A 144,179-nucleotide genomic window follows, 5' to 3' on the forward strand; every position below is an offset into this window, starting at 1 on the left:
ATGAAATACTTTTGAAGTGTAGTCATTATTCTAATGTAGGAAACGTGGCAGCCAGTTTACACACAGCAAGGTCCCAATGACCTTTTAATATTGTTTGAGGGATAAATATTGGCCAGGGCACTAGGGAGAATGCCCTGCTCTTCTTTGAATAGTGCCACGGGATCTTTTACATCCAGTGCAGACGGGGCCTTAGTTTAACATCTCATCTGAAAGACGTTGCAGCACACCCTCAGTACTGCACTGACATCCCAACCTGGATTTTGTGCTCAAGTCTCTGGAGTGGAGCTTGAACACACAACCTTCAGACTCAGAGTCGAGTGTGCTACCACTTTCTTATATACAGTATATATATTATTTATTGTACATTAAAAACATTTACAACATCGTGATCATTCTATTGTATCATACAAATCCATTTCTCCGCTCTGCACAGCCATTCCTCCACCAATATTAACATCAAAACCTAAAGTTTAATTTGTCTCCCATCACATATACTAATCTATTGTACTTTAAAAATTGATCAGTAATCATGGTTCCAAATAAGGGAAGTGTGCCTGATAATCCCCCCTATCTCATAATCTCCGGCCCTTCCCTCCTCTCATGCTTCTTCCCAACTTTTCAGGCAGCTGTTGCCTCCTGCAGCCTCCGGCTCTTTTTCACCTCCTGTGATGAAATATTCCATTCACCACTCATCAGTATTTCTCTGCCTGTGACTGTGGTTGGTTTCAGTTTCATTTCCATTGTATTGTACTGTGTGTAGGGCTCCACCCATACCTGGCTCCTATGTAAGCTGGCCCAGCCTGCAGCACATCCAGTACGGCAGACCTCTGGATGGAAGATACATTCTCCTCTGTGTGTTACCTTCTAAGTCAATAAAATTGATGTGCCTCAATAAATCCGAGACTCGATGTTAGTGAAACAAAACAAGGCTTTTATTGACTTAGAAGGTAACACACAGAGGAGAATGTATCTTCCATCCAGAGGTCTGCCGTACTGGATGTGCTGCAGGCTGGGCCAGCTTACATAGGAGCCAGGGCTACCCTGAAGGTAAAGCCGCCTTCGCTATTCGCGAACCTTACCCCTAACTGCCGGCCAATAGCGACCAAAAGCAGGAGGTACAGCTGGGAGGACAGGCGGTTTATCGCGACCGAGGTAGACAGGCTCCTGAAAGAGCGCATTATTGAACGCAGCAATAGCCCGTGGCGCGCCCAAGTGGTGGTGGTAAGGGGTAGTGAGAAGAAACGGATGGTGATCGACTATAGCCAAACGATCAACAGGTACACCCAACTAGACGCCTACCCGCTACCCCGCATATCAGAAATGGTGAACCAAATCGCCCAATACCGGGTGTTCTCCACCATCGACCTCAAGTCAGCGTACCACCAGCTCCCTATCAGACCAGAGGACCGCCCGTACACCGCCTTCGAGGCGAACGGACGCCTCTACCAATTCCTCAGAGTCCCCTTTGGGGTGACGAATGGGGTCTCGGTCTTCCAGAGGGAGATGGACCGCATGGTCGATGACCACCACTTGCAAGCAACCTTCCCCTACCTCGACAACGTCACCATCTGCGGTCACAACCAGCAGGATCACGACTCGAACCTCGAGAGGTTCCTGAAAACCGCACAAAAACTCAACCTCACCTACAACGAGGACAAGTGCGTTTACAACACCACGCGCCTCTGCATACTAGGCAGCGTGGTGGAGAATGGGGAAATCGGACCAGACCCCGACCGATTGCGCCCCCTACGGGAGCTGCCCCTGCCCAACACTCCCAAAGCCCTGAAAAGGTGCCTGGGGTTATTTTCTTATTATTCCCAATGGGTCCCCAACTACTCCGACAAAGCCCGCCCCCTCTTGAAAGCATCCTCTTTTCCGCTCTCTGCTGAGGCCCATGCCGCCTTCAAAAGCATTAAGCAGGATATTGAGCGGGCCACACTACAGGCAGTGGACGAGAACACTCCCTTTCAAGTGGAAAGTGATGCGTCTGACTTTGCCTTGGCGGCCACCCTCAACCAGGCGGGGCGGCCCGTAGCTTTCTTCTCGAGGACCCTCCAAGGGCCCGAGATCAGACACTCCTCCGTAGAAAAGGAGGCCCAAGCCATCGTGGAGGCAGTGCGCCACTGGCGCCACTACCTAGCTGGCAAACGCTTCACCCTACTTACCGACCAGCGGTCGGTAGCGTTTATGTTCAATAATAAACAGAGGGGGAAGATTAAAAATGATAAGATTCTTAGGTGGCGGATCAAGCTCTCCACCTTCGATTATGACATCATTTACCGGCCAGGGGCCCTTAACGAATCCCCCGACGCCCTCTCACGAGGGATGTGTGCCAGCGCCACCGGGGATCGGCTACAGACCCTCCACAATGACCTCTGCCACCCAGGGGTCACGCGGCTGTTCCACTTCATAAAGTCCCGCAACTTACCCTACTCGATTGAGGAAGTTCGGTCCCTGACCAGGAACTGTTGCACTTGCGCTGAGTGCAAGCCTCGGTTCTACCGCCCAGATAGAGCCCACTTAATCAAAGCTACACGGCCCTTTGAGCGGCTCAGCTTAGATTTCAAGGGCCCCCTCCCGTCCGTCGACCGCAATGTTTACTTCCTGAACATTGTGGACGAATACTCTCGTTTCCCATTCGCCTTCCCCTGCCCAGACATGACCAGCGCCACGGTCATTAAATGCCTCAACAGCCTGTTCTGCCTGTTCGGTATGCCGAGCTACATCCATACGGATAGGGGGGCGTCCTTCATGAGTGAAGAGCTACGTCAGTACATGCTGTCCAGGGGGATCGCCACGAGCCGTACCACCAGCTACAACCCCCGGGGTAACGGTCAAGTGGAGCGAGAGAACGGGACAGTATGGAAAGCAGTCACTCTAGCTCTAAGGACCAAAGGCCTCCCTATCTCCCGCTGGCAGGAAGTCCTCCCAGATGTGCTCCATTCGATACGGTCGGTATTGTGTACTGCCACTAATGCCACGCCTCACGAGCGAATGTTTGTCTTTCCCCGGAAATCCACCTCAGGCGTATCCATGCCGTCATGGCTCTCCACCCCAGGTCCGGTATTCATGCGAAGGCATGTGAGGGGCCACAAGACGGACCCTCTCGTGGAGTCAGTGCACCTACTCCACGCCAACCCCCAATACGCGTATGTCCGGCACGCCGACGGAAGGGAGGACACCGTGTCCATAAAAGACGTCGCCCCTGCCGGTAACGACAACAACCACGACAACAGCAGCAACAACGACCACAGCAACTCTTACCCACCCACTACTCCTTCATCACCCCCGGAAGAACATCGACCAACGGTACCCCCACCAACTACCCCTTCAACAACCCTGGCGGCACCCCCGGCAGAGACCCAGGAGGCCACCGGGGACACCCAGCTGACACCCGTGGCACCACAACAGCCACGTCGGTCGCAGAGGACTATCAAACCCCCGAACAGACTAAATCTATAGAAGGGGTGAATGTGATGAAATATTCCATTCATCACTCATCAGTATTTCTCTGCCTGTGACTGTGGTTGGTTTCAGTTTCATTTCCATTGTATTGTACTGTGTGTAGGGCTCCGCCCATACCTGGCTCCTATGTAAGCTGGCCCAGCCTGCAGCACATCCAGTACGGCAGACCTCTGGATGGAAGATACATTCTCCTCTGTGTGTTACCTTCTAAGTCAATAAAAGCCTTGTTTTGTTTCGCTAACATCGAGTCTCGGATTTATTGAGGCACATCACCTCCTGTTTGAACCTTCCCGGCAGTTTCAGCCTCTTCATTACATTAGGTTTGGGATAAGGAGCTGCCCCTTCTCCCTCCTTCTGCCCCTCACTAACCTTTCCCTTTCCACAGGATGCCACCCCACGCCCCCACTTCCATGTCTGACTCCTCACTCTCGAGCTCTTCTGTAAGCTCCTGTCCCTGCTCTTCATCAGAAACGATGGGTGCAATTTTCACAATGGAGGCGTGTTGAAGGCAAGATTCAGTTTGGGTGGGTTCCAAACCCGCCTCCACTGGGAGGTGTGAAAAATTTGCGATTTTCCCCTAATTGGCCTGTTGATTTCAGGGGTGTGGTTTCCCCTGGGCCAATTAATATTTTGGGACTGAAACTCATCTCTGCTGACGTCACTTATCCAGCTTCATTTAAGGCTGCTTGCTGCCTTGGCTCATTCCACTGGTTTTTGGTCGATGCTGCACCACCTCCAAGCTGTTATCTCCTTGAAGAATGGCCAGCTCCAAGGCAAGGGCCTCCCTGAGGTTCTCGGATGAGGCGCTGGGTATGCTGGTTGAGGGGATGAGAGCTAGCAGGGAGGTGCTCTTCCCCTCATCTGGAAGGAGGAGGCCTCCCAAAGAAACCAAGGCTGTGTGGGTCCAGCTGGCAAGGGATATAACCTCTAGATCTGTGTGAAGATTGGGTGATTGTTTCTGTTTATTGATGAAATGCCATCCCTGTGGGAATGTATTAAAATTAGGTGATAGCAAACTGTTGGCGTGATGGCATCTGTTATTTCAGCTTAGGCGGCTCCACATTGTGGGCTCCGTGACACTTGTATGGTCAGATTGGTGGTCAGAGTGAAAGGAGGCCAGAGAGTCATGTCCATTGTCTATCATGTGTTAAGAAGGAGCCAAGCACATGTACCACAATGGGCAATCTATGCAAATCTGGCCAGGATGAGTGCATTCCTTGCACGACGTGCTTCCACGCGCTGGCGCCTTCTGCCCTGTGCAGCATCAGGTGGGTGAGCAGGAGCTTGGGGCTCCTGCTGCTGTTGCTGCTGAGCTGCCTGGTTCTGCTGCTGCTGTGGCTGCTCCTCATCTGAATCTGAGGTCCATGATGAAAGGAAATAAATGGTTCCCATGCTGCTGGCAGATACCTCCGTTGGGGAAACGCTCAGTCCAAGCGGGGAGAGGGTCTTCCAAGGAGGTCCCACAGTTGAGAGATAGAAGCTGCAGCACCTCCAGCTTCGGTAGGCCTGCTTAAAGCGCTGAAAGACCTTTAGACAAAAGTTCTGCCACCTGCAACTGCTCCCTGATGAAAGCTCCGTTTTAATGGTGGAGCTGCAGCTGTGAGGAGGCCACCCACTTGTCAACCCGCCGGGATGAGCTGGCATGGTTTAGGAGGGTCGTGCAACATGCTGAAAATGTGGTAAAATAATGAAAGCCTGTCAAAATAGGATTATAGAGGTCCTTAATGACTATTTAAGGGTCTTAACTACCTCTCCTGACTGATGGAGGCGGGACCGAATCGCAACCCATCAAACTCGCCTCCGGCAAAATTGCATGGAGGTGGGTTCCGAACCCGCCCTCAGATTTTGCCATTTTGCCAACTGTCCCACCTCCAAACCCGCCTCCTCAGGGCTGGGAAAATCGCGCCCATAATCTCCCTTAGAGAGTTTTCCTACGATCACGGTTTCTCCAACAGTGCCACTCCCTTTGGCCTCATCTCCACCGCTGACCCTTGCTCCCTGTTTCTTCTGTCTCTGGGACAATGGCGCATCTGCACCTATCTTGCTCCCTTCTGGTGTCTTTGTCTCCCCGCTCCCATCCTGCTGCCCCTTTAAGGCTCCTGCCGCTTGCATCCTCTCCTTGTCTTGCCCCCTCCTGCTTCCCGAGATGCCCGACTCCCCGTCTTTCTTTGGAGTACTTACACTTACCCTGCTGCCGCCTCCTCTCCCCCTGCGGACACCAGAATCTTTAGGGAGAGCCAAGCCATATTATGGCTCAACTCTGCTTTCAACCTATGCTGCCCGCTGCTGTCTTTGTCCTTTTCCACCATACTTGGTGTGGTTTCCACCATCTCCATCCTGTTCTCTGCTCCACAATTGTCTGCCTCTTCCTGCGCTCTTTTCTCCTTCCATTCACCAGCTGTGTCCTCCGCCATCTCCGCTGCTCCAGCCGCTCCACTCACACCTTCTGCTCCTTCTCCCATCTCCTCATCACTCAAGGGGCTTCCTTCTGCCTCGCACTCACAGCGGGTGGGGCCTTTGTGATACACCCCACAGCTCTCCGCCTTGCAGCTCCGAGCGATGTGTCCAGACTCGCCGCAGTTATAACAGTACAACTCTGGACAGCTTCTTACAAGATGGTCGTGTCCAAGACAATAATAACAAACCTTCACCTGATTATCATGCAGTACCCAGAAGTACTGCACTCCTTCCATTGTCTCGAATTTCATGCTATACAGCAATGACTTCACCCCCTCTGGGAACCGCATCTTTACGTAATGGGTTCCATCTGCTACCTACATTCCTGGATAGTATCTCCTCTTTATTGCTGAGCAAATTTTAATGTCCCGTAACTCCAACATTTTTATTAGCACATCGTCCTCAATATAAACTGGCAGGTTTAAGAATGAGACCACCACCTCTTCAGAATATAGCAGAGATACCTTCAAGAACTTATCTCCAAACTTGAAACTCAGTCAGAGTCTATCCACCTCCTCTCGGCACTGACCGTCATCTTGAACCCAACATCCGGCATTGGTCGGCAGGCAAAGCAACTTCCCTCACCACAGTCCTCATGTACCACCTGGATAAAATCCCAAGCTCGTATCTCCTTATCCTTGCACTGAACCACCGCCGTGTTTTCTTTTCCAAACCTCCTGGGGTCCTGGCCCAAACCTTTGGGACTTTTTTTCTCTTTTCCCCCAACATTTTCTCCCCTGATTAAATTCATCCTGGGAACACTGTCCTCTGAGGGGGGCCGGCACCCCGGGCCCCCCAGCAGCCACCTGGCTGCTGTTTAAGGACCAAAAAGGTCCTAAAAGCCTGAAACAAAACCACCAACTTTTCCCAAACTCACTCAAACTCCCTGCAGTAATCAAGCACCCAGCAGCACCTGCTCACTCCTAGCCCCTCCTACCTAGAGAGTGCTACCACTGAGCCACAGCTGACACTTGATACTATAACACGCTGATGGCGAGCATGTTTCTCATACTTTCCAAAGGGAAAGTTTCTTCTTTGAATGAGCAGTGGTTACACTTTCTTTTCTTTAAGTCTGAGTGGGGGTCAGATAAAAATTGAAAGTCTGGTGAATATTTGTAAATAAAAAAAGGAAAGTGAGAAGCGTAAGATCTAACTCGCTCCATGTTACACAATCACCAAATCTGTACAAATAGAAAAAATTATATGGACCACAGCCTATCTGCAAAGACCGCATCCTCCAGAGATTCCTCCAGATCTTCCTGTCAAACCTATGAATACAGATTCCCTGCTACCATAGGCTCTCCATGGCCCACGTGATCCCAGGGGATGCTTCGAACTAACTGCGCCCCTGGGATACACAAGCACTGCGCGCCGGCAGTTGGAGCAGGCCCAGGATCAGAATCCCACGCAGGCCCACAGCACAACAGCCGGCGTGCTAGGTGTAGTGGCACTTCGTAATTTACAAACATGCAGCCACTGAGCTTTGAGGCTTTTAACAACGAGTAGACGCGTGTCGAAATAAAACGTTCCAAAACGTAACTTTGTCTTTAAACTGTTTACTGTACCACCTTACAAACAGAATTACAAAGCAAAACACGTTTAAACAAACACGGTCAAAAACTGTATTGCTCCAGCCATCAAAGCTTTTACCTTCTCTCTAGCCTCGTGGAGCTTGAGCTGTAAAATGGCTGGATACCATGTGACAAGCTTAAGGACTGTACCATTGTAGCAAGAATAAAGGGGGTATCTCAGACTATACTATTGGAACAAGAAAATAGGGGGTTTCTCAATACAATAAGTCAGTCAGGTAAATTAACTATTATACTATTTAACCAATATTTTAAAGTATTTTCTTTCTTAAACTTTCATGACTCTTACATTCCAGCCCCTAATTGACTAGGCACATGAAGCATATCAATTACTCAAACATTCTTAAGAGTCATAAACTAATGAGTTCAACATATTTACAATATAAATGTCCACTTTTTTTTGTTCAGGAACCTTTCACGCTGCTTCTTGTAGCAGGCAGAGCTTTGTGATCGGTCTTTCCAGGGTCGTGTAACCGTCTGCAAACAATGCATTCAGAGAGTATTTTTCTTATTACAGAATTAGCTCCTGGAATCCAGTATCTTTGTCTTAGTTTCGCAAGCACGTGGTTCCTCCCACTGTGTCCAATACTCTGGTGTATATGCTGAAGAATGAGAGTAGCAACCCGGAGGTCCTTAGAAAGGATAGCAGGATGCTTGGCCTCCTCTGGCATAGCAGATTTGTTTCGTCGCCCTCCCACCCTCAGTACTCCATCTTGCAGTGTAGGGTCCAGCTTGTAGATATGACTACCTTTCTTGATTGGAGTATTTCGCTGTAAAGCTTCGATTTCTTCTGGATATCTTTGTCTTTGACTGAAACAAACTACCTCCATCTCAGCCTTGGCCAAATCCTCCACGGTCAATGAATTCTTACCCAATGTGGTCTTGTGCTGGTGCATATATTGCTGTAGAAGCATTCTCTGCTTATCAGGGTTACTTTCAGACTGATGGATAGTGGCTCAATACTCTTTTCTCTTACCACTCAGGTGTAGCAGCAACTCTTTCAACCTTAGAAACCATGCAACTGCTTTCCTCAACTGGTGCCATCCTGAGAAATGGTTAACAAGCTTGTTCACTGTGTCAAAGTTCTCTTTCGTAGTTATGAGATTTGCTGTGACTGATCTCTTGACTTCGACGTCGTCTTCAGCAATCGGACTTGGCATATCTGGTCTTTCTGGCCATGATCTCCCTGTTTCCAGCAGGTAACTTGGGCCTTGTATCCAAGTTTCACTCCTCATGAAGTTTTCAGCCTTCAATCCCCGTGAGGCTTGATCTGCTGGGTTTAATGAGGTGTTTACATACCTCCATTGAGATGGTTGTGTAGCTTCTCTAATGGATGAGATTCTGTTTGTTACGAAGGTCTTGAAGCGTATCTTCTCATTCTCTATATACTTCAGCACCGTCATGCTATCCGTCCAGAAGACAGATTCTTCTAATGGGAGCTGTAACTCTTTCCGCATCACCTGGTCAACTTTAACTGCAACAACCGCTGCCGTCAACTCCAGTCTCGGGATGGTGACCTGCTTCAGCGGAGCCACCCTGGATTTCCCCATGAGGAAGGCACAGTGTTTTTGGCCCTGTTGATTTGTCAGCAAGAGGTAAGTAGCCGTGTCATAGCCGTCCTCACTGGCGTCCGAGAAATGATGTAGTTGAGCCGTCTTTGTAACTCCAAAACTCACAGGCTTGATGCATCTACTGACATTGAAGCTAGAAAGTTGTTGCAAATCTGTCAACCATCTGAGCCATCTCTGAGCTTGACCTTCTGGGATATCTTCATCCCATCCTCTCTTGTCTCTACACAGCTCTCGTAGGATCAGCTTCACCGGCAGAATGAGTGGTGCCAGGAATCCAAGAGGGTCGTCGATGGAACTGACCACGGAGAGAATCCCTCGTCTTGTGGATGGTCTTTCGTTCACCATTATTCTGAAGTTGAACGTGTCTGACTCAATGCACCATTGTACACCAAGAGCTCTCTCGATAGGAAGGACATCGTGGCTCAGGTCCAGATCTTTGACTTCAGTGGCTCTTTCCTTTTCTGGGATAGAAGCTAGAACTGCTCTGCTGTTGCTTATCCACTTAGTCAGATGGAATCCTCCATTCGAACACAGAGTTCTAAGGTCTCTTGACAGTGCAATGGCATCGTCTTCTGTTGACATGGACTTCAGACAGTCATCGACGTAAAAGTTTCTGAAGATTGTCTCCACAGCCTCTGATGGTGCTTTGCCTTTGCCATCTTCTGCAGTTTTTCTGTGAGCGTAGCTTGCACAGCTGGGAGATGATGTGGCTCCGAACAAGTGTACAGCCATTCTACATTCCACCATAGCTTGACTAACGTCGCCATCTGGCCACCAAAGGAAACGCAGAAGATCAGCATCTTCATCAGGGATTCTGACTTGGTAGAACATTGATTCTATGTCTGCCATCATGGCAACGAGCTCTTGTCTAAACCTCGTCAAGACGCCAATGAGGGTATTAGTAAGATCAGGACCTTGAAGCAGCTGGTCATTCAGTGAAGTTCCTCTGAATGAGGTGGTGCAGTCAAACACTACACGGATCTTTTTCTTCTTTGGGTGATACACACCGTGATGAGGAATGTACCAGACCCTTCCATCGTCTCTGTTCAACTGTTCCTCGGGCACTTTTACAGCATAGCCTTTCGCTATGATGTTTCTCATGAAGCCTTTGTAGTCTTCGTGAAGGTCGGGGTTCTTGTTCAGCTTTCTCTTTAGACTGATGGCGCGCTGCTCTGCTATGCAGCGATTGTTCGGCATCTTCGCGGTCTGTCTTCTCAGTGGCAAACCAATGTGATAGTGGCCATCAATGAACTGTGTAGACCTTGTCATCAAATCCATGAACTGATGGTCTTCTTGTGACATCTCTGTCTTTTCCTCACAGCTGCGTTCTGAAAAGTCTGCGTTGAACTGCTGTATCAACAGCTCTTCAATGCTTGCGATAGAGATACAATTAACTGTTACATTTTGTCGTTGCTCCTTGTTCGACTTGTTGCCATCATCTCTCCTTACCGGTCCATTGACTACCCATCCAAGGGCTGTCCTGACTGCGTAGGGTCCGTCATCCTTGCTGTTTATCACCTGCCATGGCTCCATAGTTTTGTAGGCATTGGTTCCAATTAATAGGCCAATTTCTGCTTCAATATATGGGAGACGCACCTTTTCCAGGTAAGGCCATCTCTCCACATCCTTCTGCAGGGCTAAGTTCCCTATTCTAACAGGAATCTCCCTCTGTGTGAAAACATTAGGCAGGTCTATGAAGTCCTTCTCTTCAAGTCCACACACTTCTAAGTCTGACAAGATATAACTTTGCATTGATTTCTCATGACCCATGGTGCGTAATAGGATTTCTGTTCTTCTGCCTCTAACGTTCAGCTGTTGCATGAGTGATTCTGTGCAGAACATTGCTGAACTACCTGGATCCATGAAGGCGTAAGTCTCCACAAACGTCTCACTCCTCTTAGACTTGATCTTTACAGGTGCGATGGCAAGAATACAATCACTGTCACCGGCCCCAGTGAATCCACAAGTCTCTGGTTCTAGCGACACAAGAGCACTTGAAACAACCTTCTCGTCAGTATTGTTTTCTTCACTCTTCTTAGAGACTTGTTCTTCTTTGTGGATATGCAGCAGACTGGGATGTTTCCGAATGCACTCTCTGCATGTTGTTCTTTGCTTACAGTTTCTACTCAGGTGCCCCTGAGAGAGACATCCAAAACATAGGCCATTGTACTTCAGAAATTCGATTCTGTCTTTATGTGGCTGTGCTTTGATGTCACTGCAGAAATCCAATGTATGATTCTTCTGGCAGAATAAACATGGCTTCTGAAAGGCATTAGCAGGTGTCACTGTGCTGCTCTTTTTGGGAGATGAGTTCTGAGACTTTTCTTCCCCAGCCTGAGTGACGATAGTTGCAAAGCTGCTTCCCCTGGAACCACCTTTCCTGAGAGTCTTTGATTCAGCAGGCTTGGCTTTCACTCTTCCATCAGTAGTCGGGCTGACATCCTGGATGTTTCCAAACAATGGGTCCCCAGCAATTTTAGCCTGTTTGTCTATGAAATTCACTAAGTCTGCAAACCTGGCTCTACTTTTCCATCTCTCCATTATCTCAAAGGCTGTTCTTCTCCATTGTTCTCTCATCCTGTAAGGAAGCTTAGAGGTGATGATTCTCATAGTCATAGGATTGTCCATCTCTTCCATGAATTCAACATCCTCCATGGTGTTGCGACATCCTATGAGAAAAAGAACATATGTGTTCAGTGCCTCCCCGTCCTCCGGTCTGATCTGTGGCCACTTGATAGCCTTTTCAATATATGCAGTGGCTATCTTCAGCTCATTACCATAGTGCTCCTGCAGCAACTTCCTGGCTTCTATGTATCCCCGGTCCGGTCTCATGTGTTCACAGCTTCTGACCAGGTCTTGTGGTTTACCACTGGTGTACTGTCCCAGGTAGTACAACTTATCACTGCTGCTCTCTGTTTTGGAGTCAATGGCTTGTTCGAAGGATCTGATGAAGGGCTTATACTTGAGTGGGTCGCCTTGGAACACTGGTATGTCTCTTTGAGGGAGTCAAAACAGATTCTGTTGTTTTACAAGCATCTCTGTAATTTCGTTCTGACGTTGCATCACTTGGTATAGGCTTCTCCCTGTGTCTTCAGGCCTCTGGTGGTCATCAGCAGGGTCTAGTCTAGATCGTCTGATGTCTGGGGTTGCATCACGTGCTCCTGTTAGCGGAGAGGCCTCTCCTCCATGCTGTACTGTCAGGAGATGGCCTTCAGACTCTCTTTTAACTCTTGAAGGTGCCCTGGATCCAACTCTGTGTGACAACATTGACTGGCAGTATTCGTTCATGCCATCCTGTGAGCCTTCATAGTCTTCATACACACTCAACTTGGCATCTGAGACCGCAATAGTTGTTTTTAGCTCCAGCTGTTCTTTCTTTGCCTGCACTTGGGCCTGTTGGGCCTGCAGTTGGGCCTGCAGTTGGGCCTCTTCCTGTTCAAGAGCTTGCTTCTCCACTAAAGATGCTGCGTGCGCCATCAACGCTGCCCGTTCAACCTCCTCTCTCATGCGTCGTGATGAGCATGTGGTAGAAGCGACTGACCTGTGTCCAGAAACAGAGCTACATTCTTTTAGATTTTTGCTCAGTCTGGCAGAAGTCTCTGAAATGCTATCATCTGGTCCGACTTTATCGTCATCTTTATCTTTCTCTGCTGTATCAGCATCTTGACGAATCTTTAACATCCACTGTTCTGTGGCCTTGACATAGTCCTTAATGCTGGATGATTTAAGATCAAACCAGTTGTGCTGATCAGCATTTCCCTCTTCTTCAGACAGAAGTGCTAATACATCTTCATTGAGTACATTAAATTCTTCATGCAACTTGGAGAAATCATAATGCATTATGTCTTCAACTTTCTTAATATTAGCATTATCTTCCATGAGACAATCAATTATCTTCATTTTTCCAGTTATCTGAGCAAATTTAGCCCTCCTTGCACCTATGCTTGTATGTAACTTCTCTTCCATTGCCTTTGGGGTGAGCTTTACTTCCCTCTTTTGGCCAACAATCCTTCTGGCTGGGGGAAGCTCCTCAAGGCTCCATAAGGCCTCGGCCATTTTACCCGCAGCTCTTATTTAGCTTCTCAATAGAATGAACAAGGCAAGTAACAGTCACTGTACCTTCGCTTTCTTATATTGTCGTCTGGCCCCGTGACCATTCATGTATACGTTCGGCGACAATTCCGTCCTTTCCTTCTTAGGGAGCTAGTTTTTGACTAATGTAGTGGCGCTTCGTAATTTCCAAACATGCAGCCACTGAGCTTTGAGGCTTTTAACAACGAGTAGACGCGTGTCAAAATAAAACGTTCCAAAACATAACTTTGTCTTTAAACTGTTTACTGTAACACCTTACAAACAGAATTACAAAGCAAAACACGTTTAAACGAACACTGTCAAAAACTGTATTGCTCCAGCCATCAAAGCTTCTACCTTTTCTCTAGCCTCGTGGAGCTTGAGCTGTAAAATGGCTAGATACCATGTGACAAGCTTAAGGACTGTACCATTGTAGCAAGAATAAAGGGGGTATCTCAGACTATACTATTGGAACAAGAAAATAGGGGGTTTCTCAATACAATAAGTCAGTCAGGTAAATTAACTGTATTATACTATTTAACCAATATTTTAAAGTATTTTCTTTCTTAAACTTTCATGACTCTTACACTAGGTAAGTGCAGGTCGGAGGATGTCACCCGCGGGAAGCCTCCGACCCAAATTTCTGGGCCAATGTTTAAGTGACTTCGAGTCTGATAAGGAGTTAAAGATGTTAATAGCTGACAATAGCCAGTGGACTCAGGACACAATGGAAGAATGCCAACTCGACCAACTCCTCCCACTTACAAAGCAGGGAATGCCCCTTTGCAGCACAAAGTGGGTTACCGAGAAGAATAAAAGACAACACTCAAGAAGATATCTTCACTGCAGTCAAAAGGAGGAGGTTTGGCCAGCCATCTCGCCTACAAGGATCAGACTGCAGTCGGAAGAGGGGTGTGGCTTGGTCGGTAGGCCCAAAGAACCCACAATCAACACAAACTGACCAACCGTGGGTGATCATACGTATGTATCCACAACATATGTTAGTGGTGATGGGTATTGTATTGCAACCAGTTTAGTTTTGACATTGTATTGTAACCTTTGATCTCTGATATCTCAATAAAGTTGAGTTAAGTGAGAATCCACGTTTGTGTCAATTATTCACTTATAATTCTCAGGTCAGAATCTTAAACCTGTGATGTCCCAAAGGAACGTCTTACATGGGCAAATTATTCTAGTTATAACATCAAATTGTCTTAGGCTGCTTTCTCAGTCATTCTGATCCATTTATAAAAGTCAGTTGATTCAACTTCATTCTCCATTACAGCATCTGGTGGCAGAGAAGCTAGGAAGTCCTACCTAGGAAGATATACCTGCGAGAGGTTCTCCAGTTGGGGACTGCAAATGACCAGACTGGCTAAGTAGAAACATTTGCTTTTACAGAAACTGTGCAGCCCTGCATGGCCCAACCCTTCATCAACTATTGTACATAAAGGTTTCAAAATGGTTATTTTGAAACTGAAAACTGCTATTGGTTCAGCACCATGACCAAACTTCAGACTGGCATGACATCACGATAGTAGATCATCAAGCTCTCACTAATCGAGTGTTACCCGCAGGACCATACAGATTGTCTTCCGTTAGTTGGTCCTAAGTAAGCCTGGTTCTCAATGTAATTAAGATCAATCAACTTTCAAAGGATCCAATGTTTATATCGATCGGAGCCTCTGCAAACAAACCATTTGCCCCCCAATTAATTCTGGAATTCTGGTTAATAGAAAGTAAAATGGGGAATTATACAGCATATCTGGAGAGATGGCACAAAGTGTTTCTTGTCATTCATGTCAGCCAATTTAAATGCTTTTCAAAAGTATTATAACCACAGAAGATATCTATAATTCTCCAGTGTTTAGGCACATACCAAAAAGGGTTGATGCTTTGCTGATCATCTTCCAGCATTCGATGGAATCTGGAACAGTACCCATGGATTGGAGGGTAGCTAATGTTACCCCACTATTCAAAAAAGGTGGCAGAGAGAAAATGGGGAATTACAGACCGGTAAGCCTGACATCGGTAGTGGGGAAAATGCTAGAGTCCATTATAAAAGATGTAATAGCACAGCACTTGGAAAACAGTGACAGGATCGGACAAAGTCAACATGGATTTACAAAAGGTAAATCGTGCTTGACTAATCTACTGGAATTTTTTGAGGATGTAACTGGTAAAATAGATAAGGGAGAACCAGTGGATGTGGTGTATTTGGACTTTCAAAAGGCTTTCGATAAGGTCCCACATAAGAGATTAGCGTGTAAAGTTAAGGCACATGGGATTGGGGGCAAGGTATTGACTTGGATAGAGAACTAGTTGGCAGACAGAAAGCAAAGAGTTGGAATAAACGGGTCTTTTTCCGAGTGGCAGGCAGTGACTAGTGGGGTACCGCAGGGATCGGTCCTTGGGCCCCAGCTATTCACAATATATAGTAATGATCTAGACAAGGGAACTAGATGTAATATCTCCAAATTTGCCGATGACACAAAGCTGGGTGGGCGTGTGTGCTGTGAGGAGGATGCCGAGAAACTCCAGGATGATTTGGACAGGTTGGGTGTTTGGGCAAAAGCATGGCAGATGCAACATAACGTGGATAAATGCGAGGTTATCCACTTTGGTGGCAAAAATAGGAAGGCAGATTATTATCTGAATGGCAATAGATTGGGAGAAGGGGAAGTGCAACGAGACCTGGGTGTCCTTGTGCACCAGTCGCTGAAGGTAAGCATGCACGTGCAGCAGGCGGTTAAGAAGGCAAATAGCATGTTGGCCTTCGTAGCGAGAGGGTTTGAGTACAGGAACAAGGATGTCTTGCTGCAGTTATACAGGGCCTTGGTGAGGCCACATCTTGAGTATTGTGTGCAGTTTTGGTCGCCTTATCTGAGGAAGGATGTTCTTGCCATGGAAGGAGTTCAGCGAAGATTCACCAGGCTGATACCTGGGATGGCAGGAATGACGTATGAGGAGAAAATGGGTCGATTGGGCTTGTACTCGCTGGAGTTTAGAAGAATGAGAGGGGATCTCATTGAAACTTATAAAATTCTGACAGGACTGGACAGACTAGATGCAGGAAGGATGTTCCCGATGGTCGGGGGAGTCCAGAACCAGGAGTCACAGTCTAAGGATAAGGGGTAGGCCATTTAGGACAGAAATGAGGAGGAATTTCTTCACCCAGAGAGTGGTGAACCTCTGGAATTCTTTACCACAGAAGGCAGTAGAGGCAATAGATTAAATATATTCAAGAAAGAGTTGGATATATTTCTTAAGGCTAAAGGGATCAAGGGGTATGGGGAGAAAGCAGGGACCGGGTACTGAATTTGGATAATCAGCCATGATTGCATTGAATGGCGGAGCAGGCTCAAGGGGCCGAGTGGCCTACTCCTGCTCCTATCTTCTATGTTTCTATGGGTGATGTAGACCTCCAGGAGCGGTGTTAGGACTGTACAATTGCACAGGACCCCGAGCCAGTCAAGGGCTCCACGTAGATCTAGTGAAAAGATACGTACACAATGGTAATAGCTGACGCCTCATCAGCAAGTCAACTATTTTTATCTTATCTATTGCCAACAGGCCTTATCACAATTGTACGTGTGTGGATTTGACACCGGTTGGTACTATTTAGCATCATTGTCTAGCAAAATGTAGGGGCCTCAAACCAAATCATTGCACTGGGCCCCACGAGGCAAACACTGCTCTTGAGCACCTCAAAATCAAAGGAAAGAGTAAAAAAAAGTCATTCCCACGCATACTAAACATTTTATTTACATTGACGGGATGTGGGTGTCGCTGGCAAGTATTTATTGCCCATCCCTAATCACTAAAAAACAGATTTTTTGGTCATTATCACATTGCTGTTTGTGGGAGCTTGTTGTGTGCAAATTGGCTGCCGCGTTTCCCACATTCCAATAGTGAGTATATTCCAAAAGTACTTCATTGGCTGTAAAGCACTTTGAGATGTCTGGTGGTCATGAAAGGTGCTATATAAATGCAAGTCTTTCTTTTTCTTTCTTTCTAATTGCTCTTGAGAAAGTGGTGGTGAGCCATCTTCTTGAACTGCTACAGCTCATGTGGTGAAGGTACTCCCACAGTGCTGTTAGGGAGGGAGTTCCAGGATTTTGACCCAGCGATGATGAAGGAACACCTATATACTCCCAAGTCAGGATGGTGTGTGACTTGGAGGGGAACTTGGAGGTGGTGGTGTTCCCTGCCATTATAGTCATGTCACTAGAAACAGAGGGATGTACCTCTTCATCTGGCCTCAATGTAAGAGGATGGTAGCAGAGACAAAACAGCGCTGTTCAGAAAAGTCAGGTGTGAATAAATGAGGTGAGGACACAGGAAAAGAAGGACTTCTGATAAGCAGGGCTAATTAGAACGTACCTTACTAATGACATCAGCCTTTAAGAAAAAAAAATTATATGGAAGGTATACACAAGAACATGAAAAATCACCCATGGCAGAATAATTTAAAACTCATGGGTCTTCCAGAAGGAATGGAATTTGTGGTGGGGGGGGGTTGGGTGTGGTGGGGGGGTTGGGTGTGTGGTGGGGGTGTTGGGAGTGTGGTGGGGGGGTTGGGAGTGTGGTGGGGGGGTTGGGAGTGTGGTGGGGGGGTTGGGAGTGTGGTGGGGGGGTTGGGAGTGTGGTGGGGGGTTGGGAGTGTGGTGGGGGGGTTGGGAGTGTGGTGGGGGTGTTGGGGTGTGGTGGGGGGGTTGGGTGTGTGGTGGGGGTGTTGGGAGTGTGGTGGGGGGGTTGGGAGTGTGGTGGGGGGGTTGGGAGTGTGGTGGGGGGGTTGGGAGTGTGGTGGGGGGGTTGGGAGTGTGGTGGGGGGGTTCAAACACCCAAGATGTTTACATTTGCGCACTTTATATCCCTCCAATCGATTCCCCGTACTTTAAAGAGGACACCTTCTCCAACATGGAGGGGGAAATTATCCAATACCAGGCCCAGGGGAACGTGTTGATCTGTGGGGACCTCAATTCAAGAACGGACGAAGAACCAGACTTCACCAATAATCAGGGAAACAATTACGTATTCGGGAATAACCACTTTGACATCCCTTCCCTTCCATACAGGCATAACTGCGACAAGCAGTCAAATACCAACGGTAAACAGCTACTACAGCTCTGTCGAAACCTGGGTCTGTACATTGTCAATGGTAGGTTCATAGGAGGCCTCCTAGGAAGATCGACCTACTGCTCTCCTCTTGGCTGCAGCACAGTAGACTATATGATTACAGACTTGGACCCATCCTCTTTCAGAGCATTCACAGTCAAACCACAAACAACACTGTCAGATCACAGCCAAATTACTATGTTTCTCAAAAAGACAGAAACAAACAACATAGAAACACAACCCAGTAAACTGTACAACACCAAAAAATCGTACAGATGGGCCAAAAATGACACGGAAAAATACCAGAAAACAATTAGCAATGCATCAACTCAAGCTCTCTTAGACACCTTTCTGGATAACATATACACTCACAATAAAGAAGGCGTAAACCGGGCAGTTAGTAAACTAAACAATATTTTTGATAATTTGGCAACAAATGCAAACTTGAAAGCTCGCAAGAACAAACCCAAAACAAAAAACTATGAAAAATGGTTTGACCATGATTGCCATAACATGAGGAAAAAACTTAGAAAACTATCAAACCAAAAACACAGACATCCAGAAAACGAGGAATTACGCCTTACTTATTGTCAGACGCTAACACAATACAGAAACACACTCAGGACCAAAAAAGAGCAATTTATTAAGAATACACTCAGCTCCATGGAGGAATCCATTGAGTCGAATTGTTTCTGGGACAACTTGAAAACACTACACAAAAAACAACACGACGATTTGTCCATTCAAAATGGGGACACATGGGTAAACCACTTTGAAAAATTATACCAGAAAAACACACTAAGACCAGAGCAACACCAAATACGCAAAAAACTGGAAAAGCTTGAAATGGCCATAAAAGATAACCAAAACCCGCTAGACGCCATAATAACAGAAAAAGAACTTCTTGAAAAACTCAAGGACCTGCGACCAGGAAAAGCTTGCGGGACAGACGGCATACTAAACGAGATGATTAAACACGCAGACGACAAACTGAAACTGGCTATCCTAAAACTCTTCAACTTGGTTCTGAGTGTCGGTTATTTCCCTGACATCTGGAACAAAGGACTCATAACACCCATATACAAAAGTGGGGACAAAATCGACCCAAACAACTATCGAGGCATCTGTGTAAACAGTAACCTGGGGAAGGTATTCTGTAGCATCATAAATAAAAGACTTATAAACTTCCTTGAAGAGCACAATGTCTTGAGTAAAAGCCAAATTGGATTCCTGCCAAACTATAGAACATCCGATCATATCTTCACCCTACAGACCCTAATTGACAAACGCGTTCACCATAACAAAAGCAAAATCTACGCATGCTTTGTAGATTTCCAGAAGGCTTTCGACTCCATCTGGCATGACGGTTTATTCCTGAAACTTATCGAAAGCGGGGTAGGAGGGAAAACATATGATGTAATTAAATCAATGTATACAAACAATAAATGTGCAGTTAAAATTGGAGACAAACAAACAAAATACTTCCCACAGGGGCGGGGGGTGACGCAGGGCTCGCCAATCTCACTGACACTCTTTAATATTTACATTAATGGATTGGCAAAACTACTTGAACAATCTACAGCACCCGGCCTCACCCTATATGAATCCAAGGTTAAATTCCTCCTCTATGCCTACGACCTGGTTCTGCTGTCACCAACTAAGGAGGGTCTACAGCAGAACCTGGACCTGCTGGAGTCGTACTGCCAGACTTGGGCACTGACAATAAATCCCCAAAAAACCAAAGTCCTTGTGTTCCAGCAAAGATCCAAACAACATGGACCCACAATAAATTTCACAGTAGGAACAACCAAAATTGAACAAACCACTCACTACACATACTTGGGCTTAAAAATCAGTTCTACGGGAAACTTCAAACTGGCTGTGAATGAACTGAAAGAGAAAGCAAGAAGGGCTTTCTATGCCATCAAAAAATCAATCCAAATAGAAATCCCAATTAGCATTGGCTCAAAATTTTCAAATCAGTAATTGAACCAATTGCACTCTATGGCAGTGAGGTCTGGGGACCACTAACACAACAAGATTTTGCAAAATGGGACAAACACCCAATTGAGATCCTACATGCGGAATTCTGTAAAAGTATCCTCCGGACTCAAAGGGAAACAGTAAACAATGCATGCAGGGCGGAACTAGGCCAATACCCATTAATAATCACTATCCAAAAAAGAGCCACCAAATTTTGGAATCACCTACAAATGAGCAACCCCCAATGCTATCACTACGACGCCCTGAAATGCCAAGAGCTGACCATAAAGAAGAATACCCTCAGTCAACTAGTCCTGGGACTCAATAAAGTAACTAATAACAATACTAACAATAACCAGTCCCAGGACAGTGACAGGGTAACACAAAGAATTCGACCCAACACAATCGTCGCTAAGCAAAAGGAAAAATATCTGTCATATTGGGCAGAAACAACAAAAACCCAAAGCAAACTCAATTGCTACTTGGCCCTAAACAGACAATACAACATAGCTGATTACCTGACCATGGTAAAGGATAACAAACTGAGAAGAACCTTGACAAGGTACAGACTCAGCGAACATAGCCTAGCAATCGAAAAAGGCAGACCAGGCTGCCAAGAGAAGACAGGATATGCTCTCACTGCAGTCAGGGAGTAGTTGAGACAGAGATGCACTTCCTCACAGCCTGTGGAAAATATCAGGGCATCAGAGAGAATTTCTACCAAAAATTCTCACAAATATGCCCTGAATTCAGAAATCTGACTGACAACCAAAAACTCCCATTCCTACTGGGGGAGGAGAGAAGCTGTGTAACACTGGCGGCACACTATGTTACAGCTTGCCATGAACAGAGGGACAACCAGTAAACTAAGACAAGAGTATATATAAACAAGGCGAATGTATATTTATAAACTCAGGGATATACCTGTTTATACACTGTATGAATGGAACCGCGTTTATGTGTTCAACCATAAATGTATTTTGATGCTTTGGCAACATAAGATGTATCTTATCATGCCAATAAAGCGATTTGTATTGTATTGTATTGTATTGGTTGGGAGTGTGGTGGGGGGGTTGGGAGTGTGGTGGGGGGGTTGGGGGTGTGGTGGGGGGTTGGGTGTGTGGTGGGGGGTTGGGGTGTGGTGGGGGGTTGGGAGTGTGATGGGGTGTTGGGAGTGTGGTGGGGGGTTGGGGTGTGGTGGGGGGGTTGCAGTGTGGTGGGGGGTTGGGGGTGTGGTGGGGGTGGTTGGGGCTGTGGTGGGAGGGGGTTGGGGTGTGGGGGTGGTGGTTGGGGGTGTGGTGGGAGGAGGTTGGGGGTGTGGGGGGGTGGTTGGGAGTGTGGTGGTGGTGTTGGGGGTGTGGTGGGGGGGTTGGGGTGTGGTGGGAGGGGGTTGGGGTGTGGGTGTGGTGGTTGGGGGTGTGGTGGGAGGAGGTTGGGGGTGTGGGGGGGTGGTTGGGGGTGTAGTGGGAGGGGGTTGGGGGTGTGGTGGGAGGGGGTTGGGGGTGTGGTCGGAGGGGGTTGGGGTGTGGTGGGAGGGTGTTGGAGGTGTGGGGGTGGTGGTTGGGGGTGTGGTGGGAGGGTGTTGGGGGTATGTTGGGGGGTTGGGGGGTTGTGGGAGGGGGTTGGGGTGTGGGGGGTGGTTGGGGGTGTGGTGGGAGGGGTTTGGGGTGTGGTGGGGGGGTTGGGGGTATGGCGGGGGGGTTGGGGGTGTGGTTGGGGGGTTGGGTGTGTGGTGGGGGGTTGGGTGTGTTGTGGGGGGGTTGGGGGTGTGGTGGGGGGTTGGGTGTGTGGTGGGGGGGTTGGGTGTGTGGTGGGGGGGTTGGGGTGTGGTGGGGGGGTTGCAGTGCGGTGGGGGGTTGGGGGTGTGGTGGGGTGGTTGGGGCTGTGGTGGGGGGGTTGGGGGTGTGGTGGGGTGATTGGGTGTGTGGTGGTTGGGGGTGTGGTGGGGGGTTGGTGTTTGGTGGGGGGTTGGGTGTGGTGGGGGGGTTGGGTGTGGTGGAGGGGTTGGTGTGTGGTGGGGGGGTTGGGGTGCGGTGGGGGGGTTGGGGTGCGGTGGGGGGTTGGGGTGTGGTGGGGGGGTTGGGTGTGTGGTGGGGGGTTGGGTGTGTGGTGGGGGGTGGTGGGGGGTGTGGTGGGGGGATTGGGGTGTGGTGGGGGGGTTAGTGTGTGGTGGGGGTTGTTCGGGGTGGGGTGGGGGGGTTGGGGTGTGGTGGGGGGGTTGGGTGTGTGGTGGGGGGGTTGGATGTGTGGTGGGGGTTGGTTGGGGGTGTGGTGGGGGGATTGGGGTGTGGTGGGGGGGTTGGGTGTGTGGTGGGGGGTGGTTCGGGGTGGGGTGGGGGGTTGGGGTGTGGTGGGGGGATTGGGGTGTGGTGGGGGGTTAGTGTGTGGTGGGGGTTGTTCGGGGTGGGGTGGGGGGGTTGGGGTGTGGTGGGGGGGTTGGGTGTGGTGGGGGGGTTGGGTGTGTGGTGGGGGTTTGGGTGTGTGGTGGTTGGGGGTGTGGTGGGGGGATTGGGGTGTGGTGGGGGGGTTGGGTGTGTGGTGGCGAGTGGTTCGGCGTGGGGTGGGGGGTTGGGGTGTGGTGGGGGGGTTGGGTGTGTGGTGTGGGGTGGTTCGGGGTGCGGTGGGGGGGTTGGGGTGTGGTGAGGGGGTTGGTGTGTGGTGGGGGGGTTGGGTGTGTGGTGGGGGGGTTGGGGGTGTGGTGGGGGGTTGGGTGTGTGGTGGGGGGGTTGGGGTTGTGGTGGGGAGGTTGGGGCTGTGGTGGGGAGTTTGGGGGTGTGGTGGGGAGGTTGGGGGTGTGGTGGGGTTGTTGGGAGTGTGGTGGGGGCTTGGGGGTGTGGTGGGGGTGGTTGGGGGTATGGTGAGGGGGTTGGGTGTGTGGTGGGGGTGGTTGGGGTGTGGTGGGGGGTCGTGGGTGTGGTGGGGGTGGTTGGGGGTATGGTGAGGGGGTTGGGTGTGTGGTGGGGGGGTTGGGGTGTGGTGGGGGGGTTGGGTTGTGGTGGGGGGTCGGGGTGTGGTGGGGGGGTTGGGGTGTGGTGGGGGTGTTGGGGTGTGGTGGGGGGTGTTGCGTTTGCAAAGATAATCCAGAGACCGTCAGTGAGTTCAGTTCATGCTGCTTTAATCATGGCTGCTACACACACACACTTCCAGGCACAAACAATCGAATACCTATACACAATACAACGATAATAGCACTATCAAACTCCATGCGCTCAGGCCAAGGCAATCGAGTACCTATCACCAAATGTCAGACATAACAGGGGGGTTGGGGTGTGGTGGGGGGGGGGGGTTTGCGGTGTGGTGGGGGTGTTGGGGTGTGGTGGGGGGGTTGGGAGTGTGGTGGGGGGTGATTGGGGGTGTGGTGGGGGTTTTGGGGTGTGGTGGGGGTGTGGGGGTGTGGTGGGGGTGTTGGGAGTGTGGTGGGGGGTGATTGGGGTGTGGTGGGTGATTGGGGGTGTGGTGGGTGGGTTGGGGGTATGGTGGGTGGGTTGGGGGTGTGGTGAGGGGTGTTGGGAGTGTGGTAGGGGGGTTGGGAGTGTGGTGGGGTGGGGGGTTGGGGGTGTGGTCGGGGGTGTTGGGAGTGTGGTGGGGTGGGGGGGTTGGGGTGTGGTGGGGGGGTTGGGAGTGTGGTGGGGTGGGGGTTGGGAGGGTGGTGGGGTGTTGGGAGTGGGGTGGGGGGTTGGGAGTGTGGTGGGGGGTTGGGAGTGTGGTGGGGTGTTGGGAGTGTGGTGGGGGGTTGGGGTGTGGTCGGGGTGGGGGGTTGGGAGTGTGGTGGGGTGGGGGGTTGGGGGTGTGGTCGGGGTGGGGCGGTTGGGGTGTGGTGGGGGTGTTGGGAGTGTGGTGGGGGTGTTGGGAGTGTGGTGGGGGTGTTGGGAGTGTGGTCGGGGTGGGGGTGTTGGGAGTGTGGTGGGGGGGTTGGGGTGTGGTGGGGGTGTTGGGAGTGTGTTGGGGTGGGGGGGTTGGGAGTGTAGTCGGGGTGGGGGGGTTGGGAGTGTGGTCGGGGTGGGGGGTTGGGAGTGTGGTGGGGTGGGGGGTTGGGGGTGTGGTCGGGGTGGGGGGGTTGGGGTGTGGTGGGGGTGTTGGGAGTGTGGTGGGGGTGTTGGGAGTGTGGTGGGGTGTTGGGAGTGTGGTCGGGGTGGGGGTGTTGGGAGTGTGGTGGGGGAGTTGGGGTGTGGTGGGGGTGTTGGGGTGTGGTGGGGGTGTTGGGAGTGTGTTGGGGTGGGGGGGTTGGGAGTGTAGTCGGGGTGGGGGGGTTGGGAGTGTGGTCGGGGTGGGGGGGTTGGGGTGTGGTGGGGATGTGGTCGGGGTGGGGGGTTGGGAGCGTGGTGGGGGGGTTGGGAGTGTGGTGGGGTGGGGGGGTTGGGAGTGTGGTCGGGGTGGGGGGGTTGGGGTGTGGTCGGGGTGCGGGGTTGGGAGTGTGGTGGGGTGGGGGTGTTGGGGTGTGGTGGGGGTGTGGTCGGGGTGGGGGGTTGGGAGTGTGGTGGGGGTGTTGGGAGTGTGGTGGGGGGGTTGGGAGTGTGGTGGGGGTGTTGGGAATGTGGTGGGGTGGGGGTTGGGGGTGGGAGGGGGCGGGGTGGGGTTGCAGGTTTGGGGGTTTGGGGTTTGGGGGTATGGTGGGGGTGTTGGGAGTGTGATGGGGTGGGGGGTTGGGGGTGGGAGGGGGAGGGGTGGGGTTGCAGGGTTGGGGGTGGGAGGGGGAGGGGTGGGGTTGCAGGGTTGGGGGTGGGAGGGGGAGGGGTGGGGTTGCAGGGTTGAGGGTGGGAGGGGGAGGGGTGGGGTGGGGGGTTGGGGGTGGGAGGGGGAGGGGTGGGGTTGCAGGGTTGGGGGTGGGAGGGGGAGGGGTGGGGTTGGGGGTTTGGGGTTTGGGGGCGTGGTGTTTTTGTTTTATTCGCTTATGGGATGCGGGCGTCGCTGACAAGGCCAGTATTTATTGCCGATCCCCAGTTGCCCTTCTGAAGGTGGTGGTGAGCCGCCTTCTTGAACTGCTGCAGTCCCTGTGGTGAAGGTACTCCCACAGTGCTGTTAGGTAGAGAGTTCCAGGATTTTGACCCAGCGACGATGAAGGATTGGCGATATACTTCTAAGTCAGGATGATGTGTGACTTGGAAGGTAACTTGGAGGTGGTAGTGTTCCCATGCGTCTGCTGCCCTTGTCCTAGGTGGAAGAGGCCACGGGTTTGGGAGGTGCTGTCGAAGAAGCCTTGGCGAGTTACTGCAGTGCATCTTGTAGATGGTACACACTGCAGCCACGGTACGACGGTGGTGGAGGAAGTGACTGTTTAAGGTGGTGGATGGGGTGCCAATCAAACGGGCTGCTTTGTCTTGGATGGTGTCGAGCTTCTTGAGTGTGGGTGGGTGGAGGGTGGAGGGTGGAGGATGGGGGGTGTGGGGGTGGGGGTGGAGGTAGGGGTGGGTTTGGGGGGGCAGGGGGGGTGGATGTACACCTTTTTTATCTGGTGAGATTTAGAGTGGACATTGCAAGATTGTTTTATTCCCTTAAGTTGCTGTAAAATGTTTGCAGACAGTCTAGATCAGAGGAACTTCAAATAATACAGAAAAGGCATGACTGCAAGAATAAGAATAGACTGGGTGTTGGGTGATTTTTCTTTTCCCAGAAAGTAGTGAACCTGTAGAATATGATGCCGGCTGGTGTGGTGGGTGCAACTCTCTGCGTGCCTTCAAGAGCGAGCTTGACTGGGGTACAGATCCCATCATATACAAGTTAAGTGGTTTTACAGATAACACATGGTCCATGTGATCTCCTAGATGGCCTGAGGGGGGCAGAGAGGAATTTTCCAGAAATGTTTTCCCTTATTGGCCCTGGGTTTTTTGCCTCTCCCAGGAGATTACATGGCTGTGGGGGGTAGGAAGTGCCTAGTCGTGATGCTCAAAGCATCCTGAGTTTGGGGCAGGCTTGATGGACCAGCTGGTCTTATCCTGCCCATCATTTTCATATGTTTGTATGTACTTCAAGTTTATAAATGTTGCTAATGCAATTATTTGAAGATTACAACAGTAATACAATCATTAAGTGTCCTTTACTGTGGTGAGTGCAGCTAAGAAGCTAATACGTGGGCACTTGTTTAATGTTTCAAAAAGCCTGTATGGATGTAACTCAGATATAAATAAATGAATTGAGGTGCTTATTTTAGCATAATAAGGAAATGGATATTGCAGAGGTCTGACTGCCTTTTCTCCTTAGAATTTCCCCCTCTCTTGTTCACTGGTCTCAAGGCTTATATATTGAGAGAGGAAATGCCTGGGGAGAAGGGGAGTTGCATTAAATCGAAGGGAAAATATTCTTAATAATTTCTGAGAAAGATGTAAAAGGATTTAGAAATTAAAATTGTGCTAGGAAAAAAGTCATGTATTTAGCCTACAGGGAAAAGATTTTACTTTCCATCTGAGTCACCATAGGAATCCTGTTTAATTAGGAAGACCAGATGTTAGAGAAAAAAAACCAGACATGAGGGTCAAACTAGTGTCTGTGTAAGGGATTTCTCAAGAGGACATGGAGATAACACTGAATTTCTGGGTTATATTGGTCTAGATTTGTGTTTGCCCGAGGATGGAAATAAGGCTGTCTGGGGGAGGGGAGGCAAAGGCATTGGAGTTGGTTGATGTCCTCACTGGATTCACTTCACACTGGTAGTGTGCCCTTAGGGAGGGAGGCAAAAATTGGGGAAGAAGTCCCCAAGGAATGAATCTCGCCTCTTTCCTTCGGATTCCTTTGCTTTTTGATGTGTCTATATTGTTGATTGTGTGTGTTTATTTTATCTGTATATTTTAGTACTGCAGGAGTGAATGTTGGCAGCACTGAAAGCAAGCAAATATGTTGCCTATATTTAAAAAGGATAACCAAGCTGACTCATCTGAGACAGCTAACTACAAGCCCAATCGTCTACTACCAATAACAGGCAGGAAATTGGAAGATATTCTATGGATTAGACAGTGTTTGACGTGAAAGGCTGTTAATTAACTAAAAGATACTGGAATCCAGGTTTGAACATGGGACTGGATAAGAAATTGATTTAAAAAGTAGGACGCACGGATTACTTGTGAGTGTAATATTATCTTGCGAGGAAGTGTTTAATAAAGCCCCATAGGAGTCTGTGCTTGCAACCATATTCTTTCTAATGTGTATAACTGACCTGATACTGAAGCTAAATGTAAGCTAACCAAGTTACTAACATAGACAGTGCAGAAAAGATTCAAGAAGAATTTACATTGGGCATAATTGGGCACACCAATGGCGAATTAAAGTATTACACAGTAGTCAAAAAAGTTTGCATCAATAATATACAAAAAGTGGAATTAAAAAAGCAGACAAAGACTTCGAAAGGGACTTGCAAGTGATAGCAAATTCATCATTTTCAATATCCGGATACCATGGTGAAGTCATTAATAGAGTAAATAGAATGCCTGGATGTATAGTCAGAACAACAGAGTAGAAGATGTGTTCAAATCACATTTGGAATATTGCCTGAGAGTTTCCTCTGTGGTGGCAATGCCACTGGAGGTGTGGTGGGTGGAACTTCCTCCTGCCCAACTGTTATGCTACTGACTCTTGCGAATTTCCTGTAGTTAGCCTAATTCGCATTTTTTCAGGCAGCTCTTAGTAGTCCTCCTGCCTGCACCAGCAAGCCTGCCTCAAGGGGTAGAAAATAGCTTTGGGTACTGGCTGCAGTGAAGTGGATTCAGCTGCCTGGGCAGCAGTAACAAGGACAGGACTCTATTGTGCTTAAAATGTAACAATCACAGGTGGAAGGAGTAATATGGTCTTTTATACAGAAGCAACAGGAAAAGTTCTCCATGGAAATATGAATATCATTCCAAATTTTGAGGAAACCTAAAATGAGGGAGTTGTTTCTTTATTTGTGAGATTCCCAGTTGATTTAATATTCAATAAACATATTAAAGAAATGGAATTTCCCAGGTAGCCTTGGTGCTACTTTATTGTTGCAGTATGTAATTACTCAGAAGCTGTGTCACAAAAGTAAAATTAAGCCTCTTCTAAATTTTTCATTTCAGTTTTTTTTCTTAATAAATCTGAATGCTCAATTAATTTTGGACCAAAGAAGAGCATCTTGCACGGGCTTATCTCGTTAATGAAATGAACAGCTTATGTTCTTAATTTATCTTAGGATAGCTCCTTGTTTTTGGAAGTGCTTTTGTGTCTCAGAGCAACAAGATGTTCTGGAAATGTTCGAATTCTACCACACCGATGATGCATTTTACAAAGGATAAGATTGTAATTGTATAAGTAATGTCAAGCTTCTATCAATTTAAATGACGTATAAAGTCTCAGTACTGGTCTACAGAGCTTGTTACTGTCGATGGTATTGTCATCCTTCTCCTCTGTTAGATACCCTGCAAGTATTTCGAGAGACTGGTCCTGGCTCACATCAAAGCCAGTGTTCCCGCCTCACTTGACCAACACCAGTTTGCCTATCGTGCAAACAGATCAACGGAGGATGCAATCACAACTGCTCTACACTCTGCACTGAATCACTTAGATGGTAAAGAGACCTACATCAGAATGCTGTTCATAGACTACAGCTCAGCATTCAACACTATCGTCCCCAACAAGCTGGCCACCAAACTCCACACTCTTGGCCTGAACACTTCCCTCTGCAACTGGACCCTGGACTTCCTAACAAACAGACCCCAGTCTGTCAAATTAGGTAACCACACCTCCCCCCCCGACCCTGAACACGGGGGCCCCACAAGGATGTGTGCTGAGCCCCCTCCTCTACTCCCTCTTCACCCACGACTGTGTGGCTGTTCATGGTTCCAACACCATCGTCAAGTTTGCGGATGATACCACGGTAGTAGGCCAGATCACCAACACGATGAGTCAGCCTACAGGGAGGAGGTCCAGCATCTCGTGAAGTGGTGCGCCGATAACAACCTGGCCCTTAACATCAAGAAAACCAAAGAGATCATTGTGGACTTCAGGAAGTCTAAAGGCGGAAGTCACACCCCCATCCACATCCATGGGGCTGTGGTGGAAAGGGTGGACAGCTTTAAGTTCCTCAGAGTCCACATCACGGAAGACCTCTCCTGGTCCCTCAATACCTCCTCTCTGGTGAAGAAGGCCCAGCAGCGCCTATATTTCCTAAGGAGGCTGAAGGGATGTAACCTGTCACCCCTGATCCTCTCTAACTTTTACCGCTGCACAATAGAGAGCATCCTGACGAACTGTATCACAGTATGGTATGGCAGCTGTAGCTACTATGACCGGAAAGCCCTGCAGCGGGTAGTCAAAACTGCCCAACACATTACCGGCACCCGGCTACCGACCATAGAGCACATATACCAGAAACGCTGTTTACGGAGGTCACGGACCATCATCAAAGACCCTACCCACCCCAGCCACAGTCTGTTCGCCCTCCTGCCATCTGGGAGACGCTACAGATGCATTCGCACCCGAACGACCAGATTTAGGAACAGCTTCTTTCCCAGGGCTGTCATCCTACTGAACTCCACAAATAAACTCTAAAGCCTGCACATCTGCCAATGCACTTTATTATGGTTATGTTTGTGTTAATGTATTACAAGCCAAATGAATGTTGAATGTTTAAATGTCTTAATCTAAATGTACACTCTCGGGAGCCGCAAGCCTACATTTCATTGTACTGCACTTGTGCACTAACAATGACAATAAAGTTGATTATTATTATTATTATTATTATTAGATTTCCCAGTCCAGGGTGAAGATTAGTGATCTGTTCACAGGCACATGCCAGTGCTGCTCTGTGGCCAGAGCAAGGTGCATAAGACACTTCTCTTTTGGTTTTCCAACTCTCCCTTTGGGAAACAGCTCTCCCAGACTATCAGCTGGCACCAGAAACTCACTGTGTGGGTAGTTATGAGTGAGACCTCAAATCTTTGTATTCCAAGATATATGCCAGTTGATGCTCTATTCCAAAGGATGTTCTCTATATATTGTATCTTAAATTGTTCTAGCAATAGCTATATTTAGTAGGCCTTTTAAATTACTTCAGTCATTGCATACACTTCCTTCCAACAAATCACTTTACCACAACCTTTAAAAATTGGTTTCTTCAGTACAACCATAATATTAGAAAACACTTTTGCAATCATTCTGCAACTAGATGGATTTCAAAATACCTCGGGCTGGATTTTGTCAATGGGGGCGCGTTGGGGGCGGGACTGCTGGTTTTCGGGTTTCAGTCCTGCCCCCAACAATGACTGGCCAACCCACGCTATTTTCCTTTGATTGACCTTGTTAAGCTCGCCCTGCGGGCTTAGCCAGCCATTTAAGGGAAAGCTGGTGACAGAGGACGTCAGCGTATGACGTTTCATCTGTCGAAAAGTTTTGACAGATGAATTGTCATCATTTTACAGCTTTGAGAAGCTGTGAAACACTGACAATCACTGTTCTAAGGTGAGCCCTTGCAAGAAGACTCATCAAAACCTCTCTCCTCAGCAGAAAGCAGATGACTGCTGCATCTGAGAATGCAGCAGCCATTCTGTCATCTCTGCCGTTGAGATGAGGAGCCTTCGGATCCCCGAGGGTTGAAGCCTGCAGGAAGAAGCAAAGGTAAGTAAACTTTTTCTAACGCTTTACACTCACCTCTCATACTTACCTCTCCACACTTGCACCCATCACTCACCTCTACAGCAGACTTTTTGACCCCTCTCGCCCCCGCAGACCCACTGCTCACCTCGCTAACCCTGGCGAGATTCGCAGCCATCGGGAAGCCCGCACTTGCAGGGGGAAAATGGGGAAAATCCTCAAAACTGCCTGTTAACTACCTGTTAACAGGCAGTTAATTAGCTCTAATCCCCTTCCCGAGGAGACGGGTCCCTGCGCAAGTCGGGGACCCGCTTCCCAGGAAGATGGCACGGAGGCGGGTTGGGAGCGGGGTCGGTACCCGTTCCCAGTTTCTGCCATTTTCCCGGCAGTCCCGCCTCCATAGGGCTGGGAAAATTCCCCCCTTGAGTGTCTTGGGCAAGACTCAGGAAATTAAGAGAGAACTGTTTGTGAGTCAGATCTTTTGACAGTTTCAATACAACTCACATAAGGCAGCACAAAAGCTATTATCACACAGATTGTAAAACATAAAGTCCCATCCAGAATGACAGGAAGGATTGCAGTGAGGACTGCACGGATTGAGCCCAGATTAGTTGACCAGCAGGGATCTGACTAAATCTATGCTATTTGTAGCTTTATGAATAAGTGTTGATGATACTCTATTATAGGACAAGCTACCCATCATATTAATCTATATTTTACTTTTTTATTCCAGCTAGAAATTACAGCTTTTGTTACCTTGAAGGTTTTCAACCTATAGACAAAGAGTTAGTTAAATAACATTTATTTTTAGTCATATTTGTTCTCCTCATGGATTGCAGTTCCACAGGGGATGGTCAACTTCTGATTGTTTTGCCATACTTCACAAGCGAGCCTAGATAGTGACTGTTGGCATACTGTTTGACCACTGGGGCTTTACAGCCAGGCGCAATCCTGTCCTCAAGCAAAAATCTAGACATACATATTTTCTGCAGAGATCATGCAGAGAGACCACCACTGGGAATCCTGGTTGATTCTTCCTTCCCTAGTCCAGAAATGCTGAGGCCAATTTCCACACCTGTATTACCGCCTAGCTAAGATCAGCTAACTCACCACAGGCCTAGAATTGGAGCTGGGATTTTTTTAGTCTGTAAGGGGGATCCAGATCTCCCCATGCCATATGCCAACACCACTTCAGATCTCATTTCATGTGCCAATACCAGTTTTATAGTACAGGCAGAAGGCACCAATACCAGCCACTGGGCATGTTTGAGAGCAACTCAAGATGACTCACCCTCTGATTTTTTTCATCCTCTTCATAAGGAAGTCCATGCCTCTGTGACTGCACTTGTCCTCCCCAATGGACTGACCAAACAGAACAATTCGATCATGTACTAGTATTTGACATTGAAATTTGGGTACCTACACACTGGCACTGTGCAGCTTCTCCTGTAACAGAGCAGGGGAGTAGGACTAATTGGATAGCTTTTTCAAAGTGTTGGCACAGGCATGATGGTTTGAATGGCATCCTTCTGATTCTATGATACCAGCTTCTTTAAAAGACACAACACATCAAACTTGATTTTAGAATTTCCCACAAGATTGATTGCTAATATACTCCAAAGTTCAAACATTTAGGGCTAGATTTTCAGTGTAGACAGTTTTGGGGCGCTAACCTTAGCGCCCGCCCGAAGTTAGCGCCCGCCCCAAAGTAGCGCCCCGTTGCCGGAAATTCAGTGGCTTCGCCCTAAGAGGTTGGTGGAGCGCTAAAAGAGGCGTTCCACTACTATCTTTAGGCGCTAAGCCGGCGGTGCAGAGCGCAGCGCCCGACAGACACTCTGGTGCCAGTGAGCTCTTAAAGGGGAAGGGTGCATGTGTTTTTTTCGGAGGTGGTGGTGGTGGTGGTGGTGGTGGTGGTAAACATAAATACACCGTTCACAACAACACACTGGATCCTTCCACACAACACATGCAGACTGCCGTTTATAGTGCAGGAGGAGTGCCCTTTAATTTGCGCTCCCCAGGGTGTGTTGCGTTCCATTTTACAAACGCTCTGGACGCCAGCCGCAGAATGGGGCGGTCCGACTGAAGTTTGGATTCGGGGCGGTCAAAGGGCGTTGCACGAGGATGTGACGTCATTTTCTGCGCACGCATCCGGGCGGCCGCTAAACTTTGCGCCGGCGCTAACGGGCAACTTAATTTGGGGCGGGGCGCAAACTGCGCTGCGCCCGGGCGCTACACGAATAGCGCCCGAAAATCACTTCTCTTAAGGCGCTAACTGCTGGCACAAGCAACTGAAAATCTAGCCCATACAATTTGACATTGTGCAACAGATGTACAGTGTACAGTTTTGTAGAAAAGGACATTGTGCATTACCTCTTTATTTCAAAGGTGAAAAGTGATTCTCAATACTGATTACTGTAAGTGGAGAGCATTGTGAGTCAGTTGATGGGGAGGAGTGATGTAAGTGAGAACATCTGTTATCTACAATAACAGCTGGCATGAAAATTGCACAATTGCTTCTTAAACAAGAATGTTCTTGTAATTTTACTCTCATCACAAATCAAATTGCATGTCAATAAAAAAAGAGACACACTAAAACAAAAAGGTTTCAGAAACAGGAAGCTATTAAAATTAATATCTTCGAAATTGAATTGTCTGCACAGCATTCAACTGTCGTCAGGAGGTTGGAGGACTGAGACTCTTCCTTTCAGAAATGATAAAGCCAAACAGTAACTTGGTAGATCAGTTGTTTAAACACTCAAACCAGTAGGTCATGTGCCCACACCCCAAAGACAGCCATCACTAAATTGATAAAACATACATATAAAAGTAAACAGTATCTGCTGATGCACAGAATGGTCTCACAGAGTCAGTCAGAAACAGAGTGCAGCATAAACAGAGTGGAAAAAGTCTGGAATTTGGTGAGAGTGTGAATTTGGTGCAGAGGGGAGAAGGAGGTGCTGCTTTTTGCTTCCAATACTTGTAGTGGTTCATCATACAGGTAAATATTTAATTTAATCTACCTCTAACTTAAACTAGATCAAGTAATTAGTTTAAAACTATAAGCTAAATTGATTAAATACATAGGCCACGAAATTCGGTACTGACCCACGGAGCCACTGCCATGCCCCAGGGCGGCACTTCAAGATTCCTAGCCATCTGTTGGAGGACAGATTGCTGAACTGCTGTGAAACCCCACAAGCTCCTATCCACACTCGTATACCCAGCCATGATGGCAGCAGTCTGAGCTTGCATGGCAGCAAGCTGGGCCTGCATGACAGAGGTCTGAGCTTCCACTGCAGCATTCAGATGTTGGGTCGCTTCCACTTGTGCTGCAATGGAAGCTGTGACATCGCTCATCACACCCAGCATCATGGCTGGGTCTATAATTGCGCTAATGGAGTTGCCCATCACTTCCATCCTGGAAATCATGGACTCCAAGCTCCGCACAAAGCCCCATGCGGTGTTAGAGCCAGACCCCTCCATGCTCCTTGACACTGACGAGGCTCTCTGGCAGGCCTGCCATTGCACCTAGCATTTCAGTGTGCATGCCCATCACCCTTCTTCTGAAGGCCACCCCATCAAAGTCCTCATCTGAGTTCTCTGCAGCAGAACTCATGTTGACCTCACCCTCTGGGGAGCTGGCCCCTGCGCCACTCTTTCCCGCTGGCGTGGCTGCAGCCCACTCATGCCTGGTGACTCACCACATGCAGATCCCGCCTCGACACTGCCCTCTAAAGTGCGCACAGTGCCATTTTCTGAGCTGGAGCTTGGGAGTGTCAGATCGAGTGAGGGTGTCTCTTCTCCATCACTCTCCTCCTCTACTTCATCCTGCATCAGCTGGGCTGGTGACAGTTCTTGGGTATCTGAAAGGAGAAAGGCACAAGGGTCGGGTTGCAGGGAAAAGCAAGGTGTGCATGCTTACACCATCAGCAGTTTGTAAGTGAGAAGAGGTTGTGGGAAGAGGGGGATGTGAGAATGAGGATTAGGTATGAGCATACCATCATCATCAATGCTTTCAGCCTCGCCAATCGCCATGGCCTCAGTGACGGCCCCTCCAATTAACTCCAGAATTGTCTCCTCCAACTGGGTCAGGTTCTGCAGCTGTGCTTGCGCTGGTTGTGAGCCACCTTGGCCTGCAAGAGAAAGGGAAGTGTGCCAGTGAGTGTGGTGCAATGTGTTTGGGTGATATGCCTGTCAGGGTGGAATAGCTGGCATTGCGTGCAAGGTGTGAGATGTGGGTGTGAGGCTTGCAACAGTGGTAAGTGTGTGAGGGTAAAGTGAAGCTATGATTGTGAGGAATGAGTCGCGATTGCTAGAGATTATTGGTAGGTGAGTGATGGGGGTGTAGTGCATTGAGCAATGTGAGGCTAATGGTGCAGTTGGTGGGATATGGCATTTGAAGATGCATTCACTCCCCTTGACCACTTGTGTGAGGTCATTAAACTTCTTCCGGCACTGGATCCATGTTCTGGGGAAAAGACTGGTGGCACTGATGGCTTCAGCCATCTTCTCCCACTGCCTTCGAACAGTGTGTCTGGAAGGCCTCCTGGCCCCCTGCGGGTAGAGAACCTGTCTTCTCCTATAGACCCCTGCACCAAGGCCTCCTGTGCTACATCAGGGAACCAAGGTGCCTTTTCTCTGCCCTGTTCAGACATTGCTAAGTTCCCATTCCATTCAGAATGAGGTACTTCTTTCACAAAGCACCTCCCCTTTAAGAAGCACAGACAGTGTTTCACTCTGCAGGCAACCTTTAAATACAGAGCAGACTTCCCATGCTAGTGGTCCCCCTGTTGAGCGCTGAGCCAACCAGCAGCATGTTTAGCGCTGGGCTCAGCGCTGCAATTATGTTAATGATCAGGCAACATGAATTATGTGTGCTGCCTGCACTACTTTCAATGGGCACGGGCACATTGCGCATCGCGATCCCCCTGCCCGTTTTCGGGCCATATCCAATTTAACCCCTGTAAATTTTAATTAAATAAATAAATAAAACAAGGTTAGATAGGGATGGCAGTGCAGGAGGTGTGGTGCAATTGCAGCATGTAAGTGTTTGTGGAGAGCATCGCGATCTTGGACAATTACTGCATCTGCAGTAAGTGCCTGCATCTTGAGGAACTTTAGCTCAGGGTTGTTGAGCTGGAGTCCGAGGTGCAGACATTGCAGGGCATCAGGGAGGGGGGAAGAGTTACCTGGACACTTTGATCCAGGAGGCAGTCACACCTCTTAGGTTAGGTTGTGGTACAGGTCTGGTTAGTGGTCAAGGACAAGAGGGTGTGACTGCGAGTCAGGCAGGTAAGGGGACCCCAGGTGCCATGCTGGAGGAGCCTCAGCCATTGCTCTTAATCAACAGAAATAAGGTTCTTGCTGCCTGTGTGAATGATGGCAAAGTCTGCAGGGTGGGTGAGCAAGCTGACCACGGCACCGTGGTACAGGAGGCTATTCAAGTGAGCTAGTGAACAGGAGTGTTGTAGTGGTAGGGGACAGTAAAGTCAGGGGAATAGATACTGTTCTCTGCAGCCGTGACCAGGAGTTCCGAAGGCTGTGTTGCCTGCCCGGTGCCAGGGTTAAGGATGACATCTCGCAGCTGGAGAAGAACTTGAAGTGCGAGGGGGCAGATCCAGTTGTTCTGGTCCACATAGGAACTAATGACACAGGTAGAACTGGAAGGAGGTTCTGCTGAGAGAGTTTGAGGAGCTCGGGTCGAAATTAAAGCGAAGAGCCTCACAGGTAATAATCTCTGGAATGTTACCTGAACCACTCACAAATTGGCATAGGAACAAACAGATTAGAAGGGTAAATGTGTGGCTGAAAGAGTGGCGTGGGAGGTAGGGGGACTGGAGCCAGTATTGGGGAAAGAGGAAGCTGTTCTGTTGGGGCAGGCTCCACTTAAACTGGGCTGAGACCAGTGTCCTAGCGAATCAAATAATTAGGGTGGTAGATAGAGCATTAATCTAATGGGTGGGAGGATTCAGGAAAGAGTAAATTCAAAAGCAGTAAGAGAAATGTCAAGGCTGTAGAGCAGAATAGCGAAAATAAGCAGAGTGGGTCAGGAAGGGACAGAGCGCTTAACAAAGGTAATAGGACATTAGTGACTAAGGTGACATCAGGGGAAAATAGAAAAAAGTTAAAGCTAAACGCACTATATCTGAATGCACAAAGCTTTCACAACAAAATAGATGAGTTAATAGCACAGGTAGAAATAAATGGGTTTGATCTAATAGCCATTACAGAGACGTGGTTGCAGAGGGACCAAGGCTGAGAACTAAATATTCCAGGATACTTGACTTTTCGAAGAGACGGGCAAAATGGAAAAGGAGTGGGGTAGCCTGGATAATAAATGATAGGATAAAGACAGTAGAGACCAAAGATCTTGGTTCGGAAAGTCAAGATGTAGAATCACTTTGGGTGGAGCTAAAAAAAAAAAGCAAGGGACAGAAAACTCTGGTGGGAGTAGTTTATAGGCCCCCTAACAGTAGTTGTAGGGTCGGGCACAGTATAAATCAGGAAATTAGAGGTAGTTGTAACAAGGGTAATAATGTAATCACGTGGGACTTTAATTTAGACTGGGAAAACCAAATTTGCAGTAATACTGCTGAGGACGAGTTCATAGAAGGCATTCAAGATAGTTTTCTAGATCAGTATGTCGAGGAACCAACTAGGGAACAGGCTATTAATTAAATAACCTTGACGTAAAGGAGCCTCTGGGGTGCAGTGATCGTAATATGATAGAATTTTATATTGAATTTGAGAGTGATTTATTTAAGTCAGAAACAAGGGTCTTAAATCTGAACAAAGTAAACTACATAGGTATAAGGGGCGTGTTGGCTAAGGTACATTGGGAAACTAGATTAAAAGATATGATGGTACCTAAGCAATGGCAAACATTTAAAGAAACAATTCATAATTCACAATGCATATACATTCCCCTAAGGAATAAAAACTCTATGGGAAAATTGGTCCAACCTTGGCTAACAAGAGAAGTTAAACATAGTATTAGGTTAAAGGAGGAAATTGATAGAGAGAAAATAGAATATGAGATTAAACTAGTGAGAGACATAAAAACAGATTGTAGAAGCTTCTATAGGTATGTAAAAAGGAAGAGATTAGCGAAAGTAAACATGGGTCCCTTGCAGGCAGAGACAGGAGAAATTATGATGGGAAAGAAAGAAATGGAAGAAGACACAAAAAACATTCTGGAAATAGTGGGGAACCAAGGGTCTAGTGAGAATGAGGAACTTAAAGAAATTAGTATCAGTCAAGAAATAGTACTGGAGAAATTAATGGGACTAAAAGCCAACAAATCCCCTGGACCTGATGGCCTACATCCTAGTGTTTTAAAAGAAATGGCTACAGAGGTAGTGGATGCATTGGTTTTGCTCTTCCAGAATTCCCTAGATTTTAGAACAGTCCCCACAGATTGGAAGGTAGCAAATGTAACCCCGCTATTCAAGAAAGAAGGAAGAGAGAAAGCAGGGAACTATAGACCAGTTAGCCTAACATCAGTGGTAGGGAAAATGCTGGAACCTATTGTTAGGGCCGTGCTAACAGGGCACCTAGAAAATCATAATATGATTGGGCAGAGTAAACATGGATTTATGAAAGGGAAATTGTGTTTGACAAATCTAATAGAGTTTTTTGATATTGTAACTATAGGGTAGATAAGGGGGAACCAGTGGATGTGGTGTATTTGGATTTTCAGAAAGCATTCGATAAGGTGCTACACAAGAGGCTATTACACAAAATTAGGGCTTAAGGGAGTGTGGGTAATATATTGGCCCAGAATTTGCAGTCAGCGGAATTTTTATATTTATCAGTTCAGAAGGCATTGCCCTTTTAAGCAACCTACAAAGCATTGCCCTTTTAATAACCCACAATTCCTAGCGCAATCATAGCCTCGCTTCCAGAGGCTGTTGGAAGATGCAATGCCACTTCAGGACACCACATTCGGCACTGACCCTGGAGTAACGCCACCAGTTACTGCAAATCCCTATGGGTCTAACTTTTAGTGGAGAATTTAAGAGCATAATAACTGCGGAAGAACTAAGTTTTCATCCATTTCAATTATTTGAGTGATTATACTGATTGCCGGCTCTGTGGGGGTGGGCACAGTGCAGCCTGTGTCGGATCTGTGAATGACAGACCGCAACTTCAGGATTTACGCACTCGACTGCGCATGCGCCAAATCCCAAAGTTGCAGTCAGCTTCAAAGACGGAATGACGGTGAACGCTGCCAGTTCACCATCATCCCGACTGCAAATTCCAGACCATTAGCATGGATTGATGATTGTATAATGGACATAAAATAGAGAGTAGGAATAGATGGGTAATTTTTGGGTTGGCAGACTGTAACTAGTGGGGTACCGTAAGGATCAGTACTTGAGCCTCAGCTAATTACATTCTATATCAATGACTTAGATGAGGGGACTGGGTGTAATGCCTCCAAGTTTGCTGATGATACAAAGCTAGTTAGGAAAGTAAGTTGTGAGGAGGATGCAAAGAGGCAGCAAAGGAATATACACAGATTAACTGAGTGGGCAATAACATGGCAGATGGGCTATAATGTGGAGAAATGTGAAGTTATCCACTTTAGTAGAAAAAATAGAAAAGCAGAATATTTTTTTAAATGGTGAGAGATTGGGAAATGTTGGTATTCAGAGCCCAAGGTTGAGATAGATAGATTTTTGGACTCTAGGGGAATCAAGAGATATGGGGAATGGACAGTGCTGTGTTTGTACCGCTATACACAACAACATAACATAATAAAGCAGCAGAGACTGAGAGTAACTTCAAGTGATCTTTACTTGATAACTGGAACTTCGGCACTGACTATACAAATCGATACGCGTCTGTTATATACGCTCGCAACTAAGGATGTACATCCGCAAAACAAAGTAGTCCCTTCAATGTTGTATACATTACACTTCCTCCCCCTTTAGTTTAATAGTATATTAACGCAAAATTTCTATAATTAACATACAGAGCCTGTCTTTACAGTAACCTTTTTGTTTTCTTAAAAGTAACAAAATTCAAATTCCAACATAACATTTTATTTTGTCAACAGCCCTTTTACAAGTCAAGTCTCTGGGGAGGCCTCCTCTGCCTCTCTGGGTAACGTCTCTCCAGACTCTTTTGCTTTGGGGAATGAGACTGTACAGGTACAGGTGCATCAGGTGAGCTATCAGCTCAGGGAGAGCTCTCAGCTGTGGATGAGGCTGGTGTTGATGCTGATGAATCAGGAGTGTCTGTTTCCATGTCAGGTGAGTCTGGGCGAGGTATAGGGGTGTTTTCCACCTGAACATCCAGAATTTGGTCCACATGACATCTCAAAACGTTCTCTCCCACATCCACAGTATACATCAGTGGTCCCTCTCTTGTGGATATTGTCCCTGGTTGCCACTTTTCCGTCTGGAAATCACGAGCAAGAACTGACTGTTCCACACTGAAGCTTCTTGTTGGCTTAGCATTCAAATGTTTGAACTGTTTGTTCTCTATCACGACATACATTCGGTTTAAGAAGGTCCATGCGAGATCTCAGGTTCCTGTTCAGAAACATCATCGCTGGAGTCTGATTAGTGGCTGCGTGTACTGCGTTCCGATAAGCAAAGAGGAAATTGTCTATCTTGTGTTGCAGTGGTAGATTCTCGCTGTACATTGCTTTGATGGCCTTCTTGAAAGTCTGTACGAATCTTTCTGCCAAGCCATTTGTAGCTGGATGGTACGGGGCAGATGTGTAGTGCTTGATTCCATTTTTCCTCATGAAACCTTGGAATTTGTCAGAGACAAATTGTCGTCCATTGTCTGTGCAGATATGTTCTGGTAGGCCATTTCTAGTGAACATGGTCCTCAGAACTGAAATGGTCTTTTCAGATGTGGTTAATTTCATTTTAATGACCTCGGGCCATTTGGAATGTGCATCGACTGCAATCAAGAACATGGAGTCAATGAACGGTCCAGCAAAGTCGATGTGCACACGTTGCCATGGTGATGAGGGCCATTCCCATGGATGGAGAGGGGCTTGTGGTGGTGCGTTCTGGACCTTTTGACATCCTGAGCAGCTCTTTGTCAGGTCCTCGATCTGTTTGTCAATTCCCGGCCACTACACGTAACCACGGGCAAGGCTTTTCATCTTTATCGTACCTAAGTGTCCTTCATGCAGTTCATCTAGCACTCGATTACAAAGCTTGGGAGGAATCACAACTCGTGAGCCGCACATCAGTGTTCCCCGACACACTGATAACTGCTCCCTCCTAGCTGAGAATGCTGGAAACCATGAGTCACCATGCGCTGGCCATCCCTTCACAGTGATGTCATAACTTTTGACAAAGTAGGGTCATTGCGTGTTTCTCTTTCAATGAGGGAGTTTGTCACTGGTAGCTGCTCAACTATTGTTGTGTGAAATACTTCTGCTGAGTCAACTGTTGTAGTTCTCGCTGAGGTCGGCAGTGGTAAACGTGACAAACCATCGGCGTTGCCATGTTGCTTGGTCCCCTTGTATTCAATGTCATACAGGTGAGCCCCTAGGAAGAGTGACCATCACTGTAGCTGTTGTGCCGTCATCACTGGAACGCCCTTCCTTGGGTTGAAGATTGAAATGAGAGGCTGGTGGTCAGTTAACAGTGTAAACTGTTGACCATACAAGTAGTGGTTGAATTTCTTGACTCCCCACACAAGGCTGAGGGCCTCTCGGTCAATCTGTGCATAATTGCGTTCAGCTCTAGGCAATGATCTTGAGGTAAGGCTATTGGTCTTTCTGAGCCACCTGGGAACTTATGTGACAACACGGCACCAATGCCATGGGGTGAAGCATCACATGCCAGTCGAATAGGTAAGGATGGGTCAAAGTGAGATAGCACCTCATCTGAAGTAATGAGTCTTTTACTCTCTTGAAAAGCTTGTTCACAGCTGTCACTCCACTTCCATTGTGACCCTGTCTGTAGCAGTGCATTTAGTGGATGTAACACTGTGGATAGGTTGGGCAAGAAATTGTGATAGTAGTTCACCAGTCTAAGATATGATCTCAACTGAGACACATTTTCAGGTGTTGGTGCATTAATCACAGCTTCAATCTTGTCTGGAGACTTGTGTGAACCATCCTTGTCAATCACATGTCCACAGTATGAGATTTCCTTTTTGAAAAACTCACACTTGTCTCGGTTCGCTCAGAGCCCATACTCCCGTAACCTGATGAGCACCTGTTCAAGGTTGGAAAGGTGATCGTTGTCATTCTTGCCAGTAATGATGATGTCATCAAGATAACACTGAGTACCTGGGATCCCCTGCAGGACTTGGTCCATTGCCCTTTGCCAGATTGCAGGAGCTGATGCTATTCCGAATACCAGCCGATTGTACTGGTAAAGGCCTTTGTGCGTATTTATTGTCAGGTACTTCTTTGATGCATCATCAATTTCCATTTGGAGATAGGCCTGGGCCAAGTCAATCTTTGTGAAGCGTTCCCCTCTTGACAGGGAAGCAAAGATGTCCTCAATGCGAGGCAATGGGTACTGTACTGTGTGGAGGACTGGGTTAACAGTCACTTTAAAGTCTCCACAGATGCGCACTTTTCTTGGCTTTCCGGGTTTTGTGCTGGAGGTTTTCTTCATCACTGAAACTATAGGTGTGGCCCATTCACTCCAACCCACCTTGGACAGGACCCCTAATTGCTCCAAGTTCTCCAGCTCTGCTTCTACTGAAGGGCGAATTGCATAAGTCACTGGTCTGGCCTTGTGGAACTTTGGATTTGCATTCTCTTCAATCTTAATTTTTGCTTTCATGCCCTTAAGTGTTCCTATTCCCTTCTTGAACAGTTCCTGAGAGTCAGAGAGTATTTGTGACTGTCTCTCAGGAGTGGCGTTGCTGTCCTCCTTTGCTGACACAAACAGTGCTTGGATGGTGTGCCAATCCAACTGTATTTTCCTGAGCCATTCGCATCCCAGTAATGGTGGTCCTCCATTTTCCACTACATAGAGGTTCAATTGCAGTATTTTTTTTTCTTTGTATGTCACTGTCACTTTTATTTTACCTTTGGGGCACACTCTTTGTCCTGTGTATGCCTTTAACAGTACTTTAGTTGGCCTTAGCGGTATGTGTGAAAACAGTTGTTTGTAGTCATGTACAGAGATCACTGTTAAAGCTGAGCCTGTGTCCAACTCCATTTTCAGCCTAACTCCTGCCACTTCTGGAGTAATCCATATTATTCTGTGATCCCCTGTCTCTTTCACACTGTGTAGTTTCAGACAAGCCAAATCCTCTTCCTCTGAGTCTGTGTCACATTTTTTTTTATCTGAACTGTCTCCCGTCACGTGGTGTACCTTCTTGTATCTATCTTTGAAAGGTTTCTTGTTTTCAGTCACTTGATGTACCTTTTTGTTACTCTGTATTGTATCAGTTTTCAGCTTCTTATTTGCTTTGCAGACTCTTTCAATGTGCCCTCGTCTGCCACATTGTCTGCAGTCTTTATCTTTAAACCAACAGTCATTGTGGTCATGTGACATTTTGCCACAGCAATAGCACTTCTTTTGTTTCAGTGACATTTTATTAGTTGAATATTCCAGGGATTTTTGTTGAATTTCTAAAGTGCCACGTGTTGCTGCTTCCATTGATATTGCGATACTCAGAGCCTTCTCCAATGTGAGGTCTTTTTCAGACAGGAGCTTCTTTTGTGTGCTTTCATTTTGCATGCCTCACACAAATCTGTCCCTCAATGCGTCTGATAAGCCCACTCCAAATTGGCAATGTTCTGATAATTTGCGCAACTTTGCCAAATATTCAGAAATGCTTTCATTTTTGCTCTGGTTCCGTTTATGGAATTTAAATCTTTTGGCTATGAGCAGTGGTTTGGGGCTTAAATGGTCTTGGAGTGTGTCCACTATTTGTTTGAATGTTTTGTTTGCTGGCTTTTCAGGGCTTAGTAAACTACGTAGCAGTCCGTATGTCTTTGCGCCCATAACACTCAGCAAAACAGTGGCTTTCTTTTCTACCTCCACTCCGTTAGCCTCACAGTACAACTCCACTCTTTCAATGTAAGTTGCCCAGTCTTCAATGCTGCTATCGAATGCTGCAATAGTGCCAATCATCGCCATTTCTTTTTCCAAACCCGTTTTTCTTTCTTTACTAGTTAGCTAGCGTCATGCAAGTCCTGTGCACTTTTCACTTGACTTACGTATCCCCTGCCTAGCTTAGCAAGCGTGCTCCGTTTTCTCTACTTTCTCGCTCCTTTCTTCCAAGTTTCGGTGTCCTCTGGATGCGATGCCAGAATAGGAAGATGTAGGTTCATAATTCTCATCGCCAATTTGTTGTGTTTGTACCGCTGCACACAACTACATAAAATAATAAAGCAGCAGAGACTGAGAGTAACTTCAAGTGATCTTTACTTGTTAACTGGAACTTCGGTACTGACTATACAAATCGATACGCGTCTGTTATATACGCTCGCAACTAAGGACGTACATCCGCAAAACAAAGTAGTCCCTTCAATGTTGTATACATTACAGACAGGAAAGTGGAGTTGAGATCGAAGATTGAGATCTTATTGAATGGCGGAGCCGGCTCAAAGGACCATATGGCCTACTCCTGCTCCTAATTCTTATATTCTTATGTTCTTATATTCTCTAGAGTTTAGAAGATTGAGAAGCGATCTCATCACAGCACCAGGACATCGCTGCAGGAGATCCTCAGGAAAGTGTCGTAGGCCCAAACATCTTCGGCTGCTTCATCAATGACCTTCCCTCCACCATAAAGTCAAAAGTGGGGATGTTTGCTGATGATTGCAAGTGTTAAGTTTCATTCCCAACTCCTCAGAAAATGAAGCAGTCCATGCCTGCATGCAGCAAGTCTGGGACAACCTTCAGGCTTGGGCTGCTAAATGGCAAGTAACAATGACTATCTCCAACAAGAGAGAGTCTAATCACCGCTCCTTGGCATTCAAAGGCATTAACATCACCGAATCCCCCACCATCAACATCCTGGGGGTCACCATTGACCAGAAACTTACCCAGACCAGCCACATAAATAATGTGGTAACAAGAGCAGGTCAGAGGCTGGGTATTCTGTGGCGAGTGACTCACTTCCTGTCTCCCCAAAGTTTTTCCACCATCTACAGCATTTAAGTCAGGAGTGTGATGGAATACTCTCCACTTTCCTGGATGAGTGCAGCTCCAACAACACTCAAGAAGCTCAACACCATCCAGGACAAAGCATCCCGCTTGATTAGCAACCCATTGATATACCTATCAATTCATCCAATGAAAAGCGACGAGTTAAGAAAGTAACTATAGGTTTTTATTGGCTAAATAACAGAGCCCACCCTCGTGGGTGATCGGATACAACAAGGAGGAATGCCAGCCAGTCGACTACCTTTATACCTGGGCAGGTAGGTGGAGTCATGGGCGGAGTCAGCAGTGGTCAGCCCAGGCATAGCAGCGTGACAAGAGGTGACCTCGTATAGTGATACAACAGTGTGAACAGTGATAACCATAGAGTAACGATATAACAGTGATAACTATAGTGTAACGATAGTGAACGATAAAAGTGGTTTACCACATTCACCCCTTGTTTAGATTTGAGTCCGGCGGGGTGAAGTGTACTACCAGTTCTGGTATGTCAGTCTGTCCGGAGGCCTCGTAAGCCTTTCTGATCGTCGCAGCGGCGGTGTTGCATTATCCGGTGTTAATGCTGGTGTCTGCGTGGTCGGCGAAGGCTCGTGGGGTTCCGGCATGCCGTCTACCTGGGCTGGAATTGGGGGGGTGGTGGGGGGGGGTGAAGGTGGTGTCTCCGGAGTGCCCGAGGGTGCGAGGCCTCGTAAGGAGACTGTGTCCTCCCGCCCGTCTGGGTATGCCACATAGGCGTACTGGGGGTTGGCGTGCAGGAGGTCCACCCTCTCGACCAGGGGGTCCGTTTTATGGGCCCTCACGTGCTTTCGCAGCAAGACGGGCCCCGGAGAGGTCAGCCAGGTTGGTAGCGTGGTTCCCGTAGTCGACTTCCTGGGGAAAGCAAACATTCGTTCATGGGGGGTGGCGTTGATGGCAGTGCAAAGTAGTGACCGGGTGGAATGCAGTGCTGGCGGGAGGACTTCCTGCCAGCGGGAGGTTGGGAGGCCCTTAGACTTTAAGGCTAAGAGGACGGCCTTCCATACCGTCGCGTTCTCTCTTTCCACCTGGCCGTTCCCTCGGGGGTTGTAGCTGGTGGTCCTGCTTGCAGCAATACCTCTCGCTAGTAGGAACTGACGGAGTTCCTCGCTCATGAAGGAGGAGCCCCGGTCACTATGTATATAGTTTGGGAACCCGAACAAGGCGAAGAGGTCGTTCAGGCATTTAATGACCGTGGTACTGGTCATGTCTGGGCAGGGGAAGGCAAAGGGGAAACGGGAGTACTCATCAACAATGTTGAGGAAGTACACATTATGGTCAGAGGACGGGAGGGGCCCCTTAAAGTCGATGCTCAGGCGCTCGAAGGGGCGGGTGGCCTTGATCAGGCTTGCTCTGTCCGGCCTAAAGAAGTGCGGTTTGCACTCGGCACAGGTCTGGCAGTTCCTGGTCATGGTCCTGACCTCCTCGATGGAGTAGGGCAGGTTGCGGGCCTTAATGAAGTGGTAAAGTCTGGTGACCCCGGGGTGGCAGAGGTCATTGTGGAGGGTCTGAAGTCTATCACTTTGCGCGCTGGCGCATGTAATTCGTGACAGAGCATCGGGGGGTTCGTTCAGCTTACCTGGCCGGTACAAGATATCATAATCATAGGTGGAGAGCTCAATTCTCCACCTCAAGATCTTGTCATTCTTGATTTTGCCCCTCAGCTTGTTATTAAACATAAAAGCGACCGAACGTTGGTCGGTAAGGAGGGTAAATCGTTTGCCTGCCAGGTAGTGCCTCCAGCGTCGTACCGCCTCCACAATCGCCTGGGCCTCCTTCTCGACCGACGAGTGTCGGATCTCAGGGCCCTGTAGGGTCCTTGAGAAGAAGGCCACCGGTCTCCCCTCCTGGTTAAGGGTGGCGGCTAGGGCGAAGTCGGATGCATCGCTCTCGACTTGGAAGGGGATGGACTCATCCACTGTGTGCATTGTGGCCTTGGCAATGTCTCCCTTAATGAGGGAGAAGGCTGCGCACGCTTCCTCCGTAAGGGGGAAGGATGTGGACTTCATGAGGGGTCTGGCTTTGTCCGCATAATTGGGCACCCATTGGGCATAGTAGGCGAAGAGCCCCAGGGTTCTCTTCAGTGCCTTTGGACAGTGGGGGAGGGGTAGCTCCATGAGGGGGCGCATTCTTTCGGGGTCGGGGCCGATGACTCCGTTCTCTACTACACAGCCAAGGATGGCAAGGCGCGAGGTGTTAAACACACATTTATCCTTATTGTAGAACGTGGCGTGCAGCCCGTTCTGGTCAACCATCCGGTCCATCTCCCTTTGGAAGACCGAAACCCCGTTGGTGACGCCGAAGGGAACCCTAAGGAAGTGGTAGAGGCGGCCGTTCGCCTCGAAGGCTGTATACTGGCGGTCCTCAGGGCGGATAGGGAGTTGGTGATAGGCCGACTTAAGGTCGATGGTGGAGAATACCCGGTACTGCGCAATCTGATTGACCATATCAGATATGCGGGGAAGGGGGTATGCGTCCAGCTGGGTGTACCTGTTTATGGTCTGGCTGTAGTTGATGACCAGGCGGTTTTTATTGCCGGTCTTAACGACCACGACCTGGGCACGCCAGGGGCTGGTGCTCCCCTCGATGATGCCCTCCTTCAGGAGACGCTGCACCTCAGAGCTAATGAAAGCTCTGTCCCCGGCGCTGTACCGCCTGCTCTTGGTAGCGACGGGTTTGCAGTCGGGGGTGAGGTTAGCGAACAGGGAAGGTGGCGGGACCTTGAGGGTGGATAGGCCGCAGGTGTTTCGCGGTGGGCGGTTTAAAATCTGCTGGTTGTCGACTGTGAGTGGGGGGAGGGGTCCGCCGTATGCTAGCGTGACGCTTTGGAGGTGGGATTGGAAGTCTAGGCCTAGTAGGACGGCAGCGCATAGCTGGGGCAGGACGAGGAGTTTAAAATTTTTATACTCCGTACCCTTAACCGACAGCGTCACAACACAGTAGCCGCTGATGTCTGTGGCGTGTGACCTCGATGCCATCGAGATCCGGTTGCACGTTGGCAGGACAGGGAGGGAGTAGTGGCTCACCGTGTCTGGGTGGATGAAGCTCTCCGTGCTTCCGCTGTCGAACAGGCAGGTCGTGACGTGGCCGTTTACTTTGATGTCCATCATCGACTTGGACAGGTGATGCAGGCGGGCCTGGTCCAGTGTGACGGAGGCTAGTGTATAGCTGAGCGAGTTGTTGTAGTCTGCGGTTGAGGCGGTAGTCAGGTCTAGAGGCACGGTGGCGGTCGGGCGTGGTGGGTAAAATGGCGTCTCCCACGAGGTTGGACAAAATGGCGGAGAAGATGGCTGCCCCCATAACTCACATGAGGCACTGCTGGTGTCGGTTGCCTGTATCAAAGATGGCCGCCCCCATGACTCACATGTGGGGATGCTGGCCTCTGTTGCCTTGAAGGAAGATGGCCGCCCCCACAGCTCGCATGAGGCACTGCTGGCCTCTGATGATCCACCTCTGCAGGCCTTAGCGAAGTGGCCTTTCTTCATGCAGTTTGAGCAGGTAGAGTTCCTGGCTGGGCAGCGCGACCTTGGGTGTTTCGCCTGGTCGCAGAAGAAGCAGCCGGCGGCCCGATCGCGGGGGTCCGATGTCGGAGCCGGTACCGGGGGTGGCGGTCTCGATCGGGTCCGGGACGCCGACGCTGAGGTAGGTCCCAGGGGGGTTGCTGCGGGGGGTATCGCGGTCGGGGTCGGTCCCAAGTCCCAGGGTCGCGAGTTACAGTACCTTGAGTATGCCTCGAGGTCCCGATGGGCCACCTCTAGAGAGAGAGCGAGGGCTGCAGCTTTGTCCAGGTCGAGGTCCCTTGCTTCCAGTAGTCTTTGCCGTGAGTAGTCGGACCGCAGGCCTTTCACGAAGGCATCGCGGACATTGTCTTCAGTATTTTCTGCCGCCGTTACCGCTTTAAAGTTACAGTCTCTGCCGAGTGCTTGTAGCACCCGTAAAAATTCCTCCACGGGCTCTCCTGGCTGTTGCGGGCAGGATCTTAGGAGGTGTCTGGCATACATGGAATTTACCGGGGTTTGGTACTGTCTTTTCAGCCAGTTGATGGCGTCCTCGTATGTTTTAAGGTCCCGGATGAGTGCGAATACTTTAGGGCTCACTTGGGCGTTCAGAACTCTTAGCATGGATTTCTGAGGCACGCCGGATTCTCCCAGGTAGGCTTCGAAGCAGCTCAGCCAGTGTTCGAAGTCGAGGGCTGAGTTTGCTGCCTGTGGGTTTAGGTCCAGGTACGGTGGTCTGAGGGCTCGCAGCCAGGCCGGCTGCTGTGGCTGTTGTAGCTGGGCGTCTGGCTGGTCGCTTGGCTGGTCGTTTGGCTGGTCGTTTGACTGCTCAAGTGTCGACATTTTAAAATTTAGCCAATAAAATTGATACACCTATCAATTCATCCAATGAAAAGCGACAAGTTAAGAAAGTAACTATAGGTTTTTATTGGCTAAATAACAGAGCCCACCCTCGTGGGTGATCGGATACAACAAGGAGGAATGCCAGCCAGTCGACTACCTTTATACCTGGGCAGGTAGGTGGAGTCATGGGCGGAGTCAGCAGTGGTCAGCCCAGGTATAGCAGCGTGACAAGAGGCGACCTCGTATAGTGATACAACAGTGTGAACAGTGATAACCATAGAGTAACGATATAACAGTGATAACTATAGTGTAACGATAGTGAACGATAAAAGTGGTTTACCACACCCATCCACCACCTTAAACATTCACTCCATACACCACCGATGCACTGTGGCTGCAGTGTGTACCATCTACATGCTACACTGCAGCAACTCGCCAAGGCTTCTTCGGCAGCACCTCCCAAACACATGACCTCTACCACCTAGAAGGAAAAGGGCAGTAGGCGCATGGGAACACCATCACCTGCAAGTTCCCCTCCAAGTCACACACCATCCTGACCAACATTCCCTTTAAACTGCGCGGGCAGCTGTCTGCCAGTCAGGCACAGCCTGAGACCGGCTTTTCCAATGTTAACTTTTGTGCATGCGCGATACTGTTAATGGGCTGCACAGCCCATTGAAGGGGCTGTGCACCCAAAATAAAAATTAGGGGGAACATTGATGCTGACTTGGAAATATATTGCCAATCCTCCGTTGTCATTGGGTCAAAATCCTAGAACTCCCTACCTAACAGCACTGTGGGAGTACCTTCATCTCACGGACTGCAGCGGTTCAAGAAGGCGGCTCACCACCACCTTCTCGAGAGTAATTAGGGATGGGCAATAAATGCTGGCCTTGCCAGTAACACCCACATGCCATGAATGAATAAAAAAATATTTATTTAGTACTCCATCAACTTATCTCTCAAACACCTTAAAGCACTTTACATACAATGAAATATTTTGATGTGCAGTTACTATTGTTATGTAGACAAAAATGGCAACCATTTCATCACAGAAAGAATCCATAAACAGAAATTAGATAAATGATGTGGTAATGTGCTTTTTTTTAGTTGAGGGAGTAATATTGGCCAGGGTATTGGGAGATCTCCCTGCTCCTCTTCCAATGGTGCCATGGGATATTGAAATCACAGGAACAGGCAGCCATTTTAACGTTTCCTCTGAAGGCTGGCATTCCTGACAATGCAACAGTCCTTCATTTCTGTACTGGAGTGGGGACAAGAAACACAATGGCATAAGAGCAGGAGTAGATCATTCAGCCCCTCAAGCCTGTTCTGCCATTCAGTTAGATCATGGCTGATCTGTATCTCAACTCCATTTACTCGCTTTGGTTCCATAACCCTTAATACCTTTACAAGATTCTATTGATCACTGTTTTGAAATTTTCAATTGACCTAGCCTCAACAACTTTTTAGGGGAGAGAGTTCCAGATTTCCATTACCCTTTGTGTGAAGTGCTTCCTGACATCACCACTGAACGGCCTAGCTCTAATTTTAAGGTTATGCGCCTTTGTTCTGGACTCCCCCACCAGGGGAAATAGCTTCTCCTTATCTACACTATCAAATCCTTCAATCATCTTAAACACCTCAGTTAGAGTACCACTTAATCTTCTATATTCAATGGAATACAAGCTTAGTCTATGCAACCTGTCCTCATAACTTAACCCTTATAGCTCTGGTATCATTCTGGTGAGTCTGCACTGCATCCCCTCCAAGGCTAATATATCTTTCCTGAGGTACGGTACCAAGAACTGAAGGCAATACTCCAGATGCAGTCTAACCAGAGCTTTATATAACTTTAGCACAACATCCACCCCTTTGTATCCCAGCCCCCCTTGAGATAAAGGTTAACATTCCATTATCCTGTTTTGCACCTGTCCAATTGCTTTTAGTGATTCCTGTACCTGGACCCCTGAATCTCTCGGCTCCTCCACAGTTCCCAGCTTCTCACCATTTAGAAAATACTCTGGTCTATCTTTCTTAAGTCCAAAGTGGATGACCTCACACTTCCCCACATTGAACTCCATCCTCCACAGTTTTTCTCAGTCACTTAATCTATCAATGTACCATTGCAACTTTCTGTTCCCATCTACACGATTTACTCAAAGAATCTGCAAAGTGATATAGACAGGCTAAGTGAGTGGGCAAACATTTGGCAGATGGAGTATAATGTGGGAAAGTGCGAGGTTATACACTTTGGCAGGAAAAATAAAAAAGCAAATTATTATTTCAATGGAGAGAGATTACAAAATGCTACAGTTCAGAGGGACCTGGGGGTCCTTGTGCATGAAACACAAAAAGTTAGCACGCAGGTACAGCAAGTAATCAAAAAGGCAAATGGAATGTTGCCCTTTACTTCAAAGGGGTTGGAGTATAAAAGCAGGGAAGTTCTGCTACAACTGTACAGGGTATTGGTGAGACCACACCTTGAGTACTGCGTACAGTTTTGGTCTCCTTATTTAAGGAAGGATATACAGGTAGACTATCCTTTATCCGAAAACCTCAGGACCAGCCGTGTTTCAGTTTTCGGAGAATTTCGGATTTCGGAAGGTGGGTCAGCGGGGGTCCGTGGGGGGGTCGGCGGGGGGTCGTGTGAACGACCCCCCGCCGGACCCCCGCCGGCCCCGACCCCCCCCGCCGACCCCCCCGCGGACCCCCGCCGGCCCCGACCCCCACTGACACCCCCGTGGACCCCCGCCGGCCCGACCCCCGCAGACCCCCCCCGGCCCCGACCCCCGCCGACCCCCCGCGGACCCCCGCCGGCCCCGACCCCCGCCGACACCCCCGTGGACCCCCGCCGGCCCCGACCCCCGCAGACACCCCCCCGGCCCCGACCCCCGCCGACCCCCCCGCGGACCCCCGCCGGCCCCGACCCCCGCCGACCCCCCCCGCCGGCCCCGACCCCCGCGGACCCCCGCCGGCCCCGACCCCCGCCGACCCCGCCGCCGACCCCCCCGCGGACCCCCGCCAGCCCCGACCCCCGCCGACCCCCCCGCGGACCTCCGCCGGCGCCGACCCCCCCCGCGGACCCCCGCCGACCCCGACCCCCGCCAACTTACGGTCGGGGTCCGCGGGGGTCCGCGGGGGGGTCGGCGCTGGCGGGAGTCCGCGAGGGGGTCGGCGGGGGGGTTGGCGGGGGTCGGGGCCGGCGGGGGTCCGCGGGGGGGTCGGCGGGGGGGGTCGGTGGGGGTCGGGGCCGGCGGGGGTCCACAGGGGTCCGCGGGGGTCCGCGGGGGGTCCGCGGGGGGTCGTGCACACAACTTACGCTGGACTTACGCTGAACGAAAAAACCTTCGGTTTTTAGAGGGTTTCGGTTTTCGGAAGTTCGGATAAAGGGTAGTCTACCTGTACTTGCATTGGAGGCAGTTCAGAGACGATTCACTAGGTTAGTTCCAGAGATGAGGGGGTTGACTTATGAGGAAAGGTTGAGCAGGTTGGGCCTATACTGATTGGAATTTAGAAGAATGAGAGGTGATCTTATTGAAACATATAAGATACTGAGGGGGCTCGACAAGGTAGATGCAGAGAGGATGTTTCCCCTCGTGGGGAAATCTAGAATGTGGGGGGACAGTTTTAGAATAAAGGGTTGCCCTTTTAGAACTGAGATGAGGAGGAATTTCTTCTCTCAGAGGGTCGTAAATCTGTGGAATTCTGTGCCCCAGAGAGCTGTGGAGGCTGGGTCATTAAATTCATTTAAGGTGGAGATAGACAGATTTTTGCAAGATAAAGGAGTGAAGGGTTATGGGGAGCAGGCGGGGAAGCGGCTTTGAGCCCAAGATCAGCCATGATCTTATTGAATGGCAGAGCAGGGGCCAAGTGGCCTATTCCTGCTCCTATTTCTTATGTTCTTATGTTGCTGTGCCACCTAACTTAGTGTTTCAGCAAACTTGGATATGTGGCTCTCTATTCCTTCATCAAATTCATGGATTAATATGGTGAAAAGCTGACGCTCCAGTATCAGTCCAGGTGTCAGCTGTGACTCAGTGAGCAGCACTCTTGCCTCTGAGACAGAAGGTTGTTGGTTCAAGTCCCGCTCCAGAAATTTAAGCACAAAAATCTAGGCTTAGAATCATAGAATGGCTACAGAACAGAAGAAGCCCATTTGGCCCATCAAGCCCATGCCAGCTCCCTGCAAGAGCACTTCAGTTAGTCCCACTCCCCTGCCCTTTCTCCGTAACCCTGCAAATGTTTTTCTGAGCTATTTATCCAACTCCCTTTTAAGAGCCGTGATTGAGTCTGCCTCCACCACCCTTTCAAGCAGTGCCTTCCAGATCCTAACCACTCACGGAGTAAAAACGTTTTTTCTTAGTTGGCCTTTGGTTCTTTTGCGAATCACCTTAAATCTGTGTCCTCTGGTTCTTGACCCTTCTGCCAATGAGAACAGTTTCTCTCTATCTACACTGTCCAGACCCCTGATGATTTTGAACACCTCTATCAAATCTCCACTCAATCTTCTCAGCTCCAAGGAGAACAACCCCAGCTTCTCCAGTCTATCCACGTAACTGAAGTCCCTCATTCCTGGAAACATTCTCGTAAATCTTTTCTGCACCCTCTCTGAGGCCTTCACAACCTTCCTAAAGTGCGGTGCCTAGAATTGGACACAATATTCCAGTTAGGCCAAACCAGTGCTTTATACAGGTTTATCATAATTTCCACGCTTTTGTATTCTATACCGCTATTCAGGAAGCCCAGGATTCCGTAAGCTTTTTTAACCGCTTTCTCAACCTGCCCTGCCACCTTCAAATGATTTGTGCACATATACCCCCAGGTCTCTCTGTTCATGCACCCCCTTTAGAATTGCACCCTGTAGTTTATATTGCCTCTTCTCGTTCTTCCTATCAAAATGTATCACTTCGTACTGTTCTGCATTAAATTTAACCTGCCACGTGTCTGCCCATTCCACCAGCTTGTCTATGTCTTCTTGAAGTCGATCACTATCCTCCTCACAGTTCACTATACTTCCAAGTTTTGTGTCATCTGCAAATTTTGAATTGTGCCCTGTACACCCAAGTCCAAGTCATTCATGTCTATCAGGAAAAGCAGTGGACCTAGTACTGACCCCTGGGGAACCCCACTGTGTACCTTCCTCTAGTCCGATAAACAACTGTTCACCACTACTCTCTGCTTCCTGTCACTTAACCAATTTTGTATCCTTGCTGCCACTGTCCCTTTTAGTCCATGGGCTTCAACTTTATTGGCAAGGCTATTATGTGGCACTTTATCAAAGGCCTTTTGGAAGTCCATGTACACTACATCAACCAATAACTGGCAATAACTGTGACCTGCTTCAAACAAGCATATGAATGAGAACGAAACATTCCTGGCTACAATGGCCCAGAATTTGCAGTCCTGTTGATGGCAAACTGGCAGCGTTAGCCATCATTTCGCCTTTGAAACTGACTGCAACTTCAGGATTTAGCACATGCACAACCTAATGCGGAAATCCTGAAGTTGCACTCTGTCATTCACTGTTCCTCCACAGGCTGTGCTGTGCTTCCTCCCTCCCAGCCGCCCAACAGAGCCGGAAATTGGTGAAATGTCTCAAATCGTCGGGAGGGCATGACCCTGGGAGTCCTTGTGATGAAATAACTCTGTGTTCTGATATTTGTACTTGTACTTGTAATGTCTGGAATGTTCCACCGGGGGGAACCACTAATGCTCCTCCCTGGCCCCGCCCCTCTTCTGGTATGTTCTACCAAGGGCTCGGTCGATGATGAACTCTGTTAACCCTGCCATGATTCTTACTTAATAAAAGCCTTCAGTCTTAAACTTTAACTTCACGGATTCGGGCAGTTATTTGGCACATCAATTTTATTAAGTAACAACTTTTGGAAGATGGATCGATTTTTGAAACCTGAGCGTCTGGATATCGATCCGCATTCGGCAGACGCGTCGAAGAAATTTACGCATTGGCTGCGATGTTTTGAACACTTCATCGCATCGTTCGATTCGACGGTTAACAAGTTGGGTCTTCTAACTAACTTGGTAAGTCATCAAACTTACTCTATAATTGAAGATATTACTACATATGAAGAGGCCCTCGCAGCTCTTAAAGCCCAGTACCTTAAGTCGGTTAACGAAGTATACGCCAGGTATCTCCTGTCTACTCGCAGGCAATTACCCGAGGAATCTCTGGACGATTTCCTGCAGGACCTTAAGGCTTTGGCTAAGGGTTGCAACTACAAGGCTGTCTCTGCCATAGTGTATCAGGAAGAAGCCATCTGCGATTCTTTCATATCTGGCCTCCGATCTAATTATATTAGACAGAGACTCCTCGAGAACGACTCGTTAGTTTTAAAAACGGTCGTCGCTGCTGCTCGATCGTTAGATGTAGCCCAGAAGAATTCAGAAGTGTATGCATCAGCCCATGCATCTCGCTCAGCCTCGTGTGTTCTGAGTATGGAGGCATCCATAAACACCAATGGAGCCCCCACTTAATCCTATTGTTGCGGCTGTGCCCCATGGGTCTAAGTGTTATTTTTGTGGCCAATCTAAACACCCCAGGCAAAGTTGCCCAGCCAGAGAGGCTACCTGTTTTAAATGTAAGAAACGGGGACATTTTAGTAAAGTGTGTAAGGGTAATCCTGTACCCGAGGTCTTCTCTGCTGCCGCCTATCGTTTTACTCTAGCCTCGGCTACGGTTGACCAGACCATACCGTGTTCCTTGTCAAAATCTACGATGGACATCAAGATTAATGGTCGTCCTACTGGGTGTTTGATAGACTGTGGCAGTACTGAAAGTTTTATACACCCCAACCCTGTTAACTCCTGTTCATTGAAGGTGTATCCTACTCGAAGTGAAATTGTGATGGCGTCCAAATCCCTTACTTCGGAGGTAACTGGATATTGTAAAGTCACATTGACTGTTAAGGATACGGAGTATAAGGACTTTAAACTCCTCATATTACCTCAGTTGTGTGTGAACTTAATATTAGGCTTGGACTTCCAGTGTCAGCATGAGAGCGTTACCCTTAAGTATGGTGGATCTCAGCCTCCACTCACAGTCTGCGGCCTTTCTACTTTAAACGTAAGTCCGCCTTCTTTGTTTGCGAACCTTGCTCCTAATTGTAGACCTATAGCGACTAAGAGTCGACGGTATAGTTCAGAAGATAAAACATTTATAAAAGAGGAAGTGGAAAGGCTTCAACGGGAGGGAATCATCGAACACAGTGGTAGCCCGTGGTGTGCCCAGGTGGTGGTGGTTAAAACTAATGAGAAGAAAAGACTTGTGGTCGATTATAGCCAGACTATAAACTTGTATACCCAATTAGACGCCTATCCTTTGCCTCGTATTTCTGAGATGGTGAACCAGATAGCTCAGTACCGCGTGTTCTCCACCATTGATTTAAAGTCTGCCTACCATCAACTCCCCATCAAAATAGCAGACCGACCTTATACGGTCTTCGAAGCTAATGGGCGCCTGTACCAATTCCTTCGGGTGCCCTTTGGAGTGACGAATGGGGTATCCGTCTTCCAACGGGAGATGGATCGTATGGTGGAGGAATACGCATTGGAAGCAACATTCCCGTACCTGGACAATGTTACCATCTGTGGGCGTGACCAACGGGAGCATGATCAAAATCTCGCGAAGTTCCTAGAGACTGCAAAGAGGTTAAACCTGACCTACAACGAAAACAAGTGTACCTTCAATACTACACGTTTGTGTATTCTTGGTTGCGTTGTGGAGAATGGGGTAATCGGGCCAGACCCTGAAAGATTACGCCCACTTAAGGAATTACCTTTACCTCACACTGTAAAAGCTTTAAGAAGGTGTCTGGGATTCTTCTCGTACTATGCCCAGTGGGTGGCTAGCTACTCAGATAAAGTCCAACCTCTTATTAAGTCGACGTCTTTTCCGCTATCGGCGGAAGCTCAGGAGGCTCTCCTTAATATCAAACGGGACATTGAGAAGGCAGTGGTATGTGCCGTGGATGAGAAGATCCCTTTTCAAGTGGAAAGTGATGCATCTGATTTTGCGTTGGCAGCAACTCTTAACCAAGCTGGTAGACCAGTAGCTTTCTTCTCTCGTACATTGCAAGGACCAGAAGTCCGACATTCTTCAGTGGAAAAGGAGGCACAGGCAATTATCGAAGCAGTCAGGTATTGGAGACATTATCTCGCTGGCCAATGTTTTACGCTCATTACTGACCAGCGATCCGTGGCCTTTATGTTCAACACTAAGCAGAGAGGCAAGATCAAAAATGATAAGATTTTAAGATGGCGAATAGAACTGTCAACATATGACTATGATATTCAGTACAGGCCTGGAGTATTTAATGAGCCATCGGATGCTTTGTCACGAGGAGTATGTGCTAGTCTAGGTACAGATAAGCTTCAAAGTCTCCACGACACACTCTGCCATCCTGGGGTTACCAGAATGAACCACTTCATTAAGTCCCACAATCTACCCTACTCTATTGAGGAGGTCCGGACAATGACCAGAACCTGTCATGTTTGTGCTGAATGCAAACCCCGCTTCTATAAGCCATCCGAGCCAGCTCATCTTATTAAAGCAACTCGGCCATTTGAGCGTTTGAGTCTCGATTTTAAAGGTCCCCTTCCATCGAGCGACCGTAATGTCTATTTTCTTAATATTATAGACGAGTACTCTCGGTTCCCTTTTGTTATCCCCTGTCCGGATGTGACTAGTGCTGTTGTAATTAAATGCCTCTGCCAACTGTTTTCCTTGTTCGGTATGCCTAACTATATACATAGTGATAGGGGTTCTTCCTTTATGAGCGAAGAATTACGACAGTTTTTGCTATTGAAGGGGATTGCAATGAGTAGAACTACCAGCTATAACCCTCGTGGTAATGGGCAGGTCGAGAAAGAAAATGCGACAGTGTGGAAGGCTATCGTACTGTCTCTGAAGTCACGAGGCCTGCCGACCTCTCACTGGCAGGATGTCCTGCCAGACGTGCTGCATTCCATAAGGTCTCTTTTGTGTACAGCGACGAATGCCACCCCTCATGAAAGGATGTTTAGTTTTCCAAGAAAAGCTACTAATGGAGTATCGTTACCCACATGGTTGACGACCACGGGCCCTGTGTTGTTGCGCAGACATGTGAGAGGCCACAAGACTGATCCACTGGTGGAGGAAGTACAACTCCTCCATGCTAATCCCCAGTATGCGTATGTTCAATATTCGGATGGGCGAGAGGATACGGTCTCTATTAAAGATCTTGCACCTGCTGGAGCTCGAAAAGAGTTCGACTCTGAGAGTAGAGTTTTCAATCGTGGTATTGGACCTTCAGAGACACAAACCCTCAGTGTGGAAAATACTGATGATTCTGGGAATTCGAATGAACCGGAGTTAGTACTCCGGGAGGAGCCTCAGCAAGAGTTACGTCGTTCCCAGAGGATTATCAGACCTCCTGACAGACTGAATCTATAGCAGGGGGCGAATGTGATGAAATAACTCTGTGTTCTGATATTTGTACTTGTACTTGTAATGTCTGGAATGTTCCACCGGGGGGAACCACTAATGCTCCTCCCTGGCCCTGCCCCTCTTCTGGTATGTTCTACCAAGGGCTCGGTTGATGATGAACTCTGTTAACTCTGCCATGATTCTTACTTAATAAAAGCCTTCAGTCTTAAACTTTAACTTCACGGATTCGGGCAGTTATTTGGCACATCAGTCCTCAACATTGATTCCGGACCCCATGATGTCTCATGGCTTCAGCTCAGGCATGGGCAAGGAAACCTCCTGCTGATTACCACCTACCGCCCTCCCTCAGCTGATGAATCAATACTCCGCCATGTTGAACAACACTTGGAAGAAGCACTGAGAGTAGCAAGGGCGCAGAATGTACTCTGGGTGGGGGACTTCAATGTCCATCACCAAGAGTGGCTCGGTAGCACCACTACTGACCGAGCTGGCCGAGTCCTGAAGGACGTAACTGCCAGTCTGGGCCTGTGACAGGTGGTGAGAGAATCAACATGAGGGAAAAACCTACTTGACCTCATCCTCACCATTCCACATGTCTCAGACGCATCTGTCCATGACAGTATTGGTAGCAATGACCAACGCACAGTCATTGTGGAGACGAAGTCCCGTCTTCACACTGAGGTCAACGTCTATCGTGTTGTGTGGCATTACCACCGTGCTAAATGGGATAGATTCAGTACTGAGGGAGTGCTGAACTGTTGGAGGTGCCTGTTGTGTATGTACCTTTAAGAGAGAACTGCTTTTATACTGTAGTACCGGTAGTGACTACACCTGTATATAAAGCAGTAGCAGGCTTCTGTACTTTCAGTTCCAGCATACCCTCTGTTCAGTAAACACCTCTATTACCGTTCTCCTGCAGTCCATGTGTTATTGATGCGCGGACACTACAGTGGCAACGAGCAGGTTCGAACTCACCTGCAGTACTGCATCACCTCACGGGGATCCATCCCTGGGAAGAAGCTTCTTGGAGGTCGAAGCCAGAGCAACGGGCGTCGACCGGGGGCAACCGCCCAGTGATCCATCGGAGTCCAGAGAATCGCAGGGGTAGCTGTGGAGAGCTGGGCCTGGTTCTCCAGTCAAGGTGTCCCAGCAGATCGGGCTGGTAGCAGGTAGTGCGCTGACACTTCCTGGACTGCGGCGGGCTAGAGCTCGAGCGAGCGGCTCTGTAAGGCGGCCGAGCAGCGTCGTCGGGAAGAAAAAGAGAGAGAGAGGGTGGAGCGCACAGGGCACGGCCGGTGTTCAAGAGGCGGGCAGCGTTGAAAAAGAGATGCGCAGAAAGCCGCGGGGTGCCGCCATTCCCTGTTAGAATGTGAGGAGCAGCATTGGCAGCAGGGGGAAGAAGGAAAAGCGCGGGAGGCACCATTTTAATCCATTGGGGAAGAAGGAAAAGCGCGGGAGGCGCCATTTTAAACCACCCAAGATGCCGAAGAGTGGCAGCATCACTGTTTTCGATAACGAAATAGAAGACTGGACCACGTATGTGGAAAGAATTGAAGTGTACTGCAGGGCAAATGAGGTGGCCGCTGAAAAGAAGGCATCGGTATTATTAAATTTGATGGGCGCGAGAACGTACGGCCTATTGCAAAATTTAATTACCCCAGCTAAACCAATGGAGAAAAGTTTTGAAGAGATTGTCAATATCTTACAGGAACATCTAAACCCTACACCGCTGCTGATAGCAGAAAGATTCAAGTTCCATAAACGAAACCAGCACAAAGACGAGAGTAATGCTGACTATCTTACGGAACTACGCAAGTTATCGACACACCGCCAGTTCGGAGCAGGACTGGCAGATACCTTAAGGGATAAGTTTGTCTGTGGGCTCCAGAGCGAAGGAACCCAGAAATGACTACTTTCGGAAAAGGACCTTACACTAGAAAAGGCTTTCAGCGTTGCAGTATCCTACGAAGCAGCAGCACAGGGAGCTGCGGAAATACAACAGAAACCGCAAGAATATAGCACTAATGAAATGGCATATGGAGCAGAAAAGTGCTATCGCTGCGGCAGAACAACCCATGACCAGAAGGATTGCTGGGCTAAGGACAAAGTATGCAGGCAATGTGGAAAAATGGGACACATAGCACGAGTCTGCAGGTCAGGAAAGAAAACCAACACTAAAAGAACTACTAAGGAAAAGTACAAGAAAGTACAAAAGATGACGGACAGTAGTTCAGAAGACCAGAAGAGTGATAATGACTCCGGGAGCAGGGGACTAAGTTGTCTAAAGCTACACAACGTGATCGCAAAGGAGGATCACCGAACCATTTGGGTCACCCTCATGATAGCAGGGTCCCAAGTAAAGATGGAATTGGACACAGGATCAGCCCTAACTGTCATGAATCGACGAGACTATGAGCAGCTATTCTCACACATTCCCTTGAAGGATACGTCCATTGTCTTGAAGACATATACGGGGCAAAAAGTCTACCCCAGTGGAAAAATAAGGGTGCCCGTTAAATACAACGGCAAGGAAACACAGGAACTGTATCTATATATACTACAAGATGGAGGACCACCATTATTGGGACGTGAATGGATCCGATAAATACAATTGGATTGGCATTCCATTCAGGCGCTAACTGTGTCTGACAAAAAAGATGACGATGCCACACCTGGACGACCGTCAAAAATTCTAACTGACGCGAAAGAGGTGTTCCAGCAAGGACTTGGGACTCTAAAAGGCGTAACGGCAATGATAAAAATTGAAGATAACGCAAAGCCAAAATTTTTTAAGGCCAGACCGGTACCATATGCGATCCGCCCGGCCATCGAAGCGGAGCTGCAGAGTCTGGAGCGTTCAGGTGTGCTGTCCAAGGTGGACTGGAGTGAGTGGGCCACACCCATCATTCCTGTAATGAAGAAATCATTGAGCAGCACGCCTGGGGAACCGAAAAAGGTTCGCATCTGTGGGGACTTTAAGGTAACTGTGAACCCAGTCCTGCACACAGTACAATAACCACTTCCACGGATAGAAGATATTTTCGCCTCACTATCTGGGGGGAAACGCTTTACGAAGATTGATCTGGCCCAAGCGTATCTACAAATAGAGGTAGATGAATCACCTAGAAAATACCTCACGATAAACACTTACAAAGGCCTTTACCAGTACAACCGACTGGTATTCGGGGTAGCGTCAGCTCCGGCAATTTGGCAGAGGGCAATGGAACAAGTCCTGCAAGGGATCTCGGGGACCCAGTGTTATTTGGACAACATCCTGGTTACGGGCGGAAATGACAGTGAACACCTTGCCAACCTGGAGCAGGTGCTCACTAGATTACAAGAATATGGACTACGAGCCAACCGCCCCAAATGCGAGTTTTTCAGGAAACAAATCTCGTATTGTGACCACGTGATTGATGAAGAGGGGTTGCGTAAGTCCCCAGACAAGATTGAGGCAGTAGTCAAGGCTCCAGCACCGGAAAATGTGTCACAACTGAGGTCGTTCCTCGGGTTGGTGAACTACTACCATAAGTTCTTGCCAAATTTGTCTACAATTCTGCACCCGCTGAAAGCCCTGCTGCAAACGGGAGTAGCATGGAAATGGAGTGATGAGTGTAAGCGTGCCTTTCAGAAATGTAAATGCCTAATCACTTCAAAAGAAGTATTGGCTGACTACAATCCATCACTACCGATTCGGTTCGCATGTGATGCGTCTCCCTACGGCATCAGAGCGGTGCTGTCGCACAAATTCCTTGACGGTTCAGAGCGGCCAATAGCCTTTACGTCACGCTCGTTAACATCAGCCGAGCGTAACTACGCCCAGATTGACAGGGAGGCCCTCAGCCTGGTGTGGGGGGTGAAGAAGTTCAATCACTATCTGCACGGGCAGAAATTTACCTTACTGACTTATCACCAGCCTCTTGTCTCCATTTTTAACCCAAAGAAGGGCGTTCCGGTGATGACGGCACAACGGCTGCAAAGATGGTCCCTTTTTCTAGGGACACATCAATACGACAGAGTATAAGGGCACGAAGCAGCATGGAAACGCTGATGGGCTGTCGCGCCTGCCGCTGCCTATGGTGGAGGAAGCACCTGCAGTGGACCCTGTTGAGATATTCCCTTCGACCATAGTCGAATGTCTACTAGTCACAAACTCAAGTATAGAGAAGGAAACCCGAAATGACCCGACACTCTCTTGGGTCTATGAATTGACGGTGAAGGGATGGCCAGCACATGGCGACTCACTGTTGCCAGCATTCTCGTCAAGGAGAGAACAGCTGTCAGTGTGCCGGGGGACCTTGATGTGTGGATCCACAGTGGTAATTCCACCCAAGTTGAGAGACAGAGTGCTCAATGAGCTTCATGAGGGTCATCTGGGAGGGGTAAAAATGAAGAGCCTAGCCAGGACGTTTGTGTGGTGGCCGGGAATCGATAAAGAAATCGAGGAAATGACCAAGAGATGCACAGGATGCCAGAAAGTCCAAAACACTCCACCACAGGCCCCGCTACACCCATGGGAGTGGCCCTCATCTCCATGGCAACGGGTACACATTGATTTTGCTGGTCCATTTATGGACTCAATGTTTTTAATCGCCGTGGATGCACATTCAAAATGGCCAGAGGTCATCAAAATGTCCTCCACCACCACGGAGAAAACTATTGCAGTCCTACGGACCATCTTCACCAGGAATGGCTTGCCAGAACGGATTTGCTCCGACAATGGACCACAGTTTGTGTCCGAGGATTTCCGGAGGTTTTTGAGGAATAATGGGGTAAAGCATTGCACATCCGCCCCATATCATCCAGCCACAAGTGGATTGGCTGAGAGGTTTGTTGAAAACTTTAAAAAAGCAATAAAGGCGATGTATAATGACAACATACCACTGCAACACAAGGTGGATAATTTCTTGTTCGCTTACCGAAATGCGACACATGCAGTTACCAACCAATCTCCAGCCATGATGTTCTTTAACCACGGGTTAAGATGTCACCTGGACTTGCTCAAACCAAATAAAGCATAGTGGTTAGCACTGTTGCCTCACAGCGCCAGGGACCCGGGTTCGAATCCGGCCTCGGGTGACTGTCTGTGTGGAGTTTGCACATTCTCCCCGTGTTTGCGTGGGTTTCCTCCGGGTGCTCCAGTTTCCTCCCACAGTCCAAAGATGTGCGGGTTAGGTTGATTGGCTATGATAAATTGACCCTTAGTGTTAGGGGGATTAAATACGTGGGGTTACGGGGATAGGGTGGGATATGTGTTGGTGTCGGGGTTACGGGGATCGGGTGGGATATGTGTCGGTGCACGCTCGATGGGCCGAAATGGCCTCTATCTGCACTGTGGGGTTTCTGTGATTCTGTGATAAGACGAGATGTTGAGAATAAGCAATTCCAGCACATCAATGAAAAGCCAACCAGGAGCTTCAAGATAGGGCAACCAGTCTTGGTCCGCGACTACCGAACAGAAAAATGGCAGCCAGGAATGATATGCACATGGCAGGGACCACTAATGTACACAGTGGACGTTGGAGAGAGCATCGTGAGATGCCATGCTGACCAGATTCTAGAGTCACAGGAACAAGTCAAACCCATACCACGAGCATGCGCACCTGGTGATGAACCCGAAGTACAGATTGCGTCTACCTCAGAATCAGTGGTATTGGAAGCTGACGAACCAGCCAATGACAATGAGCCAGAATCGACTCCGCCGCAAGAACAGGATACTCAAGAAAGGCGCTATCCAGGCAGGATCAGGAAGCCTCCTCAAAGACTGAATTTATAAATGATTACTTTCAGCTGATGTATATAGTACAAAGAAAATTGTAATTGTAATTAGTTATTATTCAATTGTTAAATGAATGTTATGTACTGTTTATCTAAAAGGGGAGGAATTGTTGTGCATGTACCTTTAAGAGAGAACTGCTTTTATACTGTAGTACCGGTAGTGACCACACCTGTATATAAAGCAGTAGCAGGCTTCTGTACTTTCAGTTCCAGCATACCCTCTGTTCAGTAAACACCTCTATTACCGTTCTCCTGCAGTCCGTGTGTTATTGATGCGCGGACACTACAGTGCCGTCTTTCTTTTTATTCGTTTATGGGATGTGGGCGTCGCTGGCAAGGCCAGCATTTATTGCCCATCCCTAATTGCCCTTGAGAAGGTGGTGGTGAGCTGCCTTCTTGAACCGCTGCAGTCTGTGTAGTGAAGGTACTCCCACAGTGCTGTTAGGTAGGGAATTCCAGGATTATGACCCAGCGGCAATGAAGGAATGGCGATAGACTTCCAAGTCAGGATTGTGTGTGACTTGGAGGGGAACTTGGAGGTGGTGGTGTTCCCATGCGCCTGCTGCCTTTGTCCTTCTAGGTGGAAGAGGTCGCGGGTTTGGAAGGTGCTGCCGAAGAAGCCTTGGCGAGTTGCTGCAGTGCATCTTGTAGATGGTAAACATTGCAGTCACGGTACACCGGTGGTGGAGGAAGTGAATGTTTAAGGTGGTGGATGGGGTGCCAATCAAGCGGGCTGCTTTGTCTTGGATGGTGTCAAGCTTCTTGAGTGTTGCTGGAGCTGCACTCATCCAGGCAAGTGGAGAGTATTCCATCACACTCCTTACTTGTGCCTTGTAGATGGTGGAAAGTCTTTGGGGAGTCAGGAGGTGAGACACTCGCCACAGAATACCTAGCCTCTGACCTGCTCTTGTTGCTACAGTATTTATGTGGCTGGTCCAGTTAAGTTTCTGGTCAATGGTGACCCCGAGGATGTTGATGGTGGGGGATTCAGCAATGGTAGTGCCGTTTAATGTCAAGGGGCGGTGGTTAGACTCTCACTTGTTGGAGATAATCATTGCCTGGCACTTCTGTGGCATGAATGATACCTGCTACTTATCAGCCCAAGCCTGAACGTCATCCAGGTCTTGTTGCATGTGGGCATGGACTGCTTTTGGATGAGATGTTAAACCAAGGCCCCATCTGCTCTCTCAGGTGGACATAAAAGATTCCATGGCACTATTTTGAAGAAGAGCAGAGGAATTATCCCCAGTGTCATGGCCAATATTTACCCTCAATCAACATCATTTAAAAAAACAGATTATCTGGTCATTATCACATTGCTGTTTGTGAGAGCTTGCTGTGCACAGATTGGCTGCCGTGTTTCCTACATTACAAGTGACTACACTTCAAAAATACTTCATTGGCTGTAAAGTGCTTTGAGACGTCCTGAGGTCGTGAAAAGCGGTATATAAATGTGAGTCTTTCTTTTTTCATTCTAAGGATCGCTGGGGGACACCATTTGTCACATCCAGCCAATTAGAGTGCATACCTAAAACTAATGCCTATGCCCCGCTCTCTTCCCATAGCCCTGTATCAATCCTAAACTGATCCCACTGCCCCTCTCTCTCCCCATAGCCCTGTATCAATCCAAAACAAATCTCACTGCCCCGCCCTCTCCCCATAGCCCTGTATCAATCCTAAACTGATCCCACTGCCCCTCTCTCTCCCCCATAGCCCTGTATCAATCTAAAACTAATGCCGCTGCCCCGCTCTCTCCCCATAGTCCTGTATCAATCCCAAACTGATCCCACTGCCCCTCTCTCTCCCCCATAGCCCTGTATCAATCTAAAACTAATGCCGCTGCCCCGCTCTCTCCCCATAGTCCTGTATCAATCCCAAACTGATCCCACTGCCCCTCTCTCTCCCCCATAGCCCTGTATCAATCTAAAACTAATGCCGCTGCCCCGCTCTCTCCCCATAGTCCTGTATCAATCCCAAACTGATCCCACTGCCCCTCTCTCTCCCCCATAGCCCTGTATCAATCTAAAACTAATGCCGCTGCCCCGCTCTCTCCCCCATAGTTCTGTATCAATCCCAAACTGATCCCACTGTCCTGCTGTCTTCCCATAGCCCTCTATCAATCCAAAACTAATCACACTGACCCACTCTCTCTGCAGAGCCCAGTACGGTGCACTATTTCAAATAATTCTGCACTTTTTCTTTAAAAGATATAATGCTCTCTGCCTCAACTATTCCCTATGGCAAAGCATTCTATACTCCAACAATTCTCTGCATAAAGCTGTAAAATGTAAGCTATGGGGAAGGCCTGGAGATTATTTATTGATTTAAAACATTTTTTAACTGTTGATTCTTTTTAATTCTGCTGACGTTCCCAAGCAAACTTTTGTTATTTTCTCATATTAATTATCATTTTTCACCTTATCATGAAATAATGTTGTGAAGTCACTGAAAAATTACTTTTACTAAACCAACCTGTATATGACTTCCAATTCTCCTGTGATAGCAGTTATAACATGTTGTAATTAAAATGGCAACTCCCAATTTAATGTGCAGGATCATACACGTATGTTGCTAATTGAATTGTGAAATGGCAGGCATGTGTTCATTCCCCATATAAGTCTGCACAACTTAAAGAAAATCTTCTACTGAATTGCCCAAATCACTAATAGCTAGAAACTCATGCACATGTTACATTTATCCCGTGGGCAATGTCATGTACCCAGTATGAATTGCCTGTGGGATGAATCTAACTCCTGGAGAAATTTTTTGCTATAAATAGCAAGACAGAGATAACTGTAGATTTACTGATGCCTCTCAATCTCCCCTCATTGCCATAGCTTAAGCTTTATTGCTGCTGCTTCAAGAGAGTCTAGGAGCAGTAGTTTTGAGTCGAACTTCCCCCGATGTTATAGCATGAAGAGCTATGCTCCATAAGTGGAGTTCGGTGGATCTGGGGCAGCATTCAGCACTGGAGCAGAACTTCATGATGTTACATGAGAGAGAGTTTGACACAAAATAGCTGCTCCTAGGGTAATCTAACCAGCAGTTCCAAAGCATAAAAAGCAGTAACGAGGGATGACTGAGAGTGAGACACAAGTGCACAAAGAGCTCCCTTTACAACATTTATAAATAGTGAAACAATTCAGTAGAATGCACTTCCCCTTTAAGAATAATGATGTACGAAGCAATTCCAAAAGATGAGGATGGATCTGATCAGAACTGAAGGCTTGGATCTCAAAGTGCAGAAGCTCGACTTTCATGTTATATGTTTTTTTTTAATGTTCTCAACTTTTGGAGTTCTAAAACACAGGGATTGGGAGTGCGGAGATCGTCAGTTCTGTCTTAGCTGATTTTAGTGAAAAATTAGAACGGAGTAAAAGATGGTGTGGTGTCAGCACAAAGCGTTAATGTGCAGTTCATATGGTTTTGTGCTGCTCTGAGGATCCCTACTGCTCCATAAGGGGATAAACAAACACTAGAAAAACATGAGAGAAAAAGCTGCGTGTTAATACCTTGTTATAGTGCATGGGATGATCAATCATGTGCAAAGAGAGATTTCCCTCAAAATTGATTGGCCTATAAAACAGAAGAGGCTATGTCACATTTTTGCCAGTTTTACAGAAGATACTTAATGCGGGTTCAATGTTATTGACCCGGGCAAAAAAATCTGCTCTGAAAAACCAAAAAGAAGCAAAAAGAAAGCAGCTGCTGGAAATCTGAAAAAACAGAGAATGCTGGAAATAGTCAACAGGTCATGGAGAGAACAGAGGAGCCAACGCTTCAGGTGTAGCCCCTCCTAGAACTGAAGGGTCTACATTTATTCTCTCCCCGGATGCTGGCTGACCTGCTGAGTATTTCCAGCAAATTGCTCTGAGACCTCTGCTGATGCTACACTTAGTTAGCTGTTAGAAGGTGCACAAAAGTAGCCCAGTAACAACACACCCTTCAATTACCACCACCACCCAACTCCCTGCCCCGCCCCGCCATGTGCACTCCCTGCACAGTGATTGGGATAGCAGTAGGTTGGAGCCTTGAACCTGTGTCCCTCCATGCCAATACATTAGTATATTAGTACTCTGATGCTCAGTGCCATTTGAAGTCAGCTTCTTGGCCTTCTCTTCTCTATCCCTGCTCAGTTCAATGTTTGTGACAAGGCCAGAGCGAGAGCGATATTTTCCCCTTCTTTCACAGATATACGACACAAAAGGAAATGCTCACTTTTCCTTGTTGTCCTGTACAGGTCAGGAGACCTTTTCCCACCTTTATAATGGGGTCATCCTGTATAACATGTCAGCTTTGCTCAGCACTTCTGCCTCTATGTAAGAAGATTGCGATTCAAGCCCCACTCCAGCGATTTGAGCACGTCGGAGTGGCCGACTTTCAGATGAGGCATTTGACCAAGGCCCTCTCTGTCTTCAGGATGTAAAAGAGCCCATGGCACTATCTGAACAAGAGCAGGGAATTCTCCCTGTGTCCTGGCAATCATTTATCCCTCAACCAACATCACTAAATCAGATTATTTGGTCATTATCTCATTGCTGTTTGTGGGAACTTGCTGTGCACAAATTGGCTGCCATATTTCCCTACATTACAATAGTGACTACACTGCCACAGTATTTAATTGAAGCACTTTGTAACATCCTGAGGTTGTAAAGGCATGATATAACTGCAATGGAATTTCAAGGGGAGGAAATTGCATACTGAGATGGATTTGCCAAGGAAAGACTCCAGGCTGGGATGGATTTGCAAGAGGCGGACCTATTACAGGCACAGTTATATTTCATGATCGCGCCTGCCAAAGCACACACCCTTCACAACATCAAGTCACATTCACATGCAGATCACATTGCAGATTTGACCACATGAAAAGAACTGCACAGCAAGGACATTTTAATTTGGGAGCAGCCTCTGGATGAAATAGAAATTGAATTCACCAACTTTATATGCATTTTAAATATTATTGGCTGTGGTTTCATTTTTACAGTTGGTTTCAACTGGTCACAAGTTAAACAGTAACACTGAGGATTGCTTAGTAAACTACTGATGGAATTATTTATCAAAAATGATTACAAAAACTGGTTAAATTCAAAAGTGAAGAACTCTCATAGTTAAAAGTAATGAACTCTATCCTTCTAACCTTGAATGTTTGATTTAAGATGATGTGTTACCAACTTCACATAAATTGCGAGAAATGTTTTTCCACTTACGTTAAAAATCTGTCACCTATTGAAATAAAAAAGGTACTACAATTAACCAGAATACCACATTTGGAGGGGACGGGCACCATTTGGAAGGAATCTGTACAATTAAAAAAAAAAAATTATTCATTGATGCGATGTGGGCGTTGCTGGTTAAGCCTGCATTTAGTGCCCATCCCTAATTGCCCTTGAGAAGATGGTGGTGAGACGCCTTCTTGAACCGCTGCAGTCCATATGGTGTAGGTACACCCACAATGCTGTTAGGAAGGGAGTTCCAGGATTTTGGCCCAGCGACAGTGAAGGAACGGCGATACAGGTCCAAGTCAGGATGGTGTGTGGCTTGGAGGGGAACTTGTAGGTGGTGATGTTCCCATGTGTCTGCTGCCCTTGTCCTTCTAAGTGGTAGAGGTCACGGGTTTGGAAGGTGCTGTTGAAGGAGCTTTGACGAGTTGCTGCAGTGCATCTTGTAGATGGTACACACTGCAGCCACAGTGCGCTGGTGGTGGAGGGAGTGAATGTTGAAGGTGGTGGATGGAGTGCCAATCAAGCGGGCTGCTTTATCCTGAATGGTGTTGAGCTTCTTGAGTGTTGTTGGAGCTGCACTCATCCAGGCAAGTGGAGAGTATTCCATCACACTCCTGACTTGTGCCTTGTAGATGGTGGAAAGGCTTTGGGGAGTCAGGAGGCGAGACACTCGCCGCAGAATTCCCAGCCTCTGGCTTGCTCTTGTAGCCACAGTATTTATATGGCTGGTCCAGTTCAGTTTCTGATCAATGGTAACCCCCAGGATGTTGATAGTGGGGGATTCAGCGATGGTAATGCCATTGAATGTCAAGGGAGATGGTTAGAGTCTCGCTTGTTGGAGATGGTCATTGCCTGGCACTTGTGTGGTGCGAATGTTACTTGCCACTTGTCAGCCCAAGTCTGAATGTTGTCCAGGTCTTGCTGCATATGGACACGGACTGCGTCAGTATCTGACGAGTCTCGAATGGTGCTGAACAGTGTGCAATCATCAGCGAACATCCTCACTTCTGACCTTATGATGGAGGGAAGGTCATTGATGAAACAGCTGAAGATGGTTGGGCCTAGGACACTGCCCTGAGGAACTCCTGCAGTGATGCAGTTTGTTACCAACACATAAAAGGAGTGATTTTGTGAGGCTCTGTTCCCAGTGTTTGATGGAGGCACAGGTTAGGGATAGGGCTGTATCACTGTGGGAACAATTGTGGGAAGTGAAAAGGAATGTGATAGTGGTAGGGGACAGTATAGTCAGAGGGATAGAAACTGTTCTCTGCAGCTGCAATCGGGAGTTCCAAAGGCAGTGTTGCCTGCCGGTGCCAGGGTTAAAGATATCTCCTGCCGGCTGGAGAAGAATTTGGAGTGGAAGGGGGAGGATCCACATTGTTGTGGTCCACGTAGGAGCCAAAAATATAGATAGAACTAGGAATGAGGTTCTGCTGAGAGAGTTTGAGGAGCTACGGTCCAAATTAAAACGCGGAACCTCAAAGGTAACAATATCTGGATTGTTAACTGAGCCATGTGCAAATTGGCATAGGGACAAGCAGATCAGAGAGTTAAATGAGAGGCTCAAAGAGTGGTGTGGGATGAAGGGGTTTTGATTCATGGGGCACTGGCACCAGTACTGGGGAAAGAGGGAGCCGTTCCGTTGGGACGGGCTCCACTTAAATTGGGCTGGGACCAGTGTCCTGGTGAATCAAATAACCAGTGCTGTAGATAGGGTTTTAAACTAAAAAGGGTGGGGGAAGCTGTCAGAGGAGGGGAAATTTAGAAATCTATAGAGAAAAGCCAAGCCAATGGAGCAGTGTAGCTATTTGGGCAAAGATAAGCAGAGTGTGACAGGAAGGGACAGAGAGTTTAACAGTAATAATGCATCAGTGAGTAAGGTGAAAGCAGGGAGTAATGAGAAAAAGTTAAAATTAAAGGCTCTTTATCTGAATGCATGAAGCATTCGTAACAAGGGATCTACAAGAAATGAAACCAGCCTAAATATAAATGAAACAGGGAAGGAGAGCCTAGGAAAGACTAAACTAAGGGAGGACATAGATGGGCAGGGAATAAATAGAGTTATAGGAGTATAAAAAGATGGTTAAAAATAAAGTGAAAGGAACTGCTATTAAAAATAATTAAACTGTCTGTACAGCAATGCGCACAGTGTCCATAATAAAACAGGGGAACTGGAGGCAATAATACATTGCAAGGAACCAGATATAGTAGGGATTACTGAGACATGGCTACAGACAAATCAGGACAGGGAATTAAACATTGCAGGGTACAACATATTTAGAAAAGATGAGAGGGAAAAGGGGGAAGTGGAGTAGCTGTACTTATTAGAGATAACATAATGCCAGTAGAAAAAAGTGATTCAGCTATCAGTAAGACAGAAATAGAATCCATGTGGATAGAGATAAAAGATAATAAAGGATCAATCACACTAATAGGGGTAGTCTACAGATGACCTAATAGTGGAAGGGAGGTGGAGAAAGAAATATGCAAACAAATTAGGGAAATTAGTAAAAAATATAGAATAATAGTCATGGGGGATTTCAACTACCCCAAATTTAATTGGCCAGAAGAGGTAGATAAAGGGGATAAGGAAATGGAGTTTCTACAATGTATACAGGACTCCTTTCTAACCCAATATGTAAGAAGCCCAACAAGGGAGAATTCGCTACTGGATCTAGTAATGGGGAATGAACAAGAGCAGATAAGAGAAGTAAAAGTAGGGGAACATCTAGGCAATAGTGATCATAATATAATACACTTTAAGATAATAATTGAGAAGGACATAAGTATGATGAAGAGCAGGGTAATAGATTGGAGAAAAGCTGATTTTGAGGGGCTGAGAATAGAACTTGGGAAAATTAAATGGACAACAATATTAGCAAACAAGGATGTGGAACAGCAATGGGAGACATTTAAAATAGTGTTCAACAGAGTCCAGGAAAAATATATTCCACTACAAAACAAGAACAAGCTAAACACTAATAGGACACCATGGATGAATAAAGAAATAAGGGATAAACTAAGTATATGGACAGCAGGGGAGAGCATGACAATGGAGATTAGGAGATAAGTCCAAAAAAACTATTAGGAAGGCAAAGTGGAACTATGAAATTAAATTATCAAGGAACATAAAACAAAATAGTAAAATATTCTACAGGTATATAAATACAAAAGTATGGTCGGGATGGGAATAGGGCCACTAAGGGACAGTCAGGATAAAATCACAGGCAGCGATAGCAAAATAGCAGAAATATTAAATAAGAACTTTGCTTCAGTATTTACCAAGGGGATAGATCATGTGGACATGTCATCGGAAGATGAGATTATAAATGATATAACCACATTTAAAATAAAAAGAGGCGAAGTATTAAATAAACTAATCAAACTCAAAGAGCATAAAATCCCTAGTCTGGATGGATTACATCCACACATTTTAAAATAATCTAGGGGAGAAATCGTAGAGGCACTATTACACATATTTAATAATTCATTAGAAAAAGGTGTAGTGCCAGAGGACTGGCGGATAGCTAACATAATACCTATATTTATGAAGGGAGATAGAACATGTCCAGGGAACTATAGACCAGTCAGCTTAACATCGGTTGTAGGAAAAATAATGGAATCCCTACTAAAGGAGAAAATAGAAGCACTACTAGAAACCAAAAATATAATAATGAATAGTCAGCATGGATTTCAAAAGGAAAAGGCTTGCTTGACCAACCTCATTGAATTCTTTTAAAAGGTAACAGAGAGAGTAGACAAGGATAATGCAGTAGATGTAATTTATCTAGATTTCCAAAAACCCTTCGATAAGGTACCACATAATAGATTAATGAATAAGGTCAGAGAATGCGGAGTCAGGGGACAAGTAGCAGAATGGATAACCAGCTGGCTTCAAGACAGAAAGCAGAGAGTAGGGGTAAAGGGTAGCTATTCACAGTGGCAGAAGGTGGAAAGTGGGGTCCCACAAGCATCAATGCTGGGAGCACTGTTGTTCGCAATTTATAATAACAATTTAGACTTTGGAATAAAAAACATAATTTCTTAATTTGCGGATGACCCCAAATTGGGGGAGATAGTCAATATTGATGAGGACTGCAACAAATCACAAGAAGACATTAATAAACTTCCACAATAGGCATATAATTGGCAAATAAATTGTAGGATTTGCAAAATTGGACTTTACATTAATAAGGGTCAAATGGCAGAAGAGGCCATGATTTTAAAGACTGTTTTTAAAAGAAGCCCAGAAAAAGGGCATACAAAATGGCTGCCATACCACGTGACCGGCTTATTGGAACATTTTAAAATGGTTCCTGCGAATCCTCAGACAGCTTTGTGGATTCAACCCACAGTAAGTTCTGGAAGCCGTTTCTGAGAGAACGAAACCAGACCCACATATCTACATATGGATTAGATGCAGATCCAGTCAAGATCAGCCTGGAGACAGAGGCCATCTAAATGTTGACCCAGACAAAAGGGGACAATTTCATATTCATGAGAACAGCACCAAGGACTAGATAACGAGATCAGCAGGACATTAAAAACAATGAAGGTCATTCCAGACCAGAGATGGGCCTTTACCGGCCATCTAAAACATTTTAAAATATAATAACTACCCCGCTGTGCTCCCAGCCCGCCAAAAGCTAAACAAAGACTAACCTGATTTTCGGCGGGAAGGGGAAGCCTCTGAAGAAAAGGTATAATTGGAGGAGTCGGAGTTGGACAGTGACAGTTGGAGACACAGATACACTCAGAGACACACGACCGAGTGGCAGTGGGTGAAGAGGAGTCGCTTCGGGAGAAGATCAGCAAACTCCTCTCCACCATCGGTGAAGGAAGAAGAATTAAGCCAACATCAAGAAGGCCATTCGAAGCCGGCGTCCCGCCCCGGGGAAAAACATCTGGAGATCATCGACCGCCCCCGGGCCGTTGCCGAAACGAGAGGCCATCGACCCAACTTGGGAGAAGAAACCAAAAAATAAAACCCGAGAGAAGAAACCTTCCAGCCACTCCGGCTCGGGAAGAGACGAAAACTAAAGGAACCTATATGGAGACCAGCCCAAGGCTCCTCTGACCAGGGTCGAGCCGACGATCCTCGACCCCGCCGACATCCAGGCCCGCTGGTGTCCAGCCGCCCCGACCCCCACCTCAGGAGAGAGGTGTGGCGCAGCTCACAGGGGTTCCACGATCCACGAGGAGACGGGGCGCCTGAAGGGATCAAAACACAGACTTGCTTTCAAAACCTGGCACTTCCTAGTTGGATTGGTGAGCATGTTTCTGGCCCTTCACAATCAGATCTAGATAGGTTTAAGGGGGTGGATTTAAGGGTACAATTAACATGAGTTGTTGTCCCTCTATGTTCCGTGTGTTTCCTTATTTCATGATGATCTTTGTAGAGTATAAGATGCCTGTATTTGCCTTAGTCAGTATTGTATCGTATCGTTATGATTCGTTTGTGTTTTTCCCTCCCATGTACTCTTTTATCTGCTTGCATTTGATTTATTTTTCCATATGCAATAAAATTTCATTTCGTTTCATCAAACTTGGTCTACAAGAGTTTTCTCTACATTGTAGTTCCTGCCCCAAAGTCCAGAGTATAGAATCTAAGGGGCGAGTGGGTCGAACCACTCAAGGTTTTACTGTGCAAGAGAGAGAGGCCTCTAGAGAGAGAAACCTCTGCGATCTAAAACCCCTTACAGAATTTCAACACAGATAAATGTGAGGTATTACATTTTGGTAAGAAAAATAAGGTCACATATTACTTGGAAAATAAAAATCTAAATGGGATAGAAGAGCAATGGGATCTCAAAGTAAAAATACACAAATCACTAAAATTAGTGACACAGGTTAATAAGGCCATTAAAAAAGCAAACCAAGCACAAGGGTTTATTTCTGGAGGGGTAGAATTGAAAAGTAGAGAAATTATGCTAAACTTGTATCGAACCCTGGTACTTTGTATTGGAGTACTGTGTACAATGCTGGTCACATATTATAAAAAGGATACAGAGGCACTGGAGAGGGTGCAAAAAAGATTTACAAGGATGATACCAGAAATGTAAGGTTATACCTATCATGAAAGGATGAACAGGCTGGGTCTCTTTTCTCTTGAAAAGAGAAGGCTGAGGGATGACCTAATAGACATCTTTAAAATTATGAAAGGTTTTGATAGAGTAGACACAGAGAGTGTTTCCACTTGTGGGGAAGAGCAAAACTAGAGGCCATCAATATAAGATAGTCACCAAGAAATCAAATAGGGAATTCAGAAGAAACATCTTTACCCAGAGAGTGGTGAGAATGTGGAACTCGCTACCACAGGGAGAGGTTGAAGTGAATAGTATAGATGCATTTAAGGGGAGGCTCGATAAGCATATGAGGGAGAAGGAAATAGAGGGTTATATGTGCTGATAGAGTTAGATGAGGGAAGACAAGGAGGCTCCAGTGGAGCATAAACGCCGGCAGGGACTGGTTGGGCCGAATGGCCTGTTTCTCTGCCGTATATCCTGTGAGTCCTGCCCCTCATTTAACGGGGCTCCAAGTAGGGGAATGAAGCCTCCCAATATTCTTCCTACAAAAAAATGTATTTATTTTTATCATCGGACAGTGCCATGGGAGATCAGCCAGTATTTTATTCAATGTGTCATTTCATTGTAAAAATTATACAATAAATTCATCAGTAATCCTAGACCCTGCCATATAAAGGAAACATTTAACAAACACAAATAGCAAACCAGCGTTTTTTTAAGCGAACTTGTTTGATCAAAGCTGGTTTCAATCTCCTTGATTTCCTACAGGAACATCGTTTTATGTAAAGTCCACGCACGCAGCAACAACAAAAAAATGACTTCAATGACATGTGAAGGTCTCTCGTTTGGAGAATCGCTAATATAAATGAATGATATGACAGGGCAGCCTGCCCGCGCGCTATGGAAATGGGCTGCGGAAAATATAGAAAAGCAGAGGGGGCTTGGGAGGAGGGTGTAGCGGCAAGTGACAAGAATTTACAGATCCGCACCGGGGGCTGGCCGCGATATCGGGCTGCTTTGATGAAATCGCTTATGTATTGGAAATTAACTTAGACATCGTGTATATTACATTGTGTTTGTGCTCAGGGGCTCAGTATTGGTCTGCAGCCACGGCCGCGTCTTATTGTACTGCGGGAAGCAAAGCGACTGTCCTTGAACAGTGGCATTTTGTTATAATTTAAATCCAGGCTCGCTAACCACAATAAGAGTCATCTCTTGTAATTAAAAATATGACAAACTCTATGCGTAAACAGACCGATTTTATCTTTGCTAAATCGGCTGTGAAGCTCTCAGTGCTGCGGCTCTCTAATTACGAGTGTCATACTCATAACAAAAGCATCTGTACACGCTCAACAGTCTAATGGACAGCCCCTCCTGCACTAATGAATTGTAATTGATGGCGTTAAGCGTGGCTTTACCTTCCATTGAGTAGAGGTGGATCTGCCCTTCTGCTCCCTTCTCCCCGTGTGTATACAATTTGTGCAGGGAAGCCGAGGAACACAGCTGGCTACCAAACAGAATGACACGCCGTCAGAGATCTCTGACCATCAGTCACTTTTCAAGACAGCGTCGCTGTACTTTACTAATCAACTCTAAACCGTGCTATTTGAATTGCAGGGACAAGGGCTCGCAATGCACGCTAACTGAACAAATACATTACATGTGTAAACCTCAAATGTCGTGGAGATAAGAAAATTCCTTCTTACTGTAATGTTTTTGTTTTCTGTTTCACTGCATCAAAAGATGTTCTGTTTTTTAAAAATTGAGCCACATTTATATAAAATTTAAGTTATTTTCTACTTTTTGAAGCATGAGAATTTATGTCAAATGTTACGTTCGAGAAATGCACCCAGGGAAGCAAAGGGTGTGTTTTGGTTATTTTTGGTGGTGTGAAAATTACTTGTAATTTTCTCGTAAATGGTGCAGCATTTTAGAACTGATGAATCTCTTTGAATCATACTTGTTCTTAAAAAAAATCAAATGCAGAGTAATGCAGTGTCATTTAGGATAGCGGCACAGCCAACTCCAATCATTTTATTTCCAAAACTGAAATGCAAAGATTACATAAAAGCTAGTGAGACTGACGCATGCCACGTGACACCACTGCTGAATTAACAACCCTTGATTTCTCATATTGTAAATATTAGTTATTTCCTTAGGAATTTGTAAGCTAAGTCAAATAATAAAATACACATACTTCACTGCAAAAAATCCCTTCTAATTCAATCACGGGAAAACTCACATTCCCTGTGAAGCTGCTTTGAGATTTTGCTCTTGAATGAAAACCTACCTCTGATTATTTGTATAACTCACAAACAAAAGTTTGTTCGGTTTGAGATTCCGAACACAGAATACCTGCCAACTGTCCGGTGTTTTCTCTGTTCCCATTTAATGTATAATTGGACTGACTGAATATACCATAAATATTGTGGATCACCTAAATGCCATGCAGATCAAAATGATATATTTTTTAGTATTATTTACTTTTGTCATTGCTTTTGCAGCTGGTATTAGTATGCACTGATGCTAAGCTTTCTTATGGGCAATTTAATATGGAGGCAATACATTTTTTGGTAAGAAAAACAAGTAATGTGAATATTCACTCAATAACAGACGCCGATGGTTGCAGATGAATGACTTGTCCTAGAATTTAATACATAATTCCCTGAAAGGGCAAGCAGAAGTAGAGAAAACGATAAAATAACAACCAATAGTATTTTGGATTTTATAAATAGGGTTATAGGCCTAGAAATTCAGTTGGTAGCGCCAGCCACTAGCGCCTTAAGAGGGCGATAAGTGGGGCACGAAGCGGCTAGCACCCGGGCGCGGCGCGATCTACGCCTCTCGCGAACTTGATTGAAGATTTAGCAGTGGCGCAAAACCGCAACGCCCGCTCAGCTGCACGCGCAGATCCTGACGTCATTTCATGGTGCAACGCCCTTGGGGCGCCCCGAACCGGAACTTCAGTGGCGCCCCCCCTTCTTTCCGCCTGGCGCTCCCAGCGACTGGTTGAGTGGAACGGTTCCCAGTCACTGTGGGGCTGGGGGGTGGCGCTATTTATAGGGGGCTCTTCCTGCATTCTTAGTGGTAGCCATTTTGGACCACTCCTTCTGTGAGAGAGAGAGAGATTTGCAGAGAGACAAAGGGAGAGAGCTTTCTGTTTTGACTCAGTGCTCACACAGGTACTTCTGGCTTCAGCCCAGAACTTTGCAGTTGGATTTATTTTTCAGTGCCATAGCCTTGAGTGGCCACATATAATGGGGGCTGCAATGGGTGGAAACGTTGGGTTTCTCCATTGCATTGAGAGGGCTCAGAGACGCCAAGAGAGAGTGCCAATCATGGCCAGACGGAGGAGGGCCAACAGGCGTCGGCACAGGAGACCTTACCCTCCCAGGGTACACCGCCAGCACTTCTCCTACCTCAACATGTCTGAGGAGCAGTGCATTCAGAGGCTTTGATTCAGAAGGGAGGTGGTCACTGAGATCTGCCACCTGCTTCAGAGAGATCTGCAGCCTCAGCTGAGGAGCAGGACGTCTCTGTCGGTGGCAGTGAAGGTGACAGTGGCTCTCAACTTCTATGCTACCGGCTCCTTCCATTCCGCTACTGGGGACATTGCCAATGTCTCCCAGTTCACGATGCATTGCTGCATCCGCCAGGTCACGAATGCCCTCTTCAAAAGGAGACGTCAGTACATTTCCTTCCTCATGACCCTGGACAAGCAGCAAGAGCATGCAATGGGATTTGCAAGAATAGCGGGCTTCCCCATGGTCCAGGGCGCCATTGACTGCATGCATGTGGCTTTGCGGGTGCCTCTAGAGAATGCCGAGGATTACCGCAACCGGACGGGGTTCCATTCGTTGAACATGCAGTTGGTGTGTGACCACAGGCAGCTGATACTAGCTGTCAATGCCCGCTTTCCAGGCAGCAGCCACGATGCCTTCATCCTGCGCCAGACTTCTGTGGCAGACATTTTTGAAGCCCCGGCTCACCCAGGAGGCTGGCTTCTCGGGGACAAGGGCTATCCTTTGTGCACCTGGCTGATGACCCCACTCCGTGCGCCCACCACCCCTGCTGAAGAGCGATACAATGATAGCCATCAAGCGACCAGGAACATCATTGAGCACACAATCAGTGCGCTAAAGCAACAGTTCCGCTGTCTGGACCATTCCGGGGGAGCCCTACAGTACTCGCCTGAGCGAGTCTCCCATTTTGTTGTAGTGTGCTGCATGCTGCACAACCTGGCTATCCTCAGGACTCAGCCACTGCCAGCAGATATTGGAGGACCACCAGAGGAGGAGGAGGAGGAGGAGCACCAAGACACGAGGGAGGCACAAAGTGCAAGGGCCGTCCGTCAGCGACTTATTGCAAGTTGGTTCTAGGCCCCCTCTCAGGGAATGGCTTGTGCCATTGAAAGAACATGAATGGACCCGCTCCGCAAACCCTGAGCCGGTCAAGGCAACAAATAGTTCAAAGTGCAAACATGCACAATCCGAATAAAGACAATTATTTATTTAACAAACTCTGTGCCCTTCCCGCATGACAAACAAATACAGAGAAACCGCCAAAAAAACAGTCAGACACATAACTGGCTCTCACAACCTGGAGACAATGAACAAAAGAGTTAAACAAAAATGACCATGATCCTCGGCCTTCACAAAAAAAAATACAACATTTTGCCAGACCTCCTACTTTTTGGCCTGCGAGGGTGATCTGCCTCGCTTGCGAGATTGGCCCCTTCCCGCCCTGCAGTTCCTCCGCAATGGGACCCCAGTGGCTGCAGCAAGGCTGGGGGAAGGCTGCTGAGGTTCAGATAGTGAGTTGGCAGATGCCCTTAGGGGACAGTCTGGACCAGCTCTGGGCCTGGAGGGCCCGGCTGCTGACTGCTCCAACTCTGCATGGGCGGCAGCAGTCTGTCCTACGGGTGGTGGCAGCTGCAGTGGAGGAGTGACAGTGTTGGCAGCAGGAATGCTGCCAACCTGACAGAGCACAGGCACTCCCTGGTTGGACGAGACACTGGCACTCGCACGGGGCAGCACTGAAGCATGCGCAGCAATCTACTGAAGCACAGACTGCTGGCCTGCTGCGGTGCGGCGAGTGCCCCGGCGAATCCTGGCTGATCCAGCGAGGGTGGCAGCAGTTGGTGCTCATGTGGCCCTGATCTGTGTCTGCATCAGACCAGCCAGTGACTGCATGGCACGACTAAGCACTTAGCTGGAAGCCGTGTGTGCTGCACCGAAGTCCTGCAGACTCCTTGCCTGTGCTGCCCCGAATTCCTGCAGACTCCTTGCCTGTGCTGCCCCGAATTCCTGTACACTCCTTGCCACTGCAGCCATGAGCTCAGTCTGCCTGCGCTCCGCCTGGGCGCCCATTTCACCAAGGAGCCGCACCTCCTCTGCGCTCACTGTAACAGGACTGGAGGCCACACTCTCCCTCCGGGGAGGAGGCCGCCGAGTTTCCCTACCACCCCCCGTGTTGCTGCAGCCCGCTGGGCCCCAGAGCTTCACCCTCCTCAAACCCTTCCCCCCTGCTCCCCTCCAGGGAAGACGTGTCCCCATCATGGCCATGGGCTGCCTCGGCTGAGGGTGGCACTGATGTTCCAGCTTCCTCTTCCTCCTCCTCGCCTTCCGATTCACTCACAGTGCCAGCTTGAGGGCCCGTCTCCTCACCTGGCAAATCAGCATCTGATAGCAGGGAGGTGCAAGAGTTGCTTTAGTGTGAGGACAGGGCGGCAGCGAGGGAGGCATGAGTGCTGCAATGCACTGCATTGGTTCGATAGTGGCAAAGGATGCTGGTGTGAGGCACAAGTGGAAAGAGAGAGGTCAAAAAGGTGATGACCTTACCATTGCTGTCCAGAACGGGGTCGGTATCTCCAGTGGCGACGGGGCCAATCAGCCGGCCTGCCATAATCTGTTCCACTCATTGCTCCAGATCGCTGAGGTCTTTAAGTTCAAGACGGCCTCCCCCGGTCCGTTGCTGCTGCCTCCTATTGTGGGCCAACTTGCCCTGCAAGAGAAAGGACGGGCTCTGAGTACAGTGTGAAGCCCTGATCATGGCTGCACTGCCTACCATGGTGGAATAGCCCCGACAGTGTCAAGCCCTGATCTTGGCTGCACTGCCTCCCATGGTCGAATAGCCCTGACAGTTTCAAGCCCTGATCTTGGCTGCACTGCCTCCCATGGTGGAATAGCACTGACAGTGTCAAGCCCTGATCTTGGCTGCACTGCCTCCCATGGTCGAATAGCCCTGACAGTGTGTAAAGTGGTGAATGTGCGTGTGATTTTCATGAGAGTCCCATAGGTGTTGGATGAGGGCTGGGCATTGGAGCTTTCAGGACCCTTTGGCCATAAAGTGAGGTGCACATGCAGGGATGAAGAGGATACTGGAAAGGGTACTCACCCTGACAACCCGAGTGAGGTTGTTGAACTTCTTCCTGCATTGCGTTGGGGTCCTAGGGACCATGCTGCTGGAGGTCACTCTGTGTGCCACCTCCCTCCAAGCTTTTCTATATTCGCTGGGCAGCAGCCTCCTGCCACTGTCAGGAAAGAGGATAGGTCGCCTGCACTCCACTGCGCCAACCAGAACCTTCAGGGCCCCCTCACTGAAGCGTTGCACTCGCTCCCTGGCCTTCTCCATGGTCGTAGGCGTAACGATGTCGCAGCAGGTCTGTCCAGGCCTAGAATCAGGGCTCCAATGTGCAGGGCATGGCTGCAAGCCAAATTGACCCTCCCCCTTTAAGAGGTGACCGGCGCCAGCGTGTCTGCCTGCAATCGCTAACTGGCCGCACCTGCGCTGCGCCCGCCCTCGGTGGTAGCGCCTCGGCTCGCCAGCTTTGCACCTTAGGATAGTCGTGCACAGCCTGCTTTAGCACAGCAACAGCCTCTTGGGGCGATGCAACTCAATTTCGGTGAAAGTGGCGCTAAGTTGTGCCGGGCGCTAAATTTAGCGCACGCTCGACTGTAGCACCCCAAACGTGGCGATACTGAATTTCTAGGCCATAGTGTTCAAGAGTAAAGAGATTTTGATAAAGTTGTACAAGGTTAGGCCGCAGCTATAATCCCGTGAGCAGATTTGGGGGCCCCATTGCAGAAATGAAAAATTTGCAGCCTCCGGGGAAAGAGCAGGGGAGTGGGACTAATTGGATAGCTCTTTCTAAGAGCCGGCACAGGCATGATGGGCCAAATGGCCTCCTTTTGGTGGAAATCTGGATCTCTCTCCCCAAAAAGCTGTTGCGGCTAGGACAATTGAAAATTTCAAACTGAGATTGATAGATTTTTGTTAGGAAAGGGCATTACAGTGTATGGAACCAAAGCGAGTAAATAGAATTAAGATACAGATTAGCCATGATTGAATTGAATGGCAGAACAGGCTTAAGTTGCTGAAAGGCCTATTTCTGTTCCTATTTTCCTTTTGTGCTGTAAGAATCTAAGGTTGACTCCTGGGAGACTCTGGCTCCCTATTGCATGGCTCCTGACCTGAAGTAGAAACCCTCACACAACAGAGCACAGATACCAATGAAGCCACCTGAGTTACTTTGGAGCAGAGCATTGGTGTACTGAAGCCATGATTCCCTTGCCTGGGCCACACAACTTTGCCATTGAAAGAGGGTTAAGCATACAAAGTGATGATAACGCTGAGTACAGCAAAAAGTCTACCAGAATAAAGAGGGAGAATGGAAGGAAGGGGATGAGTTGGAGGGCCAGGATGTTCCGGCAGTGAGAGCTCCCCAAAACTCTGTTAGATATTCACTTTTTGTGACAGAGAACTACTCCCACCTACCATTCTTCATCAGCCTGTTATATCACACAGCGGAGACCCAAAAATTCCACATTCACGTGCTCATGCTGGCCTGTCTAGTCACTAAGAGTAGCTGCTGCTTTATTGTCTCTCCCCCTCCCCATTGCACTAAATCAACAGAAGGGGAAAATAAAGTCTTATACCATGAATATTCCACATTCAAATTATCTAATTCCTGCACCTGTGCATCCCTTTGGTGGCTGCATAAGGTGCACTTGATCTACTTCTTAACCTCAAAGTGTGCCAAAGTGGTTCCTGAATGAGAGGAGCAACTGCGGTGGCAGGTGGAGGTAGGATGCGTCCAGCCTCCTGGAATGGTTGCGACTGTGCCCTTTTTGGTACAGGAACTTAACTTTTCCTACAGTAGCTGGAGACACAGGCAGCAATGCAGTGGCTGCCAGCAGCTGCCCATTCTCAGACACTTACCTGCTCCATCCTTACAGTGGTTGTAGTGAGAGAAGGTAGGGCCACCTTGAGAAGGAACCAGCTCATTGGATCCTTCTGCAGTCATGGCACTGGTGCTGGGCCCCACAGCTGCCATCCCTGCTCTTTCCAAACAATCCTCTTTATTTTCCAAGCCAGCTGCGAGGGATTCCTGTAACTGGGTGCTCAAGGTTTCCATGACTTCAGTCGCAATGTTCCTGAGAGAACTCTTTTATATACTTGGTCCCTCTGGGGCTCTACTGCACATGTCCATGATACTCTACATTGGTACAAACCCTTCCTATAGTACTGCAATAATGTTTGAAGTGTTCTACTGAACATTTTCATATAACTATCTGTTTGCTATTTATTCAAATCCTCATGGCCTCGCCCCTTCCCATCTCTGCAACCTCCCCCAGCCCTACAAACCTCTGAGATCTCTGCGCTCCTCCAATTCTGGCCTCTTGCGCATCCCCAATTTTCATTGTTCCACCATTAGTGGCTCTGCCTTCAGCTCCCAAGCTCTGGAATTCCTTCATTAAACCTCTCTACCTCTCTCTCCTCCTTTAAGACGCTAATTAAAACCTAACTCTTTGACCAAGCTTTTGGTCACCTGTTCTAGTCAACATTATCAAATGTAGTTAACACTCCTGTGAATCGCCTCGAGATGTTTTACTATGTTAAAAGTGCTATAAGTTGTTGTTGTAGTAATCCAGAAAACATGAGTTCAAATCCCACCATGGCAGTTTGAGAACTTGAATTCAGTTTTTAAAATCTGGAAATAAAAAGGTGCTATCAGTAAAAGTGATCAAGAAGCTGTTGGATTATCATAAAAACCCAACTGGTTCACTAATGTCCTTTTGGGAAGGAAACCAGCCGTCTATATATGACTCCAGTTCCACACCACCGTGGTTGTCTCTTAATTGCCCTCTGATGTGGCCTAGCAAGTTATTCAGTTATATCAAACCACTACAACACTGTGGGGGCACCTTCACCAAACAGACGTCAGCGGTTCAAGAAGAAGGCCCACCATCCCAAAGGCAACTAGAGATGAGCAATAAATGCTGGCTTTGCCAACGTGCCAGCATGCCAAGAATATTTTTTTTTTAAACTGTAAGTAGTCTGACTTCACTGATAAGACTGGCACAGAACTTTAAAATACTCATCTTACAGCTGGTGACTGAGTTACAAACATTCTGAGTGCTCTCTGACTAACTGTGGGCTCCCAGTATAAATCTGTGAGATGAAGTTTCTGCCCACCGAGCAGTCAATTACAGAGGCCTCTAGATAATCACAACCCTATCCCTTTTTCTACTCATCTCAGCAATAGATGTCAATCAACGTCACTACCCAAGGTTGAAGCCTACACTTTGAACTGTGACCATGAGGCTTGTGAACACCCCCAGCAGATCCTGAAAACAAGGGCAGCAGACGATACAGCTCTCATGATTTATCTAAACTAAACAGCCATTCATCAATGGTGAATGGAGGCAATCTCTGATACCGGCCTGAAATGCTTGTCGATTCCAGTTAAATTGACAATTGGAAACTTTTTTTTGTTCTCAGTCTATCAATTTGCATTTATAAAGAATGCCACAGCCAGTATGTCTGGAACTGAAATGATGTGTTTTCTTTTGAGAAATACATTGTATGATACTGATTTACCTCTTACATGCTGATTCCAGTAGTACAGAAATACAAGTTAAAAAATTCTACACATACAAAAATCCATTTTGCTAGAATAGTCTAGTGTATTGGGAGTTCTATATTATTCACTGTTCCGACACTACACATCAAAAGTACTTAATTGGCTGTAAAATACTTTGGTCATGAAAGACGTTATATAAATGCAAGTCTTTCTTTCTCCTTTCTATAGTATTAATACATATCTGTATATAGTGTAATGTGATAGAGTTACACAGTATTAATACACTTAAGTATATAGCGTCATATAGTGGGGTTCTAAATTATTTATTATATATATATGTGTGTGTAAACAGTGTTGTGTGCTGGAATTCCATAGTTTTAATGCATGTGTGTATATGGTGTAATGTTCTAGAGATCCATGGTAATATATGCATATATGCTATAACATGGCAGAGTTCCATGTTATTGATCCAAGGGACGAGTGTAGAACACTTGTATGCATTTTCAATTTCAATTCATTCAATTTAAGTATTCACTCAAATGGAATTGACTGCATGTAAAATTCAGTTTTTTAATATACATTAATGGCAACAGAGAGCAAAATGCTTTGACATGGTGCTAATGCTTGGAAAGAGTAATAGCAATACTCGCCACTAATCCAGAACAAATCCACAACTACTTGGAAACAGCAGAGAAAGGTAGCTTATTTATGCTACACATGCTTTCAGTGTCTTCTTCTTAGGCAATCCCTCGGGACAAGGATGACTTGCTTCCACAATAAAAATGAGTTCTCAGGTGACTGATGAGTCCAATGCGCGACCTACAGTCTCTGTCACAGGTGGGGCAGACGGTGGTTGAACCGGCGGGTGGGTGGGGTGCTTGGGTTGACGTGCGCTCCTTCCACTGTTTGCGCTTGCTCCCGGCGAAGAGACTCGAGGTGTTTGGCACCTTCCCGGATACTTCTCCTCCACTTTGTGCGGTCTTGGGCCAGGGATTCCCAGGTGTCGGTGAGGATGTTACACTTTTCAAGGAGGCTTTGAGGGTGTCCTTGAAGTGTTTCCTCTGCCCACCTGGGGCTCTCTTGCCGTGTCGGAGCTCCGAGTAGAGCGTTTGTTTTCAGAGTCTCGTATCGGGCATGGGGACGATGTGACCCGTCCATCAGAGCGGATCGAGCATGGTCAAAGCTTCGATGCTGGGGATGTTGGCCTGAGCGAGAACACTGACATTGGTGCACCTATCCTGCCAATGGATTTGCAGGATCTTGCGGAGGCAGCATTGGTAGTACCTCTCCAGTGCTTGGAGGTGCCTGCTGTACAGATGAATACGTGGTTGGAGGAATGGTGCAAGGGGGAGGGATTCAAATTCCTGGGACATTGGAACCGGTTCTGGGGGAGGTGGGACAAGTTCAAACCTGACGGTTTGCACCTGGGCAGGGCCGGGACCGATGTCCTAGGGGGAGTGTTTGCTAGTGCTCTGGGGGAGGGTTTAAACTAAAATGGCAGGGGCTTGGGAACCTGAGCAAGGGGACAGAGGAAAGGGAAACAAGGATAAAAGCAAAAGATAGGAAGGAGAAAAACAAAAGTGGCAGTCAGAGAAATCAACGGTTTAAATCAAACATGGCCACAGTAAATAATAATTTGAATAGGTGTAAGAGCGTTAAAAAAACAAGCCTGAAGGCTTTGTGTCTTAATGCGAGGAGCATTCGTAATAAGGTGGATGAATTAGCTGCGCAAATAGAGGTAAACGAATGTGATTTGATTGGGAATACAGAAACATGGCTCCAGGGTGGCCAAGGCTGGGAACTCAACATCCAGGGGTATTCAATATTCAGGAAAGATAGGCAAAAAGGAAAGGGCGGTGGGGTAGCATTGCTGGTTAAAGAAGGGATTAACACAATTGTAAGGAAGGATATTAGCTCTGATGATGTGGAATCTGTATGGGTAGAACTGAGAAATACCAAGGGGCAGAAAGCATTAGTGGGAGTGGTATATAGACCTCCAGACAGTAATGCGGAGGTTGGGGACGGCATTAAAAGGGAAATTAGAGAAGCGTGCAATAAGGGCACAGCAGACATCATGGGTGACTTTAATCTACATATAGATTGGACTAACCAAATTAGTAACAATACTGTGGAGGAGGAATTCCTGGAGTATTTAAGGGACGGTTTCTGGGACCAATATGTCGAGGAACCAACCAGAGATGTAACAAGAAAGGATTAATTAGCAATCTTGTTGTACGAGGCCCCTTGGGTCGGAGCGCTCATAATATGATCAAATTCTTCATTAAGATGGAGAATGAAGTAGTCAACTCAGAGACTAGGGTCCTAAATTTAAATAAAGGAAACTACGATGGTCTGAGGCGCGAGTTGGTAGGATTGATTGGGGAATGTCACTCAAAGGGTTGACGGCGGAGAGGCAATGGCAAACATTCAAAGACTGCATGGATGAACTACAGAATTTGTTCATCCCAGTTTGGCATAAAAATAAAACAAAAAAGGAGACTCAACCGTGGCTAAAAAGGGAAATTAGGGATAGCATAAGATCCAAGGTGAGGACATATAGATTGGCCAGAAAAAGCAGTAAACCTGAGGATTGGGAGCAGTTTAGGATTCAACAAAGGAGGACAAAGGGATTAATTAAGAAAGGGAAAATAGAATATGAGAGTAAGCTTGCAGGGAACATAAAAACTGACTGTAAAAGCTTTTATAGATATGTGAAGAGAAAAAGATTGGTGAAGTCAAGCGTAGGTCCCTTGCACTCAGAACCAGGGGAATTTATAATGGGGAACAAAGAAATGGCACCAATTAAATACATATTTTGGTTCTGTCTTCACAAAGGAGGACACAAATAACCTCCCAGAGATGTCGGGGAACATAGGGTCTGATGAAAGGGAGGAACTGAAAGAAATCAGTATTTGCAGGGAAATGGTGTTAGGGAAATTGATGGGATTGAAGGTCGATAAATCTCCAGGGCCTGGTAATCTACATCCTAGGGTACTTGAGGAAGTGGCCCTAGAAATAGTTGATGCTTTGCTGATCATCTTCCAGTATTCGATGGAATCTGGAACAGTACCCATGGATTGGAGGGTAACTAATGTTACCCCACTATTCAAAAAAGGTGTGTAATGAAATCTGTTTGTCTTGATCCTGTATTCGTTTTGCACTCATGTATATTACCCTCCCCCACTGTGTATAGTTTCACTTCCTCTCTCCCGACTAACCTGGGAGGTTCCAGGTCTTGGCTCTTGGCTCCACCCCTGACTTCTCTTACATAAAGATCCCAGGATCTGTATGACTCATTCCTGTGAACCAGTCGGCGTGTTGAGATGTTAGCTCTGACCTTAGTGATTAAAAGCCAACTTGTTTAAGTCTATAACTTCTAGTTTTGTGGTTATTGAAGGCCCATCAATTTTAATCACTAAAGAATACTAGGATGGATCGACTCCTAAAACCAGAGCGTCTGGACTTGGATCCACATTCTGCTGAAGCATCAAATCAATTTGGACACTGGCTCAAATGCTTCAAACTCTTCGCAGGGGCCTCATCTGCTAGCGAGGTAGATAAACTGAGTCTACTGATTACTCACGTAAGTCATCGGATTTACTCATTCATCCGGGATGCCACCTCTTACACGGAGGCCATCACTATCCTGAAGGCCCAATACCAGAGGCCGGTAAACGAAGTGTACGCCAGACATCTGCTGGCTACACGCAGGCAGCGACCAGAGGAATCAATGGACGATTTCTTACAGGGCCTAAAGGACCTGGTCCGGGACTGTAACTGCAAGGCCATGACGGCCAACGCGTACTCTGACGAATTGGTCCGCGATTCCTTCATCACGGGCCTCAAATCGAATTATATCCGGCAGAGACTGCTGGAGAAGGAGGTCCTGGACTTAAAAAAGGCAGTGGCCACTGCGCGATCGCTGGACGTGGCCCAGAAAAACTCTGACTCTTATTCTTCCGGCCATGTGGCCCTCACCGCCTCGTGCGCGCCGAGGGGGCCGCCATCTTGGAATCAGCCATCTTCCCCATCCAGGTCTCAGACCAGCTCTACGCCGCCGAAGTCCCCACACAGAAGTTCACCCAGGAGTCCTACTACAGCGGCAATATCTCAAGGCCTGAAATGCTACTTCTGCGGCCAGGCCAAGCACCCCAGACAACGATGCCCAGCGAAGGACGCTACATGCTTCAAATGTAAGAAAAAGGGGCATTTTAGCAAAGTCTGCAGGGGGAATCCAATTTCCAACTCCGTCACCGCCTCGTGCGTGCCGTGCGGGCCGCCATCTTGGGACCCGCCATCTTTTCCCGACTCAACGGCCGCTCAGGGCCCAACAGTGGCTTCGATCACGGTGGATCAATCCAGGCCACACCCGTTGACAAAATCCATGATGGACATACAGGTAAACGGGAATTTAACGAAATGTTTAATTGACTGTGGGAGTACCGAAAGTTTTATCCACCCTAGCCTGGTACGGCGGCACTCATTAACGGTAACCCCTACACGGAGCAGAATTGCTATGGCTGCTAAGCCCCACACTTCGGACATTTTGGGCTACTGTGTGGTAACACTGACTGTAAAAGGCACGGACTACAAGGATTTTAAACTCCTCGTGATGCCAGAACTCTGTGTTAATGTAATCTTGGGCCTGGACTTCCAGTGCCACCACGAAAGTGTCACGCTAGCATATGGCGGGTCCCAGCCGCCACTCACAGTCTGTGGCCTATCAACCTTAAAAATCAGCCCGCCCTCTTTATTCGCTAATCTCGCTCCGAACTGTAGGCCCATAGCGACCAAAAGTAGACGGTACAGTCTGGAAGACAGACACTTTATCAAGGCGGAAGTGGACAGACTCCTGCGGGGAGGCATTATTGAATGCAGTACCAGCCCGTGGCGTGCCCAAGTAGTCATAGTTAAAAATAGCAAAAAGAAACGGATGGTAATTGACTACAGCCAGACTGTTAATATTTATACCCAGCTGGACGCCTATCCTTTACCCCGCATATCAGAAATGGTCAACCAGATTGCGCAATACCGAGTCTTCTCGACTATCGACCTCAAATCCGCGTATCACCAGCTCCCCATTAGAACGGAGGACCGCCCATACACCGCCTTCGAGGCGAACGGGCGCCTCTACCATTTTCTCAGAGTGCCCTTCGGAGTAACAAATGGGGTCTCGGTCTTCCAACGTGAGATGGACCGCATGGTTGACAAGAATAAACTACAAGCTACCTACCCCTATCTGGACAATGTCACTATCTGCGGGCACAACCAGCAAGACCACGATCTAAATCTTGCGAGATTTTTTAAAACTGCCCTAAAGCTGAATCTAACCTACAACGAAGACAAATGTGTCTTCAACACAACCCGTCTCTGTATCCTCGGCTGTGTGGTGGAAGATGGGGTAATTGGACCGGACCCTGACCGATTACGCCCCCTAAAGGAACTGCCCCTGCCACACAATCCCAAAGCTTTAAAAAGGTGCCTGGGATTTTTTTCGTATTATGCCCAATGGGTGCCCAATTACTCTGATAAGGCCCGACCCCTCATTAAATCGACGTCCTTCCCACTATCAGCTGAAGCTTGGGAGGCTTTCACCAGTATTAAACAGGACATTCAAAGGGCTGCAGTGTGTGCAGTGGACGAATGCATTCCCTTTCAAGTCAAAAGCGATGCGTCAGACTTTGCCTTAGCTGCGACCCTCAATCAGGCTGGGAGACCTGTGGCCTTCCTCTCCCGAACCCTTCAGGGACCTGAAATCAGGCACTCTTCTGTCGAGAAGGAGGCACAGGCTATAGTGGAGGCAGTGCGGCACTGGAGACACTACCTAGCCGGCAAACGTTTCACCCTGCTCACCGACCAGCGGTCGGTGGCTTTCATGTTTAATAACAAACAAAGGGGGAAAATCAAGAATGACAAAATACTCAGGTGGAGGATCGAACTATCCACGTTCGACTATGATATTATGTACAGGCCGGGAGCCCTTAATGAACCCCCAGACGCCCTATCACGGGGAATGTGTGCCAGCATTCATACGGACAAATTACAGGGTCTCCACAACAACCTCTGTCACCCAGGGGTCACCCGACTATACCATTTTATAAAGTCCCGCAATCTGCCCCACTCCATCGAGGAGGTCAGGGCAATGACCAGAGCCTGCCGCATCTGTGCGGGATGCAAGCCTCATTTCTACAGGCCTGACCGTGCACACCTTATCAAAGCCACACGGCCATTCGAGCGCCTAAGTCTGGACTTTAAGGGACCCCTTCCCTCTGCCGACCGTAACGTATACTTCCTCAATATCATTGATGAATATTCCCGCTTCCCCTTCGCCATTCCCTGCCCAGACATGACCAGTGCCACGGTCATCAAGTGTCTCTGTAATCTATTCTGCATGTTTAGCATGCCGAACTACATACACAGCGATAGGGGGACGTCATTCATGAGTGACGAGCTGCGCCAGTTCTTGCTCTCAAAGGGGATAGCCACTAGCAGAACCACTAGCTACAACCCCCGGGGTAATGGGCAAGTGGAAAGGGAGAATGCGACTGTTTGGAAGGCTGTCACGTTAGCCTTAAAGTCAAAAGGCCTTCCGACCTCCCACTGGCAGGAAGTCCTCCCAGACGTGCTCCACTCCATAAGGTCTCTGTTATGCACTGCCACTAATGCTACCCCTCACGAAAAGATGTTCGTTTTCCCCCGGAAATCCACCTCGGGCATATCTCTACCCGCGTGGCTGACGTCTCCGGGGACAGTACTATTGCGGAAGCACGTGAGAGGCCATAAAACGGACCCCCTTGTGGAAAAGGTACAGCTCCTCCATCGAAACCCTCAGTATGCCTATATCGAATACTCTGACGGGCGAGAGGACACTGTTTCCATAAAAGACCTCGCTCCCTCGGGGAGCGGAGAGAACAATGGGAGACTACCCGATGAAGACCTACACTACAAAGAGACAGGACGCCCAGAGGTATCAATACCCAACTTTAACCTGGAGGACACTGCAGATAACCTGGAAGGCACTGCGGAGGCCCGGACAGCGGAGGAACCAGAATCCACTCCCCTAGAGGCACCCCAACCGGCTTTGCGCCGATCACTGAGAACTGCAAAACCTCCTGACAGACTCACTTATACCAACTTTTAAGAAACATCACCCCGATGGACTAAATCTATAGAAGAGGTGAATGTAATGAAATCTGTTTGTCTTGATCCTGTATTCGTTTTGCACTCATGTATATTACCCTCCCCCACTGTGTATAGTTTCACTTCCTCTTTCCCGACTAACCTGGGAGGTTCCAGGTCTTGGCTCTTGGCTCCGCCCCTGACTTCTCTTACATAAAGATCCCAGGATCTGTATGACTCATTCCTGTGAACCAGTCGGCGTGTTGAGATGTTAGCTCTGATCTTAGTGATTAAAAGCCAACTTGTTTAAGTCTATAACTTCTAGTTTTGTGGCTATTGAAGGCCCATCAAGGTGGTAGAGAGAAAACGGGGAATTACATCTGTAAGCCTGACATCGGTAGTCTGGAAAATGCTACAGTCCATTATAAAAGATGTAATAGCAGAGCACTTGGAAAACAGTGACAGGATCGGACAAAGTCAACATGGATTTACAAAAGGTAAATCATGCTTGACTAATCTACTGGAATTTTTTGAGGATGTAACTGGTAAATTAGATAAGGGAGAACCAGTGGATGTGGTGTATTTGGACTCTCAGAAGGCTTTTGATAAGGTCCCGCATAAGAGATTAGCATGTAAAATGGCATTGGGGGCAACGTATTGACTTGGATAGAGAACTGGTTGGCAGACAGAAAGCAAAGAGTTGGAATAAACGGGTCTTTTTCCGAGTGGCAAGCAGTGACTAGTGGGGTACCGTAGGGATCGGTCCTTGGGCCCCAGCTATTAACAATATATATTAATGATCTAGACAAGGGAACTAGATGTAATATCTCCAAATTTGCACACGACACAAAGCTGGGTGGGCGTGTGTGCTGTGAGGAGGATGCCGAGAAACTCCAGGATGATTTGGACAGGTTGGGTGATTGGGCAAAAGCATGGCAGATGCAATATAACGTGGATAAATGCGAGGTTATCCACTTTGGTGGCAAAAACAGGCAGGCAGATTATTATCTGAATGGCAATAGATTGGGAGAAGGGGAAGTACAATGAGATCTGGGTGTCCTTGTGCACCAGTCGCTGAAGGTAAGCATGCAGGTGCAGCAGGCGGTTAAGAAGGCAAATGGCATGTTGGCCTTCGTAGCGAGAGGGATTGAGTACAGGAACAAGGATGTCTTGCTGCAGTTGTACAGGGCCTTGGTGAGACCACATCTTGAGTATTGTGTGCAGTTTTGATCGCCTTATCTGAGGAAGGATGTTCTTGCCATGGAAGGAGTTCAGCGAAGATTCACCAGGCTGATACCTGGGATGGCAGGAATGACGTATGAGGAGAGATTGGGTCGATTGGGCTTGTACTCGCTGGAGTTTAGAAGAATGAGAGGGAATCTCATTGAAACTTATAAAATTCTGACAGGACTGGACAGACTAGATGCAGGAAGGATGTTCCCAATGGTCGGGGAGTCCAGAACCAGGGGTCACAGTCTAAGGATAAGGGGTAGGCCATTTAGGACAGAAAGGAGGAGGAATTTCTTCACCCAGAGAGTGGTGAACCTGTGGAATTCTCTACCACAGAAGGCAGTAGAGGCCAATACATTAAATATATTCAAGAAGGAGTTGGATATATTTCTTAAGGCTAAAGGGATCAAGGGGTATGGGGAGAAAGCAGGGACCGGGTACTGAATTTGGATGATCAGCCATGATCACATTGAATGGCAGAGCAGGCTCGAGGGGCCGAATGGCCTACTCCTGCTCCTATCTTCTATTTTTCCATGTACATGGTCCATGTCTCTGAAGCATACAGGAGGGCGGGTATTACTACTGCTCTGTAGACCATGAGCTTAGTGCTGGGTTTGAGGTCTTGGTCTTCAAATACTCTCTTCCTCAGGCAACCAAAGGTTGCACTGGCACACTGAAGGCGATGTTGGACTTCGTCATCGACACCTGCCCTTGTTGACAGTAGGCTCCCGAGGTATGGAAAGTGGTCCACATTGTCCAAGACCTCGTCGTGGATTTTGATAATCGGGGGACAGTACTGTGTTGCGGGGGCAGGTTGGTAGAGGACCTCTGTCATAAAGATGTTTAGTGTAAGGCCTATGCTCTCGTACACTTTGGTGAAGGTGTTGACGATGGTTTGGAGTTCAACCTCCGAATGTGCACAGACGCAAGCATTGTCTGCATACTGCAATTCAATGAAAGAGGATGGGACGGCCTTGGATCTGGGCTGGAGGCGACGGAGGTTGAACAGTTTCCCATTTGTCCTGTAGATTAGCTCCACTCCAGCGGGAGTGTGCTGGAATTCCATAGTTTTAATGCATGTGTGCATATGGTGTAATGTTCTAGAGATCCATGGTAATATATGCATATATGCTATAACATGGCAGAGTTCCATGTTATTGATCCAAGGGACGAGTGTAGAACACTTGTATGCATTTTCAATTTCAATTCATTCAATTTAAGTATTCACTCAAATGGAATTGAATGTATGTGAAGTTCAGTTTTTTTAATATACATTAATGGCAACAGAGAGCAAAATGCTTTGACATGGTACTAATGCTTGGAAAGACTAATAGCAATACTCGCCACTAATCCAGAACAAATCCACAAATACTTGGAAACAGCAGAGAAAGATAGCTTATTTATGCTACACATGCTTTCAGTGTAAGGATTCAACGGAGGGGCAATTTCAACTCTTGACAGGTGAAACAAGATTTAAGCAGAACTTGTAAAAGAAAAAGTAAATCTCCTCGTTTAAGTAGTATAATTCATTTTCTGATGATTTTACGGGCTTTAATTTCCTTAACCCCTCCGTCCTTGCAAACTACCGTCCCATCTCCAACCTCCCTTTCCTCTCCAAAGTCCTTAAACATGTTGTCACCTCCCAAATCCCTGCCCATCTTTCCCGGAACTCCATGTTTGAATCCCTCCAATCAGGTTTCCACCCCTGCGACAGTACCGAAACAGCTCTCATCAAAGTCACAAATGAGATCCTTTGTGACAGTTTACCTTTGTTACAATCTCTCCTCGTCCTTCTTGACTTGTCTGCAGCCTTTGTCACGGTTGACCACTCCATCCTTCTCCAAAGCTCCACCGTCGTCCAGCTGGGTGGGACTGCACTCGCCTGGTTCCATTCTTATCTATCTGATCATAGCAAGAGAATGACCTGCAATGGCTTCTCTTCCCACTCCTGCATCATTACCTCTGGTATCCCCCAAGGATCTATCCTTGGCCCCCTCCTATTTCTTATCTACATGCTGCCCCTTAGCGACATCATCCGAAAACACAGCATCAGTTTCCACATGTACACTGATGACACCCAGCTCTACCTCACTACCACTTCTCTCGACAGTCTCTAAATTGTCAGACTGCTTGTCCGACATTCAGTTCTGGATAAGCAAAAACTTACTCCAATTAAATTTTGGGAAAACCAAAGCCATTGTTTTCGATCCTCGCCACAAACTCCGTTTCCTAGCCACACAGACTCCATCCCTCTCCTTAACATCTGTCTGAGGCTGAACCACACTGTTCACAACCTTGGTGTCATATTTGACCCTGAAATGAGCTTCCGTACCACATCCACGGCATAACTAAGACCGCCTATTTCCACCTCCATAACATCACCCGTCTCCACCCTTGCCTCAGCTCATCTGCTGCTGAAACCCTCATCCATGCCTTTGCTACCTCTAGACTTGACTATTCCAATGCACTCCTGGCTGGCCTCCCACATTCTACCCTACGTAAATTTGAGGTCATCCAAAACTTGGCTGCCCATGTCCTAACTGGCACCAAGTCCCGTTTGCCCACCACCCTTGTGCTCGCTGACATAGGGGATGGCGTGTGCCCAGTCAGCTCTGCCCCTGAGCGGTTCGAATCACTCCCACACCCCTGGGTTCCAGACACCGGACTTAGGTACAGGCGGCGATACAGAAAATCGAGCAGACAGGTGGTTTGGTGCAAGAAAAACGCAAATTTTATTAAAGGCACAATAAAGCACAATCTTACTGAGAATTACTGAAATAATTACATGCATATGAAATTACACTTATATGGGAATGGGGAACACACGGCACATCGAGGGAACAAACACATTAAAAATCCCCTTATCCTTATCCCACCCCCAATACCTAACTAGATTAAGCTACGAGGGGCCAGGAATTCATGCTCACCAATGGGGTTTCTTTTACAATTCGAAACCTGTCGATTACGCCAATTGGTTTTGGGGTTTGCTCCTGTTGTCCTTTGGGCCTGCCGTTGTCACGTGATCACAGGGCGCGGCGATGGAGTCGTCTGTGCGAAGTACCCCTCATTTCCTTCGCTAGATAAGAGTCTTTTGTGGGGTACTTCACCTCGCGGGAAAATGGTTGTTCTTCTGGTGGCGGTTTGGTCGCCGACGGTTTTGTTGCGGTTGGGGCTCGGTTGGCGGTTTTTACTGTTAATTTGATTTTACTATCCAAGCTTCAAACGCCAGTTTATTCTTAATTGACTTTACTGTCCATGCATCAAACGCCAGCTTATAACTAGGCCGTTTGTCGCCCAACGCTTCTTGCAGCCCTTCTCTGCCTATCGGTTTTACCGTTCGTCTCATCTCGTCTGCCCGTTTGCGGCCTGTGTGTCCTGTGCGTACTCGATTCGGTTTCGTTCTCCTCCCCGTGTTTGGCCCCCAGTGTTGTAATGGGCACCCTCGGTGTTGGGAGCGAGCAAGAGAGCGAGAGGCAAGAGGCAAGAGGCAAGAGAGCGAGCAAGTGACAAGAGACCGAGCACTACCGGTGGGCCTACAATTATACCCGGTTCTTCACCCCTTATCTGCGCGCCAAATCAGGTCAGTTCTTTGCCTAACTTTTGGCGGGCTTGTCTAACATGATTACAGTCATTTACTTTAACGACTTCTGGGGTGGTTGTCTCCTTGTTTAATGGCTTCAGTATCCTGGCTGTTTGCTATTTATGAAATTTAATCGTCTTTCCTGGCTTGGCAGCTACCTGTGAGCTGTTACCGATTATTTATGCGAGCAGTTGATGGCCTCAATATTAGGTCCATCCTGACTTGATCTGTTCCAAGGTGAAGAATGCATATTCTGTGTTTACCTAGCTGTCTGGCTTTAGAAAAGGACAAAGCCTTTCACAGATCCGTGCATGTTAGGTTTCGTTTCAGGATTTGAATGGGCCTGCCTTCTGCAGGGCCTTGCTTTTAAAATCCTGCAGGCCTTGGTCACGAGGTCTCAGAAGCCATTTTGGGTACCCTTTTTAATAACTTGTCCATACAGGGTCCCTTTATCCATAACTTTTGGGGAATGTGGGAATTTTGAGTACCCTACACTGACCTACATTGGCTCTCGGTTAAGCAGTGCCTCGATTTCAAAATTCTCATCCTCGTTTTCAAATTCCTCCATGGACGTGCCCCTTCCTATCTCTTTCAGCCCCACAACCTCCAAGATATCTGCACTCCTCTAATTCTGCCCTCTTGAGCATCCCTGATTATACTCGCTCAACCTTTGGTGGCCGTGCCTTCTGTTGCCTAGGCCCTAAGCTCTGGAATTCCCTGCCTAAATCTCTCCACCTCGTTAACTCTCTTTCCTCCTTTATGACGCTCCTTAAAACCTACCTCTTTGACCAAGCTTTTGGTCACCTGCCCTAATTTATCCTTATGTGGATCGGTGTCAAATTCTTTGTCTTTTCATACTCCTGTGAAGCACCTTGGGACATTTCACCACGTTAAAGGTGCTATATAAATACAAGTTGTTGTTGTTGTTAGTAGCACACTGCTTAACATTTTGGTATTATATTCTTTTGTTCGCTATTTGAAGAGTTTATTTTATTTTAAACAGGATAAGACTGCAGTAGCAGTGCTGTAAAAGGCTATCTCACATGAGTGCTTAAGCAAGTGTGCTAGGAAATGAAACTACTATGAGTTTCAAGAGAACTGCTAGTAGGTTGAAACATTGTTAAATGATTTTTCAGTTTAGAATATGTTAATTTTTGGATTCCATTATGCCTGAGGCTGTTAAAGATTAAATAAACAAAAATTCTCAGTCAAGGATGCGGCAATAAATGCTTAAACTGAGGGAAAGTCACAAATTAAATTCCACCTCAGTGGGATATCACTCTGTGGGTGGAGAAGTTGTTAGCTTTTTCGGAGAGCAGCATTACATACTTTGTAAAACGTACTAATTTCTGTTAACTGATTATTTATTTTTTAAATGGATATAACACATAGAAATGTATAACATATTATGTACAATGGTCTTCCCCTTAATACTGTTTCCTGAGCAGATTTTAAGTTGCAATCCCTTTCAACATTTTCAGCAGCAAGCAGAATGCAAAAGTTAAACATTTTAGCACTTGTACAACGTATATTTGGCTGCTTTTCTGGATAAATAAAAATAAACAGCCTTAAGTAAGACTCTCAACATTATGAAGATTAAAAAAGAAATGCAAATATAATAGCGTTGGTGTACTTGCTGAGCACTACAAATTACAGATATTCAAAAGAGAATTTCTCTGTATCAGAAATTGAAAGAAAAACTTAGCGTAACAACATTTTCACAGCAGCTAGAAGCTCTAATATTCTTTTTTTTAATTTGATATTGACTATCACTGGAAACAATCTTCTCTAACAAATTGGAAGAAAATGTGCTTCTGTTATACTATCAATATTCCCAAGGGATCAAGTCAGCTCAGAACAAAAGCACTTAAACTGCGTGACTCTAAATGCAGAAGCTGAAACTGGAATGTTGGGCTTGGAGGAGGGATGAGGCAAACAATAGAAGACAGGAAGCAGGACGCAGATGACTAGACAGCCCGGTGATCAAACTAATTTGGTCACTTACTACAGGATAGGGACTGTGCAGTGGAACCAGGATGGATATTAAACAATGGCCTAACAGGAAAAGATTTCATAACCTTATGCCGTTAGTTTCCTTTAGATTAACAGTCTGGCACGTACCCTGTCTGAGGACTCTACATAGCTAAGTAGCACTGCATTCCTACCGATGAACAGATCTGTAAAGGTTAACCTCTGGAGAGGGCCTTGTCAATACATAACAATATTTTAAAATAAGACTGTTTAAAAGCTATTTGCTTGACAGACCCTAGAGACAGACACGAGAGATAATTCAATTCCAAGGTATTGTAACAGGAGAACATTTTAAAATTAGATAAGTATTATGGGTCGAATACATAACCAGAGTAAATGTGGGCATAACAACCATCAGAGCATTGAATGTTTGTCCAAGGACATTCCAGTATAAATAAATAGTTTAAAATATATTGAAGCATATGAACTTCCACAAGTTGGGTGCTGATAGACCCTCCATTTCGGTGAATGTTACTTTAAGTCTATTGGTGGGCTCACTGAAGCCTAATACATTTGCCAGAGCTCTCGGCTCATTGAATACTGAGAAACACACCGGTTTAAAAATAATTGACAAATGCTTATCATGGTGCCGAGTGGACCAGTTGCAGTTTGGTATAAGAATGAGAGGCAGAAGAGAGGTTCATGCCTGTGGATTCCAGAGACCTTCCAGATCAAAGCTGTTGAGTGGAGGTCCAGTGTTTCCCTACAGGGAGGAGAGAAAGATTATCGAGTGAGAAACAACAACAACTTGCAATTATATAGGCCCTTTAATGTAGAAAAATATCCTAAGGTGCTTCACAAAATGAATGCCAAGACAAAGAAGGCGATATTAAGAAAGGTGTCCAAAATCTTGATCAAAGAGGTGGGTTTTAAGGTGGGCCTTAAAGGAAGAGTGGGCAGTGGAGAGGCGAAGTGGTTTAGGGAGGGAATTCCAGAGTACGGGGCCTAGCCAGCTGAAGGCATGACCGCCAATGGTGGGGCGAAGGAACGGGGTGGGAGTGGGGGGTATGCACAAAAAACAAGAATCAGAGAAACTCCTTCGTGGCTCTTGGGTGCCTTTTAGTGGTTAGTTACAGATTGCAGAGGAATGGAAAACCTGTCTGCAAGCTCCTTTGACAAAAGAATAGACCATGGCATAAAGAGGGTGGAGAAACTAAAGTGGAGGGGAGGGAGCCAAACAGTAGGAAGCATTTCATAGAAAATAAAAGCTTCCAACTTCAGTGGCATTTTAATCATTTTTTTCATGTGTAACTGTCATAAGACATTCTTAATACCTCATAGTGCCCTACTCCCCCCACAATCATCAGTCACCGAAGTTTCAATCTATTAAGCCCAGGACCTCTCAAGACTATTGGGTCTGCAGCAGGCTCATCACATTGGCCCAGAAATTCGGGTCGGGGGCTTCCCGCGGGTGCAAGCCCCCGACCTACACTTACCTAGCGTGCCGGCAGTTGACCTCTTGGCCTGCGTGGAATTCCTCTCCGAGGCCTGTCCCAGAGGCCGGCGCGCTATGCTGGCGTGTCCCAGGGGCGTAGTTAGTGCGATGCGTCCCCTGGGATCACGTGAGCAACAGGCAGCTAATCGGAGCAGGGAATGCTCCATTCATAAATCTTGACAGATAGACCTGTCAAAACGTATAAATGCTGAGGCTGTAAAACTGTACTTTACCTTCAAATAATTTTTTTTTTTAAATCACACTTTGTAAGTAAACTATAAATGACATTAAATAACTATTTTAAACAAAAATTTAAATTTTTGAAAAAAATAATTTTCTAAAAAAACGGGGCTAAAAATAAACTTACCTTGCTTTAAAGTATTTAAAAGTAAAAAACCTGTGGCAAAAATGTTTTAATTTTAAATAATTGACCACTTACCTTTGAAAATGAAGTCCTTACGGCTGCTTTTTACATTTCTAAAATGTACAGACTTACCCGCGCATTAAAACCTGTAAAAAAAAAGGAAGTTCAACGCGCACACGCAGACTCCCGCGCGCACGCGTTCGACCTCTGAACCCCTTGGTTCAGAGGATCGGAAGTGCCGGTTTCCCGCGCATGCGTAGTGCATGCAAGATTCCGGCACTTCCATCGGGTCCACGCGTGAGTACTCCGTCCGTACTCACGCGTTGGGACCTGAATTTATGGGCCATTGTAGTGGGTTGGGTTTGTAACCTTTCTAATGTAAATTGATACTAAGTCCATGCAGATCCTAGTTTTGCACCACGTGCAGCCACTTCATCACAATTTTCCTTTGCATGCCCACAGCTTCAACATACATAAGGACAAGTCCGAGCAAGGCACCCAGAATCTCCCATGAGGCATCATTTCAGGTAACCTCCACTCTTCTTCTATGTACATATCTCTTGACAAGAACTTCTGCACCCTCCAGACTCTCAGTTACTACCTTCAACATTCAATTGTGTTTCCAGGTGTGCGAACCACATTGCATAGTGATGGGGCCACCACTCAAACTGCAGTTGAGATAGGCTAAAGAAAGAAAGACTTGCATTTATATAGCACCTTTCACAACCACAGGACGTCACAAAGTGCTTTACAGCCAATGAAGTACTTTGGAAATGTAGTCACTGTTGCAATGTAGGAAACCGGGCAGCCAAATATGCACACAGGAAGCTCGCACAAACAGCAAAGTGCTCATTACCATATAATCTGTTTCAGTGATGTTGGTTCAGGTATAAATATTGGCCAGGACACTGGGGAGAACTCCACTGCTCTTTCTTGGAATAATGGGCTTAATGTCTCATCCGAAAGACGGCACCTCCGACAGTGCAGTGCTCCCTCAGTGTTGCACTGAAGTGTCAGCCTAATGTCAAGTCTCTGGAATGGGACTTGAACACATAACCTTCTGACTCAGAGGTGACAGTGCTACCGTTGAGCCAAGGTTGACACAAGACTAGAACTGTACACGTATCCACAGGAGAGTTGAGGCGATTCTTTCCTCCTGGCCACTGGTAGAGTGTGGTAGGTCAGTGAGTAAAAATGTCTGACAAAATTGATACTGAAATTAAGGAAACACATTTTATGAAACATGTTGGGCCAGTAATTCCGGTCCCAACGCGTGAGTACGGACGGTGTACTCACGCGTGGGCCCGTTGGAAGTGCCGGATTTCAGCATGCACAGCACATGCGCAGGAAACCGGCATTTCCTCTCCATCGAACTAAGGGGTTAAGAGGTCCAACGCATACGCGCAGGACTTTGCGCGCACGCGTTGAACTTCCTTCGTTTTGACAGGTTTGCGCGTGTGCAAGGGCCTGAACTTTTTAGAAATCAAAAAAGGAGGCGTAAGGAGTGGATTCTTGAAGGTAAGTGGTCTATTATTTAAAATTATTACATTTTTTCCACAGCTTCATTGTTTTTAAGGACTTTACAGTAAGGTAAGTTTATTTTTAGACCCGATTTCGTAAAAAATTATTTTTTTCAAAAATTTTATTAATTGTTTTAAATAGTTTTTTTAAGTTATTTATAGTTTATTTAATTATTGGGATGTTTTTTAAAATTTTAATTAAAGTTAAACTAGTCTTTTGGGCGCCCGTACTTTTCATGAGTTTGACAGTCTTTACTATCAAACTCATGAATGAGTTTCCCCTCCCCTGATTGGCTGCAGAGTGCTCACCTGATCCCAGCCGGCACATCGCACTAACTACGCCGCTGGATCAGGTAAGCACATCACGCCGACATCTGAACCGGGCCAGTGACAGGAAATGCAAGCAGGCCTGGGCTTCAGATGTCAGCGCACAGGGTGAGTGCAGATCGGGGGCTTGCACGCGCGGCAAGCACCCGATCCTAATTTCTGGCCCGTTATTCCTGAGAACAGCGATTTCATTAGGGATAACAAAACATACCAACCAAACACAAAACATCTTCAATAATGACTGTTTAGTGCTTCCCAAGCAGCTAATGAGCTACTTAACCATTAATGGTAATCAGTACATAAGTCGGTTACCAAAACAGCCCAATCATAGCACGGCTATGCTTCATTTGGCAGTGCGAAGGTAATCATCAACCAGCAAAGCCCGATTGACCAAATCTGACAAATGTTACCAACCATGTTTGCAAGCATTGCTGCACCTACCTGGCAACAGCTGTAGGGACTGTTTTCACAGGATCTGGGTCAGCAGAGAGCCAGGTGCTGAGCTGTGCCATTTGCTGCAAGGACAGCTGCTCCTAAGATGCACCACAGGGGTGATAGAGCCAACCACTGTAGCCTCAAGCCAAGGAAATTCTTGCCTGTCACCCCTTAATCCCCTGCCACTTCAGTCTTGGAAAAGACAACTTAAAGGGTTGAGAAGTCTTTTCAGCCTTTCAGAATTTTGCCTCCCCATTTTGACATGCCCTCTAATTCTCGCCATATATTTTAATTCTCGCCACACATTTGAATTTCACTTACACACAATTTTCCATTCCTACCACTAGTCTACTCCTTACACGTGCTCTGATCTGGATCTCAATCTGTGCAAAATGATGCCAGTGAGCTGACCCAGGAAATATGAGAGTTATTAGCACATTTTGGGGGAGAAATTCGCTAATTGGCTAAAAGGTGCGTGGGGATGGCGGTACGCGATTAACCCGTGCCCGTTCATTGCATTGCAAGCACCACGGTAAACTTGCATTGCCTGCTGCTTTACATGATTGCTACAGGCAGCCAGCGCTATCTGCGCCGTTCATTGACTGCATGCATCAGCATGGGGCCCGATATCACAAGTGGCTAACGCTACTTAAAGGCAGCACACACCTTTTAAAGGGGAGGTACATTGTGGCTGCAAGAAGTGTTGGGAGGCATTTGAAAACTGATTCTGTGCTCTGATACTTTGATCAATGGCTGAACATACGAGAAAGCGTGCACCAAGATATTCAGACACTGCACTGGAGGTCTTGGTGGAAGAGGTGGAAAAAGGAGAGATGTCCTGTTTCCACAGGAGGGCAGGAGGCCCTCCAGACAGATGCTCAGGAAGCAGTGGGAAGTAGTAGTGGCAAAGGTCAATGCCAGGAGTGTTGCTCCAAGAACATGGATGCAGTGCAGGAAGAAGTTTAATGATCTGACACGAGTTGTCAAGGTGAGTGAGTTTATCTTCAAATGGCATATCCTACCAACTGCACCACTAGCCTCATCCACTACATCCTCATTACATACCAGTAATCTCTATCAATCAGTGCTGAATCCTACAATTCATATGCTTTAGCTGACTCTCACACTTAGCACTGTTCCAAGGCACAAATCCACAATTCTCAGCTCGCACACACTGGCAGCTATTCAACCATGACAGCCACATCACCAAAACATATTGCAGGACACTCACTGACACACTTCCCTCTTTCTTGCAGGAGAAGGTGGTGCACAACAGCAGGCAGCAGAAAAGAACTGGAGGAGGACAAGCGGGCCTGCATGTTTTAACCCCCATGGAGGAGACAGTGCTGGCCATCATGGGAAGGGGCATCACTAAGGCCATGGCCACTAGGGGGGCTGAAGCGATTGATGATGCAGGTATCTGCATATCTAATCCTCCTTCTCTCATCCCACTTTTCCCTCATCACTTAATCACTTCTGATTCACAAGCTGCAGGGTGTAAGCGTGCATTTGTTACTTTCTCCTCTCCCCTCACCACAACCCAACCCTTGTCCCTTTTTAATTTCAGAGACCCAAGAACTGGAGTCTTCCCAGTCAGTGGAGGAAGAGGAAGAAGACAGTGAAGATGAAGAGACACTGCCACACGTTCTTACACTCGCAGCCACTAGCTCAGATATTGACACTGCGTGTATTTTAGAGGCTAGAATAGAGGAGGGCTCTGCACATGGTGAGACACTGAGCACAAGTGCGCAGGAACCAGGCAGGGTGAAAGGGTAGTGCAGGTGCCAGCTTGCCAGAAGGCGAGGTCGCACAATAGTTCTGCTGCAGAAGAATCAGATGAGGACTGACAGGCTACAGAAGAAGGCTGATAGGGGTACATAACTAAATGCTTGATGCATTGGAAAATCTTCCAGAAATCCTGCACACAATGTCAAGGAGCATGGAGGAGTCCAGCACCAACTTGGCACAGGGCTTTGCGCAGAGCTTGGAGCCCATCCTTCCCAGCATGGAATGGGTGGCTACCTCCAGCAGCACACCTGTGGAACCTACTATGATGCAGTGCCTGATGCTCATGTCAAAGCTTCCATTGCAACACAAACTGCTTCTATCAAAGATCTGAGTGCTGCAGTGGAAGCTCAGACTGCTGCCATCATGGCTCTGGATACCAATGTTCAAAGGGGCTTCCAAGGTGACACAGCACTCCATCATACTGTTCTCCAACAGATTATTGGATTGCTGAGACATCGCCCCAGGGGAGTGGCAGTAGCTCCATGGAGCATGAACCTGCTGTCCTCTCTCAGGATGACAGCATTCGTGTTCCCACCCCTGTCAGCTTGCCAGCCTAGACTGTTGGAGTCCAGGCCGAGATGGTGCAGTTAGAAGCCGGCCCTCCAAAGCCATCTGTAGCCTCCTCAATTGGAGGTCAGCTGCCTTCCACCAGCCATGCTGCAGCCATTGGGTAAGCACCTCATGGGAGAACTAGGAGAGGCAATAGCACATGGAAAACAGGCACTAAGGGAATGCACAAGGGTGATTAGTTTATGTTTCTATGCATTATGTCATGATGAATTTAGAAATTTGGATTGGAACATGCATTATCTGGTGGATTTTATTTTTGTGTTGTCAGAAAGAGGACGATGTGATGGCCAGTAACAGAGGAAAGGTAAGGAGTGTGGGACTGTTGGTGAATGGGGAGGTGTGGCTGAGGTTACTCCTATCGCTCATGAGTTATTTGATCATATAGCGCCCATGCCGAAAGGGACTATCTATATTGTAGCCTCCCTTCCTCTTCCTGTTCTCCATTTCCTTTTTCACATCCTCCTCCTCCATTTCGCCTATTTCCTCCTCCTCCTCTTCCTTGTGCTCCTGCTCCTCAGTTTCCCAACTGATAGGTGGTGGCAAGAGCTGTAACCTCACAATGGCGAGGTTGTGCAGCATGCAGCATACTACCACAAATCTTGATACCCACTCAGCTGAGTATTGCAGGGCTGCTTCAGAGTGGTCCAAGCAGCGGAAGCATTGCTTGGGATCGCCGATGGTGTTCTCTATAATGTTCCTTGTGGCAGCATGGCTCTCACTGAATGCCTACTGTGCACATGTGCCTGGGTTCCAGACTGGAGTCACGATCCACATCGTGAGGGGCTAGCCCTTGTCGCCCAGTAGCCAGCCTTTGACTTGCCAAAGGTGGGTCAAATAGAGGTGGCACAGAGGACTGCTGCAGAATGAAGGAATCATGACTACTGCCAGAATAACATGCATTCACCTGCATGATTTGCCGCCTGTGGTTGCACACCAGCTGTACATTGAGGGAGTGGAATCACTTTCGGTTCATGAAAGTGGCCGAGTTCACATGAGGTGCACACAAGGCAATGTGCATGCAGTCAATGGCACCTTACAACTTGGGGAAGCCTGCAGTCCATGCAAACCCTTGTGCTCACTCCGCCTGCTTGTCTCTGGCAAGACGGAATGAGATGAAGCTGTCTTTCTGTGAGCCTATAGAGAGCCTCAGTGACCTCCCTTATCCAGCAGTGTACTGCAAACTGTGAGATGTTGCTTATATCTCCAGCAGCAGCCAGGAAGGAGCCAGAAGCATAAAAGTTAAGAGCCACGATCACCGTGACAACCAGAGGGAATGCGGTCCTTACCCTGCTTTGAGGTTGCAGTTATGGTTGCAGCAGTTGGCAGATTTCAGTCACAAACTGTTTTGTGAAGCAAAGACGTCTCAAGCATTGGTCCTCGCTGAAATTGAGGAAAGAGAATTGTTCCCTAAAGACACTCTGCAGATATGGCCTCCTGCTGAAAGCCCTTCTCCCCCTCCCTCTTCCAGAAGCTTGTCCTACTCTGCATGACCTCTCTTCATTCTCCCAATCATGTTCAATTCCCAGAGGAAGCTCTACCAGGCCAGCCATATCTAGAAGCTACTTGTTTCAGCACAAGCTTTTAAATCAACAAAAAGTACTTCAGCAACAGCCACACCACTCCCTGTAGGCTACTGAAACTTTAGGTAAGTACAGGAAAGCTCCAAAATTACAACATTACAACAGTGACTACACTTCAAAATTACTTCATTGACTGTAAAGCACTTTGAGACATCCGGTGGTTGTGAAAGGCGCTATATAAATGCAAGTCTTTTTTCTTTCTTTCCTTCCTTCAATGACCCTCTACTCCCAGACCACCGTTTCCTCTTCCTCCTCCACTCTTACATATCCAGCAAATGTGCTCCCTTGCTCCTCGACAGAACCTCCTTTGCACTATTCACTTGTCTCATTATGGTGGTGATCTTTTCAAATCTAGAGTAAAATATTCACCTTTTAATTTGACTGTGCAGTTCTGAAATGTTTCACAAGTTCCTTTATTAATGACCTTAATAAGCAAATATTGTGCTATTTTTCTAACTTTTTACTAATGTTCATTTTTGGATGGGCAAGAATCCCCAGAGCATGACGAAATAAATAGTGTGCTTGCACTTTTTACAAACATTGCACTAATTTTTACTCAAGTACTTATTTAGAAGATACAGGAATATCACAACACCTACATTGTTGCTCTTTGCTTGCTCTAAAAACAAATCCATGCAGCAAGTACTGATTAAACATAGCTGAAAGACAACACATTTTTAATTGAATTTGTTGTGTTCACAAAACAGATAAAAATTATCACTGGGGAATGAGGACAAATTCCATTTCAGGCCTCCAATCCAGTCAGTGTTAAGAACTCCCAGGACAGGGATAGCACAGCCTGTAAAACTCCACCTGCTCCGTCGCAACAATCTGCCACTGTGCCCACTTCAGAAGAGCATCCAGTGTGAATTTTTCCATTAGTCACCTTCGTGGAAATCTCACTCCACTAATTTAGTAGCAACTTTGGGATTGTTATGCACTGTGGGGCCTGAATTGTTAGGAACTGTGTTCAGAATGCTCAAATTTCTTTCAGCTAGCAAACAGAGGAGTCTTTCAACACCAGCAGTCCCATCTGGACCTGACATCAGGGACACTATGCTAATCCATTGCACCATCTGGTCCCCATATACCTTAATTTTCAATAGATAATTGATTTGGTTTGGTCACAAATATTAACCAATGTTTAGGAAAACTTAAATGTGAATTGCGGGAAAATCCACATATGGGTGAGCCACAGCAAGTGTTCCTTACGTATATTAGTGGAGAAAGAGAGGCATTATCTGTCAGCCTGGAAGCACGGACAGCAGCCTGCTCATCAGTCAAACTCCCTGCCGTTGTCCACAGCAGTTTTATCTGTCTGGGCTAGGCCACCACAGGGGTGAAACTGGTATTTGGCAGTAGCTCAAAAAGGGCGAGAATGAATTGGCAGTCCATTTACACCCCGCCCGATATTCTTTTCCACTGACTTCAATGGGAAATAAAACCGGGTGAGGTGTAAATCAGGCAGCCAATTCGCTATTGCCCATTTTGTGCCACGGCTGAAGATAAATTTCACCTCCATGTCTTGGGAAGTGGAACAAGGAATTGACACTCAAGTCTACTCTGTTGCATGCACAAACTGCTAGCTGATTGCAGAATTATACTGGAGAAAGACTGGGCACTTCATGATCCCATTCTTACTCCTGAAAAGCAAAATGCCAGGGGCAGAAAAACTCATCTGTAAAGAAATTGGAAAGTGATTACAAAGAGCCTTTTATAATCCACCACCACCACCTCTCTCAACCCCTCCTCTGTTCCTAAATTGTCACATTGTTTGTCCGGCATCCAGTACTGGATGAGCAGAAATCTCCTCCAACTAAATATTGGGAAGAGAAGCCATTGGCCTAGAAATTCGGTGTGCTGCGCCACCAGTTAGCGCCTAAAGAGGGCACTTAGTGGTTTTAGCACCACTGGCCACGCCTCCCGCGAAATTCAGTGGGGCGCTAATGGCGGCGTTAGCCTGTAGCGCTGCGCCGCCACCAATGACATCATCGGTGTGCGCAGCGCCCCGCTACCGCCCCGAACGCGATATTGGGTCGCGCCCCCCTCGTAGCGCCAGTCGCAATTCGCGACCGGTTCAGGGGGGCCTACCTGTGGCGGTAGTGGCGCTAATTAAAGGGGAGGTGCGGGGCGGCCATTTTTTTCACTGGCCGCCTGCCAGCACCTCCTCACGCCGCCCTCCCCGGCCACCTGATCTCCCCCCCCCCCCCCCCGGGCAGTGCCGGCTGTGTCCCAAGAGCCCGGCACTTCTCCTCGGTGCCGGGCTCTTTTGCCGGCACTCGCGATCGGAGATTGCGCTGATGCAGGCCCCTCCCCCTTAAGAAGGGGAGGAAGGCCTGCAGTACCGCAGCGTGCCGTGCCGCAGTGTGTGGCGCTGCGGCACGTTGCGCTGCGATATTCAGTTTCAGCACCCCAAGAGGGACGCGGGGCGCCTCGAGCAGCACCCCGCTTTCGTTTGGGGCGCTGAAACTGAATATCGCGCTGGCACAAGCGGCTCCGTCCGGAGCGGAAATTCCAGCACCCAGGTGAGCTTGGCGCCCCGCCGAATTTCTAGGCCATTATCTTCAGTCACCGCCACAAACTCCGTTCCTTGGCCACCGGCTCCATCCCTCTCCTGGCAACTTTCTGAGGCCATTGATGGCTGTGCCTTCAGCTGCCAAGGCCCTGAGCTCTGGAATTCCCTCCATAAACCTATCTGCCTCTCTATCTCTCTTTCCTCCTTTAAGATGCTCCTTAAAACTAGTTCTTTGACTAAACTTTTGGTCATCTGCCTTAATATCTCCTTATGTGGCTCGGTGTCAAATTTTGTTTGATAGTGCTCCTGTGAAACACTTTAGGATGTTTTAATACGTTAAAGGCACTATATAAATACAAGTTGTTGTTGTTTTTGTTTTATGCTTACCCTGGGATTTGGGAGAGTGACGTTGCATTTATCCTATCCAACTCACGTGTTGGGAGTCATTGGCCTAAAATGTTAACTCTGTTTCTCTCTCCACAGATGCTGCCTGACCTGCTCAGTATTTCCAGCATTTTCCGCTTTTATTCCATCGTTGACCTAATTTGAATCCTTCAATTTATTTTTAAAAGGCAGCCCTGTCCCTCTTCCTCAATAAGACCAAAAAACAAATTAGTCTCAACAGGAAATATCATTCGGGACAGAATTTTTACCTTAGAGTCAGGCAGGCGTGTGCGGGCTGTGTAGCAGGTCGCCATCCCGAAGTTTTCAACAGCGCGTTCTGCACTGCGCGTTTAGCTGAATTACATCAATTGAAACAGTCATGCGGGTTTCCCAGCCAATTAAATGAAGCCTTGCACACATCACAGCTGAAGGTTGTTGGAGGAGGCGTACAGGTGGTTGGGAGAGGTGGCAATTGCTATATTTTGAAGAGACTTCTGTGGGTGCAAGTCACAGCGACAGAAAGCTGCGCCCAGGTTCTCAGATGCTTCCCTGGCTGGTGCATACTGAAGGGCTCCTCCAGATCTGTCAAGGCATCTGAAGCGCATCTTCAGCATAGCGATTGCTTGCTCTATTACATATCTGGTGGACATGTGGCTTTCATTATATCACTCCTCGGCCTCATTGCTTGGCCTCCTCAAGGGTGTCATCAGCCACGTCTTCAGTGGATAGCCCTCGGGCAGGATTTTCGTTGAGCCATGGTGGTGGGTTTGGAGGCATGTGGGGGGTTAAAATTGCAAAAACTGGTGTGCGGGACCCCTCCCCCCCATCGGCCTGGTTCCCGACTCCGAGCAATTTTAACTCAGTCGTGTCTGATGGTCCCGACTCCGTCCCGCATCCAACAGGCGGGACTGGTCATTAAGGCCATTAACAAGCAATAAATGGCCTCTATAATCCTATTTTAAAAAGCCCTTGCGATTTTAATCCTTTTCCCAGGTGAAACACGCCTGGTGGGAAACACGATGGTGAAACCTGGTGGGAGCACTATTGGATTGCTGACTATCAACTGCAAGTCAACCATTAAAGAGGCGATTTGATCAGCCATGATTTGCAGGTGGCAGGACTTAGGTCTGGGGCCACTTTTAGAAGGCTTAACCACACCTGTGGAAGGTTGGAGCCTGACAACCATCTCCAGTGTGACCTCCTGGGAAACCCCTCTCGCCACCTTCACTCAGCGCTTCCTCAACTGAGGCATATACCAGAAGCATGGAAGCCATTTATTTCCTTCGCATCTGGGCATTAGAGGAGCTCGAGCACCAGCCGCGGCACCAACAGAACCAGGAACAACGGCAGCACCAACAACAGCAGCAGCAGGAGGAGCGCCAGGCTGCTGCTCACCCACCTGAAGCTGCACAGGCCAGAAGGGGCTAGCGCCTGGAAGCCCGTCAGCGCAGGAGATACCCCCCAAACAGGGTCTACAGATACATGGTCAGCTATCTCAACATGTCGGAACAGCAGTGCCAAAGGCGGCTCCGACTTTCGCGAGAGGTAGTGACTGACATCTGCGCAATGCTACAGCAAGACCTGCTGCCCAGAGGACCAGGTGGACAAGCATTACCAGTGGCCGTCAAAGTCACCACCGCACTCAACTTTTTTGCCTCAGGCTCATTCCAGGGATCAGCAGCAGACATCAGTGGCATCTCCCAGGCGGCCGCACACACTTGCATCACGCAGGTAACCGATGCCCTCTTTGTCATCGCGCACAATCACATCCATTTCACCAAGGATCGAGCAAGTGTCACGGCCCGAGTAGTTGGATTAGCTCATCTGGCAGGCTTTCCAAGGGTGCAGGGCGTTGTTGACTGCACACGTGGCCCTTAAGGCACCCCATCGCAATCTAGGTATTTTTGTCAACCGCAAGGGCTTCCACTCCCTTACCGTTCAGCTGGTGTGTGACCACAAGAAGGAAATTTTGCATGTTTGTGCCAAGTGCCCTGGCAGTTGCCATGACTCCTTCATACTGCGTCAGTCTAGTGTGCCTCCGCTATTCAGTCCACCAGACCAACTTAACGGGTGGCTACTTGGAGAGAAGGGCTATCCCCTGAGGACGTGGCTAATGACGCCGTTGAGGAGACCATCCAACGAAGCTGAGGAGAGCTACAACTCCAGCCACATGTCCATCAGAGCCATAATTGAGCAAACCATCGGTTTGCTGAAGATGCGCTTCAGATGCCTGGATAGATCAGGTGGAGCTCTGCAGTACTCAGCAGCCAGGGTCTCCAGAATCGTCGTGGTTTGCTGTGCACTTCACAACATGGCACAGCGTCGTGGCTTGCAGATTCCTGAGGACCAAGTGGCTCCACATATATCCTCCTCAGATGAGGAGGAGGAGGAGGAGGAGGAGGAGTGTGAAAACGAACATCCTGCAGCGGCCCATCAACCAGTGGCAGCATTGCGTGAGAACATTGTTGCCTGGGATGCAAGGAACGCAATCATCCTGGCCAGATTTGCTTAGCCTAGTCAATCAAACACTTTTGCCTCGCAGCTTCTTACCAGAGCATTGACAATATTCAAGAACCAGAGGATTCCTAGCAATCTGACCACCATACTGACAGTTGCAAGTATTCCTAAGCCCTCAATGTGGAAGTCCCAATAGCGAAATGACAGACACCACAACTGCAACATTTGCCATCAGAATTTTTATGGACAATAACGAAGTGATGGCATTTTTACAGAAAACACAAAATTGCACCCAAGTGACTACCCTTGTGATTATTTGTGCAGAATTTTCCTCTTACGCGTGCTCCTACGTGGTGCCTCCCCTGTGGCTTCAGCAGATGTGGAGGCCCCTTGCTCACTTTGCTGCTGCTCCTGTCTCGACACCTTTGGCGGGCGTCCTCTGGGGTTGCGAGCCTGTGAGGGCTCGTCAATAGTCTGCTGCTCCTGCGGCTGTGCAGGGGTTGAGACGCCTATCTCACTTGGGTGTGGACTCCGGTGGGGCTCTGACCGAGGGCTCTGCAGTGGCATGGAAGTGTGAGCGCTTGGAGAGAAGCCCCCACTTACTTGAGGTCTGCCACCAACCTCCCTCTCATGGGTCAGGTCCCCCTCAGCGCCTGCAAGTGGCTGGAGAGCACCTTGCTGCACATCAGGGGGACCATGGGGACCCGTATCTGCAATGGCAGTCCTACTCAGCAGGACTTCCATGAAGGTCTGGTTTCTCTGTTCAATAGATGCCCATCACTCCTCAAGAGATGTCATTCTATTCTGAACAATGACCATGTTTTCCATACCCTGGCGACTAAGCTCCTCCATGGCCATAGCCATCCTCTCCTCTACCATAGCCATCCTTTCCACGGAGGTAGCCATCCTTTCCATGGTGATGCGTTCATGCGCCAATGACTCCACAAAGGCTCTGGTCATGTTCGCTATGGACTCCTCCATTCGCTCCACACTCGCAGCGACCCTAGAGACAAAACCTGCCAGACACCCTTCATTTCAAAGCCTTTCAGACCCAAGAGCTAAACCCAGAAAAGAGTCCCCTGAGTCAGCTGCTACTGAAACTAAGTACTCAGCCGGACCCTGACCAGCCCCAGACCAACACAGCCGTCCAAACACCAATCCGAGTGAACCAAATCATTAAACAATGCAAAGAAACCTACCTGGAACATTGGAACAAAATAACCGAAAGCCAAAGCAGATTAGAATGTTACCAGGCCCTAAAAAGAGAATATAAACTGGCAGACTACCTCACGACCATCAGAGACACAAAACAGAGACAGATCCTCACCAGGTACAGACTAAGCGACCACCAACTGGAAATTGAAAAAGGCAGATACAAGAAATCCTGGCAGCCTAGAGAGAATAGAATATGCGATCAATGTCTGGCCGGCGAGGTTGAAACAGAAATGCATTTCCTCCTAAAATGCAAAAAATTCAACACATCAAGAAACATATTATTCAACAAGCTAAGCCAAACAACCCCAGATTTCAAGGAACTGGATGACCTGTCAAAATTGAGATTAGTCCTGGGAGAAGGAGACAGACCATACCTTGGGGCCAAATATGTAACAACATGTCACAACCTGAGGACTGTTTAAAAGTAAGACTGTTTAAAATTAATATTGAACGTACCAAATGAAGTAGAAAGACTGTTTAAAATTAATATTGTTTAAAAGTAATATTGTATGTACCCAACAAATGTCAAATCGATTGACACCTACAGAATGTTGGAAAACTGTACCTTTTTGCTATGTAAGCTTTGGCAATATGGTTCTCTGTAAACTTTCATGCCAATAAAGCATTTGAATTGAAATTGATTGAATTGAATTGAATTGACTCCTGCATCTGTGCCTGGAGTTCCATCACCGCTGATCTCATGGATGGGCCCAGAGGCAGAGGGTCGACATGCTGCTGAGCCGAGCTGGCAGAGTCCTGCGCCCTCCGACTAGGACTCTCCACTGCTGTCCCTGTCTCCACAATCTGCTGATGCTCACTTGTGAGCTGTGATACACCAGGTGACAACACTACTCTATGTCCCGAAGGTCCCACTGAGGTGTGAGTGTCTGCACTGATGCTGGGTGCGCAGATTTCTGGTGACGCTGCACCCTCAGAGGTTGCAGCTTCCTCTGAGAAGTCTGGCTGCTCAGCCTCTTCTTCCTGGCTAGGGGGGATGGATGCTTGTGATGGTCCTGTGGGGGAGTAAAGGAAAGAGTCAGAGATGTGATGCCAAGGCTACATGCACATTGCTTTTTTCAGATGCTCATAAGTCCATCTGTTAGAGCTTCACAATCATTATCAGCGACTCATGCAATGTCAAAGAGAGAGATGGGAAACTTTTCTGTCACCAGCTTGCTGTGTTGCACCCATCTGTCCATCCCCCACGTGCGCATCATCCTCCATTCCCACGATTTCCAGTACCGCCTCCTCCCAGGTGGTCAGGTGGGCTATTGAGGCTTTCCCTCCTCCTGTCCACTCTCGCTCTCTTTTGTTGTGAGCTTTCTTTTCCTGCAATGAGGGAGACAAGTGGAGGTTGAGTGAGAATGAAGGAGTGAGTGTAGAGATTGCATAGCATAGATACTTAGAAGGAGACAAAGATGGAGTGAGGTTGCAAGACCAAGGGCCCTCCCTGTGTGTTGTCAGTTGTGTTCAAAACATCAGAGTGATAGGGAGTGTGAGGGCTGCATCGTTGAATAGTTATGTGAATGTGAGCATAGAGAGAGAGGGAATGGGTAAGGGTGCATGGATGTCAGTGTCAAGTGGGATGTGGAGGAAGAGCTTGCTGAAGCTGAGTGCTGGTGAGGAAAGACAATGGGGATCAGATTGAGGGTGATGGGAAATTCATACTCACTTTTCCAGTGCGCTGAAGGTCATGAAATCTTTTCCGGCACTGAATCCAGGTTCTTCGTGTGACTCCCAAGGAGTTGACCTCCTCAGCCACCTGCAACCACACTGCCTTAGTCTGCTTGGGAGGCCTCTTCCTCCCTGAGGAAGGGAAGAGCACCTCTCTGTTGGCCCTAGCCCCATCCACCAATGCCTTCAGGGCCACTTCATCGAAGCGAGGAGCTGATCTGGGCCTCCCGCTTGTCATCTTTCCTGCAGGTCTCTCACACCAAACCGAGAAAGCTTGGCAGTCTGTAGAAGAAGCAAGGCTTGCTGTAGACCTTAAATGCAGCAGCAATGATGATGTCATCGGAGGCGACTTTCAGTCAGGAAAAACCCATTTGCCAAGGGTTCCCACACGTTGGAAATCAATTGGACAATTAAGTTAAAATTGCATCAATCTCCCACATCCATTTAGATTCGGGTGGATAACACGAAATGCGGATAACACGACACTATCCCACACCTGAGTTAAAATCCTGCTCCTCATCTCCAAGCAGCCAGCCGGGAAATCTGTTTGGAGGTGCAGAGAGCTGAGAGAGGGTGGATTGGTGCAGCACGAATGAATCATGACAGCTGCCAGGGAATCTGGCGCACAAATGAATGATGATCCTTTTATGGTTGCAGATGAGCTGCACGTTGAGTGGAAGCCCTTGCAGTTCACAAACACTCCTGGGTGATGTGGGGGTGCCTTGATGGCCACATGTGTGCAGTCGATGATGTCCTGCACCTGTGGGAAGCCAGGCAGAGCCACAAAGCCGAGCGCCTGCTCAGTAACACTGGCTTCATCAGTGGCAAAGTTTACATAAGTTACTGACTTGTGAAACATGGCATCGGTCACCTGGCTGACTGTGAGATCTCGCAAATGTCTGCTGCAGATCCCAGGAAGGAGCTTGAGACGAAGAAGTTGAGGGCGGTGGTGACTTTGACAGCCACTGGTAAGGCGTGTCCACCAGGTCCTCTGGGCAGCAGGTCTTGTTCCAGTAAGCTACAAATGCCTGCGATGACCTGGCACGATAGCCTGAGCTTCCTGAAGCACTGCTGTTCAGTCATGTTGAGGAAGCTCATCCTCTGCCTGTATACCCTGTGTTGGGGGTATCGCCTCTGGTGCACTGCAGCCCTATGTTGACCCCCTCTCTGCTGTTGAGCATCAGGTCATTGAGGAAAAGGCTGGTGTTGTGGTTGCTGCTGCTGCTGGTGTTGTGGCTGCTGCTGGTGTGGCTGGTGTTGTTGGTGGTGGGGCTCATCTTGGTCCGATTCTGAGGATCAAGGTGAGAGAGTATAAGTGGCACCCATGCTGATGTAGTAGATGGCAGGTAAAGTGGAGATGAGAAGGCCATGTTATGATAGTGAGTAGCAATGTGGTGAGAGTGGCTTCTGAGGTTTCCAAAATGACCTCCAAGCTGCAGACACTGAAATCTGTGGACAAAATGAAGTCAGCAAAAGCCTTTCCATGAGGCAAGTAATAAGGTGTAATGTTGCAGTATTTATGTGCTTTTCCCAGCTGTCAATGAATGAACTCACCAATGGCCACTGAGCTTCCGCCTCCCCTTCACAGGTGAGGCACCCAACCTCCATGAATCCCATGCTCTTGCAGTAAAACTCAGAAACTGGCATTAAAATCACTCCTAAGGGTTTGTAAACAAACATTTAATGATTTCAATGAGGTCACCCGCCTCTGCGGATCAGATCCATGTCGCACCTTCAAAGCCGCCCGAGTTAAATGCGTGAGGCGGCGGTATGACAGCGGGTTCCCGATGCATTCGCTATTTCTGGCATTTTTACTGCTGGCCCATCCCCAAACCCACACGCGCGGCAACGGTAAAATTCCGGCCCAACTCTTGAAGTAACAATAGGGGTAAAGGAAGCAATGCTGTAGAGATTGAAGTATGTCGTCTTTTGTATGGATCTGGGGTTTGAAACTCAGCTCAGGGTCAAATAGGACACTGAGATTGTGCACCATCTGGTGCAGCCTGAGTGAGCAGCTGTGGAAGGGAACAGAGTTCAGATCAAGCTTATGGGGCTTTTGGTGGGAGCCAAATAAGACGGCTTCAGTTTTCTCAATGTTCAACTGAAGAAAGCTCTGGCTTGTTTGTAAATTGATGTCAGATAAGCTGTCTGACAACATAGAGATGGTTGTGCAATTGACAGTGGTCGTGGATAGAGTGATAAAGTTGAGTATCATTGGCATATATATTAACTGATCACCTTTCTGTGCATAATATATCCAAGGGGCAGCATGTAAATGTGGAAAAGGGTAGGGGGGATGGCAAGACAAGGGTGGAATCTTGTGATACCCTGGAGGTGACTATGCAGGGTGGGAGGAGAAAGCATTGCTGTAGATAAGCTAGCTCCACTGAAACAAATTGGATTGGAAGTCATTGAGGGCAGTTCCCCCACCCTCTACCTCCATTCGAGGTGAACAGCAGATGAGAGATGCTGGTGGAGGATGGAGTAATTGACTGTGTTAATCACTGCATGGAGCTAGAAGAGGACAAGGAGAGATACTTCACAGGACCAGTCTCAGTCATAAAGGGTGCCTTACATGACTTTCACCAAAGCTATAATGGTAAAATGGGCAGGAAGAAGTCAGACACTAGAAATTCAAAGACGGAATTTTGAGAGAGGTGGCAAGGTGCTGCGTGCAAACGTTGGTATAGAAATTTGGGGGTTTAACGCCAATCGTTAATGTAGTGTCTGCGCCTTAATAATACACGGACTGCAGGAGAACAATAAAACAGGTATTTACTGAACGAAGGGTACTCTTTTATTTGGACCCAAAAAAAAAAAAACCAATTCGACTGTAAATAAACAAAAGTACAACTAAAGCTTAACAAATCAAATTAAAATTTGGTTTTCCGTGTTGATGATGCACTCCAGTCCCCGCGGCGCCCACCGGTTGCGGAAATACTCAAGCGCACTGGCGGACACCGCGTGCTCCATCTCCAGGGCCACCCGGGCGCGAACATGGCCGCGGAAAAGATGCAGGCAATCCGGCTGGACGACCCCCTCGACCGCCCGCTGCCTGGACCAATTGATTGCTCTTTTAGCCAGGCCCAGGAGCAGGCCCACAAGGAGGTCCTCCAACCTGTCCGCTCCCCTCCGCACCGGGTGACCATAGATCAAGAGCGTGGGACTGAAGTGCAACAAAAAATCGAGGAGCAGCCCCTTCAAGTAGTGAAAGAGGGGCTGCAACCTCTCACAATCCATATAAACGTGAAACACGGACTCCTCCAGGCCGCAAAAAATGCAGGCGGCCTGGGAGTCCGTGAACCTACTTAAAACCTTATTGCACGGGACCGCTCCGTGCAACACCCTCCAGGCCAAGTCCCCGATGGAACAAGGGAGGACTCCCGCATAGAGCCCTCCATTGGGGACCTCCGCTACCGCCGGTCGGCAAAACACCATGCCAAGGCGTGTCCGAACGGTAGACGAAGATGGCAAAGTGGAGAGTGTGCAGGAGCAGCCCGTACAGGAAACCCCTCCGCGCGGAATGAAAAGGCACGGAGGGTATTTCCTCGAGACGGCTCAAGTTGTGAGGCGCCGGTTCCCGAGGGGAGTTTCGGGGCCGGGCGCCGATGAGGAATTCCGTCCGAACGGGGGTAAGCTCGGACGGGATCGCCCCACGTGCTTGAGCCGCCTCGATACACCTAGTGGAGTCGGGGCCCAGTGCCGCTTTTACCGAATCGATGGTTTCGACCGCGAGCTGGACATTGGCCCAGGACAGGCGCCGCGCCAGCTCCTCCGGCGCCATCCAGCCCGCTCCTCCGCCATCGAGCAGGTCCCCGACTCTGGGCACCTTGCCAGCCACAGCCCTACCCTCCGCCAGCCACCCGAACCCGTGTTCGTGGAGGTGCGGATTCCTGAGCAGCGGCTCCCGAAGGAGAGCCGCCGCTCCTGACGGGGGAGAGCTCCGCCTGGAAGCGACGTAATTCCAAACCCATAGTAGTTCCTGGTAGAAGACAGGCAGCTCCCGCAGGCCGGCACGCCTGCTGCCCACTTTCGCAAACAGGAGCTGCGTGTCGTAATTGAGGCCATGCAGCTGGCGGAAGAAAAACGTCGCCAGCGCACACCATCTCGGAGGATTCTCGACGTACAGGTATCTCTGCAGCGTCTGAAGACGGAAAGTCGCAGCCTGGGTGCGAAGGCACACCAGCGCCTGACCGCCCTCCCTAAGCGGGAGACACAGAACCGCGGCAGAGACCCAGTGCTTCCTTTTGTCCCAGAAGAAGTCGATGAGCTTCTTCTGAATCTTGGCGACAAACGCAGGGGGAGGGATCAAAGTGACCAACCGGTACCACAACATGGCGGCCACCAGCTGGTTTATGACCAGCGCTCGACCCCTGTAGGACAACACTCGGAGCAGTCCTGTCCAGCGTCCTAGGCGAGCGGTGACTTTGGCCTCCAGCTCTTGCCAGTTCGCCGGCCAAGCGTCCTCGGCAGGGCTAAGGTAGACTCCCAAATAGAGGAGGTGCGTGGTGCTCCAGGCGAAAGGCCTGAACTCCTCCGGCAGGGAGTCCACCCGCCACTGACCCACCAGGAGTCCGGAACATTTCTCCCAGTTGATCTTGGCGGAGGATGCGTCCGAGTAAATCTGCTGGCATTCCCGCATCCTCCGCAAGTCAGCGGGATCCGTGACCGTGAGGAGCACGTCATCGGCGTAAGCCGAGAGGACCACCTCCACGCCCGGCCCTTGCAGAGCCAGTCCCGTCAACCTCTTCCGCAAGAGGCGCAGGAAAGGCTCCACGCAAATGGCATATAACTGACCGGACATGGGGCATCCCTGACGCACCCCCCTCCCGAAGCGAAGGGGCGCCGTCAAGGACCCGTTAACTTTAATCAGACACTCCGCGGCGGCGTACAGAAGTCGGATCCGGGCGACGAAATGCGTCCCGAACCCGAATGCGCGCAGAGTCCCGAAGAGATACTCGTGATCCACCCTGTCGAACGCCTTCTCCTGATCCAGGGAAAGGAAGGCGACCGACAGACCAGCCCTCTGGGAGTGGTGGACCAGGTCCCGGACCAGATGGATGTTATCGTGGATGGTCCGGCCCGGGACCGTGTAGGACTGGTCGGGGTGGATCATGTGGGCCAGCACGGTGCCAAGGCGAGCAGACATGGCCCTGGCAAAGATTTTATAGTCCGTGCTGAGGAGGGAGATCGGGCGCCAGTTCTTAAGGAGGCGGAGATCGCCCTTCTTAGGCAGCAGGACAATGACCGCCCTGCGCCAAGAGAGGGGCATCTCCCCGGTCGCCAAACTTTCCCCCAGGACCCGCGCGTAGTCGCCCCCCAAGACATCCCAGAACGCCCTGTGGAACTCCACGGTCAGCCCGTCCAGCCCCGGGGACTTTCCCCTAGAGAGCTGGCGGAGGGCGCCGGTCAGCTCCGCCAGACTTAGCGGAGCGTCCAATTTTTCGGCGCCCTCCGGGCCAACCTTCGTCAGGTCCTCCCACAAAACTCTGCGCGCATCCTCGCTGGACGGATCCGGAGAGAACAGAGCCCCGTAATAGGCGCGGGTCTCCGCGCTGATTCCCTCCAGATCCGAGACCAGAGATCCGTCGTCGGCCAGCAGCCCCAAGAGCTGCTTACGGACACCCCGTCTTTTTTCCAGCAAGTAGAAGAAGGGGGAGCCGCGGTCCAGGTCCCGCAGGAGCTGGATCCGCGACCTCACGTACGCGCCTCGGGACCCGACGAGCTGCAGGTCCTTCAGCGCGCCCTTCTTCTCTTCGTACACCTTCCGCAGGGCCGGGTCCTCGACGACCTGACCGAGACGGGACTCCAGGTCGAGCACCTCCTTCTCCAACCGCCCGACCCGGGCCTCCCGCCTCTTGGTTGACCCCTTCGCGTACTCCTGACAGAAGAGACGGATGTGAGCCTTGCCCACATCCCACCATAGCCTCAAGGAGGGGAAGCCCCCCTGCTTCCTTCTCCAGTCGGCCCAGAATCGACGAAACGAATCCCGGAACCGTGCGTCCTCCAGCAGCAGGTTGTTAAAAATGCCAGTACACGGACCCCCCCCGCGCGCGCAGCGGAGCGAGCTCTGCCCACACCAGGTGGTGGTCCGTGCACGGCACCGGCCGCATGGAAGCTGCCGGAACGCAGGAGACGAACGCCCGGGAAATGTAGAGGCGGTCGATTCTGGACCTTCCTCCCCCAGACCTCATGCTAGTGAAGGCGCTGGAGTCGGGGTGGAGATTTCGCCAGACGTCCACCAAGTCGAAGGACCCAACCAGGTCCCTAAACTTCTCCATCGCCGCCGGGCTTCGCGGGGGACCCGAACGGTCCCTCGCCTCGAGGGTGCAGTTCAAATCCCCCCCGAGGATGACGCACTCACCCACGTCGATGGAGCCCAAGAGAGCGGACACTTCTTCGAAGAAGCGCACTTGCTGCGCACTGGTCTGAGGGGCGTACACGTTCACTAGATGGAGCGGCACGCCCCCCAGGCGAACAGTGACATGGAGCAAGCGGCCCGGCACGTGCTCCTTGACCCCCAAGATCTCCGGCTGAAAATGCGGGGCCAGCAAGATAGCCACCCCGCTGGAATTGTTGGAGAGGTGACTCATGCTGACCCCTCCTTGCCACTCCAGGAGCCACGTGGCTTCGTCTCCCGGAACGGTGTGGGTTTCTTGCAGGAAGCACACCGCATACTTCCCGTCCCGAAGGACCGAGAAGTTATTGAATCTGCGGCGCGCCTCCCTGCTGCCGTTGATGTTGAGGCTGGCTATGGTTATCTTCATGTCAGAAGCATAGTGCAACCTCTACCTACACCTAACGGGGCGAGGAAGCGCAGCCGCTGGTCCGCCGCCACTTCCTCAGCAGCCCAGTGAGAAACGTTGTGAGCCGACGCAGCTCGAGCGGGTTCACACCCTCGTCCGCGCCCAAGATCTTAACGGCGGCGCGGACGGAATCGATGAGCAGCGCCAGCTCCGACCACCTGTCGAGGGCCAGCCGGACCTTATTGCGCTGACCCAGGCACGTGGCCATAAAATCCCGGAGTTCCCTTACGGAAATGAGGGGAGACTCGGCAAGGGGCACGAGGTCATCCATCGCCACGTCGGCGCTGGAGTCCGAATCGTCCTCCGTGCCCATCACCGAGTCCCCATCCTCCTCCAGGGGGTCATCACCAGTGGCCGACCCGTCCGCCGCGCAGTGCGAAGCGAACGACTCGGCCGCGCCAGCCAGCCCCGCCTCCGCCCGGATCCCACCCCCAGGATCGGCGGCAGAGGATTTCTCCCTGGGCTCCTCTAGGGGTGCCGGGCCAGAAGACGGCGGCGGTTCAGAGCTCCCCTCCGCCTCAGACGCCGGAACGACCGGAGAAACCGGGGAGAGAACAATTTCCAGCTCCTCCAGTACGTCCGGCATCAGAGACGCAGCCAGGGGGCCATCCTCCTCCCCGCCACCAACCTCCGACCCAGCGGACGGGGGGTTTTGAATTAAAAGCTCTACCAGGACGAGCATCCCCTGGGAGACGTCCGGGTCGCATTGGGCGAGCTCATTATCCTCGAGCTCGCCCGACCCAGCCCCCAGGCTGCCCGACCCGGCGAGGGGTAACGACACCGATAAAAGGTCAACTTCAATTACTGCCGCGGGTTGTTCCGCAACCCCCCCCACGGGCAGGGTCTCATCCCCATCCCCGGGAGGCACGTGCTGGACAGACACATCTGCCTCAGCCTCCCGAGGGACAGGCGACCCCTGCCGATCGCTGGTGATGACGACAGCGCTGGGGGGGCGGGGGTGCGCAGTACCCGCGGCGGGCGACGACTCCCCCTGCTCGGAGGCACCTTCCTCCTCCCGGTCCTCCTCCTCATCCAGGGGGTCGCGCCTTCTTTTTAGCACGGAGGGAGCGAGGGAGACCTCCATGTCTGCAAAGGCCTCCTCCTCGACTCCCTCCGGCGGAGCAGGTTTGTCGGGTTCCTCGGGCCCGAGCCCGGCCGCAGGTATTGGCGTTGCGGCCACAGGCTCGGGCACGGGGCCCCTCCCGCTCACATCTGCCCTGATCAACTCCGCGAGGAGCGCGGGTGTAAGGGGCTCAAGGGGCAAGGGCTCACCATCCACGGGGGGACCTGCCCTAAGGTGCTTCTTTTTTCCCCGCGCCTTCTTTCCGGCCGGACACGCTCCCTCCCCCCCGCCGGAGGCCTTGGTGGCATCGGCCCCCGACGTCAACCGCGCATCAGACGTACTTGACGCGCGGGCAGATCCGGGGGGAAGGGCGGCGGCGGCGGCGCCAGCCTCGGCCGCACGAGATGATCCGGCGGCCTTGGAGGCAGGGCAGTTCCTCCTGATGTGCCCCACCTCCCTGCAGGCATGGCACCTCACACTGTCCGACGTCCAAAAGGCGCGGTAGGCGGTCCCCTCGTGGAGGACGACGAACGCCCCTTCAGTGTCCTCCTCCCGCGCCAGCTGGATAAACAGCTGGCGCCGGAAGGAGAAGACGTGGCGAAGACTGGCCTCCCGGAAGCCGAGCGGGATGGGCGTGATCCCCGACCTCACCTCCCCAAGTTGTCGCAAATGGGGAAGGAGGAGCTCACCAGGAACATAGGGCGGGACGTTGGAAATAATGATCCTCTGCGCGGTGGCCTCGAGAGGATCCACCGGCAGGAAGGTCCCGCCCACGGTGAGCCCCTTGGCGACAGCCAGGGACACCGCCCGCTCCGACCCCAGGAAGAACACAGCCTTCCCATACATTTTCGAGGCCGCGACGATGGCTGAGGGGCCGACAACCCCAGCCATGGCCTTGACGCAGGCCTCGATGGTCATAGTGGGGTGAGTGTAGCTCTTCACCCCAAGCTTTTTTGTTATTAATCGAAAAGGTGACGGGGCAGCAGGAACAGCGGGAGCAGCTGTGGCTGTGGCTACCACTCTCGCATAGGTCCCGGCTGGCCCCGCCACTGACGAAGATGCAGTCGCCATTCTGGGGTGCTTTTTTTAAGGGCTACACTCACCCCAAGTCACAGGCCTGAAGGTGTTAATGGCCTCGGTGTATAGAAATATATGTTTTTGTCCTCTATTGAGCAGAGGGAGCTGATTAAAATGAGGACACACCTCTCTCCTTATTGATTTAAATTGGGAGAGGAGCCCTCGCCCCTCTCCTCAATTGGCAATTAATAAAATAGATGAAACTAAGGTGCCTTAGAAAGACAGGCAGAGAGAGACAAAGAGAGAGAGAGAGGTGGGGGGGTGGGAAGGAGGGAGGCCGCAAAGGGGAGTGTTGCCACTCGGGATGGTGGGTGGGTGTAGGCAGGGTTGCACTCTCCGATGGAAAAAGTCTTTGGTGATGGTGGTCTTCTGGCAGGGGGAGAAGACGTCTTCACCTGGAAAAGCTGGAGAAGCCCAGGCTTAGTCCTGCAACAGGTCTTAACGATGTAATTAAATTAAATTAAGGACTTCACCTTGGGCAGCTCCAAGCTCTCCCAGGGCAGGCAATAGAAGGGATGCTAATTAGTGGTGTGTGTGGCCTAGCTTTTAACAAGAGCACACACACACACACACTACACCCCTTGATGATCCGGCCTTGCTTCTTCTTTTCTCCCCCCACCTAAAATACAAAGTCTTGGGAGAGTGCCCCAAATAACACCCACCTGTAGATGTTCCGGATGAAGTTTTCTTCCCTCCTTTCAAGCAGTTGGTTTCTCTCCCCTCTCTCCCTCTCCTGAAGTGGAGGCCAATTTGGGGAGGCAGTGATAGAAAGGCCTCTCCCCTGGTTGATGTTGATGTAGGCCTCCTTTCTCCTTCTCCTCCTCTGTCCTCTCTCTCCAGGCACCTCAGTTGATGTAATGATGGTGGAGTTGGTGGTGGTGGTCCAACGTTCTCCTCCTCTTCCTGGTCAGGGGACCACCACTTTAATCCACTCTCCAAAGTATGGCTGCTCCCTCTGCTCGTGCTTGCAGCTGAACAGAGGGTAACTTAAGACTGAAGTACAGAAGCCTGCTATGGCTTTATATACAGGGGTGGTCACTGCTGGTACTGCAGTATAGAATCAGTTCTTCTCTTAAAGGTGCATACACAACAATTCCTCCCCTTTTAGATAAACAGTACATAACATTCATTTAACAACTAAATAATAACTAATTACAATTACAATTTTCTCTGTACTATATACATCAACTGAAATAATCATTTATAAGTTCAGTCTTTGAGGAGGCCTCCTGATCCTGACTGGATAACGCCTTTCTCGAGTATCCTGTTCTTGCGGCGGAGTTGATTCTGGCTCATTGTCATTGGTTGGTTCGTCAGCTTCCAATACCACTGCTTCTGAGGTAGACGCAATCTGTACTTCGGGTTGATTACCAGGTGCACCTGCTCGTGGTATTGGTTTGGCTTGTTCCTGTGACTCTAGAATCTGGTCAGCATGGCGTCTCACGATGCTCTCTCCAACGTCCACTGTGTACATTAGTGGTCCCTGCTGTGTGCATATCGTTCCTGGCTGCCATTTTTCTGTTCGGTAGTCGCGGGCCAAGACTGGTTGCCCTATCTTGAAGCTCCTGGTTGGCTTCTCATTGATGTGCTGGAATTGCTTATCCTCAACATCTCGTCTTATGTTTGGTTTGAGCAAATCCAGGCGACATCTTAGCCCTCGGTTGAAGAACATTATGGCTGGAGTTTGGTTGATGACTGCATGTGTCGCATTCCGGTAAGCAAACAAGAAATTGTCCACCTTGTGTTGTAGTGGTATGTCGTCATTATGCATTGCCTTTATTGCCTTTTTAAAGGTCTGAACAAACCTCTCAGCCAATCCATTTGTGGCTGGAAGATATGGGGCAGATGTGTAATGTTTCACCCCATTATTCCTCAGAAACCTCCGGAAATCCTCAGACACAAACTGTGGCCCATTGTCGGAGCAAATCTGTTCTGGCAAGCCATTCCTCGCGAAGATGGTCCGTAGGGCTGCAATAGTTTTCTCCGTGGTGGTGGAGGGCATTTTGATGACCTCTGGCCATTTTGAATGGGCGTCCACAGCGATTAGGAACATTGAGTCCATAAATGGACCAGCAAAATCAATGTGTACCCGTTGCCATGGAGATGAGGGCCACTCCCATGGATGTGGCGGGGCCTGTGGTGGAGCGTTTTGGACCTTCTGGCATCCTGTGCATCTCTTGGTCATATCCTCGATTTCTTTATCGATTCCTGGCCACCACACAAATGCCCTGGCTAGGCTCTTCATTTTTACCCCTCCCAGATGACCCTCATGAAGCTCATTGAGCACTCTATCTCTCAACTTGGGTGGAATTACCACTCGGGATCCACACATCAAGGTCCCCCGGCACACAGACAGCTGTTCTCTCCTTGGCGAGACTGCTGGCAACAGTGAGTCACCATGTGCTGGCCATCCCTTCACCGTCAAATCATAGACCCGAGAGAGTGTCGGGTCATTTCGGGTTTCCTTCTCTATACTTGAGTTTGTAACAGGTAGACATTCGACTATGGTCACATGGAATATCTCAACAGGGTCCACTGCAGGTGCTTCCTCTACCATAGGCAACGGTAGGTGCGACAGCCCATCAGCGTTTCCATGCTGTTTCGTACCCTTGTACTCTATGTCGTACTGATGTGCCCCTAGAAAAAGTGACCATCTTTGCAGCCGTTGCGCCGTCATCACTGGAACGCCCTTCTTTGGGTTAAAAATGGAGACCAGGGGCTGATGATCAGTCAGTAGGGTGAATTTCTGCCTATGCAGATAGTGATTGAACTTCTTCACCCCCCACACCAGGTTGAGGGCCTCCCTGTCAATCTGGGCGTAGTTACGCTCGGCTGAGGTTAACGAGCGCGACGCAAAGGCTATTGGCCTCTCTGAACCGTCTGGAATTTGTGTGACAGCACCGCTCCGATGCTGTAGGGAGACGCATCACATGCTAACCGAATCGGTAGTGTTGGATTGTAGTGGGCCAATACTTCTTTTGAAGTGATTAGGCATTTACATTTCTGAAAGGCACGCTTACACTCATCACTCCATTTCCATGTTACTCCAGTTTGCAGTAGGGCGTTCAGTGGGTGCAGAATTGTAGATAAATTCGGCAAGAACTTATGGTAGTAGTTCACCAACCCGAGGCACGACCTCAGTTGCGACACATTTTCCGGTGCTGGTGCCTTGACTACAGCCTCAATCTTGTCCGGCGACTTATGCAACCCTTCCTCATCAATCATGTGGCCACAATACGAGATTTGTCTCCTGAAGAACTCGCATTTGGGGCGGTTGGCTCGTAGCCCATATTCCTGTAATCTTGTGAGCACCTGCTCCAGGTTGGCAAGGTGTTCACTGTCATTTTCGCCCGTAACCAGGATGTCGTCCAAATAACACTGGGTCCCCGGGATCCCTTGCAGGACTTGTTCCATCGCCCTCTGCCAAATAGCCGGGGCTGATGCTACCCCGAATACCAGTCAATTGTGCTGGTAAAGGCCTTTGTGAGTGTTCATCATGAGGTATTTCCTAGATGCTTCTTCCACCTCCATTTGTAGATACGCTTGGGCCAGATCAATCTTTGTAAAGCATTTCCCTCCAGATAGTGAGGCGAAAATATCTTCTATCCGTGGAAGTGGATATTGTACTGTGTGCAGGACTGGGTTCACAGTTACCTTGAAGTCCCCACCGATGCGAACCTTCTTCGGTTCCCCAGGCGTGCTGCTCAATGATTTCTTCATTACAGGAACGATGGGTGTGGCCCACTCGCTCCAGTCCACCTTGGACAGCACACCCGAACGCTCCAGACTCTCCAGCTCTGCTTCAACGGCTGGGCGGATCGCGTAAGGTACCGGTCTGGCCTTAAAAAATTTTGGGCTTACGTTATCTTCGATTTTTATCGTTGCCGTTACTCCTTTTAGAGTCCCAAGTCCTTGTTGGAACACCTCTTTCGCGTCAGTTAGAATTTTTGACAGTCGTCCAGGTGTGACGTCATCATCCTTTTTATCAGTCACAGTTAGCGCCTGAATGGAATGCCAATCCAATTGTATTTTTTGGATCCATTCACGTCCCAATAGTGGTGGTCCTCCATCCGTTAGTATATATAGATACAGTTTCTGTGTTTCCTTGCCATTGTATTCAACTGGCACCCTTATTTTTCCTCTGGGGTAGACTTTTTGCCCCGTGTATGTCTTCAATACAATGGACGTGTCCTTCAAGGGTATGTGTGAGAATAGCCGCTCATAGTCTCGTTGATTCATGACAGTTAGGGCTGATCCTGTGTCCAATTCCATCTTTACTGGGGACCCTGCTATCATGAGGGTGACCCAAATGGTTCAGTGATCCTCCTTTGCGATCATGTTGTGTAACTTTAGACAACTTAGTCTCCTGCTCCCAGAGTCCTTATCACTCTCCTGATCTTCCGAACTACTGTCTGTCAATTTCTTTACTTTCTTGTACTTGTCCTTAGTAGTTCTTGTAGTGTTGGTTTTCTTTCCCGACCTGCAGACTCTTGCTATGTGTCCCATTTTCCCACATTGCCTGCATACATTGTCCTTAAACCAGCAGTCCTTCTGATCATGGGTTGTTCTGCCGCAGCGATAGCACTTTTCTGCTCCATACGCCATTTCGTTAGCGCTGTATTCCTGTGGTTTCTGTTGTATTTCCGCAGCTCCCCGTGCTGCTGCTTCGTAGGATACTGCCACGCTGAAAGCCTGTTCTAGCGTCAGGTCCTTTTCTGAAAGTAGTCGTTTCTGGGTTCCTTCACTCTGGAGCCCGCAGACAAACTTATCCCGTAAGGTGTCTGCCAGTCCTGCTCCGAACTGGCAGCGCTTCGATAACTTACGTAGTTCCGTAAGATAGTCAGCATTACTCTCATCTTTGTGCTGGTTTCTTTTATGGAACTTGAATCTTTCTGCTATCAGCAGCGGTGTAGGGTTTAGGTGTTCCTGTAAGATATTAACAATTTCTTCAAAACTTTTCTCCATTGGTTTAGCTGGGGTAATTAAATTCCGCAATAGGCCGTACGTTCTCGCGCCCATCAAATTTAATAATACCGACGCCTTCTTTCCATCGGCCACCTCATTTGCCGTGCAGTACACTTCAATTCTTTCCACATACGTGGTCCAGTCTTCTACCTCGTTGTCGAAAGCAGTGATACTGCCACTTTTCGGCATCTTGGGTGATTTAAAATGGCGCCTCCCGCGCTTTTTCTTCTTCCCCAATGGAATAAAATGGCGCCTCCCGCGCTTTTCCTTCTTCCCCTTGCTGCTCCTAGCGTTCTGCAGGGTAATGGCGGCGACCTGCGGCTTCGGCGCGTCTCACTTTTCCTTTCCCTTGTTTTATTTTTGCTACGCTGCCCGGTTCTTGAGCACCGACCGCGCCCTGTGCGCTCCACCCTCTCTCTCTCTTTTCCTCCTGACGACGCTGCACGGCCCCTTTGCAGAGCCGCTCGATCGAGCTCAAGCCTGCCGCAGTCCGGAAGGGTCAGCGCACTACCTGCTACCAGCACGATTTGCTGGAACACCTTGACTGGGGAGCCAAGCCCAGCTCTCCACGGCCTCTCCTGCAACTCTCCGAACTCCGAGGAATCCTTGGGCGGTTGCCCGCGGTCGACGCCCGTTGCTCTGACTTTGACCTCCAAGAAGCTTCTTCTCAGGGAAAGATCCCCGTGAGGTGATGCAGTATTGCAGGTGAGTTCGAACCTGTTCATCGCCACTGTAGTGTCCGCGCCTTAATAATACACGGACTGCAGGAGAACAATAAAACAGGTATTTACTGAACGGATGGTAACTTAAGACTGAAGTACAGAAGCCTGCTATGGCTTTATATATAGGGGTGGTCACTGCCGGTACTGCAGTATAGAATCAGTTCTTCTCTTAAAGGTACATACACAACAGTTAAGGCCCGTTTTGATGAAAAAAAGGGTGGCCAGCTCGCTTCCACCCGCTTCCGGCAGGTCACATGGTGACAGCCATTTTGTGGAAGTTGGTGGTACTGCCGTTGCCAGCACTTGCTCCAGGTATTTAGATTAGGCAGATCATGACATCAATGAGTGTGCAACACTGATTTGACACACAATCTGCCATTTTGGACATCGCCGCTCCTTTTAACTCCCTCTCCTAATCACAACCAGCTGACCAAGCGTTCAGAAGCAGGAAGGAGTCCCCAGTAGTGCTACTTAAAGGGATCATCAACAACTTGCAGCTGACTTGCTTTTTCAGTTCTACTGGCTCTGTCTAAGTTTGTGCAACAGTTTGGAGATTTTTAAGGTTGTTTAAAGTTGCTGAGGTCACAAGGAGTGTTGCTGCAAGTGGAGAACGCCTTGCTTCTCATTTAAAGGTTTCTGCTCACACCACTTGCTCCCAATCACGGGGGCTCTACTTGCTTTGTCCCTCGCACTCAAGTATGATAGGGAGATGGAGTGGAGGCAGCGAAGAAGACAAGATGCTCGCAGAGGGAGGAGGAGGAGGGGCAGGAGGACTCTCAGCAGGAGGTCTCACCCACCTAGGTTCTACCAAGAGCACATTTACTACCTACACCTAAGCCAGGAGCAGTGTATTAGGAGGCTGTGCTTCACCAAGGAGGTGGTCACAGAACTCTGCCACCTCCTGTAATCAGATCTGCAGCCTCAGAGCAGGGCAACCACAACTCTCCCAGTGGCCCTCAAGGTCACCGTGGCCCTCAATTTTTTCACCAACAGATCCTTCCAGTCTGCAGCAGGCGACATAGCTAACATCTCCCAGTTCGTTATCCATCGCTGCATCCAAGAGGGCATAGAGGTCCTGTATTCTAGGAGAAGGGACTTCATTTCTTTTCTCTGAACAGAGAGAAGCAAGGCAAGCGTGCATGTGGCTTTGCCAGGATAGCAGGCCTCCCCATGGTGCACTCATTTTGCCTGAAATGGCGTTCTTTCCGATTGCTGTCATAATAACGTTTCTGACTCAACTGTTCCTGTTCAACTCTTGAGGTCAAATTTAGTTGAACAAGACTCAGTCATGTTCTCAATCTCCTCTTCATCAAGAGTTCTACTGGGGTATATCCAATTGTAGTGTGTGGAGTAGTTCTGTACTTCAAGAAATTTGCCAAACGTTGCTTCATGCCAAGTCCCAAACAACCCTGCCACACTTGCTTTTTGAGAGCTTCTTTTACTATTCTGACTGACCTTTCGGCTGCTCTGTTTGAAGCTGGATGATATGGTGGAACGAGAGTGTGTTTGATACCGCTCCATTTCATGAACTCTTGGAATAGAGCAGAACGGATCTGAGGGGCATTGTTAGAAACAAGCCATGACAGGCAAAGATAGACTTCAACTCATCTACGGTACGTTTAGTTGTAGTATTTGAACTCACGTGTTTCACTTCAATCCATCTATCTAAAAGTACCCGGAAATAATCATTTGCTTTTTCACAGAAGTCTACATGTACGCTCTCAAAAGGTCTACTTGGCCATGACCAGGATTGTAGTGGAGTTTTGGGTGGTTTGTTTCTGCAATTTTGGCAAATGCTGTATTTGCTGACAAGTGATTCAAGGTCACTGTCCAATCCAGGCCAGTAAACAAAGCTTCTTGCAATTGATTTCATATTGATGATCCCTGGATGTTCAGTATGAAGTTCGGCCAGAATTCTATCTCTCAAAGAAGTAGGTACCACCACTCTGTTTCCCCACTTGATACAACCTTGCTCACAAGGAATGGTTTCAACTCTGTGTTCAGACACTGATCAGTCCATCCATTCAAGGTGTTTTCATACACTCTTTTCAGTCCTGAGTCCTTTTGAGTCTCATTTGCAATCTCAGTTGCATTCACAGGAAAGTCTTTGTCAACTGCACCTAGCGTGAAAATCTCACCTTCACTCCCAACACGAGTCTTCATGTGACAACTGTATTGATTTCTTTGTGGGTTCAATGACGAGACATTTATGAAAGAGAATGACTTTTAATCTAAAGCTTGTTCAACTCCTTTATACAGCTTTTACAGGAGACACGATGCTTGTGATGCATCTAGAACAAAACTGAAACCAAACTACCTGCCTTGCTTCTCTCGGTCACATGCCCTCTGCTGGTCAGGCACAAGCAATCAATACATGCAAACATGCTGGTAAGGCATCATAATCAAACAGGCAAATAACATCTCTATTTGCTGATATCATTACATCTCCTTTTCTTAAAACAAAAGTATTTTACTTTTAACTAACAACATGTTTTCTTTGTATTAATCTGCATTTTAACTGTAACACTTAATGAACTTACATTATCATTATCATGATCAAGGTTTTTTAACCTTGCTTTGTGTGTTCACATGAAATATGTCAATACACTAGAACTTGAAGAAAGAATAAGATAACATTACTTCCTTCTATAACAATAGTCCTTAAATTTGCTCAATGAGTCTCTCAGGAGGCTTCACGTGTCTTGAGGATTTTCTGATTGATTGTCCTTGAATCTGAGTTGTTGCCTCAGATGATTGGTTCTCAGCTGTGTGATCAGGTTGTTCAACAGTATCAGTCTCTTGACCTGCTGTGGCTGGTCCCATGAGAAGATCTCGACGATTTCTTCTCAGAACAGCACCCTCATCTGTCTGAATGGTGTATGATCTTGGTTGAACTTCACTCAGGATAGTTCCCTTCTGAGTCCATGTGTTTGTTTCATCTTTCAACCTTACTTGGTCACCAGTGTGGAGTTCAGGTAGGTTTTGTGTTCCTCTGTCATAGTAGTACTTTTGCTTTTCTTTCTGTTGCTCTTTGAACTTCCTCATTTTCTCCCCCTCTTTTGTTTTCAGGAGGTTCTCTGGGATGGGTAGGTTTGACCTTAGCCGACGTCCCATCAGGAGTTGGGCTGGTGACTTACCACACTCGAGCGGTGTTGTGCGGTATACAAGCATGCTTTGGTAGAAGTCAGTTCCACTGTCTTTTGCCTTGTACATCAGTCTTTTCACTGTCTGGACCGATTTTTCCACTAGTCCATTGGACTGTGGATAGTGAGGACTTGACGTTGTGTGGACAAAGTCCCACTCTTTGGCAAAGTGTCGGAAACTTGCATTGTAAAACTGGGGTCCGTTGTCTATGAAGACCTCGCTTGCCACGCCATGTCTGGAGAATATGGCTTTCATACATGTTATCACAGCATCTGCAGTGGTTGTGTACAGTCTACAAACCTCTGGATACAGGGAGTAATAGTCTGTGACTACAAGATAGTCCTTCCCTTGACATACGAATAGGTCAGCACCTACCTTCTGGTAAGGCCTATCTGGTGCTGGGTGTGGCTTTAGTGGTTCTACCGGATTGCTTGCTCGATATTTCAGGCATATTGTGCAGTTTGACACCTCATTTGTCACATCTTGGTTGATTCGTGACCAGTACATCGCCTCTCGTGCTCTTTTCTTACACTTTTCGATTCCCAGATGTCCTCCATGGATCTTTTTTAACATCTCTTTTCTCAGACTCTTTGGGATAACTATTTTACTTCCTTTGTAGATGATGTCTTCGACCACTGATAGCTCTGCCCTGCAGTTCCAGTACTCTGCCATGTCAGGTGAGCAGTCTTGCTTCATGTTGGGCCATCCATCCAAGATGCTTTTTCTCAGTCGTCTCATTATTTCATCTTTGTTTGTCTCAGTCTTTAGGAGCTCCATTTTTGCATCTGCTATGGGCAGTGCACTTGTGATCATGTCCACGTAGGCGTTCACTTTTAGTGTCAACATCCAGTCTCTTTCTTCTTTTTTGTTTTCAGACACAACATCTACATAGAACTCCTCTATGTCGCTTTCATCTACTGCATGGACCTTGCTTTGTTGCATTTGGTTCTTACAGCAACGGGCATAATGGTTGTTCTTGTTGCAACTATTGCATGTTTTACCATATGCTGGACACTTTCTTGGTGGATGCTGTGTACCGCATCGACTACATGACTTTCGATTGTCCCTTTCATTTTCGTTCGCTGGCCACGCCTCTTTTTTCACATTGGCGCCCTTTTTGTTAAACGGTTTGTGTCTGTTCTTACTCACTGCATCCACGTTGCAGCTACTGTCACTGAACAGCTCCTTTGCCTGCGACTTCACAGTCTCTGTAGCCTTACACAGTGCTATGGCTTTTCCCAGGTCTAGATCTTGCTCTCTTAGCAGTCTTTCCCTTAGACCATTATCTGGAATACCACACACCAGTCTGTCTTTTATCAGCGAGCCTGTCAGTCCCCCAAATTCACACGATTTGCTTCTGTTTCTCAGTTCAGTCACATACTGATCAATAGTCTCACCCGTTTTCTGTACACATGTGAAAAATCTGTGCCTCTCAAACGTCACGTTACGTTTAGGTATGCAGTAGGCCTCAAACTGTTCCATTATTTTATCTAGCTTCATTTTGTCTCCATCAGCAGCGAATGTGAAATTATTATACACCTCCAGCGCTTCATCACCCACGACATGTAAGAACACCGACGATTTCTTATTATCACTTTTCTCGTCAGCTCCGATTGCCGCTAAATACAACTCTACACGTTGTTTGAATCTCCTCCAATTTTCAGCCACATTACCTGTCAACTGAAGCGTCGCCGGTGGGTGTAAACCTTCCATTTTTTCACTTCGTTAGCTATTCTCTAATGGTAAGTAACGATGTTCTCTTTTGGCTTGCTAATTTGTGGAGAGCTGATTTAACTTCAGATTTTTTCTCTTCATCTCTTTCAATCACTTCTGACACCATGTATTGATTTCTTTGTGGGTTCAATGACGAGACATTTATGAAAGAGAATGACTTTTAATCTAAAGCTTGTTCAACTCTTTTATACAGCTTTTACAGGAGACACGATGCTTGTGATGCATCTAGAACGAAACTGAAACCAAACTACCTGCCTTGCTTCTCTCGGTCACATGCCCTCTGCTGGTCAGGCACAAGCAATCAATACATGCAAACATGCTATTAAGGCATCATAATCGAACAGGCAAATACCATCTCTATTTGCTGATATCATTACAGCAACCACTTGCGTTTTGCTTTGAAGTGCGATATTCAATCGTGTAGTCATATTTTGACAACAACACTGCCCAATGTTGCATTCTTGATGTGGCCATTGCAGGGATGGCAGATTTGTGCCCCAATATTGCTAGGAGTGGTTTGTGATTGGTAATCAGGGTAAACTTTCTGCCGATCAAGAACTGTTGGAATTTCTTGATTCCAAACACTATGGTGAGTGCTTCCTTTTCAATTTGCGTGTAGTTTCTTTCGCTCTTTGTGAGGGTTCGCGATGTGAACGCGATTGGTTTCTCTTGGCCGTCATCTATTACGTGGCTCCCACACCATAGCTAGAAACATCACATGCTAACTTAAGCTCACACTCTGTGTCGCCGTGCACAAGTAGAGCATCGCTAGAGAGACTTTTCTTACAAGCATCGTAAGCTTCCTGTTGTGCTTTTGTCCACTTCCACTGGACATGCTTCTTGAAGAGCTTGTGCAGTGGAGCTAACATGGTTGCTAACTCAGGTAAAAAACATGCGTAGTACTGGACCATTCCAAGGAAAGATCTTAACTCAGACACGTTCTGTGACTTTGGAGCATTGATGACAGCATCAACCTTTTCCTTAACTGGTTGCAAGCCATTTGCATCAACTTTCAGACCAAGGTACACAACCTCGGGCTGCACAAAAGCAGTTTGACATTGTGGGAATTCAACCTTTGAAGCACTAAATCTAACACTTCTAGATTTATTCCTCGCTGCTTGTGATCAACACATCGTCTTGTTTGCATAAGCAATTTGGAATTCCTTGCAAAATCTTATCCATCGTAGCCTGGAAGATTTTGGGGTTGGGCTTTACACCATACAGCAGCTTGGTGTATGAGTACAATCCCTTGTGTGTGTTGATGGTGAGATACTGTTGACTCTCTTTGTCAACATTCAGCTGAGCGTAAGCGTGCGACAGGTCAAGCTTAGAGAAAACCTTTGACCCAGAGAGTGCTGCATACAAATCTTGTGATGTAGGTAACAGGTACTGCCCATCATCAACTGCTTGGGTGATAGTAACTTTGTAGTTACCGCACGAGCGTACAATTTTGTCTGCTTTGGACACTACCACAATCGGGGTAGTCCATTCACTTTAGTCAGTTTTTACTAGCACTCCATTCTCTCTCAGTTTCTCTAGCTCTTCCTCTACCTGACTTTTCAATGCAAAGGAGACTGGCCTTGCCGTACATTGGACTTGATGTGGATATGCGCGTCATACCCAGTGATGCCCTCATAACTGTCTGAGAACATGCTTTTATACTTGTTCAGCATTGTGTCGAGTCGCTTCTTCAAAGCATCTACACTGAAGATGTTTTTCCAGTCTAGTTTCAACTTTCTCAACCAGTCTTTGCCCGTGAAAGTTGGCCTGTTGTTGTAGCTCGCTACAATAATAGGCAGCTTTACTGACTGGCCATTGTGCTGAGCTGTACATTCCATTTGTCCACATGTCTCTAGGATTTCTCTGGAGTAGGTTTTTAATTCTACAGTAAGTGGTATTTGATTATACTTACTCTCATGTGTGTCCTTATTCATGATAGAGCAGTCCGCCGCCATGTCAATACACATATCAATGTATTGCTCGTTGATCAAAAGTTTTATACGGAAGTCTTTTTCATGACTGCTAGCATGCCGCTAGTGCATAGATACTGTAGATGCCTAATTCTTCAATATCAGGTGTGTTCAATTCAATATTGTGAAGTCCTCCCTTTTGTTGTTGCTGCTTTGCATTGCCACTAGAATGGTTCTTACTTCCTGCTTTAGATCTAGCTCTGCAAGCTGTTGAAATATGGCCTTGCTTCTGGCAGTGAAAACACTTCGCATTTCTGTATTGGCAGGACTGTGGTGAATGATTTCCATTGCAGTGATAATATAATTCACTGAACTACTCTCACTGACATGCTTTTGACTTGGTCTCACAGCTATAGGTTTGGCGCTGGCTTTGTGACTGTAGACCTCAGCTGCACTAGTCACTTGAGTTGGACGGAGTTCCCTACCATTCTTAGACGCCATCGCCATAGATAGGGCAATTTTGCATGCTATGTCAAATGTTAGGTTTGCAGTGTTCAGTAATTTGGACTGTGTGCGCTCATCCACCAGTCCACACACAAACTTACCTTGCCATGCAAAATTGTGCCGAATTTACAATTATAGATAGGTTAAGTGCTACAATGTACTCAGTGATTGTTTCACTTTGTTTTTGGTTTCTGGGACCATACTTGTAGCTCTCTGCTATTTCTAATGGCTTTGGGTCAAAATGGTCCTCAAGTTTCTCAACAATGTCTTCAAACAACACATCCTTCGCTTTCCCTGGCGTGAGTAAATTTGTCAATGTTCCGTAGACATCTGGCCTGACCTCCATTAGAAAAATTACTTTTTAATGTTCACGAATTACTTTATTTTGAGCTTGAACATTCTCATCTGCACCTTTGGTCTCAATAATGTTATTGGCCTTAAAAAACATCTCCATCCACTTAATGTAAGAACTGAATGATTTGCGAGATCGGTCATACATGCCGAGGCTTCTGATGAATCCCATAGGCTCGGCCATGATTGTCCCGATCCCGTTGAACAGTGACTCAGCACGCTACCTGTGTACATGTGAGAATCAACGCCGCTGTTGCTGTATATACATACACGCGAAGGCGAAGCACAGACGATTCTCCATCAGCATTAACGGTAAAACATCGCAAAAATTCAGTTTAGGTGTCACAAATTAACCTTAAACTTTTCCTATCGAAGGTTGAACACTATGTCCTTCTCTGATCCCTAAAAATGGCTTTGGGATCCCATCCTCGTCGCCAAAAATGTAATATATGTGGGTAGAACAAATGAAGGACAACAACATGATGAGTCGCTAGTAAAAGAGCTCGTTTACTAGGCCAGAGTAAACTGAGCATGCTCATACTAAACCATGTGACAAACCATGTGATAATACATTACAAGAGCCACCACAAAATACATATTCTCAACAAAATTCATAAATTTATCAAATTCAAATCAAAAGAACAAAGTCAATTAATCACCCTTGTTCATTCCTTTAGTGTCTGTCTTGCGTGTGCCTTTTCCTACTCTAGTGTTTGTACAAATTGCTACCCCAGTGGCTGCAGCATGGCTGGTGGAAGGCTGCTGACGTTCAGCGTGGGCGACTACAGATGGCCTTGCAGGACGACCTTGAACAGTTCTGGGCCTAAAAGGCCCGGCTGTAGACTGCACCACCTCGGCAAGGCGGCAGCAGTCTGGGCTGGCTGGCTGATAGGCAACAGCAAGTGCACTGGCGGAGTGGCAGGGGTGGGAGTAGGAATACTGTCATCCTGAGAGAGGACAGCAGGTTCTTGATCCACAGAGCCACTGCCACTTCCCCGGGGTGGCGTCTCAGCAATCCTAGTAACCTGTTGGAGGACAGATTGCTGGGCTGCTGCAGCACCCCACAAGCCCCTTTTGACACTTGCAAATCCAGTGACGATGGCAGCAGTCTGAGCTTCCACTGCAACAGTGAGACGTTGAATCGCTTCTGCCTGTGCTGCAATGGAAGCTGTGAGATCGCCCATGCCCGACTTCTCCATGCTTCTCGACACTGACAAGAGGTTCTCTGGCAGGTTTGCCATTGCACCAAGCATTACCGTGTGCATGCCCATCGCCCTTCTTCTGAAGGCTGCTCCCATCGAGGTCCTCATCTGAGTCCTGTGGAGCAGAACTTGTGCGCCAGCTCGCCCTCCGGGGAGCTGGCACCTGGACGACCCTTTAACCCTGGCCTGGCTGCAGCCCAGTCATGTCTGGTGACTTACCATGTGCAGATCCCATCTCAAAACTGCCCTGTAAAATCTGGGCAGTGCCGTTTTCTGAGCTGGTGTCTGCGAGTGTCAGATGCAGTGCCGGTGACTCTTCTCCTCTATCAGTGTCTTCCTCATATACAGGGACAGGCTGTGCTGCTGGCAGTTCTTGGGTATCTGAGAGCAGAATGGCACAAGGGTCAGGTTGTGGGGAGGGGGGCGCGCGGTGGGGGAAGTAAGATACCCATGCATACATCAGCAGCTTGTAAGTGAGAAGAGATTGTGGGATGAGGGGTAAGTGGGATGTGAGAAGAAGGATTAGGTATGTGCATACCATCATCATCAGCAATGCATTCAACTTTTCTGCCCACCACGGACTCTGTCAGAGCCCCTCCAATTATTTGCAACACCGATTCCTCCAGGTTGGTTAGGTTCTCCATCCTCAATTGGCCGCCTCCCACCTGCTGTTGCTCATGGTGGTTGTGCGGCACCTTGGCCTACAAGAGAAAGGGAGCTTTGTCAGTGAATGCAGTGCAATACATTTGGGTGATTTGCCTGCCATGGTTGAATAGCTGGCAGTGTATGCAACATGTGAGATATGGGTGTCAGTGTTGCGGCAATGGTAAGTGTGTGAAGGTAAAGTGAAGCTATGATTGTGTGGTATGAGTGGTGATTGCTAGAGATTGTTGGTAGGTGAGTGATGGGGTGTGGTGCATTGAGCAGCGTGTGAGGCCTGTGGTGCAGATGGTGGGATCTGGCATTTGTTGAAGCCTTCACTCACCTTGACCAGCCGTGTGAGGTCATTAAACTTTTTGCGGCAAGGATCCAGGTCCTGGGGACAACATTCGTTGCCGTGACCAATTGCGTTATCTCCTCCCAGATCCTTCTGCTGATTATCTTTGAAGGCCTCTTGCCACCATGTGGGTATAGGACATCCGGTCGACGTTGGACAGCCAGGACCAAGGCCTCCAGTGCACATCTGCGAAATGGCTCGCCCTTTCTCTAGGGTGTTGAGCCATGACTTCTTTTCACCTGACAATGAGGTACTACTGTAACAAAGTAACTCCCATTTAAATTGTGGAGAGCGCCTCGGCCAAACTTTATTGGCCAGTAGACCGCACCCGATATTGCCCTGCCCCCTTCCCGTTGAGCGTTAAACCAATCAGCAGCATGTTTAGCGCTGAGATCAGCGCTGCAATCATGTAAATGAGCAGGCAGCATGAATTTTGCGTGCTGCCTGCACCTCTTAGAAGCGGCACAGGCAAACAGAGCTGGGCAGTGCGCCGGCCCATTTCCGGGCCTTATCCAATTTCTAAGCCAAAATGTTCAGCGTCTTTGGGGAGGCAAAGCAGGTTAGATGTGACACGATATTGGAAAGGATGAAGTGACCAAGGATGCGGTTTTGAGGAGGGGCTGATGATGGTAGTTTTGAGGCAAAAGAATGGTGTTGGAGCAAAGAGATCCATTTATGATGTTGAGTACTAAGTTAAGGAGAAGTAGTTGGTTATTCAGAATTTGGATGGGGGGGAAGTCAAGTGAGTTCCATAATATAATTTAGTACAGTACAATAGGAGTTCCATAGGACATAGCTGCCAGACTAGACCTGCGGCAGGTGGTGAGTCAACCAACACGAAGGAAGAACCTACTTGACCTCGTTCTCACCAATATACCTGCCTCAGATGCATCTGTCCATGACAGTTGGTAGCAGTGACAACCGCACAGTCATTGTGGAGACAAAATCCCGTCTTCACACTAAGGACACCCTCCATCATGCTGTGTGGCACTACCACCGTGCTAAATGGGATAGATTCAGAACAGATCTAGCAGCTCAAAACTGGGCATCCATGAGGCACTGTGGGCCATCAGCAGCAGCAGAATTATTTTCCACCACAATCTGTAACCTCATGGCCCGGCATATCCCTCACTCTATCATTACCATCAAGCCAGGGGACCAACCCTGGTTCAATAAGGAGTGTAGCAGAGCATGCCAGGAGCAGCACCAGGCATACCTAAAAATGAGGTGCCAACCTGGCAATGCTGCAACACAGAACTACATGCATGCTAAAAAGCAGAAGCAGCATGCTATAGACAGAGCTAAGCGATCCAACAACCAACAGATCAGATTAAAGCTCTGCCATCCTGCCAGATCCAGTCGTGAATGATGGTGGACAATTAAACAACTAACGGGAGGAGGAGGCTCCATGAACATCTCCATCCTCAATGATGGAGGAGACCAGCACGCGAGTGTAAAAGACAAGGCTAAAGCATTTGCAACCATCTTCAGTCAGATGTGCTGAGTGGATGATCCATCTCGGCCTTCTCCTGAGGTCCCCACCATCACAGAAGCCAGTCTTCAGCCAATTCGATTCACTCCACATGTTGTCAAGAAATGGCTGAGCGCACTGGATACAGCAAAGGCTATGGGCCCTGACAACATGCTGGCTGTCGTGCTGAAGACTTGTGCTCCAGAACTAGTCGCGCCTCTAGCCAAGCTGTTCCAATACAGCTACTACAGTGGCATCTATCCGACAATGTGGAAAACTGCACAGGTATGTCCTCTCCACAAAAATAGGACAAATCCAATTCAGCCAATTACCGACCCATCAGTCTACTCTCAATCATCAGCAAAGTGATGGAAGGGGTCATCGACAGTGCTATCAAGCGGCACTTACTCACCAATAACCTGCTCACCGATGTTCAATTTGGGTTCCACCAGGACCACTCAGCTCCAGACCTCATTACAGCCTTGGTCCAAACACGGACAAAAGAGCTGGATTCCAAAGGTGAGGTGAGAGTGACTGCCCTTGACATTAAGGCAGCATTTGACCGAGTCTGGCATCAAGGAGCCCTAGTAAAATTGAAATCAAAAGGAATCAGGGGGAAAACTCTCCACTGGTTGGAGGCATACCTAGCAGAAAGAAAATCAGTTGTAGTTGTTGGAGGCCAATCATCTCAGCCACAGGACATCGCTGCAGGAGTTCTTCAGGGCTGTGTCCTAGGCCCAACCGTCTACAGCTGCTTCATCAATGACCAATGACCTTCCCACCATCATAAAGTCAGCAGTGGGGTATTCACTGATGATTGCACAGTGTTCAGTTCCATGCGCAACTCCTCGGATAATGAAGCAGTCCATGCCCACATGCAGCAAAACCTGGACGACATTCAGGCTTGAGCTGATAAGTGGCAGGTAACATTTGCGCCACACAAGTGCCAGGTAATGAGGCTAACCACCGCCCCTTGACATTCAATGGCATTACCATCATCGAATCCTCCACCATCAATGTCCTAGGTGTCACCATTGACCAGAAACTTAACTGGACGAGCCACATAAATACTGTGGCTACAAGAGCAGGTCAGAGGCTGGGTATTCTGCGGTGAGTGTCTCACCTCCTGACTTCCCAAAGCATTTCCACCATCTACAAGGCACAAGTCAGGAGTGTGCTGGAATACGCTCCACTTGCCTGGATGAGTGCAGCTCCAACAACACTTGAGAAGCTCGATACAAAGCAGCCTGTTTGATTGGCACCCCATCCACCACCAGATTAATGTGGTTGCGGTGTTTACCATCTACAAGATGCACTGCAACAACTCGCCAAGACTTCTTCGACAGCACCTCCCAAACCCGCGACCTCTACCACCTAGAAGGACAAGGGCAGCAGGCGCATGGGAACATCATCACCTCCAAGTTGCCCTCCAAGTCACACACCATCCTGAACTTGGAAATGTATCGCCGTTCCTTCATCGTCGTTGGGTCAAAGTCCTGGAACACACTCCCTAACAGCACTGTTAGGATGTACTTCTATCGTGAAAGGATTAATTAGCAACCTTGTTGTACGAGTTGACTCAGAGACTAGGGTCCTCAATTTAAATAAAGAAAACTACGATGGTCTGAGGAGCGAGTTGGGTAGGATTGATTGGGGAATGGCACTCAAAGGGTTGACGGTGGATAGGCAATGGCAAACATTCAAAGACCGAATGGATGAGCTACAGAATTTGTTCATCCCAGTTTGGCATAAAAATAAAACAAAAAAGGTGACTCAACCGTGGCTAACAAGGGAAATTAGGGATAGCATAAGATCCAAGGAGACGACATATAAATTGGCCAGAAAAAGCAATAATCCTGAGGATTGGGAGCAGTTTAGGATTTAACAAAGGAGGACAAAGGGATTAATTAAGAAAGGGAAAATAGAATATGAGAGTAAGCTATCAGGGAACATAAAAACTGACTGTAAAAGCTTTTATAGATATGTGAAGAGAAAAAGATAGGTGAAGTCAAGCGTAGGTCCCTTACAGTCAGAATCAGGGGAATTTATAATGGGAAACAAAGAAATGGCAGACCAACTAAATACATACTTTGGTTCTGTCTTCACAAAGGAGGACACAAATAACCTCCCAGAAATACCGGGGAACATAGGGTCTGATGAAAGGGTGGAACTGAAAGAAATCAGTATTTGTAGGGAAATGGTGTTAGGAAAATTGATGGGACTGAAGGCCGATAAATCCCCAGGGCCTAATAATCTACATCCCAGGGTACTTAAGGAAGTGGCCCTAGAAATAGTAGATGCATTGCTGGTCATCTTCCAGAACTCGATAGACTCTGGAACAGTACCCATGGATTGGAGGGTAGCTAATGTTACCCCACTATTCAAAAAAGGTGGTAGAGAAAAAGCGGGGAATT

At 48.1% G+C, this 144,179-nt stretch overlaps 1 pseudogene; it reads right to left on the reverse strand.

Annotated features, from left to right (window-relative positions):
• Positions 1-26,626: 26,626 nt before the first annotated feature.
• LOC147111591 (uncharacterized) lies at positions 26,627-84,146 on the reverse strand (annotated as a pseudogene).
• Positions 84,147-144,179: the final 60,033 nt, after the last annotated feature.

This window comes from Somniosus microcephalus, chromosome 10 (genome assembly GCF_052327205.1).
Source record: "Somniosus microcephalus isolate GS21.2 chromosome 10, FLI_Smic_1.0, whole genome shotgun sequence".
NCBI classification, from domain to species: Eukaryota; Metazoa; Chordata; class Chondrichthyes; order Squaliformes; family Somniosidae; genus Somniosus; species Somniosus microcephalus.